The sequence below is a fragment of the Lepisosteus oculatus genome, unplaced genomic scaffold (assembly GCF_040954835.1).
Source record: "Lepisosteus oculatus isolate fLepOcu1 unplaced genomic scaffold, fLepOcu1.hap2 HAP2_SCAFFOLD_42, whole genome shotgun sequence".
Classification (NCBI taxonomy): Eukaryota; Metazoa; Chordata; class Actinopteri; order Semionotiformes; family Lepisosteidae; genus Lepisosteus; species Lepisosteus oculatus.
The window spans coordinates 1,456,997-1,601,175 of NW_027167956.1; positions in this window are offsets into that span (position 1 = coordinate 1,456,997).

Here is a 144,179-nt window from a genome sequence, read left to right on the forward strand (position 1 = left end):
GAACTTTGTTCAGTTTGTTGCGCCAGTGCCAGAGTTTCATGCAATTAAATGAGGACCTCTTTCTCACACCACATATGTTATACTTTCAATGGGAAAAAAAGGAAATATTACAATTGTTTACATTTTCACCCACATGTTAATATTTGGTAGAAGCCCTTTTCACAGCAATTTCAGCTGTGAGTCTGTTGGTAATGGGCTCCACCACCTCTGCACCAACAAGATTTGATAATATTTGAGAATTTCAGAAGTCTGTCTGGTTTAGCTGAAGAATCAGCTAAGGTAAGTTTCAGGAAGAGCATCTGATTTCTTTCAATAAAGCAGAACAGAGAAAAAACACACAATACAAAATCATGAGAATTTGTATCCATATGACACTTTGACTCGAATACTTTTATCAGACCTACACAGAGTATATACTGTACACACTTTTTCAGCCCAGGTTTATACATTTGGAACTGCCATTTGTAGGTGTTTTTGTGTCTTAGCTCAACACTGTGAAACCTGTAGTTACAAACATGGAGGATGAAGACATGAAGACATATATTGTACCTCTGACCGGCCTACCTTCCAAGAGGTGAAAGATGAAACTTTTCCTTTATCGTCAACTCAGTGAATGTCTTTAAACTTTCGAAAACTGTAACAAAGAATAAGTTAAAAAACTTATTTTCATTGGACCCACAGAAAAGTCAAAGTTGTCCATAGAAATGCCCATCTAAATCAGAAATCTACAGCACAAAGGCAGTGGCCTTTCGGGACATAAAAATGAAATCACACTTTACTCGGACGAATTGCCCTTGGTCACGGACATCTTGCTATCAGTCACTACAAAGATGTTTTCTCTCGTGCCATGGCTTGCCTGACTTGCTTCTTCTGCTGGATGGCTTCTGGTCGCTGGTCAGGATCGACAGCCAGCATGTCCTGGAGCAGTGTCCTTAGCTCAGTGCTTATGGCTCTATTTACTTTCAGGGGGATGTGGAACTGCAGCCAGGGGTTCTCATCCAGGGCCTCTCCAACAGGCCCTGACAGACATATGCTCCTGTATCGGAAACACACTTTAGTTCAATTCTAAAATATTTCTCATAGGACTGAAGGAACCTTTGCCTGTTAAGAGTTAACAATTAGGTCCTCAAGAACTGTTTTACGGTTTTCTACACTCCTGGCTGGCCAAGGTCTCTTTAAGGTCTCTTAAGTGGAGGTGTAACTCATGTATCCTACATGTGATTTAGCAACATGAAAGGGAATAGCTTCTTATCGGATTATGGTCTTGGTTAACTGCCTAAGGCTGACCTAAGTACCTAACTTTCTGACTTTCTTTATACCTTATATGTTAAGAAGCTTCTTCTGACCAATCAGAAATGTATGCTTTATGTATGAACATTTTGCTCATCAAAGTGAGTGAGAGACAAGGTTAACAGAAATTAGCCACGGCAGTAAATGACAGCATATTTTTGGGTTCTTAAATGGTCTCTACCTGGCACACCTGCAGTGCAAACTGACACACACTGTTTAGAGAAACAGCTACTCTATTACTAATATTAATGAAACATTTCTTATTCTATGGAACAAAAACAAACAGTAAAACTAAAACACAGATCTCTTAGCTTCCTATTTCATGAACCAGATGACTGAATGACCAAGCCTAACTAGTAGCCAGAACCCCAGTTAACCCTCCGTAACACAAAGTTTAACCACACGACAGGAACTCTTTCAAACTGAGTGAAAATCATAAATGGATCCATAACTTTACATCAATTTACTATGTTGTGCCAATACCTGCATTTACATTTAGAACGAATGATGTCATAGAACCAGCATCACACCAGTTCCAGGTGTCTCCAAGGAGACAACAGAACTTCAGTTGTGTTTGCTAAAATACACACTTTGAAACATACTGTAACACTTAGTTAACATGTCTGGTTTAGTTGAAGAATCGGCTAAGGTAAGTTTCAGGGTTTAATGGTGGGATGGCACCTGTGCTTTTTTCCCCCAACCGCTAGAATATGATTCGCACCAAACCCAAAAGAAATACTGCACAGTTCAGGAACTTCATCAACCTAGCAACTGTAAAATAAGCTTACAAACAACTGAATTGAAATGCCAAAAAGTTCAGAGAAAGGCACAAACTATGTTTACTTGGGGTTTACAAAATTAAAGCTAACTAAAACTGTAATGATAAACAATCATGCTGCCAATGGACAGAGAAATATCATGTTTTTTGAATAATGTATTATTTGTTACATAGGAACCCAGTATAAGGGAATCCCTTGCGATCCTGTCTGCAGAGATAAAGGTAAGTATTGTTTTCTCTTTAGCTCTGTCACTCCAAGAAATATAATGAACATAAATATATTTGCCAATCTTTTCATAGTAATCCAAACAACTCTGCGTGTATCTGACATTTGTAATATTTATCTACCGCAGTATAACTCTTCTGGCAAGGCGATTGGTATTGTACCTTGAAAGAAAACTGATTGGAAATGACATGTACTCTATGGTTTCTATTGATGTCAAGTGGCAAATGTTGACTGGTGATGTTATGTGAATCTTAGGAAATGGTCATTTTTCAATCGAGTCTATGTTTCTCAGAATTTGAGACAGAGAGGTCAATCTCTGCAATCCGAGCTGAGGGCATTTCTTGGAATGGAAAGGTAAGAGCAACGTGTTCTTTGATATTCTCTTAAGACTCTTCGCCAGATTTGACGATGAAAAATGTAAATAATAATAACAAACATTATTTTATATAGTGCCTTGAAAGGTGGCTTCTTTACAGAATGACAAAACCAACTACAAAAAATAATACACAAGATATGCATGATGACAATACACAGTTAGAGGAGACAGTAGATGGTCATTGTCAGTGTATTCTGAAGGTAGTTTTCCAATTTTTTGGAACGGGGTAAAAGAGGCCACCTCTACTAGAATCTTTGTCCTAACCAAAAATGTAACAAAGTATAATAATAATATTAAAAATAATAATGATAAACTTTATCTATAGAGCACCTTTCATACAAATAGTGCTTTGGTGCTTTAAAAACCAAGCGTAAAAATAAAATATTAAAATTGAGAGATATACTTTCAGTTGTAAAGGAAAATACAGCAATACAGTAAAGCAACATACATGTCAATTAAATAAATAAAAATTAGGAAAGTCGTAATAAAATAAGAACAATTAAAGAGAACTAAAAAAAGAAACAGAAATAGAAAGAACAAAGAACCACTTTAACTAAAAGCAACATTTTCAAATGTTTTTTAAAACAATGTACCGAGCTTGACTGCCTAATAAAAAGTGGAAGTGAGTTTCATAATTTAGAAGCATAAAAACAAAAAGCAGCCTCTCCACTCTTTCTGCATTTCACATGTGGTATTTGCAGTAGGCCAGTATGTGCAGATCTCAGGTCACGTATACGAACATATGAAGACAGACATTCAGTAAGGTACAGACGTGCTAGGTCGCTTAAAGCTTTAAAAACAAGTAAAAGAACTTTCAAATTTATCCTAGATAATACAGGTGACCAGTGAAGTTTTTTCAAAACAGGAATGATATTCTCTTTCTTGTATTTGTTAGGATCTGTGCTACTGCATTTCGAACAAGTAGTAAGGGATTTATTGTTTTCTTGGGAAGCCCACAAAACAGAGCATTATAATCATATCCACATCAATGTGAGCAATGGAGAAGTCAAATTAACGTGTCTAAATATCATCTAGTTCTATCCCAGGGAAGAGGGCTGTTGCCTACACAGACGACAAGACACAAAACGCTCAACTGTGCAAAACACGCATAAGGACATCAGTCAGGAGGAACAAGGTAAAGTGTTTTTTCTTCTCCACCATGGTCATGTAGTTTCACTCCAAGCACTGTCATATGAAATAACTGTGGAAACGACCTCCCCAACATTTTGGGTTGTTGCATTTTGCTTCAATGAATTTTAACCTTTTCTTTTAGACATTAAGAGGAAGGACACATTCACCCTTGGTAGAGATTCAGTTGTTCTATGAGATGTCAAGGTGAGAATTAACCACTTCAGGGATAAGTCAATCCACATAACTGAAAAAGGGGCAATGAACAGCATATGGGGATTTTGCTAGTTATAAAGTACAATAATCATCATTACATGATCTAAGACTACTGAAGTATACGCTGTGTCCCTGACTGATTAATTAGCAAATTCATCTTTGTAGAGTGCAGCTACTATCTATTCAGTGGCATTTCCTTAAAAAAATTGTATTCCCACATTCTGAATATGGAGTGAGATCATGTAGAGAATGTTGGACTTGTAATAACTAATTGAAGGATAATAATAATCAACGAAAGTGCTTAAAAGTATCGACAAATGCCTTCAAAGTACTTGACACGTACTTTGCTTTCAAAAGTGAAACATAATTAATGCTTACGTAAGATTTCTCTTGACTTCTCAGGAGTATACTAACTCCAAGGACAAGTAACATCACAAACCATTATTTAAGTGCTGATGTTGGAGCTGCAATACTACTACCAAGACAAAAAATGATACAGGTAACACTGCTTTCAGATTTCTAAGAATTGCTAAAATAGTATGTTTACAGAGCATTCAGAGTTGAGAATGACAAGTTCCTACCATTTCAAACACTGCCAATCTAGAACAAAAAGAAAGTACTTGAACGCCTGCAGTAATCGAACACAAACCAGAACATATCAGTGCATGACAAGGAAATGTAGTCCCAAAATGATTCTACCCTTTCAAGTCCCAAAAAGGACCGAGGAACTTACCGGAGGCGATACCTGGATTTCAAACAGAGTACAATGTAGCCACTGTAGGGGAGAAGATCACAGAGAGCTCTTCTCAGATTGCTCAGAGTCAGCCCCAGCACCCTGTCCTGACTGAAGCAGACAAAGTGGTCAAACAGGTAGGTAGAAATGAGTAAGGAACAGAGAGTATGGTTATTCTTGCATTGTTTTGTTCGTCTGTCAAAGAAAATTGTGCTTCTGACATTTGTCAATGTTCATCTTTATTTTAGGAGAAGAACAAACGGTGGTATCACACTTTGCTCAAGTGTATGATACCATGTGTGTACAGCAGACATCACCAAAGGAACAGGAGACACCTGAGTAGAGAACAAGAATATGAAAAGACTGATGAAAAAAAGCACCAGGAGAAATCCATTGAATATGCACAATCTCGTCCAGTATTTCAATGAAAAGTTTCAGTGTTGTTTTTAGTGTCGTTGTATTGCATACATTTAAAACAATGTGTCTTGTTTAATGAACAATTTCATTTACTTTAGTAAAAAGTGTTGTTTACTGTAGTCCTAGCATGGATAAAATTGTTAGAAAAAACTTGAATGAAAAACTGAATGTTTCATACAATATGGGTTTGTGTTAACCCACACACCTAAGTGAAATGTTTGATTACGTTTACAAGACATAACACATAGTTCAGTTGAGTGTGAAAGGGAACAACAGAGAAAGTCACAAACAAAACATTTGTGAAGGACTTGATGAATGTTTTTTCTTTAGAAATGACAAAAAATAAAGAATTTTTCAACAAGATGTCTTTCTATAGCGAGTTTCATTTGAGATAGTCTTTTCTTAGAAGTGCAAGAGTGGTATTCCCTACAACTTATTCCCCAGTTTGATCATTCTCAGAAATTAGGAGACAGAAACCACACCTAGTGTAATATTAGACCTTGTAACAAGGCAACTAGGTTTCAATGGCTTAAAAGGTGCAGAAAGAGGCTCATGTATGATGACCTCCAGTGTCCCACAGGTTTCCCAAATCATTTCTTAGAGTATGGAAAAAGAGGAAATAAAGTGTCTACAGAAAGCGTATACCCCCTTGAACTTTGTTCAGTTTGTTGCGCCAGTGCCAGAGTTTCATGCAATTAAATGAGGACCTCTTTCTCACACCACATATGTTATACTTTCAATGGGAAAAAAGGAAATATTACAATTGTTTACATTTTCACCCACATGTTAATATTTGGTAGAAGCCCTTTTCACAGCAATTTCAGCTGTGAGTCTGTTGGTAATGGGCTCCACCACCTCTGCACCAACAAGATTTGATAATATTTGAGAATTTCAGAAGTCTGTCTGGTTTAGCTGAAGAATCAGCTAAGGTAAGTTTCAGGAAGAGCATCTGATTTCTTTCAATAAAGCAGAACAGAGAAAAAACACACAATACAAAATCATGAGAATTTGTATCCATATGACACTTTGACTCGAATACTTTTATCAGACCTACACAGAGTATATACTGTACACACTTTTTCAGCCCAGGTTTATACATTTGGAACTGCCATTTGTAGGTGTTTTTGTGTCTTAGCTCAACACTGTGAAACCTGTAGTTACAAACATGGAGGATGAAGACATGAAGACATATATTGTACCTCTGACCGGCCTACCTTCCAAGAGGTGAAAGATGAAACTTTTCCTTTATCGTCAACTCAGTGAATGTCTTTAAACTTTCGAAAACTGTAACAAAGAATAAGTTAAAAAACTTATTTTCATTGGACCCACAGAAAAGTCAAAGTTGTCCATAGAAATGCCCGTCTAAATCAGAAATCTACAGCACAAAGGCAGTGGCCTTTCGGGACATAAAAATGAAATCAGACTTTACTCGGACGAATTGCCCTTGGTCACGGACATCTTGCTATCAGTCACTACAAAGATGTTTTCTCTCGTGCCATGGCTTGCCTGACTTGCTTCTTCTGCTGGATGGCTTCTGGTCGCTGGTCAGGATCGACAGCCAGCATGTCCTGGAGCAGTGTCCTTAGCTCAGTGCTTATGGCTCTATTTACTTTCAGGGGGATGTGGAACTGCAGCCAGGGGTTCTCATCCAGGGCCTCTCCAACAGGCCCTGACAGACATATGCTCCTGTATCGGAAACACACTTTAGTTCAATTCTAAAATATTTCTCATAGGACTGAAGGAACCTTTGCCTGTTAAGAGTTAACAATTAGGTCCTCAAGAACTGTTTTACGGTTTTCTACACTCCTGGCTGGCCAAGGTCTCTTTAAGGTCTCTTAAGTGGAGGTGTAACTCATGTATCCTACATGTGATTTAGCAACATGAAAGGGAATAGCTTCTTATCGGATTATGGTCTTGGTTAACTGCCTAAGGCTGACCTAAGTGCCTAACTTTCTGACTTTCTTTATACCTTATATGTTAAGAAGCTTCTTCTGACCAATCAGAAATGTATGCTTTATGTATGAACATTTTGCTCATCAAAGTGAGTGAGAGACAAGGTTAACAGAAATTAGCCACGGCAGTAAATGACAGCATATTTTTGGGTTCTTAAATGGTCTCTACCTGGCACACCTGCAGTGCAAACTGACACACACTGTTTAGAGAAACAGCTACTCTATTACTAATATTAATGAAACATTTCTTATTCTATGGAACAAAAACAAACAGTAAAACTAAAACACAGATCTCTTAGCTTCCTATTTCATGAACCAGATGACTGAATGACCAAGCCTAACTAGTAGCCAGAACCCCAGTTAACCCTCCGTAACACAAAGTTTAACCACACGACAGGAACTCTTTCAAACTGAGTGAAAATCATAAATGGATCCATAACTTTACATCAATTTACTATGTTGTGCCAATACCTGCATTTACATTTAGAACGAATGATGTCATAGAACCAGCATCACACCAGTTCCAGGTGTCTCCAAGGAGACAACAGAACTTCAGTTGTGTTTGCTAAAATACACACTTTGAAACATACTGTAACACTTAGTTAACATGTCTGGTTTAGTTGAAGAATCGGCTAAGGTAAGTTTCAGGGTTTAATGGTGGGATGGCACCTGTGCTTTTTTCCCCCAACCGCTAGAATATGATTCGCACCAAACCCAAAAGAAATACTGCACAGTTCAGGAACTTCATCAACCTAGCAACTGTAAAATAAGCTTACAAACAACTGAATTGAAATGCCAAAAAGTTCAGAGAAAGGCACAAACTATGTTTACTTGGGGTTTACAAAATTAAAGCTAACTAAAACTGTAATGATAAACAATCATGCTGCCAATGGACAGAGAAATATCATGTTTTTTGAATAATGTATTATTTGTTACATAGGAACCCAGTATAAGGGAATCCCTTGCGATCCTGTCTGCAGAGATAAAGGTAAGTATTGTTTTCTCTTTAGCTCTGTCACTCCAAGAAATATAATGAACATAAATATATTTGCCAATCTTTTCATAGTAATCCAAACAACTCTGCGTGTATCTGACATTTGTAATATTTATCTACCGCAGTATAACTCTTCTGGCAAGGCGATTGGTATTGTACCTTGAAAGAAAACTGATTGGAAATGTCATGTACTCTATGGTTTCTATTGATGTCAAGTGGCAAATGTTGACTGGTGATGTTATGTGAATCTTAGGAAATGGTCATTTTTCAATCGAGTCTATGTTTCTCAGAATTTGAGACAGAGAGGTCAATCTCTGCAATCCGAGCTGAGGGCATTTCTTGGAATGGAAAGGTAAGAGCAACGTGTTCTTTGATATTCTCTTAAGACTCTTCGCAAGATTTGACGATGAAAAATGTAAATAATAATAACAAACATTATTTTATATAGTGCCTTGAAAGGTGGCTTCTTTACAGAATGACAAAACCAACTACAATAAATAATACACAAGATATGCATGATGACAATACACAGTTAGAGGAGACAGTAGATGGTCATTGTCAGTGCATTCTGAAGGTAGTTTTCCAATTTTTTGGAACGGGGTAAAAGAGGCCACCTCTACTAGAATCTTTGTCCTAACCAAAAATGTAACAAAGTATAATAATAATATTAAAAATAATAATGATAAACTTTATCTATAGAGCACCTTTCATACAAATAGTGCTTTGGTGCTTTAAAAACCAAGCGTAAAAATAAAATATTAAAATTGAGAGATATACTTTCAGTTGTAAAGGAAAATACAGCAATACAGTAAAGCAACATACATGTCAATTAAATAAATAAAAATTAGGAAAGTCGTAATAAAATAAGAACAATTAAAGAGAACTAAAAAAAGAAACAGAAATAGAAAGAACAAAGAACCACTTTAACTAAAAGCAACATTTTCAAATGTTTTTTAAAACAATGTACCGAGCTTGACTGCCTAATAAAAAGTGGAAGTGAGTTTCATAATTTGGAAGCATAAAAACAAAAAGCAGCCTCTCCACTCTTTCTGCATTTCACATGTGGTATTTGCAGTAGGCCAGTATGTGCAGATCTCAGGTCACGTATAGGAACATATGAAGACAGACATTCAGTAAGGTACAGACGTGCTAGGTCGCTTAAAGCTTTAAAAACAAGTAAAAGAACTTTCAAATTTATCCTAGATAATACAGGTGACCAGTGAAGTTTTTTCAAAACAGGAATGATATTCTCTTTCTTGTATTTGTTAGGATCTGTGCTACTGCATTTCGAACAAGTAGTAAGGGATTTATTGTTTTCTTGGGAAGCCCACAAAACAGAGCATTATAATCATATCCACATCAATGTGAGCAATGGAGAAGTCAAATTAACGTGTCTAAATATCATCTAGTTCTATCCCAGGGAAGAAGGCTGTTGCCTACACAGACGACAAGACACAAAACGCTCAACTGTGCAAAACACGCATAAGGACATCAGTCAGGAGGAACAAGGTAAAGTGTTTTTTATTCTCCACCATGGTCATGTAGTTTCACTCCAAGCACTGTCATATGAAATAACTGTGGAAACGACCTCCCCAACATTTTGGGTTGTTGCATTTTGCTTCAATGAATTTTAACCTTTTCTTTTAGACATTAAGAGGAAGGACACATTCACCCTTGGTAGAGATTCAGTTGTTCTATGAGATGTCAAGGTGAGAATTAACCACTTCAGGGATAAGTCAATCCACATAATTGAAAAAGGGGCAATGAACAGGATATGGGGATTTTGCTAGTTATAAAGTACAATAATCATCATTACATGATCTAAGACTACTGAAGTATAAGCTGTGTCCCTCACTGATTAATTAGCAAATTCATCTTTGTAGAGTGCAGCTACTATCTATTCAGTGGCATTTCCATAAAACAATTGTATTCCCACATTCTGAATATGGAGTGAGATCATGTAGAGAATGTTGGACTTGTAATAACTAATTGAAGGATAATAATAATCAACGAAAGTGCTTAAAAGTATCAACAAATGCCTTCAAAGTACTTGACACGTACTTTGCTTTCAAAAGTGAAACATAATTAATGCTTACGTAAGATTTCTCTTGACTTCTCAGGAGTATACTGACTCCAAGGACAAGTAACATCACAAACCATTATTTAAGTGCTGATGTTGGAGCTGCAATACTACTACCAAGACAAAAAATGATACAGGTAACACTGCTTTCAGATTTCTAAGAATTGCTAAAATAGTATGTTTACAGAGCATTCAGAGTTGAGAATATGACAAGTTCCTACCATCTCAAACACTGCCAATCTAGAACAAAAAGAAAGTACTTGAACGCCTGCAGTAATCGAACACAAACCAGAACATATCAGTGCATGACAAGGAAATGTAGTCACAAAATGATTCTACCCTTTCAAGTCCCAAAAAGGACCGAGGAACTTACCGGAGGCGATACCTGGATTTCAAACAGAGTACAATGTAGCCACTGTAGGGGAGAAGATCACAGAGAGCTCTTCTCAGATTGCTCAGAGTCAGCCCCAGCACCCTGTCCTGACTGAAGCAGACAAAGTGGTCAAACAGGTAGGTAGAAATGAGTAAGGAACAGAGAGTATGGTTATTCTTGCATTGTTTTGTTCGTCTGTCAAAGAAAAGTGTGCTTCTGACTTTTGTCAATGTTCATCTTTATTTTAGGAGAAGAACAAACGGTGGTATCACACTTTGCTCAAGTGTATGATACCATGTGTGTACAGCAGACATCACCAAAGGAACAGGAGACACCTGAGTAGAGAACAAGAATATGAAAAGACTGATGAAAAAAAGCACCAGGAGAAATCCATTGAATATGCACAATCTCGTACAGTATTTCAATGAAAAGTTTCAGTGTTGTTTTTAGTGTCGTTGTATTGCATACATTTAAAACAATGTGTCTTGTTTAATGAACAATTTCATTTACTTTAGTAAAAAGTGTTGTTTACTGTAGTCCTAGCATGGATGCAATTGTTAGAAAAAACTTGAATGAAAAACTGAATGTTTCATACAATATGGGTTTGTGTTAACCCACACACCTAAGTGAAATGTTTGATTACGTTTACAAGACATAACACATAGTTCAGTTGAGTGTGAAAGGGAACAACAGAGAAAGTCACAAACAAAACATTTGTGAAGGACTTGATGAATGTTTTTTCTTTAGAAATGACAAAAAATAAAGAATTTTTCAACAAGATGTCTTTCTATAGCGAGTTTCATTTGAGATAGTCTTTTCTTAGAAGTGCAAGAGTGGTATTCCCTACAACTTATTCCCCAATTTGATCATTCTCAGAAATTAGGAGACAGAAACCACACCTACTGTAATATTAGACCTTGTAACAAGGCAACTAGGTTTCAATGGCTTAAAAGGTGCAGAAAGAGGCTCATGTATGATGACCTCCAGTGTCCCACAGGTTTCCCAAATCATTTCTTAGAGTATGGAAAAAGAGGAAATAAAGTGTCTACAGAAAGCGTATACCCCCTTGAACTTTGTTCAGTTTGTTGCGCCAGTGCCAGAGTTTCATGCAATTAAATGAGGACCTCTTTCTCACACCACATATGTTATACTTTCAATGGGAAAAAAAGGAAATATTACAATTGTTTACATTTTCACCCACATGTTAATATTTGGTAGAAGCCCTTTTCACAGCAATTTCAGCTGTGAGTCTGTTGGTAATGGGCTCCACCACCTCTGCACCAACAAGATTTGATAATATTTGAGAATTTCAGAAGTCTGTCTGGTTTAGCTGAAGAATCAGCTAAGGTAAGTTTCAGGAAGAGCATCTGATTTCTTTCAATAAAGCAGAACAGAGAAAAAACACACAATACAAAATCATGAGAATTTGTATCCATATGACACTTTGACTCGAATACTTTTATCAGACCTACACAGAGTATATACTGTACACACTTTTTCAGCCCAGGTTTATACATTTGGATCTGCCATTTGTAGGTGTTTTGTGTCTTAGCTCAACACTGTGAAACCTGTAGTTACAAACATGGAGGATGAAGACATGAAGACATATATTGTACCTCTGACCGGCCTACCTTCCAAGAGGTGAAAGATGAAACTTTTCCTTTATCGTCAACTCAGTGAATGTCTTTAAACTTTCGAAAACTGTAACAAAGAATAAGTTAAAAAACTTATTTTCATTGGACCCACAGAAAAGTCAAAGTTGTCCATAGAAATGCCCGTCTAAATCAGAAATCTACAGCACAAAGGCAGTGGCCTTTCGGGACATAAAAATGAAATCACACTTTACTCGGACGAATTGCCCTTGGTCACGGACATCTTGCTATCAGTCACTACAAAGATGTTTTCTCTCGTGCCATGGCTTGCCTGACTTGCTTCTTCTGCTGGATGGCTTCTGGTCGCTGGTCAGGATCGACAGCCAGCATGTCCTGGAGCAGTGTCCTTAGCTCAGTGCTTATGGCTCTATTTACTTTCAGGGGGATGTGGAACTGCAGCCAGGGGTTCTCATCCAGGGCCTCTCCAACAGGCCCTGACAGACATATGCTCCTGTATCGGAAACACACTTTAGTTCAATTCTAAAATATTTCTCATAGGACTGAAGGAACCTTTGCCTGTTAAGAGTTAACAATTAGGTCCTCAAGAACTGTTTTACGGTTTTCTACACTCCTGGCTGGCCAAGGTCTCTTTAAGGTCTCTTAAGTGGAGGTGTAACTCATGTATCCTACATGTGATTTAGCAACATGAAAGGGAATAGCTTCTTATCGGATTATGGTCTTGGTTAACTGCCTAAGGCTGACCTAAGTGCCTAACTTTCTGACTTTCTTTATACCTTATATGTTAAGAAGCTTCTTCTGACCAATCAGAAATGTATGCTTTATGTATGAACATTTTGCTCATCAAAGTGAGTGAGAGACAAGGTTAACAGAAATTAGCCACGGCAGTAAATGACAGCATATTTTTGGGTTCTTAAATGGTCTCTACCTGGCACACCTGCAGTGCAAACTGACACACACTGTTTAGAGAAACAGCTACTCTATTACTAATATTAATGAAACATTTCTTATTCTATGGAACAAAAACAAACAGTAAAACTAAAACACAGATCTCTTAGCTTCCTATTTCATGAACCAGATGACTGAATGACCAAGCCTAACTAGTAGCCAGAACCCCAGTTAACCCTCCGTAACACAAAGTTTAACCACACGACAGGAACTCTTTCAAACTGAGTGAAAATCATAAATGGATCCATAACTTTACATCAATTTACTATGTTGTGCCAATACCTGCATTTACATTTAGAACGAATGATGTCATAGAACCAGCATCACACCAGTTCCAGGTGTCTCCAAGGAGACAACAGAACTTCAGTTGTGTTTGCTAAAATACACACTTTGAAACATACTGTAACACTTAGTTAACATGTCTGGTTTAGTTGAAGAATCGGCTAAGGTAAGTTTCAGGGTTTAATGGTGGGATGGCACCTGTGCTTTTTTCCCCCAACCGCTAGAATATGATTCGCACCAAACCCAAAAGAAATACTGCACAGTTCAGGAACTTCATCAACCTAGCAACTGTAAAATAAGCTTACAAACAACTGAATTGAAATGCCAAAAAGTTCAGAGAAAGGCACAAACTATGTTTACTTGGGGTTTACAAAATTAAAGCTAACTAAAACTGTAATGATAAACAATCATGCTGCCAATGGACAGAGAAATATCATGTTTTTTGAATAATGTATTATTTGTTACATAGGAACCCAGTATAAGGGAATCCCTTGCGATCCTGTCTGCAGAGATAAAGGTAAGTATTTTTTTCTCTTTAACTCTGTCACTCCAAGAAATATAATGAACATAAATATATTTGACAATCTTTTCATAGTAATCCAAACAACTCTGCGTGTATCTGACATTTGTAATATTTATCTACCGCAGTATAACTCTTCTGGCAAGGCGATTGGTATTGTACCTTGAAAGAAAACTGATTGGAAATGTCATGTACTCTATGGTTTCTATTGATGTCAAGTGGCAAATGTTGACTGGTGATGTTATGTGAATCTTAGGAAATGGTCATTTTTCAATCGAGTCTATGTTTCTCAGAATTTGAGACAGAGAGGTCAATCTCTGCAATCCGAGCTGAGGGCATTTCTTGGAATGGAAAGGTAAGAGCAACGTGTTCTTTGATATTCTCTTAAGACTCTTCGCCAGATTTGACGATGAAAAATGTAAATAATAATAACAAACATTATTTTATATAGTGCCTTGAAAGGTGGCTTCTTTACAGAATGACAAAACCAACTACAATAAATAATACACAAGATATGCATGATGACAATACACAGTTAGAGGAGACAGTAGATGGTCATTCCAATTTTCCAATTTTTTGGAACGGGGTAAAAGAGGCCACCTCTACTAGAATCTTTGTCCTAACCAAAAATGTAACAAAGTATAATAATAATATTAAAAATAATAATGATAAACTTTATCTATAGAGCACCTTTCATACAAATAGTGCTTTGGTGCTTTAAAAACCAAGCGTAAAAATAAAATATTAAAATTGAGAGATATACTTTCAGTTGTAAAGGAAAATACAGCAATACAGTAAAGCAACATACATGTCAATTAAATAAATAAAAATTAGGAAAGTCGTAATAAAATAAGAACAATTAAAGAGAACTAAAAAAAGAAACAGAAATAGAAAGAACAAAGAACCACTTTAACTAAAAGCAACATTTTCAAATGTTTTTTAAAACAATGTACCGAGCTTGACTGCCTAATAAAAAGTGGAAGTGAGTTTCATAATTTGGAAGCATAAAAACAAAAAGCAGCCTCTCCACTCTTTCTGCATTTCACATGTGGTATTTGCAGTAGGCCAGTATGTGCAGATCTCAGGTCACGTATAGGAACATATGAAGACAGACATTCAGTAAGGTACAGACGTGCTAGGTCGCTTAAAGCTTTAAAAACAAGTAAAAGAACTTTCAAATTTATCCTAGATAATACAGGTGACCAGTGAACATTTTTCAAAACAGGAATGATATTCTCTTTCTTGTATTTGTTAGGATCTGTGCTACTGCATTTCGAACAAGTAGTAAGGGATTTATTGTTTTCTTGGGAAGCCCACAAAACAGAGCATTATAATCATATCCACATCAATGTGAGCAATGGAGAAGTCAAATTAACGTGTCTAAATATCATCTAGTTCTATCCCAGGGAAGAGGGCTGTTGCCTACACAGACGACAAGACACAAAACGCTCAACTGTGCAAAACACGCATAAGGACATCAGTCAGGAGGAACAAGGTAAAGTGTTTTTTATTCTCCACCATGGTCATGTAGTTTCACTCCAAGCACTGTCATATGAAATAACTGTGGAAACGACCTCCCCAACATTTTGGGTTGTTGCATTTTGCTTCAATGAATTTTAACCTTTTCTTTTAGACATTAAGAGGAAGGACACATTCACCCTTGGTAGAGATTCAGTTGTTCTATGAGATGTCAAGGTGAGAATTAACCACTTCAGGGATAAGTCAATCCACATAATTGAAAAAGGGGCAATGAACAGGATATGGGGATTTTGCTAGTTATAAAGTACAATAATCATCATTACATGATCTAAGACTACTGAAGTATAAGCTGTGTCCCTGACTGATTAATTAGCAAATTCATCTTTGTAGAGTGCAGCTACTATCTATTCAGTGGCATTTCCATAAAACAATTGTATTCCCACATTCTGAATATGGAATGAGATCATGTAGAGAATGTTGGACTTGTAATAACTAATTGAAGGATAATAATAATCAACGAAAGTGCTTAAAAGTATCAACAAATGCCTTCAAAGTACTTGACACGTACTTTGCTTTCAAAAGTGAAACATAATTAATGCTTACGTAAGATTTCTCTTGACTTCTCAGGAGTATACTGACTCCAAGGACAAGTAACATCACAAACCATTATTTAAGTGCTGATGTTGGAGCTGCAATACTACTACCAAGACAAAAAATGATACAGGTAACACTGCTTTCAGATTTCTAAGAATTGCTAAAATAGTATGTTTACAGAGCATTCAGAGTTGAGAATATGACAAGTTCCTACCATTTCAAACACTGCCAATCTAGAACAAAAAGAAAGTACTTGAACGCCTGCAGTAATCGAACACAAACCAGAACATATCAGTGCATGACAAGGAAATGTAGTCACAAAATGATTCTACCCTTTCAAGTCCCAAAAAGGACCGAGGAACTTACCGGAGGCGATACCTGGATTTCAAACAGAGTACAATGTAGCCACTGTAGGGGAGAAGATCACAGAGAGCTCTTCTCAGATTGCTCCGAGTCAGCCCCAGCACCCTGTCCTGACTGAAGCAGACAAAGTGGTCAAACAGGTAGGTAGAAATGAGTAAGGAACAGAGAGTATGGTTATTCTTGCATTGTTTTGTTCGTCTGTCAAAGAAAAGAGTGCTTCTGACTTTTGTCAATGTTCATCTTTATTTTAGGAGAAGAACAAACGGTGGTATCACACTTTGCTCAAGTGTATGATACCATGTGTGTACAGCAGACATCACCAAAGGAACAGGAGACACCTGAGTAGAGAACAAGAATATGAAAAGACTGATGAAAAAAAGCACCAGGAGAAATCCATTGAATATGCACAATCTCGTACAGTATTTCAATGAAAAGTTTCAGTGTTGTTTTTAGTGTCGTCGTATTGCATACATTTAAAACAATGTGTCTTGTTTAATGAACAATTTCATTTACTTTAGTAAAAAGTGTTGTTTACTGTAGTCCTAGCATGGATGCAATTGTTAGAAAAAACTTGAATGAAAAACTGAATGTTTCATACAATATGGGTTTGTGTTAACCCACACACCTAAGTGAAATGTTTGATTACGTTTACAAGACATAACACATAGTTCAGTTGAGTGTGAAAGGGAACAACAGAGTTTGTCTCGAATACTTTTATCAGACCTACACAGAGTATATACTGTACACACTTTTTCAGCCCAGGTTTATACATTTGGAACTGCCATTTGTAGGTGTTTTTGTGTCTTAGCTCAACACTGTGAAACCTGTAGTTACAAACATGGAGGATGAAGACATGAAGACATATATTGTACCTCTGACCGGCCTACCTTCCAAGAGGTGAAAGATGAAACTTTTCCTTTATCGTCAACTCAGTGAATGTCTTTAAACTTTCGAAAACTGTAACAAAGAATAAGTTAAAAAACTTATTTTCATTGGACCCACAGAAAAGTCAAAGTTGTCCATAGAAATGCCCGTCTAAATCAGAAATCTACAGCACAAAGGCAGTGGCCTTTCGGGACATAAAAATGAAATCAGACTTTACTCGGACGAATTGACCTTGGTCACGGACATCTTGCTATCAGTCACTACAAAGATGTTTTCTCTCGTGCCATGGCTTGCCTGACTTGCTTCTTCTGCTGGATGGCTTCTGGTCGCTGGTCAGGATCGACAGCCAGCATGTCCAAGGAAATATTACAATTGTATACATTTTAAAGCCATGTGTTCATATTTGGTAGAAGCCCTAACAACACCTAAAAAACACCTAACAACGGGTGCAGGACCGAATTAGGGCAGTACCCACTATTGATAAACATACAGAAAACAATATTAAAGTACTGGCTTTAATTTTAGCCAGACACAGCTGGATGAGCTCTACCAGCCAGGACAGGAGGCTCTACTGTACACAGAGAGGGGAGGGAGGGGGGAACAAGCTGCCCAGCCGTGTGGAATGCTACAGAACCCTAAACAGAAAAAACATACTACCCGAATATTTGACCAAGATATCCAGACACAGCTGGATGAGCTCCACCAGTCAAGACAGGCTAATAAGATACACTCCACAGACATTCACAACAGTGACATATCATAAACACTTGAATTACTTATCTACTCTCTCAAAACAAAATTTCGAGAAAAAACACATTGCCCAACGTTAGAAAGCACCTTGCATTACATTGCTTGAAAAACAATTTTATTTAGAAGGAATTATGGATCGGGAATTCTTCGAGGAAGTCGGGGTCACACAGCATGCCGCCCCATATATCAGGGAGCACATTGGATCAAGGCACAGTCTCTTTCAAGACAACGATCCGAAACACACAGCAGCAAGGGCGAGGCTTATAGCAGAACGAGTGAACTGGGTGAAAACTCCAGCCGAATCTCCAGATTTAAATCCAATAAGGATGGTATGGCATTAGCTGAAAGACTATGTTTGGAAAACTCCTAAACCCAGCACAAAGCAAGAACTGATACTGATACAATGTCTGTTGATACTGATACTGTATGAGTAGGGCTGTTTCACCACTCCTTTTTTTTTGTTGCATACAGCAGTACTTCTTATGGTAGTACTTAAGTACAGTACAGTAGGTACTTACATTAGTACTTCTCACGTTAAAAAAGTTAGGTGTTAGCATAAACTATTAGTAAATAAAAAATATTAAACTTAGCACTGTAATAAATTATGCTAATATTAAATTCGATTCTGCTCTGAGAATGTAGGGGGAAGGAAAAATGCCAGTGGTCTTTTCACTGATGAACTTGTGCCTGATGAACACCACTGCGTCACACCACACAGCTGCGAGTGCACCTCACTGTGCCCGGCCACCAGTGCGTCACACCACACACCTGCCAGCGCAGCTCACCATGCCAGGCCAGCACTGAGTCACACCATACAGCTGCCAGCGCACCTCACCGTGCCAGGCCACCACTGCGTCACACCACACAGCCGCCAGCGCACCTCACTGTGCCAGGCCACCACTGCGTCACACAGCAGAAAGCGCACCTCACCGTGCCAAGCCACAACTGCGTCACACAGCTGCAAGCGCACCTCAAAGTTCCCGGCCACTACTGAATCACACCACACAGGTGGCAGCGCACCGTACCAGAACACCACTGCGTCACACAGGTGCCAGTGCACCTCACCGTGCCCGGCCACCACTTCATCATACAACTGCCAGTACACCTGACCGTACAAGGCCACCACTGCGTCACACAGCTGCCAGCACACCTCACCGTACCAGGCCACAACTGCGTCACACAGCTGCCAGCACACCTCACCGAGCACGGCCACAGCTGCATCACGCAGCTACCAGCGCACCTCACCGTATTCTGCCACAGCTGCGTCACACAGCTGTCAGCGCACCTCACCGTGCCAGGCCACCACTACGTCACACATCTGCCAACGCACCTCACCGTACCAGGACACCACTGCGTCACACAGCTGCCAGCACACCTCACCCTGCCCGGCCACCACTTCATCATACAACTGCCAGCACACCTGACCCTGCAAGGCCACCACTGCGTCACACAGCTGCCAGCGCACTTCACCGTGCCAGGCCACCACTGCGTCACACAGCTGCCAGCACACCTCACAGTGCCAGGCCACCACTGCGTCAAACCACACAGGTGCCAGTGCACCTCACTGTGCCTAGCAGCCACTGCATCACACAGCTGAAAGCACAACTCACCGTGCCAGGACACCACTGTGTCACACCACACAGCTGCCAGTGCACCTCACCATGCCAGGCCACCACTGTGTCACACCACACAGCTGCCAGTGCACCTCACCATGCCAGGACACCACTGCGTCACACCACACAGCTGCCAGCAAACCTCACCATGCCAGGCACCCACAGAGTCACACCACACATCTGCCAGCACACCTCACCGTGCCGGGCCACCGCTGCGTCACACCACACAGCTGCCAGTGCAACTCAGCGTGCCAGGCCGCCACTATGTCAAACCACACAGCCGCCAGTGCACCTCAAAGTGCCCAGCCACCACTGCGTCACACAGCTGCCAGCGCACCTCACCATGCCAGGCCAGCACTGAGTCACGCCACACAGCCACCAGCGCACCTCACCGTGCCAGACCACCACTGCGTCACACATCTGCCAACGCACCTCACCGTGCCAGGCCACCACTACGTCAAACCACACAGCCGCCAGTGCACCTCAAAGTGCCCAGCCACCACTGCGTCACACAGCTGCCAGCGCACCTCACCATAACAGGCCACCACTACGTCAAACCACACAGCCGCCAGCGCACCTCACCGTGCCAGGCCACCACTGCGTCACACCACACAGCTACCAGTGCACCTCAGCGTGTCAGGCCGCCACTGAGTCACACCACACAGCCGCCAGCGCACCTCACTGTGCCAAGCCACCACTGCATCACACAGCTGCCAGCACACCTCACCGAGCCCGGCCACAGCTGCATCACACAGCTGCCAGCGCACCTCACCGTACCCTGCCACAGCTGCGTCATACAGCTGCCAGCGCACCTCACCGTGCCAGGCCACCACTGCGTCACACCACACAGCTGCCAGCGCACCTCACCGTGCCAAGCCACCACTGCGTCACACAGCTGCCAGCACACCTCACCGAGCACGGCCACCACTGCGTCATACAGCTGCCAGCGCACCTCACCGTGCCAGGCCACCACTACGTCAAACCACACAGGTGCCAGTGCACCTCACTGTGCCCAGCAGCCACTGCATCACACAGCTGAAAGCACAACTCACCGTGCCAGGCCACCACTGCGTCACACCACACAGCTACCAGTGCACCTCAGCGTGTCAGGCCGCCACTGCGTCACACCACACAGCCACCAGCGCACCTCACCGTGCCAGGCCACCACTGTGTCACACCACACAGATGCCAGTGCACCTCACCGTGCAAGGCCACCACTACATCACACACCTGCCAGAACACCTGAGCGTGCAAGGCCACCACTGCGTCACACAGCTGCCAGCGCACCTCACCGTGCCAGGCCACCACTGCGTCACACAGCTGCCAGGACACCTCACCGTGCCAGGCCACCACTGCGTCATACCACACAGCTGCCAGCGCACCTCACCGTGCCAGGCCACCACTGCGTCACACAGCTGCCAGGACACCTCACCGTACCAGGCCACCACTGCGTCAGACCACACACAGCTGAAAGCGCACCTCACCGTACCAAGCCACCACGGCGTCACAACACACAGCTGCCAGCGCACCTCACCATGCCAGGCCACCACTGCGTCACACAGCTGCCAGCGCACCTCACCATACCAGGCCACCACTGCATCACACCACACAGCTGCCAGCGCACCTCAAAGTACCCGGCCACCAGTGCGTCACACCACACAGCTGCCGGGCAGCTCACCATGCCAGGCCAGCACTGAGTCACACCATAGAGCTGCCAGCGCACCTCAACGTGCCAGGCCACCACTGCGTCACACAGCTGAAAGCGCACCTCACCGTGCCAGGCCACAACTGCGTCACACAGCTGAAAGCGCACCTCACCGTGCCAAGCCACCACTGCGTCACACAGCTGCCAGCACACCTCACCGTACCAGGCCACAACTGCGTCACACAGCTGCCAGCGCACCTCACTGAACCCTGCCACAGCTGCGTCACACATCTACCAGCGCACCTCACCATGCCCAGCCACCACTGCATCACACAGCTGCAAGCGCACCTCAAAGTTCCCGGCCACTACTGAATCACACCACACAGGTGGCAGCGCACCGTACCAGACCACCACTGCGTCACACATCATACAACTGCCAGCACACCTCACCGAGCACGGCCACAGCTGCATCACGCAGCTGCCAGCGCACCTCACCGTGCCAGGCCACCACTACGTCACACATCTGCCAACGCACCTCACCGTGCCCAGCCACCACTGCGTCACACAGCTGCCAGCACACCTCACCGTGCCCAGCCACCACTTCATCATACAACTGCCAGTACACCTGACCGTGCAAGGCCACCACTGCGTCACACAGCTGCCAGCGCACCTCACCGTGCCAGGCCACCACTGCGTCACACAGCTGCCAGCGCACCTCACCGTGCCAGGCCACCACTGCGTCACAGAGCTGCCAGGACACCTCACAGTGCCAGGCCACCACTGCGTCAAACCACACAGGTGCCAGTGCACCTCACTGTGCCTAGCAGCCACTGCATCACAAAGCTGAAAGCACAACTCACCGTGCCAGGACACCACTGTGTCACACCACACAGCTGCCAGCACACCTCACCATGCCAGGCACACACAGAGTCACACCACACATCTGCCAGCACACCTCACCGTGCCGGGCCACCACTGCGTCACACCACACAGCTGCCAGTGCACCTCAGCGTGCCAGGCCGCCACTGAGTCACACCACACAACCACCAGCGCACCTCACCGTGCCAGGCCACCACTGAGTCACACCACACAGCCACCAGCGCACCTCACCGTGCCAGGCCAGCACTGAGTCACACCACACAGCCACCAGCGCACCTCACCGTGCCAGGCCACCACTGAGTCACACCACACAGCCACCAGCGCACCTCACCGTGCCAGGCCAGCACTGAGTCACACCACACAGCCACCAGCGCACCTCACCGTGCCAGGCCAGCACTGAGTCACGCCACACAGCCACCAGCGCACCTCACCGTGTCAGGCCACCACTGCGTCACACCACACTGCCACCAGCGCACCTCACCGTGCCAGGCCACCACTGAGTCACGCCACACAGCCACCAGTGCACCTCACCGTGCCAGGCCACCACTGCGTCACACATCTGCCAACGCACCTCACTGAACCCTGCCACAGGTGCGTCACACATCTACCAGCGCACCTCACCATGCCCAGCCACCACTGCATCACACAGCTGCAAGCGCACCTCAAAGTTCCCGGCCACTACTGAATCACACCACACAGGTGGCAGCGCACCGTACCAGACCACCACTGCGTCACACAGGTGCCAGCACACCTCACCATGCCAGGCCACCACTACGTCACACATCTGCCAACGCACCTCACCGTGCCCAGCCACCACTGCGTCACACAGCTGCCAGCACACCTCACCGTGCCAGGCCACCACTGCGTCACTCCACACAGCCGCCAGCGCACCTCACCGTGCCAGGCCACCACTGCGTCACACAGCTGAAATCGCACTTCACCGTGCCAAGCCACAGCTGCGTCACACAGCTGCCAGCAGACCTCACCGTGCCCGGCCACCACTGCATCACACAGCTGCCAGCGCACCTCACCATACCAGGCCACCACTACATCAAACCACACAGGTGCCAGAGCACCTCACTGTGCCCAGCAGCCACTGCATCATACAGCTGAAAGCACAACTCACCGTGCCAGGCCACCACTGTGTCACACCACACAGCTGCCAGTGCACCTCACCGTGCCAGGCCAGCACTGAGTCACGCCACACAGCCACCAGCGCACCTCAGCGTGTCAGGCCGCCACTGCGTCACACCACACAGCCACCAGCGCACCTCACCGTGCCAGGCCACCACTGTGTCACACCACACAGATGCCAGTGCACCTCACCGTGCCAGGCCACCACTTCATCATAGAATTGCCAGCGCACCTCAAAGTACCCGGCCACCAATGCGTCACACCACACAGCTGCCAGCGTACCTCACCGTGCCAGGCCACCACTGCGTCACACACCTGCCAGAACACCTGAGCGTGCAAGGCCACCTCTGCGTCACACAGCTGCCAGCGCACCTCACCGTGCCAGGCCACCACTGCTTCACACCACACAGCTGCCAGCGCACCTCACCGTGCCAGGCCACCAATGCGTCAGACCACACACAGCTGAAAGCGCACCTCACCGTGCCAAGCCACCACTGCGTCAAACAGCTGCCAGCACACCTCACCGTGCCAGGCCACCACTGCGTCAGACCACACACAGCTGAAAGCCCACCTCAACGTGCCAGGCCACCACTGCATCCCACAGCTGCCAGCACACCTCATGCCTTGTTATGTGAAACTTTAATTCTCTTTTTAGGAGAATTACAATTCGTGAACCACAATTCACGCTCAACCACATCACAGATCTACTACACACACCTCAGGATGGTGACGTCACTGCCTTTCATATGGAAACATTTTGACACCGCGCTCAACAATCTTAGGAAGATCACAAAACAAGCCTGCTAGCCTGGATTTTACCTAAAAAAATCACGCCCGAGAAAGTGAAGTACTGTAGCATTAACTAGCAAAGGTGTATTGCAGACATAGGCATAGTACGTAATACAGGCTTTATGAACTCTAATAATATTGTTTCGGCTGTGAATCCTTCTTCAGCTGTGAGGGTCTTCAGCTCATAATGAAACACTTGGAGTTTGCAATGTACGGCGCTCTGAACGAGTTCAACTTTAATGCAGGAAAAATGGATTTCCCAGAAGCTATACTGATTCTTATGGAAGCCCGTTTCCGCCAGGGAGTAGAAAAAATGCGCCCTGGTATTCTCTGGGATGCAGTGCAGTTAAAACTGTTCACTGTTACTGACCATACAGCCTGCCTGCGGGCACTTTTCCTTTCCGTGGGGGAGGGTGGACTGTCTTTCATTAGAAGGTTAGCCTATTCTACTCGGAGAATGTAGAGGGGGTGGAAAGTGCCCGCGGTCATTTAATTAGTATTACAATTCGCACTGATTCCCCTGCGAAGATATGGACATAAGAATATTCGTGCGTGGTCAAAAAATGCCATAAAAATGACAAAATGAAGGCTGTGAAAACATTCACAATGTGCTGTATACACAAAGCACGTGTTCTCACAACTCGAGGAGGTTTCGTGAAAACTTTATATCGTCACACAAAATAAAGTTTTTTTCTTTACAAAGACGATTACAAAGAATGTGGACCAGGGTAATACTTTGAGTTTACAGCTTGTCCAAGGTCATTCATTATTAATACTATTAGGGATATCTTCGGTAAAGACTGACAGCAGGAACATTCCTGTTCTTTACTCAGCAGCTTATTTAAAACAGGGTGTTCAAAACGTTTTTTTTTTACCCAGAAGAGTGACACAGCTTCGCGTTGTGAATCTGTTATTCCGTATTTACAAAGAAAGTGGAATACAGTAATACTACCTGCTATATAGATACATATTTTTAGATATTCAGATCCTTAAATTAATATCATTATTCATTTCTTTAGATACGTGATTCCATACTATATTCCCTATTACAAAACCAATAATTCCAGTCCTGAAATCTGATTGGCTGACACACATTCGAAGAACATACTGTAACACTTAGTTAACATGTCTGGTTTAGTTGAAGAATCGGCTAAGGTAAGTTTCAGGGTTTAATGGTGGGATGGCACCTGTGCTTTTTCCCCCCAACCGTTAGAATATGATTTGCACAAAACCCAAAAGAAATACTGCACAATTCAAGAACCTAGCAACTGTAAAATAAGCTTAAAAACAACTGAACTGAAATGCAAAAAAGTTCAGAGAAAGGCACAAAATATGTTTACTTGGGGTTTAAAAAATTAAAACTAACTAAAACATTCCAAACAGAAGCCGACCTACCTTCTTTTCTTTGTACCTGATAAGGATGAGGATGGCTTTAAAGATACAGCTAAACTTTTGCAGAACCATTCAAGCGCATTGTTACTGTTTGCTGTAGAAGCCAAAAATATGAGAATCTCAAAATCTAAAAATCTCATGGCGTCAGAATGTACAACTTTAAAAAAATAAATAATAATAATAATAAACATTAATTTATATAGCGCCTTGAAAGGTGGCGTCTTAATAGAATGACAAAACCAACAACAATAAATAATACACAAGATATGCATGATGACAATACACAGTTAGAGGAGACAGTAGATGGCGGTAATAAACACAGTGAGAGCAGAAGGATAAAGAACAGGGGTGAGTTTCCCGAAAACTAATCTTAGAGACTTTCAAGCAACTTTACGATGTACGTATGTACGTATGTAAACAATCGATTGACAATTCTTTCATTATATGGTGTCGGTTTTGGTCCTTCAGTGGGATGAAATAAAGTTGTGAAAAGGAATATGAAGTAAACTTGACATCATAGTTTAAGCAAAAGCATATAGATAGGCACAAAAAGGGACCTTATTGTTTCTAAGAGCAAAGAAAAGAAATGACTGACATGCCGTAAAAGAAAACCAAGATTAACTGCGTGGACAGTGTATGCGTCCCGCACGACGTCCTTGATTTAAAGCAATATTTTTTGGCGCGCTGCCATAGTTAAGAATCAATATTTCATGAGAAAAACTGTTATTTATAGTTATTGGGTGTACTGGAACTCAATGGAAACATTAACTACTAAGCTTGGCATGTGTCACTCAACAAATACAGGACCTATAATCAAATTTAAAAACAAGTAGATCTAAGCTTTACCGTCAACAATCACGACAGAACATCAAACGGTGTTGAACTACGCGGTATCGACCGCGGGTTTGGGTACGGAATGGAGCAGGCGTGGGACTCAGGACTGGGGCTGAACAACACATTTATTAACTCGAATCGGGAAAGGTACACACACAGGACAGGGGTTACAGCGCTGCACCTTCACTAACACACACACACACCTGAAGGGAAGAGACTGTATCCCAGCCTCCGTCCCGCTATACAGTCCGGTAGAACCCAGGTGCTGTTCTCAGCCCGCCCTGCGTTTCATACTGAAAATAATATCATCTAGTCAAGTATAAAAATGAATATGAAATATACCCAAGATGACTCATAAATTCATGAGTATAAATAAATGTTCTTTTTTCGAATTTCCTCTGACACAGTACAACACAATATCAAAGTCCTTCATATAAACTCTTAGTGTCCTGTATTCCCAGAGGATGCCCCTGCCGTGAAGTGACTGTGCTCTGTCTGGCGATCTCTGGCGCTCAGGGTGGGCAGGAGGAGGCCAGTTTAAGAAGCACTTAGTGATGAACGAGCGGGTCGGGGAGCACGTAGATGACGAAGGATTTAACGTGCTACTTCAGTTACGATGGGTTTTGGGAAACACTCGTCAATTAACGATCGAGCTTAAGAGCGAGTTTACGATGTTCTTAGCGCTACGATGCTTTCGGGAAACAGAATCATAATATCTAGAAGGATTACCATATATAAAAATAGAAAGAATGATATATGATATATACAAGTAATTATATCATATCATATATTATTAACACCATACCCACCATCTATGTACATTCACATGACCACACATATCAGATCAATATCAAATCAATCACAATGATTAGAATGCGCGCAGAAATCGCCCCTTTCTCTTCCCATCTTTCAGCACATTATACGTCCTCTCCACGATACAAGCCGATATCCGTTATCTTACTCTACAATGCACCTTTTCCCGTGTTGTACGTTAACATTTGGTTCATAAAATCGACACACCTGAAATACTAAATAAGAAAGAAAACAATTATAACACAACGGATGACAGAGCCTCTAGAACAGAAAACCCGTTGGCGTCACACACGCTGAATGTCTCTCTCTCTCCTGCTCAGCAAAACACAACATGTGGGTCAACACCGTGTGAGGCATTAAACATCACCTTCGTGCATTACCGCGATTCATCTGGCACACAACTGTACTACTACAGAAATAATATATATATATAATGTCGCCACACGAATCTGTAATGAAAATAAAATTAAAAATGCCGCTGGCGTCTCACCCGACTGGCGGCCACAGCGCGTCTGAGGGCTCCCCAGAGAAACGAGCCGCCTGTGACCCCAGGGGCACCTTCACAAACCCCAAGGGCTGTCGCAAAGCCAACTCCATACAGAAAAACGGAACTCATCTGGGGGAAGTTCACAAAATAAAATAATAAAATAAAAGATGACATCATATAACCACGGCTCAACGCAGCTGGCTACACGTGTGAGAAGGTGCAGTACTTGAAGTGCGCTGGGCAAACTTCCGAGGTCAAATTCTTCCAGCACGGTTGTACCTTTAAAGCGGAGACAACGGCACCGAAATGTTTTGGCGCGCCTTCTCTTTAAAGCCCTGGCCAAATATGAAGACAGTACGTACAGTTATAATTCAAACGGAATTAAAAACTACACATCCCAGTTACCATGGTGGTGCTTGTGATCATTGCGTTTAACCAACGAAACAGGGCGAAAAATCAGTCACATGACTTTGGGGCAGAGTTTCGAAAGCTTAACCTATCAGCAACAAAGCGAAATTTACACGATAGGCTACCTCAAACTGTCAGTTACACGACTGTGTATGTCGCTTAAGCCACTCCTATTTGGCATTTTAGTTATGGAGGCGAGAAGACGCCCCCCCCCCCCCCCCTGGGTGCCTGATTTGCCGCCATCTTTAACCGCTTCGTGTCCAAATCGCAGTAGCTACGCGTACGAAATAAAGTTCATCCCAGCTACAAAACATATATATTTTTGTGGTAAGAGGGAGCTAAACATCAGTATTTACTGCTATTAATTAGTGTACGATTTATAGTTGAAATCTGAGCCTAAATATAAAGTTAAAATCTCGACAAAGCAATGTAGGAAATACAGAGAAAATAAATCCTTTCTGACATCTAAAATCAGTTTCGATCAAGGTCTCTAAAACGAACAAGAAAAAGAGGATTTTCGGAGGGCAATTACGCTGTATTTATATAGAATAAGTGATTTATGAGCAATCTAATTTCTTGTTCGTTTAAAACAGTGAAATGTCAGCTGCAAAAGATCGCCCCAGAAACAGCAATCTCTCTGCCTGTCATAGACGTTCAGGAAAGGCTGAATGAAGTCATGGTGATCAATAATAACAGTTGTAGGACAAGAAACAAAAGATAGTGAAAAATTAAGATTTTTAAGGCTAAAACTCAAATTCATTCTACAAATTAAGGCAAATGAAAATTCAGGACGTTAAAGTGCTAGAGGTGTAAAAAAATACAAAAATGCACATGAGCAAAAAGTTTTAGAAATGGAGCAAACAGAATAAAAGCCATGCCTATAGTGCAGAAGAGGGATGCAGGAACACTTGCTTAGATATACAACAACATTACTTTATTAACCCTTTACAATTTCTTGCATTAGTAATTATCTTTTCGCATACCCCAGCTTGCTCTCCATGAGATACACAGACACACAGATGAAAGAGATAGGGAGAGAGCCTGTGGTCAGAGTACAGGGTCAGCCATTGTACAGCGCCCCTGGAGCAGTTGGGGTTAAGGGCCTTGCTCAGCAGCCCAACGGAGTAGGATTCTTCTGCTGGGTGTGGGATTTATTGTTAAATTATTACTTTAAATAAATACTTTGAGTTACTGAAACAGCCTGCTAATAAAATTGTCGCAATTTTGTTCTCGTTTGGAAGAGAGAATCAAAAATGAGACATAATGATGGTTTCCGGCTTAGACCTTTAAAGGTACCCCCATCACGGAAGAATTTGACCTCGGAACGTTTACCCAGCGTAATATTGTATTTCATTTCACTTTGACCGATTGTCTTTAAATCAATTGTTGTCAGAATATCCCCACCTCCAAACAAGAACAAAATTGCAACGATTTTATTAACTGGCTGTTTCAGTAACTTAAAGTACATATTTAAAGTAATAATTTAACAAGATATGTAAATGTTTTAAGATATGTATATGTTGTGAATGTCTGTAGATTGTATCTTATGATTTAAATACTTTTATTTTTTCACAATCTGGCAATGCCAGACAGAATTCAAATGGCCTTGCAGATCAGAAAATCAAGGAACAAAACAATTATTGCGCCCAGCTCCTCAATGGGATAGCTTTAACTTGCTAATGCGTTGGTGTAACAGTCCGGGTGTGGCAAGCTTCTAATGTCTCCAGACTTCGCGAAAGGAACCCGTCTTTCATAGGCACTCTTTCCCCTAGTTTAACAGTCTGTCCAGAAACAAAACATTCCTGTTAAACAAGAGGAATGTAAAACAAATTGTACAAAAGTAAAAAACAATTACTTTTTGACAATGAAAACTGGTGTGTATCTCTCTCTTTGCTGGCGCGCGGGCGCGGTGGGGTGCTGTACCGCCCGCACAGAACATTAAAGTGACCCTTTCCATTCAATGGGTGTCTGAGTTGCTGTGTCCTATCTTCTGACAGTCGCTGTTGTGAATGTCTGCAGAGTGTATCTTATTTTTAGCATTGTAGCGCTTTCGCCCTGGGGGGCGGCTGAAGAACACCCGGCTGGGGTGCGCGGTGAGGGGCAGGACAGGAGTGGTCAGGGCGGGGTTTAGGTAGGCCGCTGACTATTGCAGCTGCCACACAGTGAAAGGGGCATACGGGCTGGGGAGATCGCCCGTTTTCCATGTAAATAGTTCCCTGGTTCCGCACCCCTCTCTCCCTCCCTCTCCAGATACAGCTGTATGAGCTCCACCAGTCAGGACTGGAGGCTCTACTGTACGCACAGAGGGGTGGTAGAGGGGAACAAGTTGCCAGCCGTGGGGTTGAAGCTGATACCCTGGATCCTCTCTAGACACAGCTGTATGAGCTCCACCAGTCAGGAAGGAGGCTCTACTGTACACAGAGAGGGGTGGGAGGGGGGAACAAGCTGCCCAGCCATGGGGTTGAAGCTGATACCCTGGATCCTCTCGAGACACAGCTGTATGAGCTCCACCAGTCATGAAGGAATGCTCTACTGTACACAGAGGGGGGCAGGAGGGGGGAACAAGCTGCCCAGCCGTGGGTTTGAAGCTGATACCCCGCTTGATCCTCTCCAGATACAGCTGAATGAGCTCCACCAGTCAAGACAGGAGGCTCTACTGTACACAGAGAGGTGCAGGGGGGGAAACAAGCTGCATAGCCATGGGGTTGACCCTGATACCATGGATCCTCTCCAGACACAGTTGTATGAGCTCCACCAGTCAGGACAGGAGCCTCTACTGTACAGAGAGAGGGGCGGGAGGGGGGAACAAGCTGATACCCTGGCTTCTCACACAAACCTTAAAATCACGTAATAGGTTTATTCCATGCTGAAAAAAAGAAGAAAGAATACACATTCCATAGGAATCAGTGCCTTTATATAGCGCCTTTAAAGGTGGCTTCTCAAAGCGCCTTACGGGATAAAAACAACAAAAACAAAAACAAAAACAATATTGTTTTCCATTGCACTTTGACAGATCATCTTTAAATCAATTGTTGATTTAAAGTTTGACAGTAAATGTTTATATTGTAAAGCATACAGCCGCCATTTCTTTCTAAAAATTAAAAAAATTGTTTGCGCAGTCTAAGAGGGGGGGGGGGTCTGCTGACAATCCCCCATACACTCAAGTGAAATATGAATAACCCCAATGTAAACAGCGTATTTACAATTTGTTGATAATAAAAATGTTAAGTTCTCTAAGACTTTGTGATACTTTACCCAGGGAGCTGTGTAAGCATGCGTGGTGACTATTCATTGTTATTAAAAAATGACTTAGATTCGAACATGTTGTGATATTTAGAAATATAAAAAGTCAATTAATTGTCCATAATATTGCTATTTTATTTCTTCAAAGAAATGCTTGTTAAAAGAAAAGTCATGGCACAGGCTGGATTTGAACAGCCAACCTCTCGCTTACAAGTTCAGCACATGAATAGAATTATATCATTATTAATTTCTTTAGATATGCGATTCCATATTATATTCCCTATTAATCAAATTCTAAAAGTATGCTTGTTTGCTCCTGTATTGAGCGTATTTGCAGAAAAGCTTAAAACTACCACTTTTTATACACACGTTATTTCACATGTTAGTTAAAGACTTCGATGCTTAATATTGTTTAGAGAGAAATGGAATACTGGTGTGTATTTTTGTACCGAGACCAGCCATATACAGTTTACATACTGTAATACTGTATATTTATGTTCCAAAATTAATATCGTTTATGGCTTTCACACGCGTTATGCTCCTATTCTTTTTATGCTCAGCTACTAAGATTTCCCTTCAGTGGTAAAATTCCATATAAATATTTAATACTTAAACGGGCACAGTAAAGACATTAAATATACATATACATACTGTATACAGTACAGTTTGCATACAGTAATATGTTTATGTTCCTAAATCAATATCTCTTATGAGCATGCAAAAGGCATGGTGAATTGGAGATTCTCAAAAATGACTGTACTTTGCATGATTGGAAACAAATGCGTGATTGGATCAACGAAATGCTGTGGTGTTACTTTTACAAAGACGGTCAATGAAAAAAAGAATGTGGACCAGGGCAATACTTTGAGTTTACAGCTTGTCCAAGGTCATTCATTAGAACATGTGGTATTATGCGGTACTATGCGAGAATACACGGTATTAATATGGTAACTTGTGTTACACCGCGATAAGCACACCGCAAAATAATGCGGTATCGCCCGCTTGTTTTGAATGGCTGCATCTGTATATCCCTGCTAGTGATGATGACCATGGTCACCTCACCCTCGCAATACACCGGCTGAAAGAACTTAAGAACAGGGTAAATCAAGAACAGGGCATTGGCAATGAGTTCCCCTTCTTTTCATGGTTAAAATCATTTTTTGGGTCTTGGGGACTGTTTTTCTTAAAGCTATTCATGCCTGTTGTAGTGTTTTTGCTGTTGTGCTGTTGTCTGACTTGGGTGACCCCTATGAGGACTCTGTGGTATGAACACATTTAAGGATAAAAAGGAGGGAATGTAATGAAAAGTTACTGAGAAAAAGTGTTTTATTCTATGTTGTTTACGGACAGAGCTGTGCTGCAGAAGCAGCTGGATACTTAGAACAAAGTGTGATAGCACCCAACTTGTCAAGGGCACAGGATGTTTTAATACTGTTTATCTCGGCTGCTTGAAGAAGGGAGTGTGAGAAACCATTTGAATAACTGCTCTTCTTTGCTTAAAGCAAAAACCTATAAGGAATGGAAAATGACTGCTTTGCCTGTCCTTGAAGTGTTGCATCAGCTTAAAAAAGATATAAAACTAGGGGTCTCCCTGCTTGCTTTTGAATCAGCTTTCACTTCTCTGCGCAGACAGGTGATGGGTTTTTCCCATATTGCAAAATGAATAAAGACCTTACTGAGTGAATGAGAATACCTCTCCTGGCTAAATCCCTTACAACTTGTTCGAAATGCAGTACGGCCATATTTCATATCAACCCACAGATGCATTGCATAAACACTAGAATTCTGGTTGTACTTAAATTGACCTTATACGTTTTGGATTATGTTTAACCTTCTTCAATTTCTTCAACCATATTTTGAGATGATTACGTTTACAGAAGCAAATATTATTCAGTGCTTTTTCTTCACTCCTTTAATCAAACCCACATTTCTTTAAGGAGGGCCATTGTGAAACTCCCCAAAGTGAGCTGAATTAATCTTTTATTCTTCACACCTGCGAAGTCATTCCTTCATTGTGTAATATGAAGGCCTTTCATTATTCACGTATACTACAACATCTGAAAATAATGGGTCTTGAAATAGTTGAATGAAAGAAAATCCTGAATAACTCCTCCAAATGCGTGTTACACTTTCATCAGGTACACACACTTTGAATGTGATGAACTATAAAAAGTTATTTTAACCATACCCAATGGAGCTCGGGAGTGCGATTGCATACACAATCATGTTTTCAGTGTTTGGCCATCAGCCGTACATCAGAACAATCATTTCACTAACACAGCTCCATGTTGAGTGACTTCCCTCCAAAAACACAAAGTCACTTTCCCTTAGCAACTATTGCATGGACTTAGATTATGTGCCTTCTGCATCAAGCCCTGTATGATATACTGTACAAAGCCAAGCCTTGGGATAGTGCTTTGTAATAATAATAATAATGTTTCTTTATTACCCCTATACAATTTCTTGCATTAGGAATGCGTCTTTTCGCATACCCCAGCTTTTTCTCCAGGGAGACACAGACACAGAGACAGGGAGAGAAGCTTGGGGTCAGAGCCAAGGGTCTGCCATTGTACGGGGCCCCTGGAGCAGTTGGGGTTAAGGGCCTTGCTCAGGGGCCCAACGGAGTAGGATTTTCTGCCGGCCATGGGATTTGAACTGGCAACCTTCCGGTCACAGGCGCAGATCCTTAGCCACAGAGATCCTTGTCTTGATCCTTTTGGATCCCAGGCTGCTCATTTGCAAATGAGTTTTGACATTAATTATAGTGACTATAGCAATGAGGTGGCACTGTGGTTCACAGAGCTGGGGTCCTGGGTTCAATTCCTGGGGTGCAGTCTGGATGGAATTGTATGTTCTCCCTTCATTTGTGTGGATTTCTTCCAGGTGCTCCAGTTTCTTCCCACAGTCCAAAGACATACAGTACTAGTAGGTTAAGGTGGAACTACAGTCCCAATTTTGCAGACACAAAAGTATTTAATTTCAGTCACAAAGTAAAATCATTGACATTATAGAAAAACTTTACAAACTCAAAATTGAGCACAAAATCATGAATTTTGTGAAAGTACTGTAAGTTACACAATGTTGTAACAAATTCGCATTCAAGTTCCACACAAATTACGATGTGATGCAGCCCTTCCTGCTCACTAATCACTGTAATGACTAATGCAATGTGATGTAGGAGAGAAAAGGTATAGGTTATGCAGCAAACATTTCACTGCAAAAAACGTTCCATTCCAAGGTTCTTTATGCAGAGTTAACAATGTAATATTATTTATTGGCAAAAACGTTAAAAAGTTGAGAGCAATATTTCCATTGGATTAAACGAGATGTATTCACAAGCCTGCTCCTTTACAATGTCACAGGGCCACATCAGATTACAGGAAGTTTTGCTGCCTCGTTCTGAATCGCAGAACATGGTAATTCTTTAACCTTGAAATGTAGTCTATTTTGTGATGTAAATTGGAGGTTTTACAAGTTATTGTGTGTTCCCCTTTAGATGGCTTCTGGGAAAACTGGCCTCAACACTGTATTGGATAAGGCACTTGGAAAACAGATTCATGCGTGGACCACAGCAATGTCCCTTTACTGAGAGCCAGCAATCAACGGATGTGTCTGATCGTGAATGGTTTTCCCTGTTGTTTGTTGTATTACTCGGTGTTGCATTTTAAGCTGTGCATGAGGCAGGACCCGGAGGCTGCTGCTTCTGCTGGGATTGAGGAAGAGCTGAGCGCCATGTAAGGCAAAGACACTGCGTTCCACTTTATCAGGTGCCTGGAGTGTAAGAGCTGCAGATAATATTGAGTCACATTAATCCCAACATATTTCAAATATTATGAAAATTAAATAAATTAAATCAAATAACTTTCATTTAAAAAATCAATCACACTTTACCTTGCTTTTTCAGTTGTTTTAAAGGAAAATTGATGCAGAGAATGTGTGAATACTACTTTTTGATGGTTCCAAGGCCAATGTGACCTGTTCTATTGCCTGCTAATTGTACGTTCCAGGTTGAACAATTATTTTTAGGAGGTCAAGGTGTATGAATGATAAGAACAGCTTGAAATTTATTTTCACGGTCAACACACATTTTCGCAAGGGAAAAAAACTGAAATAACCACAGTTACGCAAACACCAGTCCACCAAAAAAAAATCATTTTATTAAAACAAGGTAACATTTTTTTTATCATCATACGGATGAACTGTGCTAAATATATTTCTAAAAAGAAAAAGCAGGACGTGAGTCGTGAGCCAAGATCATGACTCTTTTACTCTTCTTCACATCAGTTTTCATCTGTGAGGAGGAGGAGGAGGGCGGCTCCTGATGTGCTGACACTTGGGGATGTGCCTCTGTGCCGGCCTGGGGGCAAAGCGCCGGCCGCAGTGAGGGCAGGGCACGTAGTCGGGGTTTGGATTCGCGGGGGGCTGGGGCAGGTTCACAACCTTCCCTCCTTGCGTGATCACCTGCTGCACCTCCCTGGCCTATTTGATGCTCCGAATGAAATCCTCGTGCTTCTGCCTCCAGTTGTTCTTTCTCAGCTGGGAACAGGAAATGAAACCAATGAAACAGCTTCCAGAAAAAGTCCAGACTAGCACTGCGTACACAGTCTGGTCGCAAACCATTCACAAGGCAAGAAAATATCAATACAGTAATAACTTAGCTTTCTGGGCCTACCTTTCATGTCATTGGGTAGAGAGTACAATTTAGTTATGGTTTTGTTTCCCGTGAGTGCTATTTGCTTGATATCTCATGTAGATTTTTACAACAGAATTCAGAAGTCACTAAGACCCATTTATTCTGTCTGGCAAATGTGCCTTTGCGGCAGTTTTTCAGAAGAGTACTTCATAAAACACTTATTTATTGTTTACATTGATTTATAAGCTGAGTCTGACTCTAGGAGAAAACAAGGGAAGCTTGGAAAGAGTTTAAGGATAGCCCTTACCACGATTGGCGGTCTAACCTTCTTCTTATGGATGTATGTCTCCAGTTCTGTTCCCTTGGCCCTGTGCTTGAAAGAGTCAAAAACCTTCCTCTTTGAATTCTGAAGCTTCTTGCAGATCTTGCTGTGTTTCTCCAACCTCTCTACAGCAAACTTCCTGTGACACAGTTCACAGGGCACCAGCTGAGGGTTTCCACTCTGGCTATTCTCATATGGAAATTGCTCAGCGGTAGGGCACATCAGACTTGTAGGGGACAAATATCTGTTTTCCACTGACAGAGTTTGTTCATCCAGACATGCGGTGTTATTTCTGAAGTGGGCCTGCGCGGCCTGTGCCGCTGACACGTCACTTTCAGGGAGCCTTGCTTAATTGAGGTACTTTCTCCTTCCACAGGGGACGTCTTCTAGCCCACGGCTGCAAGGCCTCACTTGACGTCTCTCCTGATGGGAAAGCGCAGAGGGAAAGTGCGATTCTGTGCATCCGCCGTCTTCCATTGGAGAACCATAATCAAGGTTGTCTCCTTTGAAAGGAAGGGCTTTCCTTGGAGTGAAGGCTTTTTGCTTCTCCATTCTGCAGGTCAGAAGAGGCACGGCCTTAGAGCGGTGGTTGGCCCACGGTCCTCTGGGGCGAAGCTCGCTCTGCCTCACCTGGAGTGTCTTCCTTCGGGTCAGGAGTCCTCTATTTTCCCTTCCGGCCACCTCTCTGGAGTCTTCCATCTCTCTCTGAACCATCCTCAGCTCCTCCTGAGCTCTAAAGAGCTTCGCCTGCATCATGGCCTCCTTCTGGCGAATCTCGTCCTTCATCATGGCCTCCTTCCGGCGCATCACATCCTGCAGACTGGCCTCCCTCCGGCGATGCTCCTCCTTCAGCGCGGCCTCTGCCTCGGCCACTTTTCGTAGCTCCTCTTGCAACTGAAAGTGCTCCTTCCCATTGGCATGAGAAGGGCATTGCCCTGGAGGGGTCGCCACCATGGGGAGGACAGTCCTGTCCTTAGGTTTGCGTAGTCTTGAGTCCCTCCTGCCCGGCCTCTCGCAGGGCCTCTCATGACCATCCTGAGGCGGGGTGGGGGCAAACAAGGAATCACTCTGTGCTTCCGGGCGGTCCACAGCCCGAACCTCACCAGGGCCGGAGACTTTCCTGTGTAGCGGTGAGGCTTAATAATAATGCAGAATTAAGTGTTTCTGAGCTTTCCCAAATTAGGCCTCATTTCTCTGTTCATCTCTGTGGTGCAGCCACAGAGAAACCATTCATGCAAGGTGATTTAAGGTCCAAGGACAGCTCCCAAAGGGGGATGCACTTAGCTAAGCCTGGCTATCATGATCAATGGTCACCCATTGGCGCCTATCTGTCTAGGGAGTGCGAGTTGGACATCTGGATTGCATTCCTAAGTGTCAGGACTAAGTGACTCATATCTCACCTTGATCAACCAATCAGGGACCGGTAGGGCCGAGTAACCCACGTGGGACTCTGATGCCCATGGAACTTTCAGCCAATCAATGAGCTGAAGTTCCTCCAGATAAAAACAGGCAACACAGAGAGCCTGAGAGATTCAACAAGATTCAGACAAGATTCAGAAGGAATTCAAAGGAGAATCCCAAGGGCAGGACATTCTCGCAGCGCGCCTCCTGACCATCCTGAGACTCAGCCCGGACAACCACGGAACGGCCAGTGTGTCCGAGTGCCAGAACCTTCCTTTGTTCGAAGAGTCTAGAGTGGAGGTTGCCAGAGAGTAACCAGCAGCAGGCCTCGTGAACAGGTCGGAACTGTGGAAAGCTGAATCACTATTCAGAACTAGCTCTTCATCAGGAACGAACCGGTCCTCTTCCTGACTTGCTGGGACCCACAGTCATCTTTTCTCCTGTGCACAAACTTTGCTAGTTAAAGCCAACAATGAGCATCAGCAGCGCACCGTCGCAAGCCGCACAGCACAGCCTGGCACCGAGCCAGAGAGCGCGGATTGGACAGCAACAGCCTGCAACTGTTCCTTTGTGCCCGCAGGAGATCTGAATCCCCAAAGATTGGATGAGTATTCAACTTCAATGCATTACAGCACGAGAATTCAATTGTTATCCCAACCAGTTGATATCAATTTAATTCCTAAGAGTTATGTACTTGTTTGAGTATCTAATGTAGAAGTTGTAACCAAGTCCACTTTACGAAACGGTCTTAATGAATGATATACTGAACGTATGTCCTCTTGATGTGTAACTCTTTGTAACTGATTGAATATATATCTTTTGTATTCTGATAACCCTCTCGATAAGATCTGTTAGGTTTATATGCATATTCTATGTATTAATAAATGTATCCTCGTGTATTAGTACCTGTGTGTGCGCGTTGTTTGAGTTATGTCGCATGGTTGGATTCTAAAGCCATCAAAAGAATCAACTTTGTGATTTACTGCTACAATTAATAATTGTCTCAGTAAATGCCCAAACCCTACAGAACTGGTGCCTTCAGAAAGCCACTATGATTACATATTTGGCGTCCCTGAACCGGCATAATCTACACCTGTTACCCATAGGCTTCAGGGGGTAAGACCGATCATACCCCACAATGTTCTTCTCGGGGCCCTGTTGGGTTTGGAAGCGATAGCTGTTCCCCGTCTTCTTCTCCGCAGCGTATTTGACTTATTGGAAAGATTTTCTCATCTTCTGTAGAGCCGCCTCCTGCCGTCGATTGTATATGACGATAATTTTTTTCTCCTTTTCCTGCATCAGTTTCTCTTGGAAGGTGTCCTTCAGAAGCTGTATCTTGGGAGGCGGGCAGTACGTGGAGATCAGATCCTGTCGCCTTAAGGGCGCGGGTCGATTCGAGTCTGTGTCCTTCGGGGAGGGGGACAGAGCACCAGGCTTAGGACTGGGCTCCATTGGCAAATGAGATATGAGCTTTGTTTCCCAGGTATCTGGAAAAGGCAAAAATGGCAAATAAATTATATCCTGCAGAGTCTAGTATGGTCTAATAGAAAAGAATAAAAAAAACAATTCAGGAAACACACAACTTTTTAATATTAAACCTAATGGTGTTGAATGCTGCATGCTGACTCAGTAGGAGACAGATCCTAAACATAAACATTATAATAAACATTTGTTTCCCAAATAACATTCTCAATGTTCAGAATGCTTAAAGTCATGAGCTTTTTTAAAAATGTTTAACTGAAACCTGGAAATGTACTATTTCATTTCAAAGCTTGTATTATATCTATGATATAAATGTTTTTTATATACAATTAACCCATTATGCAACAGGGGTTTGAGCAAAAGTCACTGTGAATAAGGGAATTTATCAATATTAATTAGCCGTTTCACTACATTATAGATAGCTGAAGGATTATGATACAGTATATCGATTTCGCTACAAATTGACAAGAATATTTGATGACACTTACCAAACAAGTCTCAAACAGCGGAGAAATAGTTCACCACGACGATAGCAATGCAATGTTTGACTGCATCTCCCTATGTGATATATCTGTATTTGGGTAAATACAGATCACGTAATTCAGGGAGCACTGTTACGTCAGGTCACCAACCATTATTACGACGCTCATATGTCATAGAGCTCCTTAGGATGTTTGTATAATCTTTATCCAAATTTTCATATGGCCGCAGTTACGGCATTTATTTTACAGTTAATGTAACAGGATGTCATTATATTTTTCTGTCTTTATGGTGGCAGACCACTTAACTAAATCTGAGTAGGCGGTTTCTACAAATGGGTCAGATAAAATATTAAATATACAGTAAAAGCTCACACCTATTCATACCCTTTATGTACTGTATATCTACAATTACGTATACTGTATAATACGATAACTACCATTACAAAATGGCTCCCTTTTGATTTGAAGTGGTTCTTTTAAATAAGTAAATTGCAATCACTTAGCCTACATCTGAGCTCCTAATTCATCGCGACGACGGACTGAGACTCCAGTTGGATTTGTGAGAAGTAAAGGGGTGTGCCTGTTTTAAAACCGATTCATACGTCTTAAACACATGGACATTGATAGCAGTCTGTGTTATATAATTTATCTTTTTATTTTATTTAAATTTAAGTATCACATACACATTTTCAAAGTAACTGTACCCCTTTTAATTATGATCCCCATCGCTCACAGCTCCGAAGCTGAGACAAGGGCTACTTGTTGCTACTTGGGGATTTCCAACATTTCTCTCTTAGCTTGTATACCGGTGGAAAGGAGAGCGCTCTTAAAACGTGTTGATAGAAAGATTGGGATGTATTTGCAGTCTAGATATAGTTTTTTTAATGTTCGGAGCCGCCACAGATTCATTTTCTTACGACTGCTTTTCTGGATGACAATAACAATGCAAACGATGGTGTTAAGGCGAGGCTGTGCCTTAAGGCTCCTCTGCTTACAATGTTCAGCGCGTAAATCGCAAACGAGCGCCTTCCCTTACGATGAAAATGCAGAAAATAAGACCACGAGATTTAAACCTACGGCTTACAAATTTATGCGTAAACACTAAAACCGTATCTTTAGCAAAACTGGCGAGATAATGTGTTTTATCATTTAAAAAAGTACTGGAAAATAATTAAAGGTTATCACGATAAACAGAGGTTACTGATCTACTACTGTACGCTGTGACCAAAAATGAGAGTCCCCCGATCCTCGCAGCCTTCATGCTTTGGTCTGGGCCTGGCAGTTTTTTTTTTAGGATAATGGGGTCAAGTTAAGAAATTATGCAAGTTTCTAATCAAATCCAAGGGCGCCTCGATCTCCTAAACATCTTTAGAAGGCCGACGGACCACACTGCACGGTCCGGGTCCGGGTCCTGACCCGGTTCTGGATAATGCCAGCTTAAAGTGAAAAATTCTACTGTACATATTATGTTTCTTATTATGGTATATATGTATAATGTGGCGGGACCGCGTCACGAAGCTAGAAAGAAAGTTATCCGCCATTTTTATTTTACCTGCAATTGAATTTGCCATTAAAATCATTATTAATACCGCAGCTGTTAAATTACTAACCTAAAAGCGTTCAGATACAAAAGCACTTGAGCTGTAATGTTTATATACTGTTGGCCCGATGACCTACTTCAAGAAGAATTGTTACATAGACCGCCAAGGACTGTCATCACACTTTACGTCATAAAGCGCTTTAAAACTTTTGACAAGTTCAACACCTCATATTTTGTACTGTTTATCGTGGTAAAAGCAACTCAAAGCAATTATAAAAATGATCGAAAGGTAAAAATACAAGCTTATACGAGCTGTCATTTTAACATTTATAACATATATTTAAACAAAATATATATAATCTATTTGAATAAAATAGAAAAGTGTTCTTAGTCTTCACTTAAAAGCTTTTAGAAGCTGCCTTTCTGACAAGAGAGTTCTGTGAGTTCCACAGTCTCAGTGCATTAAAGTCAAAACCAGTTGCTTTTTATTTCCTGTTTTACGACAGAGCAAGGAGGGTGTCCACAGACCACTGTGCACCTGCAGGCTGATATGGGGGGTAAAAAGTCTAGAAGTGAGTAAATAAGATTTTAGCACATGTTCTAAAACAAACCGGACACCTCTACAGCGATGCCAACACAGTGATCTGAGCTCCTTCTTTGAGTTAAATCCTAGCATCTGCATTTTTTACAAGTTGTTGCTATGGCAGAGCATGACCAGAGCATAACAGAAACCACCCATTTTCTAACCGCTTCATCCAATTCAGGGTCAGGGGGTCAGGGGGTCGCGGGGAACGGGGGAGCCAGAGCCTCAGAAAGTAATAAGCAGGAGATACCTGGGACTGGATGGTAGTCCAATGCAGGGAAGACACAGACACTCACCAATTATCCCAGAAGCCAATTAACCTACCAGTAGTTCTTTGAAGTGTGGGAGGAAGCCGGAGCACCCAAAGCAAACTCATGCAAACATGGGGAGAACATACAAGCTCCATACAGATAGCACCCCAGGTCCAGAAGTGTACCCAGGGCCTCAGCACTGTGAGCTAGCAATGCTAAACGCTGGGCTACTGTGCATGCTAATTTCTAGGCATCAGGTGATCAATCAGGTAGTGTTTCTCAGATAAAAGGACACCAGTAATTTAGTATGAGATTCAAATTGACCTCAGAACAAAAAACTGTATAACTTATGTTATATAACTTATGTATAACTTACTACAGCATAACTGTCTTATTTGGCTCTTGTAGAAAATATTAACAGCATGCCTATTAAACATACAGTATCTAGCAATCAGCAATCAAAATAAAAACATTTCCAAACATGGAAACTGCCCAGTTAATGAAGCATTTCAAAGACATTAATCTATTCAATAATTACAGTTTTAAGTAGATAACAGATTTATATTCAGATTACGAAAGTATCATAACAACGGCTGCTTGTGTAAGGAATCCATGAATACCACTGTACATGAGAATTCCACACCTATTTGTAATCAATACACAAAATCCTATTGAATTTCAGGTACTTGTTTATTCAGCATTGCTTGACTCCGCGGACTCCTTGTTGTTTCAATATTCTAGCAATAGGACTAATCGCCAATACAGTGCCGTTGTAATCTATTCCTTCTGCCAGCAGAGGACGGTATTCGCACAGCCCGTTCAGGATAAGATACGGTCCTCGCAGTTCACAGTACAACTGGCCACAGCCGTACTCAGAATATGCTCTCGATAACCTCGTTTAGTTTAAGTACGGCCGTATTTCATATCAACCCACAGATGCATTGCATAAACACTAGAATTCTGGTTGTACTTAAATTGACCTTATACGTTTTGGATTATGTTTAACCTTCTTCAATTTCTTCAACCATATTTTGAGATGATTACGTTTACAGAAGCAAATATTATTCAGTGCTTTTTCTTCACTCCTTTAATCAAACCCACATTTCTATAAGGAGGGCCATTGTGAAACTCCCCAAAGTGAGCTGAATTAATCTTTTATTCTTCACACCTGCGAAGTCATTCCTTCATTGTGTAATATGAAGGCCTTTCATTATTCACGTATACTACAACATCTGAAAATAATGGGTCTTGAAATAGTTGAATGAAAGAAAATCCTGAATAACTCCTCCAAATGCGTGTTACACTTTCATCAAGTACACACACTTTGAATGTGATGAACTATAAAAAGTTATTTTAACCATACCCAATGGAGCTCGGGAGTGCGATTGCATACACAATCATGTTTTCAGTGTTTGGACATCAGCCGTACATCAGAACAATCATTTCACTAACACAGCTCCGTGTTGAGTGATATATCTGTATTTGGGTATATACGGATCATGTAATTCAGGGAGCACTGTTACGTCAGGTCACCAACCATTATTACGACGCTCATATGTCATAGAGCTCCTTAGGATGTTTGTATAATTTGTATCCAAATTTTCATATGGCCGCAGTTACGGCGTTTATTTTACAGTTAATGTAACAGGGTGTCATTATATTTTTCTGTCTTTATGGTGGCAGACCACTTAACTAAATCTGAGTAGGCGGTTTCTACAAGTGGGTCAGATAAAATATTAAATATACAGTAAAAGCTCACACCTATTCATACCCTTTATGTACTGTATATCTACAATTACGTATACTGTATAATACGATAACTACCATTACAAAATGGCTCCCTTTTGATTTGAAGTGGTTCTTTTAAATAAGTAAATTGCAATCACTTAGCCTACATCTGAGCTCCTAATTCATCGCGACGACGGACTGAGACTCCAGTTGGATTTGTGAGAAGTAAAGGGGTGTGCCTGTTTTCAAACCGATTCATACGTCTTAAACACATGGACATAGATAGCAGTCTGTGTTATATAATTTATCTTTTTATTTTATTTAAATTTAAGTATCACATACACATTTTCAAAGTAACTGTACCCCTTTTAATTATGATCCCCATCGCTCACAGCTCCGAAGGTGAGACGAGGGCTACTTCAGATGGGATTTCCAATATTTCTCTCTTAGCTTGTATACCGGTGGAAAGGAGAGGGCTCTTAAAACGTGTTGATAGTAAGATTGGGATGTATTTGCAGTCTAGATATAGTTTTTTTAATGTTCGGAGCCGCCACAGATTCATTTTCTTACGACTGCTTTTCTGGATGACAATGACAATGCAAACGATGGTGTTAAGGCGAGGCTGTGCCTTAAGGCTCCTCTGCTTACAATGTTCAGCGCGTAAATCGCAAACGAGCGCCTTCCCTTACGATGAAAATGCAGAAAATAAGACCACGAGATTTAAACCTACGGCTTACAAATTTATGCGTAAACACTAAAACCGTATCTTTAGCAAAACTGGCGAGACAATGTGTTTTATCAATTAAAAAAGTACTGGAAAATAATTAAAGGTTATCACGATAAACAGAGGTTACTGATCTACTACTGTACGCTGTGACCAAAAATGAGAGTCCCCCGATCCTCGCAGCCTTCATGCTTTGGTCTTGGCCTGGCCGTTTTTTTTTTAAGATAATGGGGTCAAGTTAAGAAATTATGCAAGTTTCTAATCAAATCCAAGGGCGCCTCCATCTCCTAAACATCTTTAGAAGGCCGACGGACCACACTGCACGGTCCGGGTCCGGGCCCTGACCCGGTTCTGGATAATGCCAGCTTAAAGTGAAAAATTCTACTGTACATATTATGTTTCTTATTATGGTATATATGTATAATATAGCGCGACCGCTTCACGAAGCTAGAAAGAAAGTTATCCGCCATTTTTATTTTACCTGCAATTGAATTTGCCATTAAAATCATTATTAATACCGCAGCTGCTAAATTACTTACCTAAAAGCGTTCAGATACAAAAGCACTTGAGCTGTAATGTTTATATACTGTTGGCCCGATGACCTACTTCAAGAAGAATTGTTACATAGACCGCCAAGGACTGTCATCACACTTTACGTCATAAAGCGCTTTAAAACTTTTGACAAGTTCAACACCTCATATTTTGTACTGTTTATCGTGGTAAAAGCAACTCAAAGCAATTATAAAAATGATCGAAAGGTAAAAATACAAGCTTATACGAGCTGTCATTTTAACATTTATAACATATATTTAAACAAAATATATATAATCTATTTGAATAAAATAGAAAAGTGTTCTTAGTCTTCACTTAAAAGCTGTTAGAAGCTGCCTTTCTGACAAGAGAGTTCTGTGAGTTCCACAGTCTCAGTGCATTAAAGTCAAAACCAGTTGCTTTTTATTTCCTGTTTTACGACAGAGCAAGGAGGGTGTCCACAGACCACTGTGCACCTGCAGGCTGATATGGGGGGTAAAAAGTCTAGAAGTGAGTAAATAAGATTTTAGCACATGTTCTAAAACAAACCGGACACCTGTACAGCGATGCCAACACAGTGATCTGAGCTCCTTCTTTGAGTTAAATCCTAGCATCTGCATTTTTTACAAGTTGTTGCTATGGCAGAGCATGACCAGAGCATAACAGAAACCACCCATTTTCTAACCGCTTCATCCAATTCAGGGTCAGGGGGTCAGGGGGTCGCGGGGAACGGGGGAGCCAGAGCCTCAGAAAGTAATAAGCAGGAGATACCTGGGACTGGATGGTAGTCCAATGCAGGGAAGACACAGACACTCACCAATTATCCCAGAAGCCAATTAACCTACCAGTAGTTCTTTGAAGTGTGGGAGGAAGCCGGAGCACCCAAAGCAAACTCATGCAAACATGGGGAGAACATACAAGCTCCATACAGATAGCACCCCAGGTCCAGAAGTGTACCCAGGGCCTCAGCACTGTGAGCTAGCAATGCTAAACGCTGGGCTACTGTGCATGCTAATTTCTAGGCATCAGGTGATCAATCAGGTAGTGTTTCTCAGATAAAAGGACACCAGTAATTTAGTATGAGATTCAAATTGACCTCAGAACAAAAAACTGTATAACTTATGTTATATAACTTATGTATAACTTACTACAGCATAACTGTCTTATTTGGCTCTTGTAGAAAATATTAACAGCATACAGTATTAAACATACAGTATCTAGCTATCAGCAATCAAAATAAAAACATTTCCAAACATGGAAACTGCCCAGTTAATGAAGCATTTCAAAGACATTAATCTATTCAATAATTACAGTTTTAAGTAGATAACAGATTTATATTCAGATTACGAAAGTATCATAACAACGGCTGCTTGTGTAAGGAATCCATGAATACCACTGTACATGAGAATTCCACACCTATTTGTAATCAATACACAAAATCCTATTGAATTTCAGGTACTTGTTTATTCAGCATTGCTTGACTCCGCGGACTCCTTGTTGTTTCAATATTCTAGCAATAGGACTAATCGCCAATACAGTGCCGTTGTAATCTATTCCTTCTGCCAGCAGAGGACGGTATTCGCACAGCCCGTTCAGGATAAGATACGGTCCTGGCAGTTCACAGTACAACTGGCCACAGCCGTACTCGGAATATGCTCTCGATAACCTCGTTTAGTTTAAGTACGGCCGTATTTCATATCAACCCACAGATGCATTGCATAAACACTAGAATTCTGGTTGTACTTAAATTGACCTTATACGTTTTGGATTATGTTTAACCTTCTTCAATTTCTTCAACCATATTTTGAGATGATTACGTTTACAGAAGCAAATATTATTCAGTGCTTTTTCTTCACTCCTTTAATCAAACCCACATTTCTATAAGGAGGGCCATTGTGAAACTCCCCAAAGTGAGCTGAATTAATCTTTTATTCTTCACACCTGCGAAGTCATTCCTTCATTGTGTAATATGAAGGCCTTTCATTATTCACGTATACTACAACATCTGAAAATAATGGGTCTTGAAATAGTTGAATGAAAGAAAATCCTGAATAACTCCTCCAAATGCGTGTTACACTTTCATCAAGTACACACACTTTGAATGTGATGAACTATAAAAAGTTATTTTAACCATACCCAATGGAGCTCGGGAGTGCGATTGCATACACAATCATGTTTTCAGTGTTTGGACATCAGCCGTACATCAGAACAATCATTTCACTAACACAGCTCCGTGTTGAGTGATATATCTGTATTTGGGTATATACGGATCATGTAATTCAGGGAGCACTGTTACGTCAGGTCACCAACCATTATTACGACGCTCATATGTCATAGAGCTCCTTAGGATGTTTGTATAATTTGTATCCAAATTTTCATATGGCCGCAGTTACGGCGTTTATTTTACAGTTAATGTAACAGGGTGTCATTATATTTTTCTGTCTTTATGGTGGCAGACCACTTAACTAAATCTGAGTAGGCGGTTTCTACAAGTGGGTCAGATAAAATATTAAATATACAGTAAAAGCTCACACCTATTCATACCCTTTATGTACTGTATATCTACAATTACGAATACTGTATAATACGATAACTACCATTACAAAATGGCTCCCTTTTGATTTGAAGTGGTTCTTTTAAATAAGTAAATTGCAATCACTTAGCCTACATCTGAGCTCCTAATTCATCGCGACGACGGACTGAGACTCCAGTTGGATTTGTGAGAAGTAAAGGGGTGTGCCTGTTTTAAAACCGATTCATACGTCTTAAACACATGGACATAGATAGCAGTCTGTGTTATATAATTTATCTTTTTATTTTATTTAAATTTAAGTATCACATACACATTTTCAAAGTAACTGTACCCCTTTTAATTATGATCTCCATCGCTCACAGCTCCGAAGGTGAGACGAGGGCTACTTCAGATGGGATTTCCAATATTTCTCTCTTAGCTTGTATACCGGTGGAAAGGAGAGGGCTCTTAAAATGTGTTGATAGTAAGATTGGGATGTATTTGCAGTCTAGATATAGTTTTTTTAATGTTCGGAGCCGCCACAGATTCATTTTCTTACGACTGCTTTTCTGGATGACAATGACAATGCAAACGATGGTGTTAAGGCGAGGCTGTGCCTTAAGGCTCCTCTGCTTACAATGTTCAGCGCGTAAATCGCAAACGAGCGCCTTCCCTTACGATGAAAATGCAGAAAATAAGACCACGAGATTTAAACCTACGGCTTACAAATTTATGCGTAAACACTAAAACCGTATCTTTAGCAAAACTGGCGAGACAATGTGTTTTATCATTTAAAAAAGTACTGGAAAATAATTAAAGGTTATCACGATAAACAGAGGTTACTGATCTACTACTGTACGCTGTGACCAAAAATGAGAGTCCCCCGATCCTCGCAGCCTTCATGCTTTGGTCTTGGCCTGGCCGTTTTTTTTTTAAGATAATGGGGTCAAGTTAAGAAATTATGCAAGTTTCTAATCAAATCCAAGGGCGCCTCCATCTCCTAAACATCTTTAGAAGGCCGACGGACCACACTGCACGGTCCGGGTCCGGGCCCTGACCCGGTTCTGGATAATGCCAGCTTAAAGTGAAAAATTCTACTGTACATATTATGTTTCTTATTATGGTATATATGTATAATATAGCGCGACCGCTTCACGAAGCTAGAAAGAAAGTTATCCGCCATTTTTATTTTACCTGCAATTGAATTTGCCATTAAAATCATTATTAATACCGCAGCTGCTAAATTACTTACCTAAAAGCGTTCAGATACAAAAGCACTTGAGCTGTAATGTTTATATACTGTTGGCCCGATGACCTACTTCAAGAAGAATTGTTACATAGACCGCCAAGGACTGTCATCACACTTTACGTCATAAAGCGCTTTAAAACTTTTGACAAGTTCAACACCTCATATTTTGTACTGTTTATCGTGGTAAAAGCAACTCAAAGCAATTATAAAAATGATCGAAAGGTAAAAATACAAGCTTATACGAGCTGTCATTTTAACATTTATAACATATATTTAAACAAAATATATATAATCTATTTGAATAAAATAGAAAAGTGTTCTTAGTCTTCACTTAAAAGCTGTTAGAAGCTGCCTTTCTGACAAGAGAGTTCTGTGAGTTCCACAGTCTCAGTGCATTAAAGTCAAAACCAGTTGCTTTTTATTTCCTGTTTTACGACAGAGCAAGGAGGGTGTCCACAGACCACTGTGCACCTGCAGGCTGATATGGGGGGTAAAAAGTCTAGAAGTGAGTAAATAAGATTTTAGCACATGTTCTAAAACAAACCGGACACCTGTACAGCGATGCCAACACAGTGATCTGAGCTCCTTCTTTGAGTTAAATCCTAGCATCTGCATTTTTTACAAGTTGTTGCTATGGCAGAGCATGACCAGAGCATAACAGAAACCACCCATTTTCTAACCGCTTCATCCAATTCAGGGTCAGGGGGTCAGGGGGTCGCGGGGAACGGGGGAGCCAGAGCCTCAGAAAGTAATAAGCAGGAGATACCTGGGACTGGATGGTAGTCCAATGCAGGGAAGACACAGACACTCACCAATTATCCCAGAAGCCAATTAACCTACCAGTAGTTCTTTGAAGTGTGGGAGGAAGCCGGAGCACCCAAAGCAAACTCATGCAAACATGGGGAGAACATACAAGCTCCATACAGATAGCACCCCAGGTCCAGAAGTGTACCCAGGGCCTCAGCACTGTGAGCTAGCAATGCTAAACGCTGGGCTACTGTGCATGCTAATTTCTAGGCATCAGGTGATCAATCAGGTAGTGTTTCTCAGATAAAAGGACACCAGTAATTTAGTATGAGATTCAAATTGACCTCAGAACAAAAAACTGTATAACTTATGTTATATAACTTATGTATAACTTACTACAGCATAACTGTCTTATTTGGCTCTTGTAGAAAATATTAACAGCATACAGTATTAAACATACAGTATCTAGCTATCAGCAATCAAAATAAAAACATTTCCAAACATGGAAACTGCCCAGTTAATGAAGCATTTCAAAGACATTAATCTATTCAATAATTACAGTTTTAAGTAGATAACAGATTTATATTCAGATTACGAAAGTATCATAACAACGGCTGCTTGTGTAAGGAATCCATGAATACCACTGTACATGAGAATTCCACACCTATTTGTAATCAATACACAAAATCCTATTGAATTTCAGGTACTTGTTTATTCAGCATTGCTTGACTCCGCGGACTCCTTGTTGTTTCAATATTCTAGCAATAGGACTAATCGCCAATACAGTGCCGTTGTAATCTATTCCTTCTGCCAGCAGAGGACGGTATTCGCACAGCCCGTTCAGGATAAGATACGGTCCTGGCAGTTCACAGTACAACTGGCCACAGCCGTACTCGGAATATGCTCTCGATAACCTCGTTTAGTTTAAGTACGGCCGTATTTCATATCAACCCACAGATGCATTGCATAAACACTAGAATTCTGGTTGTACTTAAATTGACCTTATACGTTTTGGATTATGTTTAACCTTCTTCAATTTCTTCAACCATATTTTGAGATGATTACGTTTACAGAAGCAAATATTATTCAGTGCTTTTTCTTCACTCCTTTAATCAAACCCACATTTCTATAAGGAGGGCCATTGTGAAACTCCCCAAAGTGAGCTGAATTAATCTTTTATTCTTCACACCTGCGAAGTCATTCCTTCATTGTGTAATATGAAGGCCTTTCATTATTCACGTATACTACAACATCTGAAAATAATGGGTCTTGAAATAGTTGAATGAAAGAAAATCCTGAATAACTCCTCCAAATGCGTGTTACACTTTCATCAAGTACACACACTTTGAATGTGATGAACTATAAAAAGTTATTTTAACCATACCCAATGGAGCTCGGGAGTGCGATTGCATACACAATCATGTTTTCAGTGTTTGGACATCAGCCGTACATCAGAACAATCATTTCACTAACACAGCTCCGTGTTGAGTGATATATCTGTATTTGGGTATATACGGATCATGTAATTCAGGGAGCACTGTTACGTCAGGTCACCAACCATTATTACGACGCTCATATGTCATAGAGCTCCTTAGGATGTTTGTATAATTTGTATCCAAATTTTCATATGGCCGCAGTTACGGCGTTTATTTTACAGTTAATGTAACAGGGTGTCATTATATTTTTCTGTCTTTATGGTGGCAGACCACTTAACTAAATCTGAGTAGGCGGTTTCTACAAGTGGGTCAGATAAAATATTAAATATACAGTAAAAGCTCACACCTATTCATACCCTTTATGTACTGTATATCTACAATTACGAATACTGTATAATACGATAACTACCATTACAAAATGGCTCCCTTTTGATTTGAAGTGGTTCTTTTAAATAAGTAAATTGCAATCACTTAGCCTACATCTGAGCTCCTAATTCATCGCGACGACGGACTGAGACTCCAGTTGGATTTGTGAGAAGTAAAGGGGTGTGCCTGTTTTAAAACCGATTCATACGTCTTAAACACATGGACATAGATAGCAGTCTGTGTTATATAATTTATCTTTTTATTTTATTTAAATTTAAGTATCACATACACATTTTCAAAGTAACTGTACCCCTTTTAATTATGATCCCCATCGCTCACAGCTCCGAAGGTGAGACGAGGGCTACTTCAGATGGGATTTCCAATATTTCTCTCTTAGCTTGTATACCGGTGGAAAGGAGAGGGCTTTTAAAACGTGTTGATAGTAAGATTGGGATGTATTTGCAGTCTAGATATAGTTTTTTTAATGTTCGGAGCCGCCACAGATTCATTTTCTTACGACTGCTTTTCTGGATGACAATGACAATGCAAACGATGGTGTTAAGGCGAGGCTGTGCCTTAAGGCTCCTCTGCTTACAATGTTCAGCGCGTAAATCGCAAACGAGCGCCTTCCCTTACGATGAAAATGCAGAAAATAAGACCACGAGATTTAAACCTACGGCTTACAAATTTATGCGTAAACACTAAAACCGTATCTTTAGCAAAACTGGCGAGACAATGTGTTTTATCATTTAAAAAAGTACTGGAAAATAATTAAAGGTTATCACGATAAACAGAGGTTACTGATCTACTACTGTACGCTGTGACCAAAAATGAGAGTCCCCCGATCCTCGCAGCCTTCATGCTTTGGTCTTGGCCTGGCCGTTTTTTTTTTAAGATAATGGGGTCAAGTTAAGAAATTATGCAAGTTTCTAATCAAATCCAAGGGCGCCTCCATCTCCTAAACATCTTTAGAAGGCCGACGGACCACACTGCACGGTCCGGGTCCGGGCCCTGACCCGGTTCTGGATAATGCCAGCTTAAAGTGAAAAATTCTACTGTACATATTATGTTTCTTATTATGGTATATATGTATAATATAGCGCGACCGCTTCACGAAGCTAGAAAGAAAGTTATCCGCCATTTTTATTTTACCTGCAATTGAATTTGCCATTAAAATCATTATTAATACCGCAGCTGCTAAATTACTTACCTAAAAGCGTTCAGATACAAAAGCACTTGAGCTGTAATGTTTATATACTGTTGGCCCGATGACCTACTTCAAGAAGAATTGTTACATAGACCGCCAAGGACTGTCATCACACTTTACGTCATAAAGCGCTTTAAAACTTTTGACAAGTTCAACACCTCATATTTTGTACTGTTTATCGTGGTAAAAGCAACTCAAAGCAATTATAAAAATGATCGAAAGGTAAAAATACAAGCTTATACGAGCTGTCGTTTTAACATTTATAACATATATTTAAACAAAACATATATAATCTATTTTAATAAAATAGAAAAGTGTTCTTAGTCTTCACTTAAAAGCTGTTAGAAGCTGCCTTTCTGACAAGAGAGTTCTGTGAGTTCCACAGTCTCAGTGCATTAAAGTCAAAACCAGTTGCTTTTTATTTCCTCTTTTACGACAGAGCAAGGAGGGTGTCCACAGACCACTGTGCACCTGCAGGCTGATATGGGGGGTAAAAAGTCTAGAAGTGAGTAAATAAGATTTTAGCACATGTTCTAAAACAAACCGGACACCTGTACAGCGATGCCAACACAGTGATCTGAGCTCCTTCTTTGAGTTAAATCCTAGCATCTGCATTTTTTACAAGTTGTTGCTATGGCAGAGCATGACCAGAGCATAACAGAAACCACCCATTTTCTAACCGCTTCATCCAATTCAGGGTCAGGGGGTCAGGGGGTCGCGGGGAACGGGGGAGCCAGAGCCTCAGAAAGTAATAAGCAGGAGATACCTGGGACTGGATGGTAGTCCAATGCAGGGAAGACACAGACACTCACCAATTATCCCAGAAGCCAATTAACCTACCAGTAGTTCTTTGAAGTGTGGGAGGAAGCCGGAGCACCCAAAGCAAACTCATGCAAACATGGGGAGAACATACAAGCTCCATACAGATAGCACCCCAGGTCCAGAAGTGTACCCAGGGCCTCAGCACTGTGAGCTAGCAATGCTAAACGCTGGGCTACTGTGCATGCTAATTTCTAGGCATCAGGTGATCAATCAGGTAGTGTTTCTCAGATAAAAGGACACCAGTAATTTAGTATGAGATTCAAATTGACCTCAGAACAAAAAACTGTATAACTTATGTTATATAACTTATGTATAACTTACTACAGCATAACTGTCTTATTTGGCTCTTGTAGAAAATATTAACAGCATACAGTATTAAACATACAGTATCTAGCTATCAGCAATCAAAATAAAAACATTTCCAAACATGGAAACTGCCCAGTTAATGAAGCATTTCAAAGACATTAATCTATTCAATAATTACAGTTTTAAGTAGATAACAGATTTATATTCAGATTACGAAAGTATCATAACAACGGCTGCTTGTGTAAGGAATCCATGAATACCACTGTACATGAGAATTCCACACCTATTTGTAATCAATACACAAAATCCTATTGAATTTCAGGTACTTGTTTATTCAGCATTGCTTGACTCCGCGGACTCCTTGTTGTTTCAATATTCTAGCAATAGGACTAATCGCCAATACAGTGCCGTTGTAATCTATTCCTTCTGCCAGCAGAGGACGGTATTCGCACAGCCCGTTCAGGATAAGATACGGTCCTGGCAGTTCACAGTACAACTGGCCACAGCCGTACTCGGAATATGCTCTCGATAACCTCGTTTAGTTTAAGTACGGCCGTATTTCATATCAACCCACAGATGCATTGCATAAACACTAGAATTCTGGTTGTACTTAAATTGACCTTATACGTTTTGGATTATGTTTAACCTTCTTCAATTTCTTCAACCATATTTTGAGATGATTACGTTTACAGAAGCAAATATTATTCAGTGCTTTTTCTTCACTCCTTTAATCAAACCCACATTTCTATAAGGAGGGCCATTGTGAAACTCCCCAAAGTGAGCTGAATTAATCTTTTATTCTTCACACCTGCGAAGTCATTCCTTCATTGTGTAATATGAAGGCCTTTCATTATTCACGTATACTACAACATCTGAAAATAATGGGTCTTGAAATAGTTGAATGAAAGAAAATCCTGAATAACTCCTCCAAATGCGTGTTACACTTTCATCAAGTACACACACTTTGAATGTGATGAACTATAAAAAGTTATTTTAACCATACCCAATGGAGCTCGGGAGTGCGATTGCATACACAATCATGTTTTCAGTGTTTGGACATCAGCCGTACATCAGAACAATCATTTCACTAACACAGCTCCGTGTTGAGTGATATATCTGTATTTGGGTATATACGGATCATGTAATTCAGGGAGCACTGTTACGTCAGGTCACCAACCATTATTACGACGCTCATATGTCATAGAGCTCCTTAGGATGTTTGTATAATTTGTATCCAAATTTTCATATGGCCGCAGTTACGGCGTTTATTTTACAGTTAATGTAACAGGGTGTCATTATATTTTTCTGTCTTTATGGTGGCAGACCACTTAACTAAATCTGAGTAGGCGGTTTCTACAAGTGGGTCAGATAAAATATTAAATATACAGTAAAAGCTCACACCTATTCATACCCTTTATGTACTGTATATCTACAATTACGTATACTGTATAATACGATAACTACCATTACAAAATGGCTCCCTTTTGATTTGAAGTGGTTCTTTTAAATAAGTAAATTGCAATCACTTAGCCTACATCTGAGCTCCTAATTCATCGCGACGACGGACTGAGACTCCAGTTGGATTTGTGAGAAGTAAAGGGGTGTGCCTGTTTTAAAACCGATTCATACGTCTTAAACACATGGACATAGATAGCAGTCTGTGTTATATAATTTATCTTTTTATTTTATTTAAATTTAAGTATCACATACACATTTTCAAAGTAACTGTACCCCTTTTAATTATGATCCCCATCGCTCACAGCTCCGAAGGTGAGACGAGGGCTACTTCAGATGGGATTTCCAATATTTCTCTCTTAGCTTGTATACCGGTGGAAAGGAGAGGGCTCTTAAAACGTGTTGATAGTAAGATTGGGATGTATTTGCAGTCTAGATATAGTTTTTTTGATGTTCGGAGCCGCCACAGATTCATTTTCTTACGACTGCTTTTCTGGATGACAATGACAATGCAAACGATGGTGTTAAGGCGAGGCTGTGCCTTAAGGCTCCTCTGCTTACAATATTCAGCGCGTAAATCGCAAACGAGCGCCTTCCCTTACGATGAAAATGCAGAAAATAAGACCACGAGATTTAAACCTACGGCTTACAAATTTATGCGTAAACACTAAAACCATATCTTTAGCAAAACTGGCGAGACAATGTGTTTTATCATTTGAAAAAGTACTGGAAAATAATTAAAGGTTATCACGATAAACAGAGGTTACTGATCTACTACTGTACGCTGTGACCAAAAATGAGAGTCCCCCGATCCTCGCAGCCTTCATGCTTTGGTCTTGGCCTGGCCGTTTTTTTTTTAAGATAATGGGGTCAAGTTAAGAAATTATGCAAGTTTCTAATCAAATCCAAGGGCGCCCCGATCTCCTAAACATCTTTAGAAGGCCGACGGACCACACTGCACGGTCCGGGTCCGGGCCCTGACCCGGTTCTGGATAATGCCAGCTTAAAGTGAAAAATTCTACTGTACATATTATGTTTCTTATTATGGTATATATGTATAATATAGCGCGGCCGCTTCACGAAGCTAGAAAGAAAGTTATCCGCCATTTTTATTTTACCTGCAATTGAATTTGCCATTAAAATCATTTTTAATACCGCAGCTGCTAAATTACTTACCTAAAAGCGTTCAGATACAAAAGCACTTGAGCTGTAATGTTTATATACTGTTGGCCCGATGACCTACTTCAAGAAGAATTGTTACATAGACCGCCAAGGACTGTCATCACACTTTACGTCATAAAGCGCTTTAAAACTTTTGACAAGTTCAACACCTCATATTTTGTACTGTTTATCATGGTAAAAGCAACTCAAAGCAATTATAAAAATGATCGAAAGGTAAAAATACAAGCTTATACGAGCTGTCGTTTTAACATTTATAACATATATTTAAACAAAACATATATAATCTATTTTAATAAAATAGAAAAGTGTTCTTAGTCTTCACTTAAAAGCTGTTAGAAGCTGCCTTTCTGACAAGAGAGTTCTGTGAGTTCCACAGTCTCAGTGCATTAAAGTCAAAACCAGTTGCTTTTTATTTCCTCTTTTACGACAGAGCAAGGAGGGTGTCCACAGACCACTGTGCACCTGCAGACTGATATGGGGGGTAAAAAGTCTAGAAGTTAGTAAATAAGATTTTAGCACATGTTCTAAAACAAACCGGACACCTGTATAGAGATGTCAACACAGTGCTCTGAGCTCCTTCTTTGAGTTAAATCCTAGCATCTGCATTTTTTACAAGTTGTTGCTATGGCAGAGCATGACCAGAGCATAACAGAAACCACCCATTTTCTAACCGCTTCATCCAATTCAGGGTCAGGGGGTCAGGGGGTCGCGGGGCACGGGGGAGCCAGAGCCTCAGAAAGTAATAAGCAGGAGATACCTGGGACTGGATGGTAGTCCAATGCAGGGAAGACACAGACACTCACCAATTATCCCAGAAGCCAATTAACCTACCAGTAGTTCTTTGAAGTGTGGGAGGAAGCCGGAGCACCCAAAGCAAACTCATGCAAACATGGGGAGAACATACAAGCTCCATACAGATAGCACCCCAGGTCCAGAAGTGTACCCAGGGCCTCAGCACTGTGAGCTAGCAATGCTAAACGCTGGGCTACTGTGCATGCTAATTTCTAGGCATCAGGTGATCAATCAGGTAGTGTTTCTCAGATAAAAGGACACCAGTAATTTAGTATGAGATTCAAATTGACCTCAGAACAAAAAACTGTATAACTTATGTTATATAACTTATGTATAACTTACTACAGCATAACTGTCTTATTTGGCTCTTGTAGAAAATATTAACAGCATGCCTATTAAACATACACTATCTAGCAATCAGCAATCAAAATAAAAACATTTCCAAACATGGAAACTGCCCAGTTAATGAAGCATTTCAAAGACATTAATCTATTCAATAATTACAGTTTTAAGTAGATAACAGATTTATATTCAGATTACGAAAGTATCATAACAACGGCTGCTTGTGTAAGGAATCCATGAATACCACTGTACATGAGAATTCCACACCTATTTGTAATCAATACACAAAATCCTATTGAATTTCAGGTACTTGTTTATTCAGCATTGCTTGACTCCGCGGACTCCTTGTTGTTTCAATATTCTAGCAATAGGACTAATCGCCAATACAGTGCCGTTGTAATCTATTCCTTCTGCCAGCAGAGGACGGTATTCGCACAGCCCGTTCAGGATAAGATACGGTCCTCGCAGTTCACAGTACAACTGGCCACAGCCGTACTCGGAATATGCTCTCGATAACCTCGTTTAGTTTAAGTACGGCCGTATTTCATATCAACCCACAGATGCATTGCATAAACACTAGAATTCTGGTTGTACTTAAATTGACCTTATACGTTTTGGATTATGTTTAACCTTCTTCAATTTCTTCAACCATATTTTGAGATGATTACGTTTACAGAAGCAAATATTATTCAGTGCTTTTTCTTCACTCCTTTAATCAAACCCACATTTCTATAAGGAGGGCCATTGTGAAACTCCCCAAAGTGAGCTGAATTAATCTTTTATTCTTCACACCTGCGAAGTCATTCCTTCATTGTGTAATATGAAGGCCTTTCATTATTCACGTATACTACAACATCTGAAAATAATGGGTCTTGAAATAGTTGAATGAAAGAAAATCCTGAATAACTCCTCCAAATGCGTGTTACACTTTCATCAAGTACACACACTTTGAATGTGATGAACTATAAAAAGTTATTTTAACCATACCCAATGGAGCTCGGGAGTGCGATTGCATACACAATCATGTTTTCAGTGTTTGGACATCAGCCGTACATCAGAACAATCATTTCACTAACACAGCTCCATGTTGAGTGACTTCCCTCCAAAAACAAAGTCACTTTCCCTTAGCAATTATTGCATGGACTTAGATTATCTGCCTTCTGCATCAAGCCCTGTATGATATACTGTACAAAGCCAAGCTTTGGGATAGTGCTTTGTTTGGATCCTTGTCTTGATCCTTTTGGATCCCAGGCTGCTCATTTGCAAATGAGTTTTGACATTAATTATAGTGACTATAGCAATGAGGTGGCACTGTGGTTCACAGAGCTGGGGTCCTGGGTTCAATTCCTGGGGTGCAGTCTGGATGGAATTGTATGTTCTCCCTTCATTTGTGTGGATTTCTTCCAGGTGCTCCAGTTTCTTCACAGTCCAAAGACATACAGTACTAGTAGGTTAAGGTGGAACTACAGTCCCAATTTTGCAGACACAAAAGTATTTAATTTCAGTCACAAAATAAAATCATTGACATTATAGAAAAACTTTACAAACTCAAAATTGAGCACAAAATCATGAATTTTGTGAAAGTGCTGTAAGTTACGCCATGTTGTAACAAACTCGCATTCCAGTTCCACACAAATTGCGATGTGATGCAGCCCTTCCTGCTCACTAATCACTGTAATGACTAATGCAATGTGATGTAGGAGAGAAAGGGTATAGGTTATGCAGCAAACATTTCACTGCAAAAAACGTTCCATTCCAAGGTTCTTTATGCAGAGTTAACAATGTAATATTATTTATTGGCAAAAACGTAAAAAAGTTGAGAGCAATATTTCCATTGGATTAAACGAGATGTATTCACAAGCCTGCTCCTTTACAATGTCACAGGGCCACATCAGATTACAGGAAGTTTTGCTGCCTCGTTCTGAATCGCAGAACATGGTAATTCTTTAACCTTGAAATGTAGTCTATTTTGTGATGTAAATTGGAGGTTTTACAAGTTATTGTGTGTTCCCCTTTAGATGGCTTCTGGGAAAACTGGCCTCAACACTGTATTGGATAAGGCACTTAGAAAACAGATTCATGCGTGGACCACAGCAATGTCCCTTTACTGAGAGCCAGCAATCAACGGATGTGTCTGATCGTGAATGGTTTTCCCTGTTGTTTGTTGTATTACTCGGTGTTGCATTTTAAGCTGTGCATGAGGCAGGACCCGGAGGCTGCTGCTTCTGCTGGGATTGAGGAAGAGCTGAGCGCCATGTAAGGCAAAGACACTGCGTTCCACTTTATCAGGTGCCTGGAGTGTAAGAGCTGCAGATAATATTGAGTCACATTAATCCCAACATATTTCAAATATTATGAAAATTAAATAAATTAAATCAAATAACTTTCATTAAAAAAATCAATCACACTTTACCTTGCTTTTTAAGTTGTTTTAAAGGAAAATTGATGCAGAGAATGTGTGAATACTACTTTTTGATGGTTCCAAGGCCAATGTGACCTGTTCTATTGCCTGCTAATTGTACGTTCCAGGTTGAACAATTATTTTTAGGAGGTCAAGGTGTATGAATGATAAGAACAGCTTGAAATTTATTTTCACGGTCGACACACATTTTCGCAAGGGAAAAAAACTGAAATAACCACAGTTACGCAAACACCAGTCCACCAAAAAAAAATCATTTTATTAAAACAAGGTAACATTTTTTTTATCATCATACGGATGAACTGTGCTAAATATATTTCTAAAAAGAAAAAGCAGGACGTGAGTCGTGAGCCAAGATCATGACTCTTTTACTCTTCTTCACATCAGTTTTCATCTGTGAGGAGGAGGAGGAGGGCGGCTCCTGATGTGCTGACACTTGGGGATGTGCCTCTGTGCCGGCCTGGGGGCAAAGCGCCGGCCGCAGTGAGGGCAGGGCACGTAGTTGGGGTTTGGATTCGCGGGGGGCTGGGGCAGGTTCACAACCTTCCCTCCTTGCGTGATCACCTGCTGCACCTCCCTGGCCTATTTGATGCTCCGAATGAAATCCTCGTGCTTCTGCCTCCAGTTGTTCTTTCTCAGCTGGGAACAGGAAATGAAACCAATGAAACAGCTTCCAGAAAAAGTCCAGACTAGCACTGCGTACACAGTCTGGTCGCAAACCATTCACAAGGCAAGAAAATATCAATACAGTAATAACTTAGCTTTCTGGGCCTACCTTTCATGTCATTGGGTAGAGAGTACAATTTAGTTATGGTTTTGTTTCCCGTGAGTGCTATTTGCTTGATATCTCATGTAGATTTTTACAACAGAATTCAGAAGTCACTAAGACCCATTTATTCTGTCTGCCAAATGTGCCTTTGCGGCAGTTTTTCAGAAGAGTACTTCATAAAACACTTATTTATTGTTTACATTGATTTATAAGCTGAGTCTGACTCTAGGAGAAAACAAGGGAAGCTTGGAAAGAGTTTAAGGATAGCCCTTACCACGATTGGCGGTCTAACCTTCTTCTTATGGATGTATGTCTCCAGTTCTGTTCCCTTGGCCCTGTGCTTGAAAGAGTCAAAAACCTTCCTCTTTGAATTCTGAAGCTTCTTGCAGATCTTGCTGTGTTTCTCCAACCTCTCTACAGCAAACTTCCTGTGACACAGTTCACAGGGCACCAGCTGAGGGTTTCCACTCTGGCTATTCTCATATGGAAATTGCTCAGCGGTAGGGCACATCAGACTTGTACGGGACAAATATCTGTTTTCCACTTACATATCTGTTTTCCGTCTTACATCGGAGAACCATAATCAAGGTTGTCTCCTTTGAAAGGAAGGGCTTTCCTTGGAGTGAAGGCTTTTTGCTTCTCCATTCTGCAGGTCAGAAGAGGCACGGCCTTAGAGCGGTGGTTGGCCCACGGTCCTCTGGGGCGAAGCTCGCTCTGCCTCGCCTGGAGTGTCTTCCTTCGGGTCAGGAGTCCTCTATTTTCCCTTCCGGCCACCTCTCTGGAGTCTTCCATCTCTCTCTGAACCATCCTCAGCTCCTCCTGAGCTCTAAAGAGCTTCGCCTGCATCATGGCCTCCTTCTGGCGAATCTCGTCCTTCATCATGGCCTCCTTCCGGCGTATCACATCCTGCAGACTGGCCTCCCTCCGGCGATGCTCCTCCTTCAGCGCGGCCTCTGCCTCGGCCACTTTTCGTAGCTCCTCTTGCAACTGAAAGTGCTCCTTCCCATTGGCATGAGAAGGGCATTGCCCTGGAGGGGTCGCCACCATGGGGAGGACAGTCCTGTCCTTAGGTTTGTGTACTCTTGAGTCCCTCCTGCCCGGCCTCTCGCAGGGCCTCTCATGACCATCCTGAGGCGGGGTGGGGGCAAACAAGGAATCACTCTGTGCTTCCGGGCGGTCCACAGCCCGAACCTCACCAGGGCCGGAGACTTTCCTGTTACCCATAGGCTTCAGGGGGTAAGACGGATCATACCCCACAATGTTCTTCTCGGGGCCCTGTTGGGTTTGGAAGCGATAGCTGTTCCCCGTCTTCTTCTCCGCAGCGTATTTGACATATTGGAAAGATTTTCTCATCTTCTGTAGAGCCGCCTCCTGCCGTCGATTGTATATGGCGATCATTTTTTTCTCCTTTTCCTGCATCAGTTTTTCTTGGAAGGTGTCCTTCAGAAGCTGTATCCTGGGAGGCGGGCAGTACGTGGAGATCAGATCCTGTCGCCTTAAGGGCGCGGGTCGATTCGAGTCTGTGTCCTTCGGGGAGGGGGACAGAGCACCAGGCTTAGGACTGGGCTCCATTGGCAAATGAGATATGAGCGTTGTTTCCCAGGTGTCTGGAAAAGGCAAAAATGGCAAATAAATGATATCCTGCACAGTCTAGTATGGTCTAATAGAAAAGAATAAAAAAAACAATTCAGGAAATACACAACTTTTTAATATTAAACCTAATGGTGTTGAATGCTGCATGCTGACTCAGTAGGAGACAGATCCTAAACATAAACATTATAATAAACATTTGTTTCCCAAATAACATTCTCAATGTTCAGAATGCTTAAAGTCATGAGCTTTTTTAAAAATGTTTAACTGAAACCTGGAAATGTACTATTTCATTTCAAAGCTTGTATTATATCTATGATATAAATGTTTTTTATATAAAATTAACCCATTATGCAACAGGGGTTTGAGCAAAAGTCACTGTGAATAAGGGAATTTATCAATATTAATTAGCCGTTTCACTACATTATAGATAGCTGAAGGATTATGATACAGTATATCGATTTCGCTACAAATTGACAAGAATATTTGATGACACTTACCAAACAAGTCTCAAACAGCGGAGAAATAGTTCACCACGACGATAGCAATGCAATGTTTGACTGCATCTCCCTATGTGATATATCTGTATTTGGGTAAACACAGATCACGTAATTCAGGGAGCACTGTTACGTCAGGTCACCAACCATTATTACGACGCTCATATGTCATAGAGCTCCTTAGGATGTTTGTATAATCTTTATCCAAATTTTCATATGGCCGCAGTTATGGCGTTTATTTTACAGTTAATGTAACAGGATTATATTTTTCTGTCTTTATGGTGGCAGACCACTTAACTAAATCTGAGTAGGTGGTTTCTACAAATGGGTCAGATAAAATATTAAATATACAGTAAAAGCTCACACCTATTCATACCCTTTATGTACTGTATATCTACAATTACGTATACTGTATAATATGATAACTACCATTACAAAATGGCTCCCTTTTGATTTGAAGTGGTTCTTTTAAATAAGTAAATTGCAATCACTTAGCCTACATCTGAGCTCCTCATACATCGCGACGACGGACTGAGACTCCAGTTGGATTTGTGAGAAGTAAAGGGGTGTGCCTGTTTTAAAACCGATTCATACGTCTTAAACACATGGACATAGATAGCAGTCTGTGTTATATAATTTATCTTTTTATTTTATTTAAATTTAAGTATCACATACACATTTTCAAAGTAACTGTGCCCCTTTTAATTATGATCCCCATCGCTCACAGCTCCGAAGGTGAGACGAGGGCTACTTCAGATGGGATTTCCAATATTTCTCTCTTAGCTTGTATACCGGTGGAAAGGAGAGGGCTCTTAAAACGTGTTGATAGTAAGATTGGGATGTATTTGCAGTCTAGATATAGTTTTTTTAATGTTCGGAGCCGCCACAGATTCATTTTCTTACGACTGCTTTTCTGGATGACAATGACAATGCAAACGATGGTGTTAAGGCGAGGCTGTGCCTTAAGGCTCTTCTGCTTACAATGTTCAGCGCGTAAATCGCAAACGGGCGCCTTCCCTTACGATGAAAATGCAGAAAATAAGAACACGAGATTTAAACCTACGGCTTACAAATTTATGCGTAAACACTAAAACCGTATCTTTAGCAAAACTGGCGAGACAATGTGTTTTATCATTTAAAAAAGTACTGGAAAATAATTAAAGGTTATCACGATAAACAGAGGTTACTGATCTACTACTGTACGCTGTGACCAAAAATGAGAGTCCCCCGATCCTCGCAGCCTTCATGCTTTGGTCTGGGCCTGGCCGTTTTTTTTAAGATAATGGGGTCAAGTTAAGAAATTATGCAAGTTTCTAATCAAATCCAAGGGCGCCTCGATCTCCTAAACATCTTTAGAAGGCCGACGGACCACACTGCACGGTCCGGGTCCGGGCCCTGACCCAGTTCTGGATAATGCCAGCTTAAAGTGAAAAATTCTACTGTACATATTATGTTTCTTATTATGGTATATATGTATAATATAGCGCGACCGCTTCACGAAGCTAGAAAGAAAGTTATCCGCCATTTTTATTTTACCTGCAATTGAATTTGCCATTAAAATCATTATTAATACCGCAGCTGCTAAATAACTTACCTAAAAGCGTTCAGATACAAAAGCACTTGAGCTGTAATGTTTGTATACTGTTGGCCCGATGACCTACTTCAAGAAGAATTGTTACATAGACCGCCAAGGACTGTCATCACACTTTACGTCATAAAGCGCTTTAAAACTTTAGACAAGTTCAACACCTCATATTTTGTACTGTTTATCATGGTAAAAGCAACTCAAAGCAATTATAAAAATGATCGAAAGGTAAAAATACAAGCTTATACGAGCTGTCGTTTTAACATTTATAACATATATTTAAACAAAACATATATAATCTATTTTAATAAAATAGAAAAGTGTTCTTAGTCTTCACTTAAAAGCTGTTAGAAGCTGCCTTTCTGACAAGAGAGTTCTGTGAGTTCCACAGTCTCAGTGCTTTAAAGTCAAAACCAGTTGCTTTTTATTTCCTCTTTTACGACAGAGCAAGGAGGGTGTCCACAGACCACTGTGCACCTGCAGACTGATATGGGGGGTAAAAAGTCTAGAAGTTAGTAAATAAGATTTTATCACATGTTCTAAAACAAACCGGACACCTGTACAGAGATGCCAACACAGTGCTCTGAGCTCCTTCTTTGAGTTAAATCCTAGCATCTGCATTTTTTACAAGTTGTTGCTATGGCAGAGCATGACCAGAGCATAACAGAAACCACCCATTTTCTAACCGCTTCATCCAATTCAGGGTCAGGGGGTCAGGGGGTCGCGGGGCACGGGGGAGCCAGAGCCTCAGAAAGTAATAAGCAGGAGATACCTGGGACTGGATGGTAGTCCAATGCAGGGAAGACACAGACACTCACCAATTATCCCAGAAGCCAATTAACCTACCAGTAGTTCTTTGAACTGTGGGAGGAAGCCGGAGCACCCAAAGCAAACTCAGGCAAACATGGGGAGAACATACAAGCTCCATACAGATAGCACCCCAGGTCCAGAAGTGTACCCAGGGCCTCAGCACTGTGAGCTAGCAATGCTAAACGCTGGGCTACTGTGCATGCTAATTTCTAGGCATCAGGTGATCAATCAGGTAGTGTTTCTCAGATAAAAGGACACCAGTTATTTAGTATGAGATTTGAATTGACCTCAGAACAAAATATAACTTATGTTATATAACTTATATAGAACTTACTACAGCATAACTGTCTTATTTGGCTCTTGTAGAAAATATTAACAGCATGCCTATTAAACATACAGTATCTAGCAATCAGCAATCAAAATAAAAACATTTCCAAACATGGAAACTGCCCAGTTAATGAAGCATTTCAAAGACATAAATCTATTCAATAATTACAGTTTTAAGTAGATATCAGATTTATATTCAGATTACGAAAGCATCATAACAACTGCTGCTTGTGTAAGGAATCCATGAATACCACTGTACATGAGAATTCCACACCTATTTGTAATCAATACACAAAATCCTATTGAATTTCAGGTACTTGTTTATTCAGCATTGCTTGACTCCGCGGACTCCTTGTTGTTTCAATATTCTAGCAATAGGACTAATCGCCAATACAGTACCGTTGTAATCTATTCCTTCTGCCAGCAGAGGACGGTATTCGCACAGCCAGTTCAGGATAAGATACGGTCCTCGCAGTCCACAGTACAACTGGCCAAAGCCGTATTCGGAATATGCTCTCGATAACCTCGTTTAGTTTAAGTACGGCCATATTTCATATCAACCCACAGATGCATTGCATAAACACTAGAATTCTGGTTGTACTTAAATTGACCTTATACGTTTTGGATTATGTTTAACCTTCTTCAATTTCTTCAACCATATTTTGAGATGATTACGTTTACAGAAGCAAATATTATTCAGTGCTTTTTCTTCACTCCTTTAATCAAACCCACATTTCTATAAGGAGGGCCATTGTGAAACTTCCCAAAGTGAGCTGAATTAATCTTTTATTCTTCACACCTGCGAAGTCATTCCTTCATTGTGTAATATGAAGGCCTTTCATTATTCACGTATACTACAACATCTGAAAATAATGGGTCTTGAAATAGTTGAATGAAAGAAAATCCTGAATAACTCCTCCAAATGCGTGTTACACTTTCATCAAGTACACACACTTTGAATGTGATGAACTATAAAAAGTTATTTTAACCATACCCAATTGAGCTCGGGAGTGCGATTGCATACACAATCATGTTTTCAGTGTTTGGACATCAGCCGTACATCAGAACAATCATTTCACTAACACAGCTCCATGTTGAGTGACTTCCCTCCAAAAACAAAGTCACTTTCCCTTAGCAATTATTGCATGGACTTAGATTATCTGCCTTCTGCATCAAGCCCTGTATGATATACTGTACAAAGCCAAGCTTTGGGATAGTGCTTTGTTTGGATCCTTGTCTTTATCCTTTTGGATCCCAGGCTGCTCATTTGCAAATGTGTTTTGACATTAATTATAGTGACTATAGCAATGAGGTGGCACTGTGGTTCACAGAGCTGGGGTCCTGGGTTCAATTCCTGGGGTGCAGTCTGGATGGAATTGTATGTTCTCCCTTCATTTGTGTGGATTTCTTCCAGGTGCTCCAGTTTCTTCCCACAGTCCAAAGACATACAGTACTAGTAGGTTAAGGTGGAACTACAGTCCCAATTTTGCAGACACAAAAGTATTTAATTTCAGTCACAAAATAAAATCATTGACATTATAGAAAAACTTTACAAACTCAAAATTGAGCACAAAATCATGAATTTTGTGAAAGTGCTGTAAGTTACGCCATGTTGTAACAAACTCGCATTCCAGTTCCACACAAATTGCGATGTGATGCAGCCCTTCCTGCTCACTAATCACTGTAATGACTAATGCAATGAGATGTAGGAGAGAAAGGGTATAGGTTATGCAGCAAACATTTCACTGCAAAAAACGTTCCATTCCAAGGTTCTTTATGCAGAGTTAACAATGTAATATTATTTATTGGCAAAAACGTAAAAAAGTTGAGAGCAATATTTCCATTGGATTAAACGAGATGTATTCACAAGCCTGCTCCTTTACAATGTCACAGGGCCACATCAGATTACAGGAAGTTTTGCTGCCTCGTTCTGAATCGCAGAACATGGTAATTCTTTAACCTTGAAATGTAGTCTATTTTGTGATGTAAATTGGAGGTTTTACAAGTTATTGTGTGTTCCCCTTTAGATGGCTTCTGGGAAAACTGGCCTCAACACTGTATTGGATAAGGCACTTAGAAAACAGATTCATGCGTGGACCACAGCAATGTCCCTTTACTGAGAGCCAGCAATCAACGGATGTGCATTTGGCTGCCGCTCCTCTCACCAGTTTTTCATTTCTATCTACTTATTTATGTTTTTTTTTTCCCTTTTTCTCCTCGATTGCACTGATTTCTAGTTTATCTATTTTCATCCGCTTCACGTTACAAGTGCGACTTCCACTGCATTGTGAACTTACTCAACTGATGACCTTCACCTCTTGCTACCGCCTTCTCTGGATTTCTTTCCCGTCTCGTTTCATCAATCATGTCTCTGAGGTACACTGCACTGCAACTTCTTCAACTAAAACAAAGCTACTTCCTGGTCAAAGACACATTCGACTACTGCCGTTTTACTGGGATTTTACGACCGACTCGCTACATCCATCGCAGCACAGGACGCCGTTCTCTACCTTCGTCTGCCTGCGGAGTCTCTATCCCTGCCTTTCGCCGCACGTCTGTAAGTCCATCACGTACCGGCGCCGATCTAAAAAATCTCCTCTCACTACCGCACCTGGACCGCACTCCGCTTCCCCCTGCATCACCGAGACTGGCCAGATCAGCGCTACTCAACACCCGCTCCGTTAACAGCAAGGCTCTTCTTTTATGTGACATTATCAAAGACAAACAACTGGACCTTCTGTGCTTAACCGAAACATGGCACAAACAAAACGATGGACTCCTGTTCAACCAACTAGTTCCTCCTGGATATGGTTTCTTTGACCTTCCGCGTCTTTCAGGCAGAGGCGGGGGCATCATTGTTATTTACAACCTTCTTTACAGTCTAAGTCCTATAGCTATACCTCCTCCCTCTTCTTTTGAGTGTCTTGTTTTAAATGTTTCTATCCCCCAATCTACTATTATTGCCACAGTTTACAGACCACCCAAACCCAGTGGAGTCTTCTTAGGTGAGTTTGCTGATTTTCTCTCATTCTTATCCCTTACATTTAAAAGGATCCTTATTCTAGGGGACTTTAATATACACATTAATTCAACTTCCTCCAGTCTGGCTAAAGACTTCCTTTCTCTTTTGGGATGCTTTGACCTTGCTCAGTTTGTTTGTACCCCTACACATAACAAAGGACACACCTTAGATCTAATTATTGCAAATGACTCCTTTGTCTCCCACTGCTCCCCCCTTGATCTAGGCCTCTCTGACCACTTAGCCATTCTCTTCAATCTGGAATTACCTGTTTCTAACACTTCCCCCTCACGCTCTGTAAATTTCCGCAACTGGCGATCAATTGATCACCCAAGGTTTGCAAATTCTGTTCTGTCCTCCTTATCCTGTTTCTCTTCCTCTGACCCTCTAGAGGACAAAATACAGTTACTTGACAATGCTCTTTTATCTACCCTCGACACCTTTGCTCCTTTAAAAACTCGAACCATCTCCTTCTCTCGCCCTGCCCCCTGGTACAATGACCATCTGCGCTTCATGAAGGCAGCCTCTCGCAAACTTGAGCGTAGGTGGCGTCTTTCCGGCCTAAATGTACATTATCAGGCCTGGAGAGATTACTTATCTGATTATAAGGTTACTATAGAGTCTGCTAGATCCACCTACTTCTCTCACATCATTGAAAATCACCAAAACAATCGCAGACATCTTTTCTCCACCATCAACAGACTGCTCAAGCCAAACTGCCCCACCACATTACGGATATAATTTCCACACCTCCTCCCTCCTCATCCAACTTCTCTGGTTCCCGTCTCTCCAGCTTCTCTCTTCTTGACTCAGCATCCCTAAACAAACTAGTTACGCGCATGAAACCCACCACATCTATTTTAGATCCCATTCCCACCACTTTATTCCAGTCCTGTTTCTCTTCTCTCTGTCCCATTGTCCTCAATATAATACATGAATCCTTGAGCACCGGCATTGTACCAACGGTCCTCAAAACTGCTGCTATTACCCCAGTGCCAAAGAAGCCTAACATGGCTCTCGACAATCTTAACAACTTTCGCCCCATCTCCAACTTACCCTTTCTCTCTAAAATTCTAGAATGTGCTGTCACACTTCAGTTACATAACCACCTCATGACAAACAACCTTTTCGAACCCCTCCAATCTGGCTTCCGTCAACTTCACAGCACAGAAACCGCCCTAGTCAAAGTCACCAACGATCTCCTAATAGCTTCTGATTCTGGTTCTCTTTCCATACTCATCCTTCTTGATCTCAGTGCTGCCTTTGACACTGTTGACCATAACATCTTGCTTTCTCGTCTCGAGACTGTGTTTGGAGTCTCTGACACTGCCCTCAAATGGTTTAAGTCTTACCTCACTGATCGCTGTCACTTTGTCTCTCTCAATGGGTACAGGTCTGAAATTGGTCTTGTCAAGTCTGGTGTCCCTCAGGGCTCAATACTGGGCCCCTTGCTCTTCAGCATTTACATGTTCCCACTTGGTCAGCTTTTAAGATCACATGGCCTCAGCTTTCATTTCTACGCTGACGATACTCAAATATACATCCATACCAAACCTGACACTGATGTGGCTGTCTCTATTCTATCTAATTGCATCTCTGACATAAAAATTTGGATGACTCAAAACTTCCTTCATCTTAACTGTGACAAGACTGAAGTCATGCTTATTGGTACCCCCCATCAACTTCGTAAAGCCAGTCCTGTAACCCTGTCTGTAGATGGCTCTGTACTTGAGCTCCAATCAAAATTGAAAAACCTTGGGGTTATATTCGATTCTGGCTTAACATTCGACCCACATGTACAGCATACTGTCAAAACATCTTTCTTTCACCTTAGAAATATCGCAAGACTACGCCCTATGCTATCATTAACTGTGGCTGAAAAGCTGATCAACATATTTGTATTCTCTCGAATTGACTACTGCAATGCTCTGCTCCCTGGGGTATCTAAATCTACTCTGAACAAGCTGCAGTATGTCCAAAATTCAGCAGCCAGAATCCTGACCAGATCTAGTGCAAGTGTTCACATTACTCCTATCCTGGAGTCCTTGCACTGGCTTCCGGTCAAATTCCGCGTAGACTTTAAAATCCTCATGCTCACCTACAAGGCTTTACATGGCTTGGCACCTCAATACCTGTCTGAACTTTTATCGCCCTACTCCCCACCTCGCAACCTCCGCTCTTCAAATTCTGCCCTCCTTACTGTCCCCCAAGCCCGTCTACATTGTATGGGCGACAGGGCCTTCTCCTGCTATGCCCCCAAGCTCTGGAACTCCTTGCCCAAGGATATTAGAGAGTCACCTTCTCTAAACTCCTTCAAATCCAGACTCAAAACCCTCCTTTTCAGAAAAGCCTTTACTTAACTGGTTCCATTCTTCACCCCTCTGCTCTTCTTAATACCATCTTCCACGGTCTCCTCTATTGTTATTGTTGTATTGTTGTAATAATAATTGTGTCCTGTCTTGTGAAATTTTCTTATTTATTGTTGTAGTCTTCTTATTTATTGTTATTGTCATCCTGTAAAGCGCTTTGAGAAGCCACCTTTAAAGGCGCTATATAAAATAAAGTTTATTATTATTATTATTATTATGTGTCTGATCGTGAATGGTTTTCCCTGTTGTTTGTTGTATTACTCGGTGTTGCATTTTAAGCTGTGCATGAGGCAGGACCCGGAGGCTGCTGCTTCTGCTGGGATTGAGGAAGAGCTGAGCGCCATGTAAGGCAAAGACACTGCGTTCCACTTTATCAGGTGCCTGGAGTGTAAGAGCTGCAGATAATATTGAGTCACATTAATCCCAACATATTTCAAATATTATGAAAATTAAATAAATTAAATCAAATAACTTTCATTAAAAAAATCAATCACACTTTACCTTGCTTTTTAAGTTGTTTTAAAGGAAAATTGATGCAGAGAATGTGTGAATACTACTTTTTGATGGTTCCAAGGCCAATGTGACCTGTTCTATTGCCTGCTAATTGTACGTTCCAGGTTGAACAATTATTTTTAGGAGGTCAAGGTGTATGAATGATAAGAACAGCTTGAAATTTATTTTCACGGTCGACACACATTTTCGCAAGGGAAAAAAACTGAAATAACCACAGTTACGCAAACACCAGTCCACCAAAAAAAAATCATTTTATTAAAACAAGGTAACATTTTTTTTATCATCATACGGATGAACTGTGCTAAATATATTTCTAAAAAGAAAAAGCAAGACGTGAGTCGTGAGCCAAGATCATGACTCTTTTACTCTTCTTCACATCAGTTTTCATCTGTGAGGAGGAGGAGGAGGGCGGCTCCTGATGTGCTGACACTTGGGGATGTGCCTCTGTGCCGGCCTGGGGGCAAAGCGCCGGCCGCAGTGAGGGCAGGGCACGTAGTTGGGGTTTGGATTCGCGGGGGGCTGGGGCAGGTTCACAACCTTCCCTCCTTGCGTGATCACCTGCTGCACCTCCCTGGCCTATTTGATGCTCCGAATGAAATCCTCGTGCTTCTGCCTCCAGTTGTTCTTTCTCAGCTGGGAACAGGAAATGAAACCAATGAAACAGCTTCCAGAAAAAGTCCAGACTAGCACTGCGTACACAGTCTGGTCGCAAACCATTCACAAGGCAAGAAAATATCAATACAGTAATAACTTAGCTTTCCTGGCCTACCTTTCATGTCATTGGGTAGAGAGTACAATTTAGTTATGGTTTTGTTTCCCGTGAGTGCTATTTGCTTGATATCTCATGTAGATTTTTACAACAGAATTCAGAAGTCACTAAGACCCATTTATTCTGTCTGGCAAATGTGCCTTTGCGGCAGTTTTTCAGAAGAGTACTTCATAAAACACTTATTTATTGTTTACATTGATTTATAAGCTGAGTCTGACTCTAGGAGAAAACAAGGGAACCTTGGAAAGAGTTTAAGGATAGCCCTTACCACGATTGGCGGTCTAACCTTCTTCTAATGGATGTATGTCTCCAGTTCTGTTCCCTTGGCCCTGTGCTTGAAAGAGTCAAAAACCTTCCTCTTTGAATTCTGAAGCTTCTTGCAGATCTTGCTGTGTTTCTCCAACCTCTCTACAGCAAACTTCCTGTGACACAGTTCACAGGGCACCAGCTGAGGGTTTCCACTCTGGCTATTCTCATATGGAAATTGCTCAGCGGTAGGGCACATCAGACTTGTAGGGGACTGGTGTAACAGAAGAGATAAGGTTCTTGATCCCGAGATGAAGTAAAACAAATGAGTTTATTGCATGCAAGGAACAATAAAGCCGAAGTCTTGTTTCCCGCAAGAAACAACAAAACCAAAGTATTGTTCGCCGTACTGTTACAAACTTTTGGGTTATATAGTGTTTTCTTCTCCGTTTCTGACGTCACTTGGTCTGATGGTAAAGAGGGGGGTTCATGGTATTTGGCCAGTTTACGATGTTCTGGGCAAATGGTCAGTTTAACATTACACCCAGGGGGGTTCCTAGCTTGCATCTGCAGTCCTTATCAGTTAATCCCCTTTCCTGCCATAAACCCCAGCTTGTGACTTAGAAGTCTAAACCCCCTACAGAAAGGATTAAATTCAAACCCCCGTCTTCACATCATTCTTCAATGTCAAGTGGCAAATGTTGACTGGTGATGTTATGTGAATCTTAGGAAATGGTCATTTTTCAATCGAGTCTATGTTTCTATGAATTTGAGACAGAGAGGTCAATCTCTGCAATCCGAGCTGAGGGCATTTCTTGGAATGGAAAGGTAAGAGCAACTTTGGTAAGAGTTCTTTGATATTCTCTTAAGACCACTCGCCAGATTTTACGATGAAAAATGTAAATAATAATAACAAACATTATTTGATATAGTGCCTTGAAAGGTGGCTTCTTTACAGAATGACAAAACCAACTACAATAAATAATACACAAGATATGCATGATGACAATACACAGTTAGAGGAGATAGTAGATGGTCATTGTCAGTGTACTCTGAAGGTAGTTTTCCAATTTTTTGGAACGGGGTAAAAGAGGCCACCTCTACTAGAATCTTTGTCCTAACCAAAAATGTAACAAAGTATAATAATAATATTAAAAAGAATAATAATAAACTTTATTTATAGAGCACCTTTCATACAAATAGTGCTTTGGTGCTTTAAAAACCAAGCGTAAAAATACAATATTAAAATTGAGAGATATACTTTCAGTTGTAAAGGAAAATACAGCAATACAGTAAAGCAACATACATGTCAATTAAAGAAATAAAAATTAGGAAAGCCGTAATAAAATAAGAACAATTAAAGAGAACTAAAAAAAGAAACAGAAATAGAAAGAACAAAGAACCACTTTAACTAAAAGCAACATTTTCAAATGTTTTTTAAAACAATGTACCGAGCTTGACTGCCTAATAAAAAGTGGAAGTGGGTTTCATAATTTAGAAGCATAAAAACAAAAAGCAACCTCTCCACTCTTTCTGCATTTCACATGTGGTATTTGCAGTAGCCAGTATGTGCAGATCTCAGGTCACGTATAGGAACATATGAAGACAGACATTCAGTAAGGTACAGACGTGCTAGGTCGCTTAAAGCTTTAAAAACAAGTAAAAGAACTTTCAAATTTATCCTAGATAATACAGGTGACCAGTGAAGTTTTTTCAAAACAGGAATGATATTCTCTTTCTTGTATTTGTTAGGATCTGTGCTACTGCATTTCGAACAAGTAGTAAGGGATTTATTGTTTTCTTGGGAAGCTCACAAAACAGAGCAATAAAATCATATCCACATCAATGTGAGCAATGGAGAAGTCAAATTAACGTGTCTAAATATCATCTAGTTCTATCCCAGGGAAGAGGGCTGTTGCCTACACAGACGACAAGACACAAAACGCTCAACTGTGCAAAACACGCATAAGGACATCAGTCAGGAGGAACAGGGTAAAGTGTTTTTACTTCTTCACCATGGTCATGTAGTTTCACTCCAAGCACTGTCATATGAAATAACTGTGGAAACGACCTCCCCAACATTTTGGGTTGTTGCATTTTGCTTCAATGAATTTTAACCTTTTCTTTTAGACATTAAGAGGAAGGACACATTCACCCTTGGTAGAGATTCAGTTGTTCTATGAGATGTCAAGGTGAGAATTAACCACTTCAGGCATAAGTCAATCCACATGACTGAAAAAGGGGCAATGAACAGGATATGGGGATTTTGCTAGTTATAAAGTACAATAATCATCATTACATGATCTAAGACTACTGAAGTATAAGCTGTGTCCCTGACTGATTAATTAGCAAATTCAAGTTTGTAGAGTGCAGCTACTATCTATTCAGTGGCATTTCCTTAAAACAACTGTATTCCCACATTCTGAATATGGAGTGAGATCATGTAAGAATGTTGGACTTGTAATAACTAATTGAAGGATAATAATAATCAACGAAAGTGCTTAAAAGTATCAACAAATGCCTTCAAAACACTTGACACGTACTTTGCTTTCAAAAGTGAAACATAATTAATGCTTACGGAAGATTTCTCTTGACTTCTCAGGAGTATACTAACTCCAAGGACAAGTAACATCACAAACCATTATTTAAGTGCTGATGTTGGAGCTGCAATACTACTACCAAGACAAAAAATGATACAGGTAACACTGCTTTCAGATTTCTAAGAATTGCTAAAATAGTATGTTTACAGAGCATTCAGAGTTGAGAATATGACAAGTTCCTACCATCTCAAACACTGCCAATCTAGAACAAAAAGAAAGTACTTGAACGCCTGCAGTAATCGAACACAAACCAGAACATATCAGTGCATGACAAGGAAATGTAGTCACAAAATGATTCTACCCTTTCAAGTCCCAAAAAGGACCGAGGAACTTACCGGAGGCGATACCTGGATTTCAAACAGAGTACAATGTAGCCACTGTATGGGAGAAGATCACAGAGAGCTCTTCTCAGATTGCTCAGAGTCAGCCCCAGCACCCTGTCCTGACTGAAGCAGACAAAGTGGTCAAACAGGTAGGTAGAAATGAGTAAGGAACAGAGAGTATGGTTATTCTTGCATTGTTTTGTTCGTCTATCAAAGAAAAGAGTGATTCTGACTTTTGTCAATGTTCATCTTTATTTTAGGAGAAGAACAAACGGTGGTATCACACTTTGCTCAAGTGTATGATACCATGTGTGTACAGCAGACATCACCAAAGGAACAGGAGACACCTGAGCAGAGAACAAGAATATGAAAAGACTGATGAAAAAAAGCACCAGGAGAAATCCATTGAATATGCACAATCTCGTCCAGTATTTCAATGAAAAGTTTCAGTGTTGTTTTTAGTGTCGTCGTATTGCATACATTTAAAACAATCTGTCTTGTTTAATGAACAATTTCATTTACTTTAGTAAAAAGTGTTGTTTACTGTAGTCCTAGCATGGATGCAATTGTTAGAAAAAACGGGAATGAAAAACTGAATGTTTCATACAATATGGGTTTGTGTTAACCCACACACCTAAGTGAAATGTTTGATTACGTTTACAAGACATAACACATAGTTCAGTTGAGTGTGAAAGGGAACAACAGAGAAAGTCACAAACAAAACATTTGTGAAGGACTTGATGAATGTTTTTTCTTTAGAAATGACAAAAAATAAAGAATTTTTCAACAAGATGTCTTTCTATAGCGAGTTTCATTTGAGATAGTCTTTTCTTAGAAGTGCAAGAGTGGTATTCCCTACAACTTATTCCCCAATTTGATCATTCTCAGAAATTAGGAGACGGAAACCACACCTACTGTAATATTAGACCTTGTAACAAGGCAACTAGGTTTCAATGGCTTAAAAGGTGCAGAAAGAGGCTCATGTATAATGACCTCCAGTGTCCCACAGGTTTCCCAAATCATTTCTTAGAGTATGGAAAAAGAGGAAATAAAGTGTCTACAGAAAGCGTATACCCCATTGAACTTTGATCAGTTTGTTGCGCCAGTGCCAGAGTTTCATGCAATTAAATGAGGACCTCTTTCTCACACCACATATGTTATACTTTCAATGGGAAAAAAGGAAATATTACAATTGTATACATTTTCACCCACATGTTAATATTTGGTAGAAGCCCTTTTCACAGCAATTTCAGCTGTGAGTCTGTTGGTAATGGGCTCCACCACCTCTGCACCAACAAGATTTGATAATATTTGAGAATTTCAGAAGTCTGTCTGGTTTACCTGAAGAATCAGCTAAGGTAAGTTTCAGGAAGAGCATCTGATTTCTTTCAATAAAGCAGAACAGAGAAAAACCACACAATACAAAATCATGAGAATTTGTATCCATGTGACACTTTGACTCGAATACTTTTATCAGACCTACACAGAGTATATACTGTACACACTTTTTCAGCCCAGGTTTATACATTTGATACATTTGGAACTGCCACTTGTAGGTGTTTTTGTGTCTTAGCTCAACACTGTGAAACCTGTAGTTACAAACATGGAGGATGAAGACATGAAGACATATATTGTACCTCTGACCGGCCTACCTTCCAAGAGGTGAAAGATGAAACTTTTCCTTTATCGTCAACTCAGTGAATGTCTTTAAACTTTCGAAAACTGTAGCAAAGAATAAGTAAAAAAAAATATTTTCATTGGACCCACAGAAAAGTCAAAGTTGTCCATAGAAATGCCCGTCTAAATCAGAAATCTACAGCACAAAGGCAGTGGCCTTTCGGGACATAAAAATGAAATCAGACTTAGCTCACAAGAATTGCCCTTAGTCACGGACATCTTGCTATCAGTCACTACAAAGATGTTTTCTCTCGTGCCATGGCTTGCCTGACTTGCTTCTTCAGCTGGATGGCTTCTGGTCACTGGTCAGGATCGACAGCCAGCATGTCCTGGAGCAGTGTCCTTAGCTCCGTGCTTATGGCTCTATTTACTTTCAGGGGGATGTGGAACTGCAGCCAGGGGTTCTCATCCAGGGCCTCTCCAACAGGCCCTGACAGACATATGCTCCTGTATCGGAAACACACTTTAGTTCAATTCTAAAATATTTCTCATAGGACTGAAGGAACCTTTGCCTGTTAAGAGTTAACAATTAGGTCCTCAAGAACTGTTTTATGGTTTTCTACACTCCTGGCTGGCCAAGGTCTCTTTAAGGTCTCTTAAGTGGAGGTGTAACTCATGTATCCTACATGTGATTTAGCAACATGAAAGGGAATAGCTTCTTATCGGATTATGGTCTTGGTTAACTGCCTAAGGCTGACCTAAGTGCCTAACTTTCTGACTTTCTTTATATCTTATATGTTAAGAAGCTTCTTCTGACCAATCAGAAATGTATGCTTTATGTATGAACATTTTGCTCATCAAAGTGAGTGAGAGACAAGGTTAACAGAAATTAGCCACGGCAGTAAATGACAGCATATTTTTTCGTTCTTATATGGTCTCTACCTGGCACACCTGCAGTGCAAACTGACACACACTGTTTAGAGAAACAGCTACTCTATTACTCATATTAATGAAACATTTCTTATTCTATGGAACAAAAACAAACAGTAAAACTAAAACACAGATCTCTTAGCTTCCTATTTCATGAACCAGATGACTGAATGACCAAGCCTAACTAATAGCCAGAACCCCAGTTAACCCTACGTAACACAAAGTTTAAACACACGACAGGAACTCTTTCAAACTGAGTGAAAATCATAAATGGATCCATAACTTTACATCAATTTACTATGTTGTGCCAATACCTGCATTTACATTTAGAACGAATGATGTCATAGAACCAGCATCGCACCAGTTCCAAGTGTCTCCAAGGAGACAACAGAACTTCAGTTGTGTTTGCTAAAATACACACTTTGAAACATACTGTAACACTTACTTAACATGTCTGGTTTAGTTGAAGAATCGGCTAAGGTAAGTTTCAGGGTTTAATGGTGGGATGGCACCTGTGCTTTTTTCCCCCAACCGCTAGAATATGATTCGCACCAAACCCAAAAGAAATACTGCACAGTTCAGGAACTTCATCAACCTAGCAACTGTAAAATAAGCTTACAAACAACTGAATTGAAATGCCAAAAAGTTCAGAGAAAGGCACAAACTATGTTTACTTGGGGTTTCCAAAATTAAAGCTAACTAAAACTGTAATGATAAACAATCATGCTGCCAATGGACAGAGAAATATCAGGTTTTTTGAATAATGTATTATTTGTTATATAGGAACCCAGTATAAGGGAATCCCTTGCGATCCTGTCTGCAGAGATAAAGGTAAGTATTTTTTTCTCTTTAGCTCTGTCACTCCAAGAAATATAATGAACATAAATATATTTGACAATCTTTTCACAGTAATCCAAACAACTCTGCGTGTATCTGACATTTGTAATATTTATCTACCGCAGTATAACTCTTCTGGCAAGGCGATTGCTATTGTACCTTGAAAGAAAACTGATTGGAAATGTCATGTACTCTATGGTTTCTATTGATGTCAAGTGGCAAATGTTGACTGGTGATGTTATGTGAATCTTAGGAAATGGTCATTTTTCAATCGAGTCTATGTTTCTCAGAATTTGAGACAGAGAGGTCAATCTCTGCAATCCGAGCTGAGGGCATTTCTTGGAATGGAAAGGTAAGAGCAACGTGTTCTTTGATATTCTCTTAAGACTCTTCGCCAGATTTTACGATGAAAAATGTAAATAATAATAACAAACATTATTTTATATAGTGCCTTGAAAGGTGGCTTCTTTACAGAATGACAGAACCGACTACAATAAATAATACACAAGATATGCATGATGACAATACACAGTTAGAGGAGACAGTAGATGGTCATTGTCAGTGCATTTTGAAGGTAGTTTTCCAATTTTTTGGAACAGGGTAAAAGAGGCCACCTCTACTAGAATCTTTGTCCTAACCAAAAATGTAACAAAGTATAATAATAATATTAAAAAGAATAATAATAAACTTTATTTATAGAGCACCTTTCATACAAATAGTGTTTTGGTGCTTTAAAAACCAAGCGTAAAAATAAAATATTAAAATTGAGAGATATACTTTCAGTTGTAAAGGAAAATACAGCAATACAGTAAAGCAACATACATGTCAATTAAATAAATACAAATTAGGAAAGTCGTAATAAAATAAGAACAATTAAAGAGAACTAAAACAAGAAACATAAATAGAAAGAACAAAGAACCACTTTAACTAATAGCAACATTTTCAAATGTTTTTTAAAACAATGTACCGAGCTTGACTGCCTAATAAAAAGTGGAAGTGAGTTTCATAATTTAGAAGCATAAAAACAAAAAGCAGCCTCTCCACTCTTTCTGCATTTCACATGTGGTATTTGCAGTAGGCCAGTATGTGCAGATCTCAGGTCACGAATAGGAACATATGAAGACAGACATTCAGTAAGGTACAGACGTGCTAGGTCGCTTAAAGCTTTAAAAACAAGTAAAAGAACTTTCAAATTTATCCTAGATAATACAGGTGACCAGTGAAGTTTTTTCAAAACAGGAATGATATTCTCTTTCTTGTATTTGTTAGGATCTGTGCTACTGCATTTCGAACAAGTAGTAAGGGATTTATTGTTTCCTTGGGAAGCCCACAAAACCGAGCATTATAATCATATCCACATCAATGTGAGCAATGGAGAAGTCAAATTAACGTGTCTAAATATCATCTAGTTCTATCCCAGGGAAGAGGGCTGTTGCCTACACAGACGACAAGACACAAAACACTCAACTGTGCAAAACACGCATAAGGACATCAGTCAGGAGGAACAAGGTAAAGTGTTTTTACTTCTTCACCATGGTCATGTAGTTTCACTCCAAGCACTGTCATATGAAATAACTGTGGAAACGACTTCCCCAACATTTTGGGTTGTTGCATTTTGCTTCAATGAATTTTAACCTTTTCTTTTAGACATTAAGAGGAAGGACACATTCACCCTTGGTAGACATTCAGTTGTTCTATGAGATGTCAAGGTGAGAATTAACCACTTCAGGCATAAGTCAATCCACATGACTGAAAAAGGGGCAATGAACAGGATATGGGGATTTTGCTAGTTATAAAGTACAATAATCATCATTAAATGATCTAAAACTTCTGAAGTATAAGCTGTGTCTCTGACTGATTAATTAGCAAATTCATCTTTGTAGAGTGCAGCTACTATCTATTCAGTGGCATTTCCTTAAAACAACTGTATTCCCACATTCTGAATATGGAGTGAGATCATGTAAGAATGTTGGACTTGTAATAACTAATTGAAGGATAATAATAATCAACGAAAGTGCTTAAAAGTATCAACAAATGCCTTCAAAGTACTTGACACGTACTTTGCTTTCAAAAGTGAAACATAATTAATGCTTACGTAAGATTTCTCTTGACTTCTCAGGAGTATACTAACTCCAAGGACAAGTAACATCACAAACCATTATTTAAGTGCTGATGTTGGAGCTGCAATACTACTACCAAGACAAAAAATGATACAGGTAACACTGCTTTCAGATTTCTAAGAATTGCTAAAATAGTATGTTTACAGAGCATTCAGAGTCTCATAGAGAAAATAAGTTGAGAATATGACAAGTTCCTACCATCTCAAACACTGCCAATCTAGAACAAAAAGAAAGTACTTGAACCCCTGCAGTAATCGAACACAAACCAGAACATATCAGTGCATGACAATGAAATGTAGTCACAAAATGATTCTACCCTTTCAAGTCCCAAAAAGGACCGAGGAACTTACCGGAGGCGATACCTGGATTTCAAACAGAGTACAATGTAGCCACTGTAGGGGAGAAGATAATAATAATAATAATTAATAATAATTGCTTACACTTATATAGCGCTTTTCTGGACACTCCACTCAAAGCGCTTTTCAGGTAATGGGGACTCCCCTCCACCACCACCAATGTGTAGCATCCACCTGGATGATGCGACGGCAGCCATAGTGCGCCAGAACACTCACCACACATCAGCTATCAGTGGGGAGGAGAGCAGAGTAATGTAGCCAATTCATAGAGGGGGAGTATTAGGAGGCCATGATTGGTAAGGGCCAATTGGAATTTTGGCCAGGACACCGGGTTTACACCCCTACTCTTTTCGAGAAGCACCCTGGGATTTTTAATGACCACAGAGAGTCAGGACCTCGGTTTTACGTCTCATCCGAAGAACGGCGCCTGTTTACAGTATAGTGTCCCCATCACTATACTGGGGCATTAGGACCCACATGGACCACAGGGTGAGCGCCCCCTGCTGGCCCCACTAACACCTCTTCCAGCAGCAACCAAGTTTTTCCCAGGAGGTCTCCCATCCAAGTACTGACCAGGCTCACACCTGCTTAGCTTCAGTGGGCTGCCAGTTGTGAAATGCAGGGTGATATGGCTGCTGGCTGCAGGGTGATATGGCTGCTGGCTATATCACCCTGCAAGATCACAGAGAGCTCTTCTCAGATTGCTCAGAGTCAGCACCAGCACCCTGTCCTGACTGAAGCAGACAAAGTGGTCAAACAGGTAGGTAGAAATGAGTAAGGAACAGAGAGTATGGTTATTCTTGCATTGTTTGTTCGTCTGTCAAAGAAAAGAGTGCTTCTGACTTTTGTCAATGTTCATCTTTATTTTAGGAGAAGAACAAACGGTGGTATCACACTTTGCTCAAGTGTATGATGCCATGTGTGTACAGCAGACATCACCAAAGGAACAGGAGACACCTGAGTAGAGAACAAGAATATGAAAAGACTGATGAAAAAAAGCACCAGGAGAAATCCATTGAATATGCACAATCTCGTACAGTATTTCAATAAAAAGTTTCAGTGTTGTTTTTAGTGTCGTCGTATTGCATACATTTAAAACAATTTGTCTTGTTTAATGAACAATTTCATTTACTTTCGTAAAAAGTGTTGTTTACTGTAGTCCTAGCATGGATGCAATTGTTAGAAAAAACGGGAATGAAAAACTGAATGTTTCATACAATATGGGTTTGTGTTAACCCACACACCTAAGTGAAATGTTTGATTACGTTTACAAGACATAACACATAGTTCAGTTGAGTGTGAAAGGGAACAACAGAGAAAGTCACAAACAAAACATTTGTGAAGGACTTGATGAATGTTTTTTCTTTAGAAATTACAAAAAATAAAGAATTTTTCAACAAGAAGTCTTTCTATAGCGAGATTCATTTGAGATAGTCTTCTCTTAGAAGTGCAAGAGTGGTATTCCCTACAATTTATTCCCCAGTTTGATCATTCTCAGAAATTAGGAGACGGAAACCACACCTACTGTAATATTAGACTTTGTAACAAGGCAACTAGGTTTCAATGGCTTAAAAGGTGCAGAAAGAGGCTCATGTATAATGACCTCCAGTGTCCCACAGGTTTCCCAAATAATTTCTTAGAGTATGGAAAAAGAGGAAATAAAGTGTCTACAGAAAGCGTATACCCCCTTGAACTTTGATCAGTTTGTTGCGCCAGTGCCAGAGTTTCATGCAATTAAATGAGGACCTCTTTCTCACACCACATATGTTATACTTTCAATGGGAAAAAAGGAAATATTACAATTGTATACATTTTCACCCACATGTTAATATTTGGTAGAAGCCCTTTTCACAGCAATTTCAGCTGTGAGTCTGTTGGTAATGGGCTCCACCACCTCTGCACCAACAAGATTTGATAATATTTGAGAATTTCAGAAGTCTGTCTGGTTTAGCTGAAGAATCAGCTAAGGTAAGTTTCAGGAAGAGCATCTGATTCCTTTCAATAAAGCAGAACAGAGAAAAAACACACAATACAAAATCATGAGAATTTGTATCCATATGACACTTTGACTCGAATACTTTTATCAGACCTACACAGAGTATATACTGTACACACTTTTTCAGCCCAGGTTTATACATTTGATACATTTGGAACTGCCACATGTAGGTGTTTTTGTGTCTTAGCTCAACACTGTGAAACCTGTAGTTACAAACATGGAGGATGAAGACATGAAGACATATATTGTACCTCTGACCGGCCTACCTTCCAAGAGGTGAAAGATGAAACTTTTCCTTTATCGTCAACTCAGTGAATGTCTTTAAACTTTCGAAAACTGTAGCAAAGAATAAGTAAAAAAAAATATTTTCATTGGACCCACAGAAAAGTCAAAGTTGTCCATAGAAATGCCCGTCTAAATCAGAAATCTACAGCACAAAGGCAGTGGCCTTTCGGGACATAAAAATGAAATCAGACTTAGCTCACAAGAATTGCCCTTAGTCACGGACATCTTGCTATCAGTCACTACAAAGATGTTTTCTCTCGTGCCATGGCTTGCCTGACTTGCTTCTTCAGCTGGATGGCTTCTGGTCACTGGTCAGGATCGACAGCCAGCATGTCCTGGAGCAGTGTCCTTAGCTCCATGCTTATGGCTCTATTTACTTTCAGGGGAATGTGGAACTGCAGCCAGGGGTTCTCACGCAGGGCCTCTCCAACAGGCCCTGACAGACATATGCTCCTGTATCGGAAACACACTTTAGTTCAATTCTAAAATATTTCTCATAGGACTGAAGGAACCTTTGTCTGTTATGCTTTATGTATGAACATTTTGCTCATCAAATTGAGTGAGAGACAAGGTTAACAGAAATTAGCCACGGCAGTAAATGACAGCATATTTTTTCGTTCTTAAATGGTCTCTACCTGGCACACCTGCAGTGCAAACTGACACACACTGTTTAGAGAAACAGCTACTCTATTACTAATATTAATGAAACATTTCTTATTCTATGGAACAAAAACAAACAGTAAAACTAAAACACAGATCTCTTAGCTTCCTATTTCATGAACCAGATAACTGAATGACCAAGCCTAACTAATAGCCAGAACCCCAGTTAACCCTCCGTAACACAAAGTTTAACCACACGACAGGAACTCTTTCAAACTGAGTGAAAATCATAAATGGATCCATAACTTTACATCAATTTACTATGTTGTGCCAATACCTGCATTTACATTTAGAACGAATGATGTCATAGAACCAGCATCACACCAGTTCCAGGTGTCTCCAAGGAGACAACAGAACTTCAGTTGTGTTTGCTAAAATACACACTTTGAAACATACTGTAACACTTAGTTAACATGTCTGGTTTAGTTGAAGAATCGGTTAAGGTAAGTTTCAGGGTTTAATGGTGGGATGGCACCTGTGCTTTTTCCCCCCAACCGCTAGAATATGATTCGCACCAAACCCAAAAGAAATACTGCACAGTTCAGGAACTTCATCAACCTAGCAACTGTAAAATAAGCTTACAAACAACTGAATTGAAATGCCAAAAAGTTCAGAGAAAGGCACAAACTATGTTTACTTGGGGTTTACAAAATTAAAGCTAACTAAAACTGTAATGATAAACAATCATGCTGCCAATGGACAGAGAAATATCATGTTTTTTGAATAATGTATTATTTGTTATATAGGAACCCAGTATAAGGGAATCCCTTGCGATCCTGTCTGCAGAGATAAAGGTAAGTATTTTTTTCTCTTTAGCTCTGTCACTCCAAGAAATATAATGAACATAAATATATTTGACAATCTTTTCATAGTAATCCAAACAACTCTGCGTGTATCTGACATTTGTAATATTTATCTACCGCAGTATAACTCTTCTGGCAAGGCGATTGCTATTGTACCTTGAAAGAAAACTGATTGGAAATGTCATGTACTCTATGGTTTCTATTGATGTCAAGTGGCAAATGTTGACTGGTGATGTTATGTGAATCTTAGGAAATGGTCATTTTTCAATCGAGTCTATGTTTCTCAGAATTTGAGACAGAGAGGTCAATCTCTGCAATCCGAGCTGAGGGCATTTCTTGGAATGGAAAGGTAAGAGCAACGTGTTCTTTGATATTCTCTTAAGACTCTTCGCCAGATTTTACGATGAAAAATGTAAATAATAATAACAAACATTATTTTATATAGTGCCTTGAAAGGTGGCTTCTTTACAGAATGACAGAACCAACTACAATAAATAATACACAAGATATGCATGATGACAATACACACTTAGAGGAGACAGTAGATGGTCATTGTCAGTGTATTCTGAAGGTAGTTTTCCAATTTTTTGGAACGGGGTAAAAGAGGCCACCTCTACTAGAATCTTTGTCCTAACCAGAAATGTAACAAAGTATAATAATAATATTAAAAAGAATAATAATAAACTTTATTTATAGAGCACCTTTCATACAAATAGTGTTTTGGTGCTTTAAAAACCAAGCGTAAAAATAAAATATTAAAATTGAGAGATATACTTTCAGTTGTAAAGGAAAATACAGCAATACAGTAAAGCAACATACATGTCAATTAAATAAATAAAAATTAGGAAAGTCGTAATAAAATAAGAACAATTAAAGAGAACTGATAAAAAAACATAAATAGAAAGAACAAAGAACCACTTTAACTAAAAGCAAAATTTTCAAATGTTTTTTAAAACAATGTACCGAGCTTGACTGCCTAATAAAAAGTGGAAGTGAGTTTCATAATTAAGAAGCATAACAACGAAAAGCAGCCTCTCCAGTCTTTCTGCATTTCACATGTGGTATTTGCAGTAGGCCAGTATGTGCAGATCTCAGGTCACGTATAGGAACATATAAAGACAGACATTCAGTAAGGTACAGACGTGCTAAGTCGCTTAAAGCTTTAAAAACAAGTAAAAGAACTTTCAAATTTATCCTAGATAATACAGGTGACCAGTGAAGTTTTTTCAAAACAGGAATGATATTCTCTTTCTTGTATTTGTTAGGATCTGTGCTACTGCATTTCGAACAAGTAGTAAGGGATTTATTGTTTTCTTGGGAAGCCCACAAAACACAGCATTATAATCATATCCACATCAATGTGAGCAATGGAGAAGTCAAATTAACGTGTCTAAATATCATCTAGTTCTATCCCAGGGAAGAGGGCTGTTGCCTACACAGACGACAAGACACAAAACGCTCAACTGTGCAAAACACGCATAAGGACATCAGTCAGGAGGAACAAGGTAAAGTGTTTTTACTTCTTCACCATGGTCATGTAGTTTCACTCCAAGCACTGTCATATGAAATAACTCTGGAAACGACCTCCACAACAGTTTGGGTTGTTGCATTTTGCTTCAATGAATTTTAACCTTTTCTTTTAGACATTAAGAGGAAGGACACATTCACCCTTGGTAGAGATCCAGTTGTTCTATGAGATGTCAAGGTGAGAATTAACCACTTCAGGCATAAGTCAATCCACATGACTGAAAAAGGGGCAATGAACAGGATATGGGGATTTTGCTAGTTATAAAGTACAATAATCATCATTAAATGATCTAAGACTACTGAAGTATAAGCTGTGTCTCTGACTGATTAATTAGCAAATTCATCTTTGTAGAGTGCAGCTACTATCTATTCAGTGGCATTTCCTTAAAACAACTGTATTCCCACATTCTGAATATGGAGTGAGATCATGTAGAGAATGTTGGACTTGTAATAACTAATTGAAGGATAATAATAATCAACGAAAGTGCTTAAAAGTATCAACAAATGCCTTCAAAGAACTTGACACGTACTTTGCTTTCAAAAGTGAAACATAATTAATGCTTACGTAAGATTTCTCTTGACTTCTCAGGAGTATACTAACTCCAAGGACAAGTAACATCACAAACCATTATTTAAGTGCTGATGTTGGAGCTGCAAAACTACTACCAAGACAAAAAATGATACAGGTAACACTGCTTTCAGATTTCTAAGAATTGCTAAAATAGTATGTTTACAGAGCATTCAGAGTCTCATAGACAAAATAAGTTGAGAATATGACAAGTTCCTACCATCACAAAAACTGCCAATCTAGAACAAAAAGAAAGTACTTGAACTCCTGCAGTAATCGAACACAAACCAGAACATATCAGTGCATGACAATGAAATATAGTCACAAAATGATTCTACCCTTTCAAGTCCCAAAAAGGACCGAGGAACTTACCGGAGGCGATACTTGGATTTCAAACAGAGTACAATGTAGCCACTGTAGGGGAGATGATAACAGAGAGCTCTTCTCAGATTGCTCAGAGTCAGCCCCAGCACCCTGTCCTGACTGAAGCAGACAAAGTGGTCAAACAGGTAGGTAGAAATGGGTAAGGAACAGAGAGTATGGTTATTCTTGCATTGTTTTGTTCGTCTGTCAAAGAAAAGAGTGCTTCTGACTTTTGTCAATGTTCATCTTTATTTTAGGAGAAGAACAAACGGTGGTATCACACTTTGCTCAAGTGTATGATGCCATGTGTGTACAGCAGACATCACCAAAGGAACAGGAGACACCTGAGTAGAGAACAAGAATATGAAAAGACTGATGAAAAAAAGCACCAGGAGAAATCCATTGAATATGCACAATCTCGTCCAGTATTTCAATGAAAACTTTCAGTGTTGTTTTTCATGTCGTCGTATTGCATACATTTAAAACAATTTGTCTTGTTTACAAAGAAATTACAAAAAATAAAGAATTTTTCAACAAGATGTCTTTCTATAGCGAGTTTCATTTGAGATAGTCTTTTCTTAGAAGTGCAAGAGTGGTATTCCCTACAATTTATTCCCCAATTTGATCATTCTCAGAAATTAGGAGACGAAAACCACACCTACTGTAATATTAGACCTTGTAACAAGGCAACTAGGTTTCAATGGCTTAAAAGGTGCAGAAAGACGCTTATGTATAATGACCTCCAGTGTCCCACAGGTTTCCCAAATCATTGCTTAGAGTATGGAAAAAGAGGAAATAAAGTGTCTACAGAAAGCGTATACCCCCTTGAACTTTGTTCAGTTTGTTGCGCCAGTGCCAGAGTTTCATGCAATTAAATGAGGACCTCTTTCTCACACCACATATGTTATACTTTCAATGGGAAAAAAGGAAATATTACAATTGTATACATTTTCACCCACATGTTAATATTTGGTAGAAGCCCTCTTCACAGCAATTTCAGCTGTGAGTCTGTTGGTAATGGGCTCCACCACCTCTGCACCAAAAAGATTTGATAATATTTGAGAATTTCAGAAGTCTGTCTGGTTTAGCTGAAGAATCAGCTAAGGTAAGTTTCAGGAAGAGCATCTGATTTCTTTCAATAAAGCAGAACAGAGAAAAAACACACAATACAAAATCATGAGAATTTGTATCCATATGACACTTTGACTCGAATACTTTTATCAGACCTACACAGAGTATATACTGTACACACTTTTTCAGCCCAGGTTTATACATTTGATACATTTGGAACTGCCACTTGTAGGTGTTTTTGTGTCTTAGCTCAACACTGTGAAACCTGTAGTTACAAACATGGAGGATGAAGATATGAAGACATATATTGTACCTCTGACCGGCCTATCTTCGAAGAGGTGAAAGATGAAACTTTTCCTTTATCGTCAACTCAGTGAATGTCTTTAAACTTTCGAAAACTGTAACAAAGAATAAGTTAAAAAACTTATTTTCATTGGACCCACAGAAAAGTCAAAGTTGTCCATAGAAATGACCGTCTAAATCAGAAATCTACAGCACAAAGGCAGTGGCCTTTCGGGACATAAGAATGAAATCAGACTTTACTTAGACAAATTGCCCTTGGTCACGGACATCTTGCTATCAGTCACTACAAAGATGTTTTCTCTCGTGCCATGGCTTGCCTGACTTGCTTCTTCAGCTGGATGGCTTCTGGTCGCTGGTCAGGATCGACAGCCACCATGTCCTGGAGCAGTGTCCTTAGCTCCGTGCTTATGGCTCTATTTACTTTCAGGGGGATGTGGAACTGCAGCCAGGGGTTCTCATGCAGGGCCTCTCCAACAGGTCCTGACAGACATATGCTCCTGTATCGGAAACACACTTTAGTTCAATTCTAAAATATTTCTCATGGGACTGAAGGAACCTTTGCCTGTTAAGAGTTAACAATTAGGTCCTCAAGAACTGTTTTACGGTTTTCTACACTCCTGGCTGGCCAAGGTCTCTTTAAGGTCTCTTAAGTGGAGGTGTAACTCATGTATCCTACATGTGATTTAGCAACATGAAAGGGAATAGCTTCTTATCGGATTATGGTCTTGGTTAACTGCCTAAGGCTGACCTAAGTGCCTAACTTTCTGACTTTCTTTATACCTTATATGTTAAGAAGCTTCTTCTGACCAATCAGAAATGTATGCTTTATGTATGAACATTTTGCTCATCAAAGTGAGTGAGAGACAAGGTTAACAGAAATTAGCCACGGCAAAAATGACAGCATATTTTTGGGTTCTTAAATGGTCTCTACCTGGCACACCTGCAGTGCAAACTGACACACACTGTTTAGAGAAACAGCTACTCTATTACTAATATTAATGAAACATTTCTTATTCTATGGAACAAAAACAAACAGTAAAACTAAAACACAGACCTCTTAGCTTCCTATTTCATGAACCAGATGACTGAATGACCAAGCCTAACTAGTAGCCAGAACCCCAGTTAACCCTCCGTAACACAAAGTTTAACCACACGACAGGAACTCTTTCAAACTGAGTGAAAATCATAAATGGATCCATAACTTTACATCAATTTACTATGTTGTGCCAATACCTGCATTTACATTTAGAACGAATGATGTCATAGAACCAGCATCACACCAGTTCCAGGTGTCTCCAAGGAGACAACAGAACTTCAGTTGTGTTTGCTAAAATACACACTTTGAAACATACTGTAACACTTAGTTAACATGTCTGGTTTAGTTGAAGAATCGGCTAAGGTAAGTTTCAGGGTTTAATGGTGGGATGGCACCTGTGCTTTTTTCCCCCAACCGCTAGAATATGATTCGCACCAAACCCAAAAGAAATACTGCACAGTTCAGGAACTTCATCAACCTAGCAACTGTAAAATAAGCTTACAAACAACTGAATTGAAATGCCAAAAAGTTCAGACGAAGGCACAAACTATGTTTACTTGGGGTTTACAAAATTAAAGCTAACTAAAACTGCAATGATAAACAATCATGCTGCCAATGTACAGAGAAATATCATGTTTTTTGAATAATGTATTATTTGTTACATAGGAACCCAGTATAAGGGAATCCCTTGCGATCCTGTCTGCAGAGATAAAGGTAAGTATTGTTTTCTCTTTAGCTCTGTCACTCCAAGAAATATAATGAACATAAATATATTTGCCAATCTTTTCATAGTAATCCAAACAACTCTGCGTGTATCTGACATTTGTAATATTTATCTACCGCAGTATAACTCTTCTGGCAAGGCGATTGGTATTGTACCTTGAAAGAAAACTGATTGGAAATGTCATGTACTCTATGGTTTCTATTGATGTCAAGTGGCAAATGTTGACTGGTGATGTTATGTGAATCTTAGGAAATGGTCATTTTTCAATCGAGTCTATGTTTCTCAGAATTTGAGACAGAGAGGTCAATCTCTGCAATCCGAGCTGAGGGCATTTCTTGGAATGGAAAAGTAAGAGCAACGTGTTCTTTGATATTCTCTTAAGATTCTTCGCCAGATTTAACGATGAAAAATGTAAATAATAATAACAAACATTATTTTATATAGTGCCTTGAAAGGTGGCTTCTTTACAGAATGACAAAACCAACTACAATAAATAATACACAAGATATGCATGATGACAATACACAGTTAGAGGAGACAGTAGATGGTCATTGTCAGTGTATTCTGAAGGTAGGAAAGATATTCTCTTTCTTGTATTTGTTAGGATCTGTGCTACTGCATTTCGAACAAGTAGTAAGGGATTTATTGTTTTCTTGGGAAGCCCACAAAACAGAGCATTATAGTCATATCCACATCAATGTGAGCAATGGAGAAGTCAAATTAACGTGTCTAAATATCATCTAGTTCTATCCCAGGGAAGAGGGCTGTTGCCTACACAGACGACAAGACACAAAACGCTCAACTGTGTAAAACACGCATAAGGACATCAGTCAGGAGGAACAAGGTAAAGTGTTTTTACTTCTTCACCATGGTCATGTAGTTTCACTCCAAGCACTGTCTTATGAAATAACTGTGGAAACGACCTCCCCAACATTTTGGGTTGTTGCATTTTGCTTCAATGAATTTTAACCTTTTCTTTTAGACATTAAGAGGAAGGACACATTCACCCTTGGTAGAGATTCAGTTGTTCTACGAGATGTCAAGGTGAGAATTAACCACTTCAGGCATAAGTCAATCCACATGACCGGAAATGGGGCAATGAACAGGATATGGGGATTTTGCTAGTTATAAAGTACAATAATCATCATTACATGATCTAAGACTACTGAAGTATAAGCTGTGTCCCTGACTGATTAATTAGCAAATTCATCTTTGTAGAGTGCAGCTACTATCTATTCAGTGGCATTTCCTTAAAACAATTGTATTCCCACATTCTGAATATGGAGTGAGATCATGTAGAGAATGTTGGACTTGTAATAACTAATTGAAGGATAATAATAATCAACGAAAGTGCTTACACGTATCAACAAATGCCTTCAAAGTACTTGACACGTACTTTGCTTTCAAAAGTGAAACATAATTAATGCTTACGTAAGATTTCTCTTGACTTCTCAGGAGTATACTAACTCCAAGGACAAGTAACATCACAAACCATTATTTAAGTGCTGATGTTGGAGCTGCAATACTACTACCAAGACAAAAAATGATACAGGTAACACTGCTTTCAGATTTCTAAGAATTGCTAAAATAGTATGTTTACAGAGCATTCAGAGTCTCATAGAGAAAATAAGTTGAGAATATGACAAGTTCCTACCATCTCAAACACTGCCAATCTAGAACAAAAAGAAAGTACTTGAACGCCTGCAGAAATCGAACACAAACCAGAACATATCAGTGCATGACAATGAAATGTAGTCACAAAATGATTCTACCCTTTCAAGTCCCAAAAAGGACCGAGGAACTTACCGGAGGCGATACCTGGATTTCAAACAGAGTACAATGTAGCCACTGTAGGGGAGAAGATCACAGAGAGCTCTTCTCAGATTGCTCAGAGTCAGCCCCAGCACCCTGTCCTGACTGAAGCAGACAAAGTGGTCAAACAGGTAGGTAGAAATGAGTAAGGAACAGAGAGTATGGTTATTCTTGCATTGTTTTGTTCGTCTATCAAAGAAAAGAGTGATTCTGACTTTTGTCAATGTTCATCTTTATTTTAGGAGAAGAACAAACGGTGGTATCACACTTTGCTCAAGTGTATGATACCATGTGTGTACAGCAGACATCACCAAAGGAACAGGAGACACCTGAGCAGAGAACAAGAATATGAAAAGACTGATGAAAAAAAGCACCAGGAGAAATCCATTGAATATGCACAATCTCGTCCAGTATTTCAATGAAAAGTTTCAGTGTTGTTTTTAGTGTCGTCGTATTGCATACATTTAAAACAATCTGTCTTGTTTAATGAACAATTTCATTTACTTTAGTAAAAAGTGTTGTTTACTGTAGTCCTAGCATGGATGCAATTGTTAGAAAAAACGGGAATGAAAAACTGAATGTTTCATACAATATGGGTTTGTGTTAACCCACACACCTAAGTGAAATGTTTGATTACGTTTACAAGACATAACACATAGTTCAGTTGAGTGTGAAAGGGAACAACAGAGAAAGTCACAAACAAAACATTTGTGAAGGACTTGATGAATGTTTTTTCTTTAGAAATGACAAAAAATAAAGAATTTTTCAACAAGATGTCTTTCTATAGCGAGTTTCATTTGAGATAGTCTTTTCTTAGAAGTGCAAGAGTGGTATTCCCTACAACTTATTCCCCAATTTGATCATTCTCAGAAATTAGGAGACGGAAACCACACCTACTGTAATATTAGACCTTGTAACAAGGCAACTAGGTTTCAATGGCTTAAAAGGTTCAGAAAGAGGCTCATGTATAATGACCTCCAGTGTCCCACAGGTTTCCCAAATCATTTCTTAGAGTATGGAAAAAGAGGAAATAAAGTGTCTACAGAAAGCGTATACCCCCTTGAACTTTGTTCAGTTTGTTGCGCCAGTGCCAGAGTTTCATGCAATTAAATGAGGACCTCTTTCTCACACCACATATGTTATACTTTCAATGGGAAAAAAGGAAATATTACAATTGTATACATTTTCACCCACATGTTAATATTTGGTAGAAGCCCTTTTCACAGCAATTTCAGCTGTGAGTCTGTTGGTAATGGGCTCCACCACCTCTGCACCAACAAGATTTGATAATATTTGAGAATTTCAGAAGTCTGTCTGGTTTAGCTGAAGAATCAGCTAAGGTAAGTTTCAGGAAGAGCATCTGATTTCTTTCAATAAAGCAGAACAGAGAAAAAACACACAATACCAAATCATGAGAATTTGTATCCATATGACACTTTGACTCGAATACTTTTATCAGACCTACACAGAGTATATACTGTACACACTTTTTCAGCCCAGGTTTATACATTTGGAACTGCCATTTGTAGGTCTTTTTGTGTCTTAGCTCAACACTGTGAAACCTGTAGTTACAAACATGGAGGATGAAGACATGAAGACATATATTGTACTTCTGACCGGCCTACCTTCCAAGAGGTGAAAGATGAAACTTTTCCTTTATCGTCAACTCAGTGAATGTCTTTAAACTTTCGAAAACTGTAACAAAGAATACGTTAAAAAACTTATTTTCATTGGACCCACAGAAAAGTCAAAGTTGTCCATAGAAATGCCCGTCTAAATCAGAAATCTACAGCACAAAGGCAGTGGCCTTTCGGGACATAAAAATGAAATCAGACTTTACTCAGACGAATTGCCCTTGGTCACGGACATCTTGCTATCAGTCACTACAAAGATGTTTTCTCTCGTGCCATGGCTTGCCCGACTTGCTTCTTCTGCTGGATGGCTTCTGGTCGCTGGTCAGGATCGACAGCCAGCATGTCCTGGAGCAGTGTCCTTAGCTCCGTGCTTATGGCTCTATTTACTTTCAGGGGGATGTGGAACTGCAGCCAGGGGTTCTCATCCAGGGCCTCTCCAACAGGCCCTGACAGACATATGCTCCTGTATCGGAAACACAGTTTAGTTCAATTCTAAAATATTTCTCATAGGACTGAAGGAACCTTTGCCTGTAAAGAGTTAACAATTAGGTCCTCAAGAACTGTTTTACGGTTTTCTACACTCCTGGCTGGCCAAGGTCTCTTTAAGGTCTCTTAAGTGGAGGTGTAACTCATGTATCCTACATGTGATTTAGCAACATGAAAGGGAATAGCTTCTTATCGGATTATGGTCTTGGTTAACTGCCTAAGGCTGACCTAAGTGCCTAACTTTCTGACTTTCTTTATACCTTATATGTTAAGAAGCTTCTTCTGACCAATCAGAAATGTATGCTTTATGTATGAACATTTTGCTCATCAAAGTGAGTGAGAGACAAGGTAACAGAAATTAGCCACGGCAGTAAATGACAGCATATTTTTGGGTTCTTAAATGGTCTCTACCTGGCACACCTGCAGTGCAAACTGACACACACTGTTTAGAGAAACAGCTACTCTATTACTAATATTAATGAAACATTTCTTATTCTATGGAACAAAAACAAACAGTAAAACTAAAACACAGATCTCTTAGCTTCCTATTTCATGAAACAGATGACTGAATGACCAAGCCTAACTAGTAGCCAGAACCCCAGTTAACCCTCCGTAACACAAAGTTTAACCACACGACAGGAACTCTTTCAAACTGAGTGAAAATCATAAATGGATCCATAACTTTACATCAATTTACTATGTTGTGCCAATACCTGCATTTACATTTAGAACGAATGATGTCATAGAACCAGCATCACACCAGTTCCAGGTGTCTCCAAGGAGACAACAGAACTTCAGTTGTGTTTGCTAAAATACACACTTTGAAACATACTGTAACACTTAGTTAACATGTCTGGTTTAGTTGAAGAATCGGCTAAGGTAAGTTTCAGGGTTTAATGGTGGGATGGCACCTGTGCTTTTTTCCCCCAACCGCTAGAATATGATTCGCACCAAACCCAAAAGAAATACTGCACAGTTCAGGAACTTCATCAACCTAGCAACTGTAAAATAAGCTTACAAACAACTGAATTGAAATGCCAAAAAGTTCAGAGAAAGGCACAACCTATGTTTACTTGGGGTTTACAAAATTAAAGCTAACTAAAACTGCAATGATAAACAATCATGCTGCCAATGTACAGAGAAATATCATGTTTTTTGAATAATGTATTATTTGTTACATAGGAACCCAGTATAAGGGAATCCCTTGCGATCCTGTCTGCAGAGATAAAGGTAAGTATTGTTTTCTCTTTAGCTCTGTCACTCCAAGAAATATAATGAACATAAATATATTTGCCAATCTTTTCATAGTAATCCAAACAACTCTGCGTGTATCTGACATTTGTAATATTTATCTACCGCAGTATAACTCTTCTGGCAAGGCGATTGGTATTGTACCTTGAAAGAAAACTGATTGGAAATGTCATGTACTCTATGGTTTCTATTGATGTCAAGTGGCAAATGTTGACTGGTGATGTTATGTGAATCTTAGGAAATGGTCATTTTTCAATCGAGTCTATGTTTCTCAGAATTTGAGACAGAGAGGTCAATCTCTGCAATCCGAGCTGAGGGCATTTCTTGGAATGGAAAGGTAAGAGCAACGTGTTCTTTGATATTCTCTTAAGATTCTTCGCCAGATTTTACGATGAAAAATGTAAATAATAATAACAAACATTATTTTATATAGTGCCTTGAAAGGTGGCTTCTTTACAGAATGACAAAACCAACTACAATAAATAATACACAAGATATGCATGATGACAATACACAGTTAGAGGAGACAGTAGATGGTCATTGTCAGTGTATTCTGAAGGTAGGAATGATATTCTCTTTCTTGTATTTGTTAGGATCTGTGCTACTGCATTTCGAACAAGTAGTAAGGGATTTATTGTTTTCTTGGGAAGCCCACAAAACAGAGCATTATAGTCATATCCACATCAATGTGAGCAATGGAGAAGTCAAATTAACGTGTCTAAATATCATCTAGTTCTATCCCAGGGAAGAGGGCTGTTGCCTACACAGACGACAAGACACAAAACGCTCAACTGTGCAAAACACGCATAAGGACATCAGTCAGGAGGAACAAGGTAAAGTGTTTTTACTTCTTCACCATGGTCATGTAGTTTCACTCCAAGCACTGTCTTATGAAATAACTGTGGAAACGACCTCCCCAACATTTTGGGTTGTTGCATTTTGCTTCAATGAATTTTAACCTTTTCTTTTAGACATTAAGAGGAAGGACACATTCACCCTTGGTAGAGATTCAGTTGTTCTACGAGATGTCAAGGTGAGAATTAACCACTTCAGGCATAAGTCAATCCACATGACCGGAAATGGGGCAATGAACAGGATATGGGGATTTTGCTAGTTATAAAGTACAATAATCATCATTACATGATCTAAGACTACTGAAGTATAAGCTGTGTCCCTGACTGATTAATTAGCAAATTCATCTTTGTAGAGTGCAGCTACTATCTATTCAGTGGCATTTCCTTAAAACAATTGTATTCCCACATTCTGAATATGGAGTGAGATCATGTAGAGAATGTTGGACTTGTAATAACTAATTGAAGGATAATAATAATCAACGAAAGTGCTTACAAGTATCAACAAATGCCTTCAAAGTACTTGACACGTACTTTGCTTTCAAAAGTGAAACATAATTAATGCTTACGTAAGATTTCTCTTGACTTCTCAGGAGTATACTAACTCCAAGGACAAGTAACATCACAAACCATTATTTAAGTGCTGATGTTGGAGCTGCAATACTACTACCAAGACAAAAAATGATACAGGTAACACTGCTTTCAGATTTCTAAGAATTGCTAAAATAGTATGTTTACAGAGCATTCAGAGTCTCATAGAGAAAATAAGTTGAGAATATGACAAGTTCCTACCATCTCAAACACTGCCAATCTAGAACAAAAAGAAAGTACTTGAACGCCTGCAGAAATCGAACACAAACCAGAACATATCAGTGCATGACAATGAAATGTACTCACAAAATGATTCTACCCTTTCAAGTCCCAAAAAGGACCGAGGAACTTACCGGAGGCGATACCTGGATTTCAAACAGAGTACAATGTAGCCACTGTAGGGGAGAAGATCACAGAGAGCTCTTCTCAGATTGCTCAGAGTCAGCCCCAGCACCCTGTCCTGACTGAAGCAGACAAAGTGGTCAAACAGGTAGGTAGAAATGAGTAAGGAACAGAGAGTATGGTTATTCTTGCATTGTTTTGTTCGTCTATCAAAGAAAAGAGTGATTCTGACTTTTGTCAATGTTCATCTTTATTTTAGGAGAAGAACAAACGGTGGTATCACACTTTGCTCAAGTGTATGATACCATGTGTGTACAGCAGACATCACCAAAGGAACAGGAGACACCTGAGCAGAGAACAAGAATATGAAAAGACTGATGAAAAAAAGCACCAGGAGAAATCCATTGAATATGCACAATCTCGTCCAGTATTTCAATGAAAAGTTTCAATGTTGTTTTTAGTGTCGTCGTATTGCATACATTTAAAACAATCTGTCTTGTTTAATGAACAATTTCATTTACTTTAGTAAAAAGTGTTGTTTATTGTAGTCCTAGCATGGATGCAATTGTTAGAAAAAACGGGAATGAAAAACTGAATGTTTCATACAATATGGGTTTGTGTTAACCCACACACCTAAGTGAAATGTTTGATTACGTTTACAAGACATAACACATAGTTCAGTTGAGTGTGAAAGGGAACAACAGAGAAAGTCACAAACAAAACATTTGTGAAGGACTTGATGAATGTTTTTTCTTTAGAAATGACAAAAAATAAAGAATTTTTCAACAAGATGTCTTTCTATAGCGAGTTTCATTTGAGATAGTCTTTTCTTAGAAGTGCAAGAGTGGTATTCCCTACAACTTATTCCCCAATTTGATCATTCTCAGAAATTAGGAGACGGAAACCACACCTACTGTAATATTAGACCTTGTAACAAGGCAACTAGGTTTCAATGGCTTAAAAGGTGCAGAAAGAGGCTCATGTATAATGACCTCCAGTGTCCCACAGGTTTCCCAAATCATTTCTTAGAGTATGGAAAAAGAGGAAATAAAGTGTCTACAGAAAGCGTATACCCCCTTGAACTTTGTTCAGTTTGTTGCGCCAGTGCCAGAGTTTCATGCAATTAAATGAGGACCTCTTTCTCACACCACATATGTTATACTTTCAATGGGAAAAAAGGAAATATTACAATTGTATACATTTTCACCCACATGTTAATATTTGGTAGAAGCCCTTTTCACAGCAATTTCAGCTGTGAGTCTGTTGGTAATGGGCTCCACCACCTTTGCACCAACAAGATTTGATAATATTTGAGAATTTCAGAAGTCTGTCTGGTTTAGCTGAAGAATCAGCTAAGGTAAGTTTCAGGAAGAGCATCTGATTTCTTTCAATAAAGCAGAACAGAGAAAAAACACACAATACAAAATCATGAGAATTTGTATCCATATGACACTTTGACTCGAATACTTTTATCAGACCTACACAGAGTATATATTGTACACACTTTTTCAGCCCAGGTTTATACATTTGGAACTGCCATTTGTAGGTCTTTTTGTGTCTTAGCTCAACACTGTGAAACCTGTAGTTACAAACATGGAGGATGAAGACATGAAGACATATATTGTACCTCTGACCGGCCTACCTTCCAAGAGGTGAAAGATGAAACTTTTCCTTTATCGTCAACTCAGTGAATGTCTTTCAACTTTCGAAAACTGTAACAAAGAATAAGTTAAAAAACTTATTTTCATTGGACCCACAGAAAAGTCAAAGTTGTCCATAGAAATGCCCGTCTAAATCAGAAATCTACAGTACAAAGGCAGTGGCCTTTCGGGACATAAAAATGAAATCAGACTTTACTCAGACGAATTGCCCTTGGTCACGGACATCTTGCTACCAGTCACTACAAAGATGTTTTCTCTCGTGCCTGACTTGCTTCTTCTGCTGGATGGCTTCTGGTCGCTGGTCAGGATCGACAGCCAGCATGTCCTGGAGCAGTGTCCTTAGCTCCGTGCTTATGGCTCTATTTACTTTCAGGGGGATGTGGAACTGCAGCCAGGGGTTCTCATCCAGGGCCTCTCCAACAGGCCCTGACAGACATATGCTCCTGTATCGGAAACACACTTTAGTTCAATTCTAAAATATTTCTCATAGGACTGAAGGAACCTTTGCCTGTTAAGAGTTAACAATTAGGTCCTCAAGAACTGTTTTACGGTTTTCTACACTCCTGGCTGGCCAAGGTCTCTTTAAGGTCTCTTAAGTGGAGGTGTAACTCATGTATCCTACATGTGATTTAGCAACATGAAAGGGAATAGCTTCTTATCGGATTATGGTCTTGGTTAACTGCCTAAGGCTGACCTAAGTGCCTAACTTTCTGACTTTCTTTATACCTTATATGTTAAGAAGCTTCTTCTGACCAATCAGAAATGTATGCTTTATGTATGAACATTTTGCTCATCAAAGTGAGTGAGAGACAAGGTAACAGAAATTAGCCACGGCAGTAAATGACAGCATATTTTTGGGTTCTTAAATGGTCTCTACCTGGCACACCTGCAGTGCAAACTGACACACACTGTATAGAGAAACAGCTACTCTATTACTAATATTAATGAAACATTTCTTATTCTATGGAACAAAAACAAACAGTAAAACTAAAACACAGATCTCTTAGCTTCCTATTTCATGAACCAGATGACTGAATGACCAAGCCTAACTAGTAGCCAGAACCCCAGTTAACCCTCCGTAACACAAAGTTTAACCACACGACAGGAACTCTTTCAAACTGAGTGAAAATCATAAATGGATCCATAACTTTACATCAATTTACTATCTTGTGCCAATACCTGCATTTACATTTAGAACGAATGATGTCATAGAACCAGCATCACACCAGTTCCAGGTGTCTCCAAGGAGACAACAGAACTTCAGTTGTGTTTGCTAAAATACACACTTTGAAACATACTGTAACACTTAGTTAACATGTCTGGTTTAGTTGAAGAATCGGCTAAGGTAAGTTTCAGGGTTTAATGGTGGGATGGCACCTGTGCTTTTTTCCCCCAACCGCTAGAATATGATTCGCACCAAACCCAAAAGAAATACTGCACAGTTCAGGAACTTCATCAACCTAGCAACTGTAAAATAAGCTTACAAACAACTGAATTGAAATGCCAAAAAGTTCAGAGAAAGGCACAAACTATGTTTACTTGGGGTTTACAAAATTAAAGCTAACTAAAACTGCAATGATAAACAATCATGCTGCCAATGGACAGAGAAATATCATGTTTTTTGAATAATGTATTATTTGTTACATAGGAACCCAGTATAAGGGAATCCCTTGCGATCCTGTCTGCAGAGATAAAGGTAAGTATTGTTTTCTCTTTAGCTCTGTCACTCCAAGAAATATAATGAACATAAATATATTTGCCAATCTTTTCATAGTAATCCAAATAACTCTGCGTGTATCTGACATTTGTAATATTTATCTACCGCAGTATAACTCTTCTGGCAAGGCGATTGGTATTGTACCTTGAAAGAAAACTGATTGGAAATGTCATGTACTCTATGGTTTCTATTGATGTCAAGTGGCAAATGTTGACTGGTGATGTTATGTGAATCTTAGGAAATGGTCATTTTTCAATCGAGTCTATGTTTCTCAGAATTTGAGACAGAGAGGTCAATCTCTGCAATCCGAGCTGAGGGCATTTCTTGGAATGGAAAGGTAAGAGCAACGTGTTCTTTGATATTCTCTTAAGACTCTTCGCCAGATTTAATGATGAAAAATGTAAATAATAATAACAAACATTATTTTATATAGTGCCTTGAAAGGTGGCTTCTTTACAGAATGACAAAACCAACTACAATAAATAATACACAAGATATGCATGATGACAATACACAGTCATAGGAGACAGTAGATGGTCATTGTCAGTGTATCCTGAAGGTAGTTTTCCAATTTTTTGGAACGGGGTAAAAGAGGCCACCTCTACTAGAATCTTTGTCCTAACCAAAAATGTAACAAAGTATAATAATAATATTAAAAATAATAATAATAAACTTTATTTATAGAGCACCTTTCATACAAATAGTGCTTTGGTGCTTTAAAAACCAAGCGTAAAAAGAAAATATTAAAATTGAGAGATATACTTTCAGTTGTAAAGGAAAATACAGCAATACAGTAAAGCAACATACATGTCAATTAAAGAAATTAAAAATTACGAAATTCGTAATAAAATAAGAACAACTAAAGAGAACTAAAAAAAGAAACAGAAATAGAAAGAACAAAGAACCACTTTAACTAAAAGCAACATTTTCAAATGTTTTTTAAAACAATGTACCGAGCTTGACTGCCTAATAAAAAGTGGAAGTGAGTTTCATAATTTAGAAGCATAAAAACAAAAAGCAGCCTCTCCACTCTTTCTGCATTTCACATGTGGTATTTGCAGTAGGCCAGTATGTGCAGATCTCAGGTCACGTATAGGAACATATGAAGACAGACATTCAGTAAGGTACAGACGTGCTAGGTCGCTTAAAGCTTTAAAAACAAGTAAAAGAACTTTCAAATTTATCCTAGATAATACAGGTGAAAAGTGAAGTTTTTTCAAAACAGGAATGATATTCTCTTTCTTGTATTTGTTAGGATCTGTGCTACTGCATTTCGAACAAGTAGTAAGGGATTTATTGTTTTCTTGGGAAGCCCACAAAACAGAGCATTATAATCATATCCACATCAATGTGAGCAATGGAGAAGTCAAATTAACGTGTCTAAATATCATCTAGTTCTATCCCAGGGAAGAGGGCTGTTGCCTACATAGACGACAAGACACAAAACCCTCAACTGTGCAAAACACGCATAAGGACATCAGTCAGGAGGAACAAGGTAAAGTGTTTTTACTTCTTCACCATGGTCATGTAGTTTCACTCCAAGCACTGTCATATGAAATAACTGTGGAAACGACCTCCCCAACATTTTGGGTTGTTGCATTTTGCTTCAATGAATTTTAAACCTTTTCTTTTAGACATTAAGAGGAAGGACACATTCACCCTTGGTAGAGATTCAGTTGTTCTATGAGATGTCAAGGTGAGAATTAACCACTTCAGGCATAAGTCAAACCACATGACTGAAAAAGGGGCAATGAACAGGATATGGGGATTTTGCTAGTTATAAAGTACAATAATCATCATTAAATGATCTAAGATATCATGGATATTATAGAATATAATGGATGGATATCATAGTTATCTTTAATAATTTAATTTTGAAAGCCACTGAGACATCAGGTACTACTGTTGTATTTATGAAAAAGAAACAAAACAAAAAACATACTAACAACTGTGCCATCCTACTCCTTAGTTAATACATTTTATTATTCATAAACAGTTAACATTGTTAGCAAAATATTTTGAATTATATTTAACCCTATTTTTTCTTTAGTTTTGTATTTAACTTATTATATGATAGTCAGACTTAATGTATATTTGAACAATGAAAATATATTTTTACAAGATTTTACATTAAGCACTTAAAATTAATATGGTTAATAATAGTAAACTGTAACATGCTGTAACAAGATCGGTTAAACTGCGAAGAAAATGCTTTCAGAGAAAATGTTTCAGGTGTGAAGAACATAGATCTCCAATGCAATTTCAACCAAACCTGTTCCCACACACCCTGCCCCCACTACCATTAAAATATACACAAACATTTTAGCGTTTCATTCTGAGCAGAAGACCCTCACACCTGAAGAGTGCTGGCTGTGACGAATTAAACCGGTTTTACAGGTTTCAATCACAGACCATGTGACATGGGACTCAGTAAACTAAAACACAGCGCCACTGGATTTGATAATACCTAACCAAAATCTGCAATATGGAAACAGAACCTGTGTAATTGTTGATAGATGATGTACTCGTAACATTTTTTCAAGACGAACTACAACATTTAAAAAATGACTTGTATGTACTTGATATCTCTAATCAATCCACGGGTTCCAGCACAAAACGAAACTAAAACGCATACCGTTTCATGCTTCTTATTAGTTGCTCAAAAGTAATTTGACCGTATGAAATGCATAATATAAACCTAGAAACATATACGTGAGCAGTACTTAAGCACTGTAGTATCGGTGTTAAGACATACCTCTCAAATACTGTAAATCAAGTTAAAAATATCTCAAGACCAATTCTGGTCGTAATGAAACCATGCAAGGGAGTTTTTATGTCCGTTGCAGTTCTTTTGCAACATGAATATAATTATATCGTTATTAATTTCTTGAGATACGCGATTCCATATTATATTCCCTTTTAATCAAATTCTAAAAGTATGCTTGTTGACTCCGGTATCACGTTAGTTAAAGACTTCGAAGCTTACAATGTTTAGGGAGAAATGGAATACTGGTGTGTATTTTTTTCTTTAAAGTACCGAGACCAGCCATATACTGTATGTTTATGTTAAGATTTCCCTTCAGTGGTAAAATTAGATATGAATATTCAATACTTAAACGGGCACAGTTAAGACATTAAATATACATATACATATTGTATACAGTACAGTTTGCATACGGTAATATGTTTATGTTATGCGATTAAAAAATAAATAAATAAAACTGGAAGGTCCAGCACCAGCTGGATTCGAACACACAACCTGCCAGTTGGTAGTTACGCACCTAGACCAGTAGGCTACAAGACAGCTCGCATGATCAGGCAGGCGAAACAGCCCTACACAGCCCTGCCGCAGTACACGGATATAATCATACCGTTATTAAATTCTTGAGATACGCGATTCCATATTATATTCCCTTTTAATCAAATTCTAAAAGTATGCTTGTTGACTCCGGTATCACGTTAGTTAAAGACTTCGAAGCTTACAATGTTTAGGGAGAAATGGAAGACTGGTGTGTATTTTTTTCTTTAAAGTACCAAGACCAGCTATATACTGTATGTTTACGTTCCAAAATTAATATCGTTTATGGCCTTCACACGCGTTACAGTATGCTCCTATTCTTTTTATGCTCAGCTACTAAGATTTCCCTTCAGTGGTAAAATTCAATATCTACAACGGGCACAGTAAAGACGTTTACAGTAAGTCTTTCTACGACAGACCAACGGATCACGAGTGCCTCTGTCGGTCAACCAATCACGCACCGCGGTACCCCGTGTAATCTTACCTGCGGTACGTGTCTGTACCGCACACATTGAATGGCTGCATCTGTAGTTTTCCAATTTTTTGGAACGGGGTAAAAGAGGCCACCTCTACTATAATCTTTGTCCTAACCAAAAATGTAACAAAGCATAATAATAAGATTAAAAATAATAATAAAAAACTTTATTTATACAGCACCTTTCATACAAATAGTGCTTTGGTGCTTTACAAACCAAGCGTAAAAATAAAATATTAAAATTGAGAGATATACTTTCAGTTGTCAAGGAAAATACAGCAATACAGTTAAGCAACATACATGTCAAATAAATAAATAAAAATGAGGAAAGTCGTAATAAAATAAGAACAATTAAAGAAACTAAAAAAAGAAACATAAATAGAAAAAAAAAAGAACCACTTTAACTAAAAGCAACATTTTCAAATGTTTTTTAAAACAATGTACCGAGGTTGACTGCCTAATAAAAAGTGGTAGTGAGTTTCATAATTTAGAAGCAAAAAAACAAAAAGCAGCCTCTCCAATCTTTCTGCATTTCACATGTGGTATTTGCAGTAGGCCAGTATGTGCAGATCTCAGGTCACGTATAGGAACATATGAAGACAGACATTCAGTAAGGTACAGACGTGCTAGGTTGCTTAAAGCTTTAAAAACAAGTAAAAGAACTTTCAAATTTATCCTAGATAATACAGGTGACCAGCGAAGTTTTTTCAAAACAGGAATGATATTCTCTTTCTTGTATTTGTTAAGATCTGTGCTACTGCATTTCGAACAAGTAGTAAGGGATTTATTGTTTTCTTGGGAAGCCCACAAAACAGAGCATTATAATCATATCCACGTCAATGTGAGCAATGGAGAAGTCAAATTAACGTGTCTAAATATCATCTAGTTCTATCCCAGGGAAGAGGGCTGTTGCCTACACAGACGACAAGACACAAAACACTCAACTGTGCAAAACACGCATAAGGACATCAGTCAGGAGGAACAAGGTAAAGTGTTTTTACTTCTTCACCATGGTCATGTAGTTTCACTCCAAGCACTGTCATATGAAATAACTGTGGAAACGACCTCCCCAACATTTTGGGTTGTTGCATTTTGCTTCAATGAATTTTAACCTTTTCTTTTAGACATTAAGAGGAAGGACACATTCACCCTTGGTAGAGATTCAGTTGTTCTATGAGATGTCAAGGTGAGAATTAACCACTTCAGGCATAAGTCAATCCACATGACTGAAAAAGGGGCAATGAACAGGATATGGGGATTTTGCTAGTTATAAAGTACAATAATCATCATTAAATAATCTAAGACTACTGAAGTATAAGCTGTGTCCCTGACTGATTAATTAGCAAATTCATCTTTGTAGAGTGCAGCTACTATCTATTCAGTGGCATTTCCTTAAAACAACTGTATTCCCACATTCTGAATATGGAGTGAGATCATGTAGAGAATGTTGGACTTGTAATAACTAATTGAAGGATAATAATAATCAATGAAAGTGCTTAAAAGTATCAACAAATGCCTTCAAAGTACTTGACACGTACTTTGCTTTCAAAAGTGAAAGATAATTAATGCTTACGTAAGATTTCTCTTGACTTTTCAGGAGTATACTAACTCCAAGGACAAGTAACATCACAAACCATTATTTAAGTGCTGATGTTGGAGCTGCAATACTACTACCAAGACAACAAATGATACAGGTAACACTGCTTTCAGATTTCTAAGAATTGCTAAAATAGTATGTTTACAGAGCATTCAGAGTCTCATAGAGCAAATAAGTTGAGAATATGACAAGTTCCTACCATCTCAAACACTGCCAATCTAGAACAAAAAGAAAGTGTTTGAACGCCTACAGTAATCAAACACAAGCCAGAACATATCAGTGCATGCCAATGAAATGTAGTCACAAGATGATTCTACGCTTTCAAGTCCCAAAAAGGACCGAGGAACTTACCGGAGGCGATCCCTGGATTTCAAACACAGCACAATGTAGCCAATGTAGGGGAGAAGATCACAGAGAGCTCTTCTCAGATTGCTCAGAGTCAGCCCCAGGACCCTGTCCTGACTGAAGGAGACAAAGTGGTCAAACAGGTAGGTAGAAATGAGTAAGGAACAGAGAGTATGGTTATTCTTGCATTGTTTTGTTCGTCTGTCAGAGAAAAGAGTGCTTCTGACTTTTGTCAATGTTCATCTTTATTTTAGGAGAAGAACAAACGGTGGTATCACACTTTGCTCAAGTGTATGATACCATGTGTGTACAGCAGACATCACCAAAGGAACAGGAGACACCTGAGTAGAGAACAAGAATATGAAAAAAGCACCAGGAGAAATCCATTGAATATGCACAATCTCGTACAGTATTTCAATGAAAAGTTTCAGTGTTGTTTTTCGTGTCGTCGTATTGCATACATTTAAAACAATGTGTCTTGTTTAATGAACAATTTCATTTACTTGAGTAAAAAGTGTTGTTTACTGTAGTCCTAGCATGGATGCAATTGTTAGAAAAAACGGGAATGAAAAACTGAATGTTTCATACAATATGGGTTTGTGTTAACCCACACACCTAAGTGAAATGTTTGATTACATTTACAAGACATAACACATAGTTCAGTTGAGTGTGAAAGGGAACGACAGAGAAAGTCACAAACAAAACATTTGTGAAAGACTTGATGAATGTTTTTTCTTTACAAATTACAAAAAATAAAAAAAATTTCAACAAGATGTCTTTCTATAGCGAGTTTCATTTAAGATAGTCTTTTCTTAGAAGTGCAAGAGTGATATTCCCTACAACTTATTCCCCAATTTGATCATTCTCAGAAATTAGGAGACAGAAACCACACCTACTGTAATATTAGACCTTTTAACAAGGCAACTAGGTTTCAATGGCTTAAAAGGTGCATAAAGAGGCTCATGTGTAATGACCTCCAGTGTCCAACAGGTTTCCCAAATCATTTCTTAAAGTATGGAAAAAGAGGAAATAAAGTGTCTACAGAAAGCGTATACCCCCTTGAACTTTGTTCAGTTTGTTGCGCCAGTGCCTGAGTTTCATGCACTTAAATGAGGACCTCTTTCTTACACCACATATGTTATACTTTCAATGGGAAAAAAGGAAATATTAGAATTGTATACATTTTCAGCCATGTGTTCATATTTGGTAGAAGCCCTAACAACACCTAAAAAACACCTAACAACGGGTGCAGGACCGAATTAGGGCAGTACCCACTATTGATAAACATACAGAAAACAATATTAAAGTACTGGCTTTAATATTAGCCAGACACAGCTGGATGAGCTCTACCAGCCAGGACAGGAGGCTCTACTGTACACAGAGAGGGGAGGGAGGGGGGAACAAGCTGCCCAGCCCTGTGGAATGCTACAGAACCCTAAACAGACAAAACACACTACCCGAATATTTGACCAAGATATCCAGACACAGATGGATGAGCTCCACCAGTCAGGACAGGCTAATAAGATATACTCTACAGACATTCACAACAGCGACAAATCATAAACACTTGAATTACTTATCTAGTCTCTCGAAACAAAATTTCGAGAAAAAACACATTGCCCAACGTTAGAAAGCACCTTGCATTACATTGCTTGAAAAACAATTTTATTTCGAAGGAATTATGGATCGGGAATTCTTCGAGGAAGTCGGGGTCACACAGCATGCCGCCCCATATATCAGGGAGCACATTGGATCAAGGCACAGTCTCTTTCAAGACAACGATCCGAAACACACAGCAGCAAGGGCGAGGCTTATAGCAGAACGAGTGAACTGGGTGAAAACTCCAGCCGAATCTCCAGATTTAAATCCAATAAGGATGGTATGGCATTCGCTGAAAGACTATGTTTGGAAAACTCCTAAACCCAGCACAAAGCAAGAACTGATACTGATACAATGTCTGTTGATACTGATACTGTATGAGTAGGGCTGTTTCACCACTCCTTTTTTTTTGTTGCATACAGCTGTACTTCTTATGGTAGTACTTAAGTACAGTACAGTAGGTACTTACATTCGTACTTCTCACGTTAAAAAAGTTAGGTGTTAGCATAAACTATTAGTAAATAAAAAATATTAAACGTAGCACTGTAATTAATTATGCTAATATTAAATTCGATTCTACTCTGAGAATGAAGGGGGAAGGAAAAATGCCAGTGGTCTTTTCACTGATGAACTTGTGCCTGATGAACACCACTGCGTCACACCACACAGCTGCGAGTGCACCTCACTGTGCCCGGCCACCACTGCATCACACAACTGCCAGCGCACCTCAAAGTACCCGGCCACCAGTGCGTCACACCACACAGCTGCCAGCGCAGCTCACCATGCCAGGCCAGCACTGAGTCACACCATACAGCTGCCAGCACACCTCACCGTGCCAGGCCACCACTGCGTCACACCACACAGCCGCCAGCGCACCTCACTGTGCCAGGCCACCACTGCGTCACACACCTGAAAGCGCACATCACCGAGCCAAGCCACAACTGCGTCACACAGCTGCCAGCGCACCTCACTGAACCCTGCCACAGCTGCGTCACACATCTACCAGCGCACCTCACCATGCCCAGCCACCACTGCATCACACAGCTGCAAGCGCACCTCAAAGTTCCCAGCCACTACTGAATCACACCACACAGGTGGCAGCGCACCGTACCAGACCACCACTGCGTCACACAGGTGCCAGTGCACCTCACCATGCCCGGCCACAACTTCATCATACAACTGCCAGTACACCTGACCGTGCAAGGCCACCACTGAGTCACACAGCTGCCAGCACACCTCACCGTACCAGGCCACAACTGCGTCACACAGCTGCCAGCACACCTCACCGAGCACGGCCACAGCTGCATCACGCAGCTACCAGCGCACCTCACCGTATTCTGCCACAGCTGCGTCACACAGCTGCCAGCGCACCTCACCGTGCCCAGCCACCACTGCGTCACACAGCTGCCAGCATACCTCACCGTGCCCGGCCACCACTTCATCATACAACTGCCAGCACACCTGACCGTGCAAACCCACCACTGCGTCACACAGTTGCCAGCGCACCTCACCGTGCCAGGCCACCACTGCGTCACACAGCTGCCAGCACACCTCACAGTGCCAGGCCACCACTGCGTCAAACCACACAGGTGCCAGTGCACCTCACTGTGCCTATCAGCCACTGCATCACACAGTTGAAAGCACAACTCACCGTGCCAGGACACCACTGTGTCACACCGCACAGCTGCCAGTGCACCTCACCATACCAGGCCACCACTGAGTCACGCCACACAGCCACCAGTGCACCTCACCGTGCCAGGCCACCACTGCGTCACACATTTGCCAACGCACCTCACCATGCCAGGCCACCACTGCGTCACACCACACATCTGCCAGCACACCTCACCGTGCCAGGCCACCACTGCATCACACCACACAGCTGCCAGTGCACCTCACCGTGTCAGGCCACCACTGAGTCACGCCACACAGCCACCAGCGCACCTCACCGTGCTAGGCCAGCACTGAGTCACGACACACAGCCACCAGCGCACCTCACCGTGTCAGGCCACCACTGCGTCACACCACACTGCCACCAGCGCAAGTCACCGTGCCAGGCCACCACTGAGTCACGCCACAAAGCCACCAGCGCACCTCACCGTGCCAGACCACCACTGAGTCACGCCACACAGCCACCAGTGCACCTCACCGTGCCAGGCCACCACTGCGTCACACATTTGCCAACGCACCTCACCGTGCCAGGCCACCACTACGTCAAACCACACAGCCACCAGTGCACCTCAAAGTGCCCAGCCACCACTGCGTCACACAGCTGCCAGCGCACCTCACTGTGCCAGGCCAACACTGCGTCACACAGCTGAAAGCGCACCTCACCGTGCCAAGCCACCACTGCATCACACAGCTGCCAGCACACCTCACCGTACCAGGCCACAACTGTGTCACACAGCTGCCAGCGCACCTCACCGTACCCTGCCACAGCTGCGTCATACAGCAGCCAGCGCACCTCACCGTGCCAGGCCACCACTGCGTCACACCACACAGCTGCCAGCGCACCTCACCGTGCCAGGCCACCACTGCGTCACACAGCTGCCAGCGCACCTAACCGTGCCAGGCCCCCACTGCGTCACTCCACACAGCCGCCAGCGCACATCACTGTGCCAGGCCACCACTGCGTCACACAGCTGAAATCGCACTTCACCGTGCCAAGCCACAACTGCGTCACACAGCTGCCAGTAGACCTCACCGTGCCCGGCCACCACTGCATCACACAGCTGAAAGCACAACTCACCGTGCCAAGCCACCACTGCGTCACACAGCTGCCAGCACACCTCACCGTGCCCAGCCACCACATCATCATACAACTGCCAGTACACCTGACCGTGCAAGGCCACCACTGCGTCACACAGCTGCCAGCGCACCTCACCGTGCAAGGCCACCACTGCGTCACACAGCTGCCAGCGCACCTCACCGTGCCAGGCCACCACTGCGTCAAACCACACAGGTGCCAGTGCACCTCACTGTGCCTAGCAGCCACTGCATCACACAGCTGAAAGCACAACTCACCGTGCCAGGACACCACTGTGTCACACCACACATCTGCCAGTGCACCTCACCATGCCAGGCCACCACTGCGTCACACCACACAGCTGCCAGCACACCTCACCATGCCAGGCACACACAGAGTCACACCACACATCTGCCAGCACACCTCACCGTGCCGGGCCACCACTGCGTCACACCACACAGCTGCCAGCGCACCTCACCGTGCAAGGCCACCACTGCGTCACACAGCTGCCAGCGCACCTCACCGTGCCAGGCCACCACTGCGTCAAACCACACAGGTGCCAGTGCACCTCACTGTGCCTAGCAGCCACTGCATCACACAGCTGAAAGCACAACTCACCGTGCCAGGACACCACTGTGTCACACCACACAGCTGCCAGTGCACCTCACCATGCCAGGCCACCACTGCGTCACACCACAGAGCTGCCAGCACACCTCACCATGCCAGGCACACACAGAGTCACACCACACATCTGCCAGCGCACCTCACCGTGCCAGGCCACCATTGCGTCACACCACACAGCCACCAGCGCACCTCACCGTGCCAGGCCGCCACTGAGTCACACCACACAGCCACCAGCGCACATCACCGTACCAGGCCACCACTGAGTCACACCACACTGCCACCAGCGCACCTCACCGTGCCAGGCCACCACTGCGTCACGCCACACAGACACCAGCGCACCTCACCGTGCCAGGCCACCACTGCGTCAAACCACACATCTGCCAATGCACCTCACCGTGCCAGGCCACCACTACGTCAAACCACACAGCCGCCAGTGCACCTCACCGTGCCCAGCCACCACTGCATCACACAGCTGCCAGCGCACCTCACCATAACAGGCCACCACTACGTCAAACCACACAGCCGCCAGTGCACCTCACCGTGCCAGGCCACCACTGAGTCACACCACACAGCCGCCAGCGCACCTCACTGTGCCAGGCCACCACTGCGTCACACAGCTGAAAGCGCACCTCACCGTACCAGGCCACAACTGCGTCACACAGATGCCAGCACACCTCACCGAGCCCGGCCACAGCTGCATCACACAGCTGCCAGCGCACCTCACCGTACCCTGCCACAGCTGCGTCATACAGCTGCCAGCGCACCTCACCGTGCCAGGCCACCACTGCGTCACACAGCTGGCAGCGCACCTCACTGTGCCAGGCCACCACTGCGTCACACAGCTGAAAGCACAACTCACCGTGCCAGGACACCACTGTGTCACACCACACAGCTGCCAGTGCACCTCACCATGCCAGGCCACCACTGCGTCACACCACACAGCTGCCAGTGCACCTCAGCGTGTCAGGCCGCCACTGCGTAACACCACACAGCCACCAGCGCACCTCACCGTGCCAGGCCACCACTGTGTCACACCACACAGATGCCAGTGCACCTCACCGTGCCAGGCCACCACTTCAACATAGAATTGCCAGCGCACCTCAAAGTACCCGGCCACCAATGCGTCACACCACACATCTGCCAGCGTACCTCACCATGCCAGGCCAACACTGAGACACACCACACAGCTGCCAGCGCACCTCACCATGCCAGGCCACCACTGTGTCACACCACACAGCTGCCAGTGCACCTCACTATGCCAGGCCACCGCTGCGTCACACAGCTGCCAGAACACCTGAGCGTGCAAGGCCACCACTGCGTCACACAGCTGCCAGCGCACCTCACCATGCCAGGCCACCACTGCGTCACACCACACAGCTGCCAGCACACCTCACTATGCCAGGCCACCGCTGCGTCACACAGCTGCCAGCGCACCTCACCGTGCCAGGCCACCACTGCGTCACACCACACAGTTGCCAGCGCACCTCACCGTGCCAGGCCACCACTGCGTCAGACCACACACAGCTGAAAGCGCACCTCACCGTGCCAAGCCACCACTGCGTCAAACAGCTGCCAGCACACCTCACCGTACCAGGCCACCACTGCGTCACACAGCTGCCAGCGCACCTCACCATGCCAGCCACCACTGCGTCACACCACACAGCTGCCAGCGCACCTCACCGTGCCAGGCCACCACTGAGTCAGACCACACACAGCTGAAAGCCCACCTCAATGTGCCAGGCCACCACTGCATCCCACAGCTGCCAGCACACCTCATGCCTTGTTATGTGAAACTTTAATTCTCTTTTTAGGATTTTTTGAACATGGTCTTTTTTTCCCCCAATCAGAGGCTCACCACAATTCACGCTCAACCACATCACAGATCTACTACACACACCTCAGGATGGTGACGTCACTGCCTTTCATATGGAAACATTTTGACACCGCGCTCAACAATCTTAGGAAGATCACAAAACAAGCCTGCTAGCCTGGATTTTACCTAAAAAAATCACGCCCGAGAAAGTGAAGTACTGTAGCATTAACTAGCAAAGGTGTATTGCAGACATAGGCATAGTACGTAATACAGGCTTTATGAACTCTAATAATATTGTTTCGGCTGTGAATCCTTCTTCAGCTGTGAGGGTCTTCAGCTCATAATGAAACACTTGGAGTTTGCAATGTACGGCGCTCTGAACGAGTTCAACTTTAATGCAGGAAAAATGGATTTCCCAGAAGCTATACTGATTCTTATGGAAGCCCGTTTCCGCCAGGGAGTAGAAAAAATGCGCCCTGGTATTCTCTGGGATGCAGTGCAGTTAAAACTGTTCACTGTTACTGACCATACTGCCTGCCTGCGGGCACTTTTCCTTTCCGTGGGGGAGGGTGGACTGTCTTTCATTAGAAGGTTAGCCTATTCTACTCGGAGAATGTAGAGGGGGTGGAAAGTGCCCGCGGTCATTTAATTAGTATTACAATTCGCACTGATTCCCCTGCGAAGATATGGACATAAGAATATTCGTGCGTGGTCAAAAAATGCCATAAAAACGACAAAATGAAGGCTGTGAAAACATTCACAATGTGCTGTATACACAAAGCACGTGTTCTCACAACTCGAGGAGGTTTCGTGAAAACTTTATATCGTCACACAAAATAAAGTTTTTTTGTTTACAAAGACGATTACAAAGAATGTGGACCAGGGTAATACTTTGAGTTTACAGCTTGTCCAAGGTCATTCATTATTAATACTATTAGGGATATCTTCGGTAAAGACTGACAGCAGGAACATTCCTGTTCTTTACTCAGCAGCTTATTAAAAACAGGGTGTTCAAAACGTTTTTTTTTTTACCCAGAAGAGTGACACAGCTTCGCGTTGTGAATCTGTTATTCCGTATTTACAAAGAAAGTGGAATACAGTAATACTACCTGCTATATAGATACATATTTTTAGATATTCAGATCCTTAAATTAATATCATTATTCATTTCTTTAGATACGTGATTCCATACTATATTCCCTATTACAAAACCAATAATTCCAGTCCTGAAATCTGATTGGCTGACACACATTCGAAGAACATACTGTAACACTTAGTTAACATGTCTGGTTTAGTTGAAGAATCGGCTAAGGTAAGTTTCAGGGTTTAATGGTGGGATGGCACCTGTGCTTTTTCCCCCCAACCGTTAGAATATGATTTGCACAAAACCCAAAAGAAATACTGCACAATTCAAGAACCTAGCAACTGTAAAATAAGCTTAAAAACAACTGAACTGAAATGCAAAAAAGTTCAGAGAAAGGCACAAAATATGTTTACTTGGGGTTTAAAAAATTAAAACTAACTAAAACATTCCAAACAGAAGCCGGCCTACCTTCTTTTCTTTGTACCTGATAAAGATGAGGATGGCTTTAAAGATACAGCTAAACTTTTGCAGAACCATTCAAGCGCATTGTTACTGTTTGCTGTAGAAGCCAAAAATATGAGAATCTCAAAATCTAAAAATCTCATGGCGTCAGAATTTACAACTTTAAAAAAATAAATAATAATAATAATAATAAACATTAATTTATATAGCGCCTTGAAAGGTGGCTTCTTAATAGAATGACAAAACCAACAACAATAAATAATACACAAGATATGCATGATGACAATACACAGTTAGAGGAGACAGTAGATGGCGGTAATAAACACAGTGAGAGCAGAAGGATAAAGAACAGGGGTGAGTTTCCCGAAAACAACTAATCTTAGAGACTTTCAAGCAACTTTACGATGTACGTATGTACGTATGTAAACAATCGATTGACAATTCTTTCATTATATGGTGTCGGTTTTGGTCCTTCAGTGGGATGAAATAAAGTTGTGAAAAGGAATATGAAGTAAACTTGACATCATAGTTTAAGCAAAAGCATATAGATAGGCACAAAAAGGGACCTTATTGTTTCTAAGAGCAAAGAAAAGAAATGACTGACATGCCGTAAAAGAAAACCAAGATTAACTGCGTGGACAGTGTATGCGTCCCGCACGACGTCCTTGATTTAAAGCAATATTTTTTGGCGCGCTGCCATAGTTAAGAATCAATATTTCATGAGAAAAAACTGTTATTTATAGTTATTGGGTGTACTGGAACTCAATGGAAACATTAACTACTAAGCTTGGCATGTGTCACTCAACAAATACAGGACCTATAATCAAATTTAAAAACAAGTAGATCTAAGCTTTACCGTCAACAATCACGACAGAACATCAAACGGTGTTGAACTACGCGGTATCGACCGCGGGTTTGGGTACGGAATGGAGCAGGCGTGGGACTCAGGACTGGGGCTGAACAACACATTTATTAACTCGAATCGGGAAAGGTACACACACAGGACAGGGGTTACAGCGCTGCACCTTCACTAACACACACACACACACACCTGAAGGGAAGAGACTGTATCCCAGCCTCCGTCCCGCTATACAGTCCGGTAGAACCCAGGTGCTGTTCTCAGCCCGCCCTGCGTTTCATACTGAAAATAATATCATCTAGTCAAGTATAAAAATGAATATGAAATATACCCAAGATGACTCATAAATTCATGAGTATAAATAAATGTTCTTTTTTCGAATTTCCTCCGACACAGTACAACACAATATCAAAGTCCTTCATATAAACTCTTAGTGTCCTGTATTCCCAGAGGATGCCCCTGCCGTGAAGTGACTGTGCTCTGTCTGGCGATCTCTGGCGCTCAGGGTGGGCAGGAGGAGGCCAGTTTAAGAAGCACTTAGTGATGAACGAGCGGGTCGGGGAGCACGTAGATGACGAAGGATTTAACGTGCTACTTCAGTTACGATGGGTTTTGGGAAACACTCGTCAATTAACGATCGAGCTTAAGAGCGAGTTTACGATGTTCTTAGCGCTACGACGCTTTCGGGAAACAGAATCATAATATCTAGAAGGATTACCATATATAAAAATAGAAAGAATGATATATGATATATACAAGTAATTATATCATATCATATATTATTAACACCATACCCACCATCTATGTACATTCACATGACCACACATATCAGATCAATATCAAATCAATCACAATGATTAGAATGCGCGCAGAAATCGCCCCTTTCTCTTCCCATCTTTCAGCACATTATACGTCCTCTCCACGATACAAGCCGATATCCGTTATCTTACTCTACAATGCACCTTTTCCCGTGTTGTACGTTAACATTTGGTTCATAAAATCGACACACCTGAAATACTAAATAAGAAAGAAAACAATTATAACACAACGGATGACAGAGCCTCTAGAACAGAAAACCCGTTGGCGTCACACACGCTGAATGTCTCTCTCTCTCCTGCTCAGCAAAACACAACATGTGGGTCAACACCGTGTGAGGCATTAAACATCACCTTCGTGCATTACCGCGATTCATCTGGCACACAACTGTACCACTACAGAAATAATATATATATATAATGTCGCCACACGAATCTGTAATGAAAATAAAATTAAAAATGCCGCTGGCGTCTCACCCGACTGGCGGCCACAGCGACTGTCGCAAAGCCAACTCCATACAGAAAAACGGAACTCATCTGGGGGAAGTTCACAAAATAAAATAATAAAATAAAAGATGACATCATATAACCACGGCTCAACGCAGCTGGCTACACGTGTGAGAAGGTGCAGTACTTGAAGTGCGCTGGGCAAACTTCCGAGGTCAAATTCTTCCAGCACGGTTGTACCTTTAAAGCGGAGACAACGGCACCGAAATGTTTTGGCGCGCCTTCTCTTTAAAGCCCTGGCCAAATATGAAGACAGTACGTACAGTTATAATTCAAACGGAATTAAAAACTACACATCCCAGTTACCATGGTGGTGCTTGTGATCATTGCGTTTAACCAACGAAACAGGGCGAAAAATCAGTCACATGAATTTGGGGCAGAGTTTCGAAAGCTTAACCTATCAGCAACAAAGCGAAATTTACACGATAGGCTACCTCAAACTGTCAGTTACACGACTGTGTATGTCGCTTAAGCCTATTTGGCATTTTAGTTATGGAGGCGAGAAGACGCCCCCCCCCCCCCCCTCTGGGTGCCTGATTTGCCGCCATCTTTAACCGCTTCGTGTCCAAATCGCAGTAGCTACGCGTACGAAATAAAGTTCATCCCAGCTACAAAACATATATATTTTTGTGGTAAGAGGGAGCAAAACATCAGTATTCACTGCTATTAATTAGTGTACGATTTATAGTTGAAATCTGAGCCTAAATATAAAGTTAAAATCTCGACAAAGCAATGTAGGAAATACAGAGAAAATAAATCCTTTCTGACATCTAAAATCAGTTTCGATCAAGGTCTCTAAAACGAACAAGAAAAAGAGGATTTTCGGAGGGCAATTACGGTGTATTTATATAGAATAAGTGATTTATGAGCAATCTAATTTCTTGTTCGTTTAAAACAGTGAAATGTCAGCTGCAAAATATCGCACCAGAAACAGCACTCTCTCTGCCTGTCATAGACGTTCAGGAAAGGCTGAATGAAGTCATGGTGATCAATAATAACAGTTGTAGGACAAGAAACAAAAGATAGTGAAAACTTAAGATTTTTAAGGCTAAAACTCAAATTCATTCTACAAATTAAGGCAAATGAAAATTCAGGACGTTAAAGTGCTAGAGGTGTAAAAAAATACAAAAATGCACATGAGCAAAAAGTTTTAGAAATGGAGCAAACAGAATAAAAGCCATGCCTATAGTGCAGAAGAGGGATGCAGGAAGACTGGCTTAGATATACAACAACATTATTTTATTAAACCTTTACAATTTCTTGCATTCGTAATTATCTTTTCGCATACCCCAGCTTGCTCTCCATGAGATACACAGACACACAGATGAAAGAGATAGGGAGAGAGCCTGTGGTCAGAGTACAGGGTCAGCCATTGTACAGCGCCCCTGGAGCAGTTGGGGTTAAGGGCCTTGCTCAGTAGCCCAACGGAGTAGGATTCTTCTGCTGGGTGCGGGATTTATTGTTAAATTATTACTTTAAATGAATACTTTGAGTTACTGAAACAGCCTGCTAATAAAATTGTCGCAATTTTGTTCTCGTTTGGAAGAGAGAATCAAAAATTAGACATAATGATGGTTTCCGGCTTAGACCTTTAAAGGTACCCCCATCACGGAAGAATTTGACCTCGGAACGTTTACCCAGCGTAATATTGTATTTCATTTCACTTTGACCGATTGTCTTTAAATCAATTGTCAGAATATCCCCACCTCCAAACAAGAACAAAATTGCAACGATTTTATTAACTGGCTGTTTCAGTAACTTAAAGTACATATTTAAAGTAATAATTTAACAAGATATGTAAATGTTTTAAGATATGTATATGTTGTGAATGTCTGTAGATTGTATCTTATGATTTAAATACTTTTATTTTTTCACAATCTGGCAATGCCAGACAGAATTCAAATGGCCTTGCAGATCAGAAAATCAAGGAACAAAACAATTATTGCGCCCAGCTCCTCAATGGGATAGCTTTAACTTGCTAATGCGTTGGTGTAACAGTCCGGGTGTGGCAAGCTTCTAATGTCTCCAGACTTCGCGAAAGGAACCCGTCTTTCATAGGCACTCTTTCCCCTAGTTTAACAGTCTGTCCAGAAACAAAACATTCCTGTTAAACAAGAGGAATGTAAAACAAATTGTACAAAAGTAAAAAACAATTACTTTTTGACAATGAAAACTGGTGTGTATCTCTCTCTTTGCTGGCGCGCGGTCACATTAAAGTGACCCTTTCCATTCAATGGGTGTCTGAGTTGCTGTGTCCTATCTTCTGACAGTCGCTGTTGTGAATGTCTGCAGAGTGTGTCTTATTTTTAGCATTGTAGCGCTTTCGCCCTGGGGGGCGGCTGAAGAACACCCGGCTGGGGTGTGCGGTGAGGGGCAGGACAGGAGTGGTCAGGGCGGGGTTTAGGTAGGCCGCTGACTATTGCAGCTGCCACACAGTGAAAGGGGCATACGGGCTGGGGAGATCGCCCGTTTTCCATGAAAATAGTTCCCTGGTTCCGCACCCCTCTCTCCCTCCCTCTCCAGATACAGCTGTATGAGCTCCACCAGTCAGGACTGGAGGCTCTACTGTACGCACAGAGGGGTGGTAGAGGGGAACAAGTTGCAAGCCGTGGGGTTGAAGCTGATACCCTGGATCTCTCCAGACACAGCTGTATGAGCTCCACCAGTCAAGACAGGAGGCTCTACTGTACACAGAGAGGGGCGGGAGGGGGGAACAAGCTACCCAGCCATGGGGTTGAAGCTGATACCCTGGATCCTCTAGAGACACAGCTGTATGAGCTCCACCAGTCATGAGAGAATGCTCTACTGTACACAGAGGGGGGCAGGAGGCGGGAACAAGCTGCCCAGCCGTAGGTTTGAAGCTGATACCCCGCTTGATCCTCTCCAGATACAGCTGAATGAGCTCCACCAGTCAAGACAGGAGGCTCTACTGTACACAGAGAGGTGCAGGGGGGGAAACAAGCTGCATAGCCATGGGGTTGACCCTGATACCATGGATCCTCTCCAGACACAGTTGTATGAGCTCCACCAGTCAGGACAGGAGCCTCAACTGTACAGAGAGAGGTGCGGGAGGGGGGAACAAGCTGATACCCTGGCTTCTCACACAAACCTTAAAATCACGTAATAGGTTTATTCCATGCTGAAAAAAAGAAGAAAGAATACACATTCCATAGGAATCAGTGCCTTTATATAGCGCCTTTAAAGGTGGCTTCTCAAAGTGCCTTACGGGATAAAAACAACAAAAACAAAAACAATATTGTTTTCCATTGCACTTTGACAGATCATCTTTAAATCAATTGTTGATTTAAAGTTTGACAGTAAATGTTTATATTGTAAAGCATACAGCCGCCATTTCTTTCTAAAAATTAAAAAAATTGTTTGCGCAGTCTAAGAGGGGGGGGGGGGTCTGCTGACAATCCCCCATACACTCAAGTGAAATATTAATAACCCCAATGTAAACAGCATATTTACAATTTGTTGATAATAAAAATGTTAAGTTCTCTAAGACTTTGTGATACTTTACCCAGGGAGCTGTGTAAGCATGCGTGGTGACTATTCATTGTTATTAAAAAATGACTTAGATTCGAACATGTTGTGATATTTAGAAATATAAAAAGTCAATTAATTGTCCATAATATTGCTATTTTATTTCTTCAAAGAAATGCTTGTTAAAAGAAAAGTCATGGCACAGGCTGGATTTGAACAGTCAACCTCTCGCTTACAAGTTCAGCACATGAATAGAATTATATCATTATTAATTTCTTTAGATATGCGATTCCATATTATATTCCCTATTAATCAAATTCTAAAAGTATGCTTGTTTGCTCCTGTATTGAGCGTATTTGCAGAAAAGCTTAAAACTACCACTTTTTATACACACGTTATTTCACATGTTAGTTAAAGACTTCGATGCTTAATATTGTTTAGGGAGAAATGGAATACTGGTGTGTATTTTTGTACCGAGACCAGCCATATACAGTTTACATACTGTAATACTGTATGTTTATGTTCCAAAATGGCCTTCACACGCGTTATGCTCCTATTCTTTTTATGCTCAGCTACTAAGATTTCCCTTCAGTGGTAAAATTCCATATAAATATTTAATACTTAAACGGGCACAGTAAAGACATTAAATATACATATACATACTGTATACAGTACAGTTTGCATACAGTAATATGTTTATGTTCCTAAATCAATATCTCTTATGAGCATGCAAAAGGCATGGTGAATTGGAGATTCTCAAAAATGACTGTACTTTGCATGATTGGAAACAAATGCGTGATTGGATCAACGAAATGCTGTGGTGTTACTTTTACAAAGACGGTCAATGAAAAAAAGAATGTGGACCAGGGCAATACTTTGAGTTTACAGCTTGTCCAAGGTCATTCATTAGAACATGTGGTATTATGCGGTACTATGCGAGAATACACGGTATTAATATGGTAACTTGTGTTACACCGCGATAAGCACACCGCAAAATAATGCGGTATCGCCCGCTTGTTTTGAATGGCTGCATCTGTATATCCCTGCTAGTGATGATGACCATGGTCACCTCACCCTCGCAATACACCGGCTGAAAGAACTTAAGAACAGGGTAAATCAAGAACAGGGCATTGGCAATGAGTTCCCCTTCTTTTCATGGTTAAAATCATTTTTTGGGTCTTGGGGACTGTTTTTCTTAAAGCTATTCATGCCTGTTGTAGTGTTTTTGCTGTTGTGCTGTTGTCTGACTAGGGTGACCCCTATGAGGACTCTGTGGTTTGAACACATTTAAGGATAAAAAGGAGGGAATGTAATGAAAAGTTACTGAGAAAAAGTGTTTTATTCTATGTTGTTTACGGACAGAGCTGTGCTGCAGAAGCAGCTGGATACTTAGAACAAAGTGTGATAGCACCCAACTTGTCAAGGGCACAGGATGTTTTAATACTGTTTATCTCGGCTGCTTGAAGAAGGGAGTGTGAGAAACCATTTGAATAACTGCTCTTCTTTGCTTAAAACAAAAAACTATAAGGAATGGAAAATGACTGCTTTGCCTGTCCTTGAAGTGTTGCATCAGCTTAAAAAAGATATAAAACAAGGGGTCTCCCTGCTTGCTTTTGAATCAGCTTTCACTTCTCTGCGCAGACAGGTGATGGCTTTTTCCCATATTGCAAAATGAATAAAGACCTTACTGAGTGAATGAGAATACCTCTCCTGGCTAAATCCCTTACAACTTGTTCGAAATGCAGTACGGCCAAATTTCATATCAACCCACAGATGCATTGCATAAACACTAGAATTCTGGTTGTACTTAAATTGACCTTATACGTTTTGGATTATGTTTAACCTTCTTCAATTTCTTCAGCCATATTTTGAGATGATTACGTTTACAGAAGCAAATATTATTCAGTGCTTTTTCTTCACTCCTTTAATCAAACCCACATTTCTTTAAGGAGGGCCATTGTGAAACTCCCCAAAGTGAGCTGAATTAATCTTTTATTCTTCACACCTGCGAAGTCATTCCTTAATTGTGTAATATAAAGGCCATTCATTATTCACGTATACTACAACATCTGAAAATAATGGGTCTTGAAATAGTTGAATGAAAGAAAATCCTGAATAACTCCTCCAAATGCGTGTTACACTCTCATCAGGTACACACACTTTGAATGTGATGAACTATAAAAAGTTATTTTAACCATACCCAATGGAGCTCGGGAGTGCGATTGCATACACAATCATGTTTTCAGTGTTTGGACATCAGCCGTACATCAGAACAATCATTTCACTAACACAGCTCCATGTTGAGTGACTTCCCTCCAAAAACACAAAGTCACTTTCCCTAAGCAATTATTGCATGGACTTAGATTATCTGCCTTCTGCATCAAGCCCTGTATGATATACTGTACAAAGCCAAGCTTTGGGATAGTGCTTTGTTTGGATCCTTGTCTTGATCCTTTTGGATCCCAGGCTGCTCATTTGCAAATGAGTTTTGACATTAATTATAGTGACTATAGCAATGAGGTGGCACTGTGGTTCACAGAGCTGGGGTCCTGGGTTCAATTCCTGGGGTGCAGTCTGGATGGAATTGTATGTTCTCCCTTCATTTGTGTGGATTTCTTCCAGGTGCTCCAGTTTCTTCCCACAGTCCAAAGACATACAGTACTAGTAGGTTAAGGTGGAACTACAGTCCCAATTTTGCAGACACAAAAGTATTTAATTTCAGTCACAAAATAAAATCATTGACATTATAGAAAAACTTTACAAACTCAAAATTGAGCACAAAATCATGAATTTTGTGAAAGTACTGTAAGTTACGCCATGTTGTAACAAATTCGCATTCAAGTTCCACACAAATTGCGATGTGATGCAGCCCTTCCTGCTCACTAATCACTGTAATGACTAATGCAATGTGATGTAGGAGAGAAAAGGTATAGGTTATGCAGCAAACATTTCACTGCAAAAAACGTTCCATTCCAAGGTTCTTTATGCAGAGTTAACAATGTAATATTATTTATTGGCAAAAACGTTAAAAAGTTGAGAGCAATATTTCCATTGGATTAAACGAGATGTATTCACAAGCCTGCTCCTTTACAATGTCACAGGGCCACATCAGATTACAGGAAGTTTTGCTGCCTCGTTCTGAATCGCAGAACATGATAATTCTTTAACCTTGAAATGTAGTCTATTTTGTGATGTAAATTGGAGGTTGTACAAGTTATTGTGTGTTCCCCTTTAGATGGCTTCTGGGAAAACTGGCCTCAACACTGTATTGGATAAGGCACTTAGAAAACAGATTCATGCGTGGACCACAGCAATGTCCCTTTACTGAGAGCCAGCAATCAACGGATGTGTCTGATCGTGAATGGTTTTCCCTGTTGTTTGTTGTATTACTCGGTGTTGCATTTTAAGCTGTGCATGAGGCAGGACCCGGAGGCTGCTGCTTCTGCTGGGATTGAGGAAGAGCTGAGCGCCATGTAAGGCAAAGACACTGCGTTCCACTTTATCAGGTGCCTGGAGTGTAAGAGCTGCAGATAATATTGAGTCACATTAATCCCAACATATTTCAAATATTATGAAAATTAAATAAATTAAATCAAATAACTTTCATTAAAAAAATCAATCACACTTTACCTTGCTTTTTCAGTTGTTTTAAAGGAAAATTGATGCAGAGAATGTGTGAATACTACTTTTTGATGGTTCCAAGGCCAATGTGACCTGTTCTATTGCCTGCTAATTGTACGTTCCAGGTTGAACAATTATTTTTAGGAGGTCAAGGTGTATGAATGATAAGAACAGCTTGAAATTTATTTTCACGATCGACACACATTTTCGCAAGGGAAAAAAACTGAAATAACCACATTTACGCAAACACCAGTCCACCAAAAAAAAATCATTTTATTAAAACAAGGTAACATTTTTTTTATCATCATACGGATGAACTGTGCTAAATATATTTCTAAAAAGAAAAAGCAGGACGTGAGTCGTGAGCCAAGATCATGACTCTTTTACTCTTCTTCACATCAGTTTTCATCTGTGAGGAGGAGGAGGGGGGCAGCTCCTGATGTGCTGACACTTGGGGATGTGCCTCTGTGCCGGCCTGGGGGCAAAGCGCCGGCCGCAGTGAGGGCAGGGCACGTAGTCGGGGTTTGGATTCGCGGGGGGCTGGGGCAGGTTCACAACCTTCCCTCCTTGTGTGATCACCTGCTGCACCTCCCTGGCCTATTTGATGCTCCGAATGAAATCCTCGTGCTTCTGCCTCCAGTTGTTCTTTCTCAGCTGGGAACAGGAAATGAAACCAATGAAACAGCTTCCAGAAAAAGTCCAGACTAGCACTGCGTACACAGTCTGGTCGCAAACCATTCACAAGGCAAGAAAATATCAATACAGTAATAACTTAGCTTTCTGGGCCTACCTTTCATGTCATTGGGTAGAGAGTACAATTTAGTTATGGTTTTGTTTCCCGTGAGTGCTATTTGCTTGATATCTCATGTAGATTTTTACAACAGAATTCAGAAGTCACTAAGACCCATTTATTCTGTCTGGCAAATGTGCCTTTGCGGCAGTTTTTCAGAAGAGTACTTCATAAAACACTTATTTATTGTTTACATTGATTTATAAGCTGAGTCTGACTCTAGGAGAAAACAAGGGAAGCTTGGAAAGAGTTTAAGGATAGCCCTTACCACGATTGGCGGTCTAACCTTCTTCTTATGGATGTATGTCTCCAGTTCTGTTCCCTTGGCCCTGTGCTTGAAAGAGTCAAAAACCTTCATCTTTGAATTCTGAAGCTTCTTGCAGATCTTGCTGTGTTTCTCCAACCTCTCTACAGCAAACTTCCTGTGACACAGTTCACAGGGCACCAGCTGAGGGTTTCCACTCTGGCTATTCTCATATGGAAATTGCTAAGCGATAGGGCACATCAGACTTGTAGGGGACAAATATCTGTTTTCCACTGACAGAGTTTGTTCATCCAGACATGCGGTGTTATTTCTGAAGTGGGCCTGCGCGGCCTGTGCCGCTGACACGTCACTTTCAGGGAGCCTTGCTTTCTTGAGGTACTTTCTCCTTCCACAGGGGACGTCTTCTAGCCCACGGCTGCAAGGGCTCACTTGACGTCTCTCCTGATGGGAAAGCGCAGAGGGAAAGTGCGATTCTGCGCATCCGCCGTCTTCCATTGGAGAACCATAATCAAGGTTGTCTCCTTTGAATGGAAGGGCTTTCCTTGGAGTGAAGGCTTTTTGCTTCTCCATTCTGCAGGTCAGAAGAGGCACGGCCTTAGAGCGGTGGTTGACCCACGGTCCTCTGGGGCGAAGCTCACTCTGCCTCGCCTGGAGTGTCTTCCTTCGGGTCAGGAGTCCTCTATTTTCCCTTCCGGCCACCTCTCTGGAGTCTTCCATCTCTCTCTGAACCATCCTCAGCTCCTCCTGAGCTCTAAAGAGCTTCGCCTGCATCATGGCCTCCTTCTGGCGAATCTCGTCCTTCATCATGGCCTCCTTCCGGCGCATCACATCCTGCAGACTGGCCTCCCTCCGGCGATGCTCCTCCTTCAGCGCGGCCTCTGCCTCGGCCACTTTTCGTAGCTCCTCTTGCAACTGAAAGTGCTCCTTCCCATTGGCATGAGAAGGGCATTGCCCTGGAGGGGTCGCCACCATGGGGAGGACAGTCCTGTCCTTAGGTTTGCGTACTCTTGAGTCCCTCCTGCCCGGCCTCTCGCAGGGCCTCTCATGACCATCCTGAGGCGGGGTGGGGGCAAACAAGGAATCACTCTGTGCTTCCGGGCGGTCCACAGCCCGAACCTCACCAGGGCCGGAGACTTTCCTGTTACCCATAGGCTTCAGGGGGTAAGACCGATCATACCCCACAATGTTCTTCTCGGGGCCCTGTTGGGTTTGGAAGCGATAGCTGTTCCCCGTCTTCTTCTCCGCAGCATATTTGACATATTGGAAAGATTTTCTCATCTTCTGTAGAGCCGCCTCCTGCCGTCGATTGTATATGGCGATCATTTTTTTCTCCTTTTCCTGCATCAGTTTCTCTTGGAAGGTGTCCTTCAGAAGCTGTATCTTGGGAGGCGGGCAGTACGTGGAGATCAGATCCTGTCGCCTTAAGGGCGCGGGTCGATTCGAGTCTGTGTCCTTCGGGGAGGGGGACAGAGCACCAGGCTTAGGACTGGGCTCCATTGGCAAATGAGATATGAGCTTTGTTTCCCAGGTATCTGGAAAAGGCAAAAATGGCAAATAAATGATATCCTGCACAGTCTAGTATGGTCTAATAGAAAAGAATAAAAAAAACAATTCAGGAAATACACAACTTTTTAATATTAAACCTAATGGTGTTGAATGCTGCATGCTGACTCAGTAGGAGACAGATCCTAAACATAAACATTATAATAAACATTTGTTTCCCAAATAACATTCTCAATGTTCAGAATGCTTAAAGCTTTTTTAAAAATGTTTAACTGAAACCTGGAAATGTACTATTTCATTTCAAAGCTTGTATTATATCTTTGATATAAATGTTTTTTATATAAAATTAACCCATTATGCAACAGGGGTTTGAGCAAAAGTCACTGTGAATAAGGGAATTTATCAATATTAATTAGCTGTTTCACTACATTATACATAGCTGAAGGATTATGATACAGTATATCGATTTCGCTACAAATTCACAAGAATATTTGATGACACTTACCAAACAAGTCTCAAACAGCGGAGAAATAGTTCACCACGACGATAGCAATGCAATGTTTGACTGCATCTCCCTATGTGATATATCTGTATTTGGGTAAATACAGATCACGTAATTCAGGGAGCACTGTTACGTCAGGTCACCAACCATTATTACGACGCTCATATGTCATAGAGCTCCTTAGGATGTTTGTATAATCTTTATCCAAATTTTCATATGGCCGCAGTTACGGCGTTTATTTTACAGTTAATGTAATAGGATGTCATTATATTTTTCTGTCTTTATGGTGGCAGACCACTTAACTAAATCTGAGTAGGCAGTTTCTACAAATGGGTCAGATAAAATATTAAATATACAGTAAAAGCTCACACCTATTCATACCCTTTATGTACTGTATATCTACAATTACGTATACTGTATAATACGATAACTACCATTACAAAATGTCTCCCTTTTGATTTGAAGTGGTTCTTTTAAATAAGTAAATTGCAATCACTTAGCCTACATCTGAGCTCCTAATTCATCGCGACGACGGACTGAGGCTCCAGTTGGATTTGTGAGAAGTAAAGGGGTGTGCCTGTTTTAAAACCGATTCATACGTCTTAAACACATGGACATTGATAGCAGTCTGTGTTATATAATTTATCTTTTTATTTTATTTAAATTTAAGTATCACATACACATTTTCAAAGTAACTGTACCCCTTTTAATTATGATCCCCATCGCTCACAGCTCCGAAGGTGAGACGAGGGCTACTTCAGATGGGATTTCCAATATTTCTCTCTTAGCTTGTATACCGGTGGAAAGGAGAGCGCTCTTAAAACGTGTTGATAGTAAGATTGGGATGTATTTGCAGTCTAGACATAGTTTTTTTAATGTTCGGAGCCGCCACAGATTCATTTTCTTACGACTGCTTTTCTGGATGACAATGACAATGCAAACGATGGTGTTAAGGCGAGGCTGTGCCTTAAGGCTCCTCTGCTTACAATATTCAGCGTGTAAATCGCAAACGAGCGCCTCTCTTACGATGAAAATGCAGAAAATAAGACCACGAGATTTAAACCTACGGCTTACAAATGTATGCGTAAACACTAAAACCGTATCTTTAGCAAAACTGGCGAGACAATGTGTTTTATCATTTAAAAAAGTACTGGAAAATAATTAAAGGTTATCACGATAAACAGAGGTTACTGATCTACTACTGTACGCTGTGACCAAAAATGAGAGTCCCCCGATCCTCGCAGCCTTCATGCTTTGGTCTGGGCCTGGCCGTTTTTTTTTTAGGATAATGGGGTCAAGTTAAGAAATTCTGCAAGTTTCTAATCAAATCTAAGGGCGCCCCGATCTCCTAAACATCTTTAGAAGGCCGACGGACCACACTGCACGGTCCGGGTCCGGGCCCTGACCCGGTTCTGGATAATGCCAGCTTAAAGTGAAAAATTCTACTGTACATATTATGTTTCTTATTATGGTATATATGTATAATGTGGCGCGACCGCTTCACGAAGCTAGAAAGAAAGTTATCCGCCATTTTTATTTTACCTGCAATTGAATTTGCCATTAAAATCACGATTAATACCGCAGCTGCTAAATTACTTACCTAAAAGCGTTCAGATACAAAAGCACTTGAGCTGTAATGTTTATATACTGTTGGCCCGATGACCTACTTCAAGAAGAATTGTTACATAGACCGCCAAGGACTGTCATCACACTTTACGTCATAAAGCGCTTTAAAACTTTTGACAAGTTCAACACCTCATATTTTGTACTGTTTATCATGGTAAAAGCAACTCAAAGCAATTCTAAAAATGATCGAAAGGTAAAAATACAAGCTTATACGAGCTGTCGTTTTAACATTTATAACATATATTTAAACAAAACATATATAATCTATTTTAATAAAATAGAAAAGTGTTCTTAGTCTTCACTTAAAAGCTGTTAGAAGCTGCCTTTCTGACAAGAGAGTTCTGTGAGTTCCACAGTCTCAGTGCATTAAAGTCAAAACCAGTTGCTTTTTATTTCCTGTTTTACGACAGAGCAAGGAGGGTGTCCACAGACCACTGTGCACCTGCAGACTGATATGGGGGGTAAAAAGTCTAGAAGTTAGTAAATAAGATTTTAACATATGTTCTAAAACACACCGGACACCTGTACAGTGATGCCAACACAGTGATCTGAGCTCCTTCTTTAAGTTAAATCCTAGCATCTGCATTTTTTACAAGTTGTTGCTATGGCAGAGCATGACCAGAGCATAACAGAAACCACCCATTTTCTAACCGCTTCATTCAATTCAGGGTCAGGTGGTCAGGGGGTCGGGGGGTCACGGGGGAGCCAGAGCCTCAGAAAGTAATAAGCAGGAGATACCTGGGACTGGATGGTAGTCCAATGCAGGGAAGACACAGACACTCACCAATTATCCCAGAAGCCAATTAACCTACCATTAGTTCTTTGAACTTTGGGAGGAAGCCGGAGCACCCAAAGCAAACTCATGCAAACATGGGGAGAACATACAAGCTCCATACAGATAGCACCCCAGGTCCAGAAGTGTACCCAGGGCCTCAGCACTGTGAGCTAGCAATGCTAAACGCTGGGCTACTGTGCATGCTAATTTCTAGGCATCAGGTGATCAATCAGGTAGTGTTTCTCAGATAAAAGGACACCAGTAATTTAGTATGAGATTCAAATTGACCTCAGAACAAAATATAACTTATGTTATATAACTTATATAGAACTTACTACAGCATAACTGTCTTATATGGCTCTTGTAGAAAATATTAACAGCATGCCTATTAAACATACAGTATCTAGCAATCAGCAATCAAAATAAAAACATTTCCAAACATGGAAACTGCCCAGTTAATGAAGCATTTCAAAGACATTAATCTATTCAATAATAACAGTTTCAAGTAGATAACTGATTTATATTCAGATTACGAAAGTATCATAACAACGGCTGCTTGTGTAAGGAATCCATGAATACCACTGTACATGAGAATTTCACACCTATTTGTAATCAATACACAAAATCCTATTGAATTTCAGGTACTTGTTCATTCAGCATTGCTTGACTCCGCGGACTCCTTGTTGTTTCAATATTCTAGCAATAGGACTAATCGCTAATACAGTGCCGTTGTAATCTATTCCTTCTGCCAGCAGAGGACGGTATTCGCACAGCCAGTTCAGGATAAGATACGGTCCTCGCAGTTCACAATACAACTGGCCACAGCCGTACTCGGAATATGCTCTCGATAACCTCGTTTAGTTTAAGAACGGCCGTATTTCATATCAACCCACAGATGCATTGCATAAACACTAGAATTCTGGTTGTACTTAAATTGACCTTATACGTTTTGGATTATGTTTAACCTTCTTCAATTTCTTCAACCATATTTTGAGATGATTACGTTTACAGAAGCAAATATTATTCAGTGCTTTTTCTTCACTCCTTTAATCAAACCCACATTTCTTTAAGGAGGGCCATTGTGAAACTCCCCAAAGTGAGCTGAATTAATCTTTTATTCTTCACACCTGCGAAGTCATTCCTTCATTGTGTAATATGAAGGCCTTTCATTATTCACGTATACTACAACATCTGAAAATAATGGGTCTTGAAATAGTTGAATGAAAGAAAATCCTGAATAACTCCTCCAAATGCGTGTTACACTTTCATCAGGTACACACACTTTGAATGTGATGAACTATAAAAAGTTATTTTAACCATACCCAATGGAGCTCGGGAGTGCGATTGCATACACAATCATGTTTTCAGTGTTTGGACATCAGCCGTACATCAGAACAATCATTTCACTAACACAGCTCCATGTTGAGTGACTTCCCTCCAAAAACACAAAGTCACTTTCCCTAAGCAATTATTGCATGGACTTAGATTATCTGCCTTCTGCATCAAGCCCTGTATGATATACTGTACAAAGCCAAGCTTTGGGATAGTGCTTTGTTTGGATCCTTGTCTTGATCCTTTTGGATCCCAGGCTGCTCATTTGCAAATGAGTTTTGACATTAATTATAGTGACTATAGCAATGAGGTGGCACTGTGGTTCACAGAGCTGGGGCCCTGGGTTCAATTCCTGGGGTGCAGTCTGGATGGAATTGTATGTTCTCCCTTCATTTGTGTGGATTTCTTCCAGGTGCTCCAGTTTCTTCCCACAGTCCAAAGACATACAGTACTAGTAGGTTAAGGTGGAACTACAGTCCCAATTTTGCAGACACAAAAGTATTTAATTTCAGTCACAAAATAAAATCATTGACATTATAGAAAACTTTACAAACTCAAAATTGAGCACAAAATCATGAATTTTGTGAAAGTACTGTAAGTTACGCCATGTTGTAACAAATTCGCATTCAAATTCCACACAAATTGCGATGTGATGCAGCCCTTCCTGCTCACTAATCACTGTAATGACTAATGCAATGTGATGTAGGAGAGAAAAGGTATAGGTTATGCAGCAAACATTTCACTGCAAAAAACGTTCCATTCCAAGGTTCTTTATGCAGAGTTAACAATGTAATATTATTTATTGGCAAAAACGTAAAAAAGTTGAGAGCAATATTTCCATTGGATTAAACGAGATGTATTCACAAGCCTGCTCCTTTACAATGTCACAGGGCCACATCAGATTACAGGAAGTTTTGCTGCCTCGTTCTGAATCGCAGAACATGATAATTCTTTAACCTTGAAATGTAGTCTATTTTGTGATGTAAATTGGAGGTTGTACAAGTTATTGTGTGTTCCCCTTTAGATGGCTTCTGGGAAAACTGGCCTCAACACTGTATTGGATAAAGCACTAAGAAAACAGATTCATGCGTAGACCACAGCAATGTCCCTTTACTGAGAGCCAGCAATCAACGGATGTGTCTGATCGTGAATGGTTTTCCCTGTTGTTTGTTGTATTACTCGGTGTTGCATTTTAAGCTGTGCATGAGGCAGGACCCGGAGGCTGCTGCTTCTGCTGGGATTGAGGAAGAGCTGAGCGCCATGTAAGGCAAAGACACTGCGTTCCACTTTATCAGGTGCCTGGAGTGTAAGAGCTGCAGATAATATTGAGTCACATTAATCCCAACATATTTCAAATATTATGAAAATTAAATAAATTAAATCAAATAACTTTCATTAAAAAAATCAATCACACTTTACCTTGCTTTTTCAGTTGTTTTAAAGGAAAATTGATGCAGAGAATGTGTGAATACTACTTTTTGATGGTTCCAAGGCCAATGTGACCTGTTCTATTGCCTGCTAATTGTACGTTCCAGGTTGAACAATTATTTTTAGGAGGTCAAGGTGTATGAATGATAAGAACAGCTTGAAATTTATTTTCACGGTCGACACACATTTTCGCAAGGGAAAAAAACTGAAATAACCACAGTTACGCAAACACCAGTCCACCAAAAAAAAATCATTTTATTAAAACAAGGTAACATTTTTTTTATCATCATACGGATGAACTGTGCTAAATATATTTCTAAAAAGAAAAAGCAGGACGTGAGTCGTGAGCCAAGATCATGACTCTTTTACTCTTCTTCACATCAGTTTTCATCTGCGAGGAGGAGGAGGAGGGCGGCTCCTGATGTGCTGACACTTGGGGATGTGCCTCTGTGCCGGCCTGGGGGCAAAGCGCCGGCCGCAGTGAGGGCAGGGCACGTAGTCGGGGTTTGGATTCGCGGGGGGCTGGGGCAGGTTCACAACCTTCCCTCCTTGCGTGATCACCTGCTGCACCTCCCTGGCCTATTTGATGCTCCGAATGAAATCCTCGTGCTTCTGCCTCCAGTTGTTCTTTCTCAGCTGGGAACAGGAAATGAAACCAATGAAACAGCTTCCAGAAAAAGTCCAGACTAGCACTGCGTACACAGTCTGGTCGCAAACCATTCACAAGGCAAGAAAATATCAATACAGTAATAACGTAGCTTTCTGGGCCTACCTTTCATGTCATTGGGTAGAGAGTACAATTTAGTTATGGTTTTGTTTCCCGTGAGTGCTATTTGCTTGATATCTCATGTAGATTTTTACAACAGAATTCAGAAGTCACTAAGACCCATTTATTCTGTCTGGCAAATGTGCCTTTGCGGCAGTTTTTCAGAAAAGTACTTCATAAAACACTTATTTATTGTTTACATTGATTTATAAGCTGAGTCTGACTCTAGGAGAAAACAAGGGAAGCTTGGAAAGAGTTTAAGGATAGCCCTTACCACGATTGGCGGTCTAACCTTCTTCTTATGGATGTATGTCTCCAGTTCTGTTCCCTTGGCCCTGTGCTTGAAAGAGTCAAAAACCTTCCTCTTTGAATTCTGAAGCTTCTTGCAGATCTTGCTGTGTTTCTCCAACCTCTCTACAGCAAACTTCCTGTGACACAGTTCACAGGGCACCAGCTGAGGGTTTCCACTCTGGCTATTCTCATATGGAAATTGCTCAGCGGTAGGGCACATCAGACTTGTAGGGGACAAATATCTGTTTTCCACTGACAGAGTTTGTTCATCCAGACATGCGGTGTTATTTCTGAAGTGGGCCTGCGCGGCCTGTGCCGCTGACACGTCACTTTCAGGGAGCCTTGCTTTCTTGAGGTACTTTCTCTTGAGGTCCTCTGGGGCGAAGCTCGCTCTGCCTCGCCTGGAGTGTCTTCCTTCGGGTCAGGAGTCCTCTATTTTCCCTTCCGGCCACCTCTCTGGAGTCTTCCATCTCTCTCTGAACCATCCTCAGCTCCTCCTGAGCTCTAAAGAGCTTCGCCTGCATCATGGCCTCCTTCTGGCGAATCTCGTCCTTCATCATGGCCTCCTTCCGGCGCATCACATCCTGCAGACTGGCCTCCCTCCGGCGATGCTCCTCCTTCAGCGCGGCCTCTGCCTCGGCCACTTTTCGTAGCTCCTCTTGCAACTGAAAGTGCTCCTTCCCATTGGCATGAGAAGGGCATTGCCCTGGAGGGGTCGCCACCATGGGGAGGACAGTCCTGTCCTTAGGTTTGTGTACTCTTGAGCCCCTCCTGCCCGGCCTCTCGCAGGGCCTCTCATGACCATCCTGAGGCGGGGTGGGGGCAAACAAGGAATCACTCTGTGCGTCCGGGCGGTCCACAGCCCGAACCTCACCAGGGCCGGAGACTTTCCTGTTACCCATAGGCTTCAGGGGGTAAGACCGATCATACCCCACAATGTTCTTCTCGGGGCCCTGTTGGGTTTGGAAGCGATAGCTGTTCCCCGTCTTCTTCTCCGCAGCGTATTTGACATATTGGAAAGATTTTCTCATCTTCTGTAGAGCCGCCTCCTGCCGTCGATTGTATATGGCGATCATTTTTTTCTCCTTTTCCTGCATCAGTTTCTCTTGGAAGGTGTCCTTCAGAAGCTGTATCTTGGGAGGCGGGCAGTACGTGGAGATCAGATCCTGTCGCCTTAAGGGCGCGGGTCGATTCGAGTCTGTGTCCTTCGGGGAGGGGGACAGAGCACCAGGCTTAGGACTGGGCTCCATTGGCAAATGAGATATGAGCTTTGTTTCCCAGGTATCTGGAAAAGGCAAAAATGGCAAATAAATGATATCCTGCACAGTCTAGTATGGTCTAATAGAAAAGAATAAAAAAAACAATTCAGGAAATACACAACTTTTTAATATTAAACATAATGGTGTTGAATGCTGCATGCTGACTCAGTAGGAGACAGATCCTAAACATAAACATTATAAAAAACATTTGTTTCCCAAATAACATTCTCAATGTTCAGAATGCTTAAAGTCATGAGCTTTTTTAAAAATGTTTAACTGAAACCTGGAAATGTACTATTTCATTTCAAAGCTTGTATTATATCTATGATATAAATGTTTTTTATATAAAATTAACCCATTATGCAACAGGGGTTTGAGCAAAAGTCACTGTGAATAAGGGAATTTATCAATATTAATTAGCCGTTTCACTACATTATAGATAGCTGAAGGATTATGATACAGTATATCTATTTCGCTACAAATTGACAAGAATATTTGATGACACTTACCAAACAAGTCTCAAACAGCGGAGAAATAGTTCACCACGACGATAGCAATGCAATGTTTGACTGCATCTCCCTGTGATATATCTGTATTTGGGTAAATACAGATCACGTAATTCAGGGAGCACTGTTACGTCAGGTCACCAACCATTATTACGACGCTCATATGTCATAGAGCTCCTTAGGATGTTTGTATAATCTTTATCCAAATTTTCATATGGCCGCAGTTACGGCGTTTATTTTACAGTTAATGTAACAGGATGTCATTATATTTTTCTGTCTTTATGGTGGCAGACCACTTAACTAAATCTGAGTAGGCGGTTTCTACAAATGGGTCAGATAAAATATTAAATATACAGTAAAAGCTCACACCTATTCATACCCTTTATGTACTGTATATCTACAATTACGTATACTGTATAATACGATAACTACCATTACAAAATGTCTCCCTTTTGATTTGAAGTGGTTCTTTTAAATAAGTAAATTGCAATCACTTAGCCTACATCTGAGCTCCTAATTCATCGCGACGACGGACTGAGACTCCAGTTGGATTTGTGAGAAGTAAAGGGGTGTGCCTGTTTTAAAACCGATTCATACGTCTTAAACACATGGACATTGATAGCAGTCTGTGTTATATAATTTATCTTTTTATTTTATTTAAATTTAAGTATCACATACACATTTTCAAAGTAACTGTACCCCCTTTTAATTATGATCCCCATCGCTCACAGCTCCGAAGCTGAGACGAGGGCTACTTCAGATGGGATTTCCAACATTTCTCTCTTAGCTTGTATACCGGTGGAAAGGAGAGGGCTCTTAAAACGTGTTGATAGTAAGATTGGGATGTATTTGCAGTCTAGATATAGTTTTTTAATGTTCGGGGCCGCCACAGATTCATTTTCTTACGACTGCTTTTCTGGATGACAATAACAATGCAAACGATGGTGTTAAGGCGAGGCTGTGCCTTAAGGCTCCTCTGCTTACAATATTCAGCGCGTAAATCGCAAACGAGCGCCTCACTTACGATGAAAATGCGGCAAATAAGAACACGAGATTTAAACCTACGGCTTACAAATTTATGCGTAAACACTAAAACCCTATCTTTAGCAAAACTGGCGAGACAATGTGTTTTATCATTTAAAAAAGTACTGGAAAATAATTAAAGGTTATCACGATAAACAGAGGTTACTGATCTACTACTGTACGCTGTGACCAAAAATGAGAGTCCCCCGATCCTCGCAGCCTTCATGCTTTGGTCTGGGCCTGGCCGTTTTTTTTTTAGGATAATGGGGTCAAGTTAAGAAATTATGCAAGTTTCTAATCAAATCCAAGGGCGCCTCGATCTCCTAAACATCTTTAGAAGGCCGACGGACCACACTGCACGGTCCGGGTCCGGGCCCTGACCCGGTTCTGGATAATGCCAGCTTAAAGTGAAAAATTCTACTGTACATATTATGTTTCTTATTATTGTATATATGTATAATGTGGCGCGACCGCTTCACGGAGCTAGAAAGAAAGTTATCCGCCATTTTTATTTTACCTGCAATTGAATTTGCCATTAAAATCACGATTAATACCGCAGCTGCTAAATTACTTACCTAAAAGTGTTCAGATACAAAAGCACTTGAGCTGTAATGTTTATGTACTGTTAGCCCGATGACCTACTTCAAGAAGAATTGTTACATAGACCGCCAAGGACTGTCATCACACTTTACGTCATAAAGCGCTTTAAAACTTTTGACAAGTTCAACACCTCATATTTTGTACTGTTTATCATGGTAAAAGCAACTCAGAGCAATTCTAAAAATGATCGAAAGGTAAAAATACAAGCTTATACGAGCTGTCGTTTTAACATTTATAACATATATTTAAACAAAACATATATAATCTATTTTAATAAAATAGAAAAGTGTTCTTAGTCTTCACTTAAAAGCTGTTAGAAGCTGCCTTTCTGACAAGAGAGTTCTGTGAGTTCCACAGTCTCAGTGCATTAAAGTCAAAACCAGTTGCTTTTTATTTCCTGTTTTACGACAGAGCAAGGAGGGTGTCCACAGACCACTGTGCACCTGCAGACTGATATGGGGGGTAAAAAGTCTAGAAGTTAGTAAATAAGATTTTAACATATGTTCTAAAACACACCGGACACCTGTACAGTGATGCCAACACAGTGATCTGAGCTCCTTCTTTGAGTTAAATCCTAGCATCTGCATTTTTTACAAGTTGTTGCTATGGCAGAGCATGACCAGAGCATAACAGAAACCACCCATTTTCTAACCGCTTCATCCAATTCAGGGTCAGGGGGTCAGGGGAACAGGGGGTCGCGGGGCACGGGGGAGCCAGAGCCTCAGAAAGTAATAGGCAGGAGATACCTGGGACTGGATGGTAGTCCAATGCAGGGAAGACACAGACACTCACCAATTATCCCAGAAGCCAATTAACCTACCAGTAGTTCTTTGAACTGTGGGAGGAAGCCGGAGCACCCAAAGCAAACTCATGCAAACATGGGGAGAACATACAAGCTCCATACAGATAGCACCCCAGGTCCAGAAGTGTACCCAGGGCCTCAGCACTGTGAGCTAGCAATGCTAAACGCTGGGCTACTGTGCATGCTAATTTCTAGGCATCAGGTGATCAATCAGGTAGTGTTTCTCAGATAAAAGGACACCAGTAATTTAGTATGAGATTCAAATTGACCTCAGAACAAATTATAACTTATGTTATTTAACTTATATAGAACTTACTACAGCATAACTGTCTTATTTGGCTCTTGTAGAAAATATTAACAGCATGCCTATTAAACATACAGTATCTAGCAATCAGCAATCAAAATAAAAACATTTCCAAACATGGAAACTGCCCAGTTAATGAAGCATTTCAAAGACATTAATCTATTCAATAATTACAGTTTCAGGTAGATAACAGATTTATATTCAGATTACGAAAGTATCATAACAACGGCTGCTTGTGTAAGGAATCCATGAATACCACTGTACATGAGAATTTCACACCTATTTGTAATCAATACACAAAATCCTATTGAATTTCAGGTACTTGTTCATTCAGCATTGCTTGACTCCGCGGACTCCTTGTTGTTTCAATATTCTAGCAATAGGACTAATCGCCAATACAGTGCCGTTGTAATCTATTCCTTCTGCCAGCAGAGGACGGTATTCGCACAGCCAGTTCAGGATAAGATACGGTCCTCACAGTAGAACTGGCCACAGCCGTACTCGGAATATGCTCTCGATAACCTCGTTTAGTTTAAGAACGGCCGTATTTCATATCAACCCACAGATGCATTGCATAAACACTAGAATTCTGGTTGTACTTAAATTGACCTTATACGTTTTGGATTATGTTTAACCTTCTTCAATTTCTTCAACCATATTTTGAGATGATTACGTTTACAGAAGCAAATATTATTCAGTGCTTTTTCTTTACTCCTTTAATCAAACCCACATTTCTATAAGGAGGGCCATTGTGAAACTCCCCAAAGTGAGCTGAATTAATCTTTTATTCTTCACACCTGCAAAGTCATTCCTTCATTGTGTAATATGAAGGCCTTTCATTATTCACGTATACTACAACATCTGAAAATAATGGGTCTTGAAATAGTTGAATGAAAGAAAATCCTGAATAACTCCTCCAAATGCGTGTTACACTTTCATCAGGTACACACACTTTGAATGTGATGAGCTATAAAAAGTTATTTTAACCATACCCAATGGAGCTCAGGAGTGCGATTGCATACACAATCATGTTTTCAGTGTTTGGACATCAGCCGTACATCAGAACAATCATTTCACTAACACAGCTCCATGTTGAGTGACTTCCCTCCAAAAACACAAAGTCACTTTCCCTTAGCAATTATTGCATGGACTTAGATTATCTGCCTTCTGCATCAAGCCCTGTATGATATACTGTACAAAGCCAAGCTTTGGGATAGTGCTTTGTTTGGATCCTTGTCTTGATCCTTTTGGATCCCAGGCGGCTCATTTGCAAATGAGTTTTGACATTAATTATAGTGACTATAGCAATGAGGTGGCACTGTGGTTCACAGAGCTGGGGTCCTGGGTTCAATTCCTGGGGTGCAGTCTGGATGGAATTGTATGTTCTCCCTTCATTTGTGTGGATTTCTTCCAGGTGCTCAAGTTTCTTCCCACAGTCCAAAGACATACAGTACTAGTAGGTTAAGGTGGAACTACAGTCCCAATTTTGCAGACACAAAAGTATTTAATTTCAGTCACAAAATAAAATCATTGACATTATAGAAAAACTACAAACTCAAAATTGAGCACAAAATCATGAATTTTGTGAAAGTACTGTAAGTTACGCCATGTTGTAACAAATTCGCATTCAAGTTCCACACAAATTGCAATGTGATGCAGCCCTTCCTGCTCACTAATCACTGTGATGACTAATGCAATGTGATGTAGGAGAGAAAAGGTATAGGTTATGCAGCAAACATTTCACTGCAAAAAACGTTCCATTCCAAGGTTCTTTATGCAGAGTTAACAATGTAATATTATTTATTGGCAAAAACGTAAAAAAGTTGAGAGCAATATTTCCATTGGATTAAACGAGATGTATTCACAAGCCTGCTCCTTTACAATGTCACAGGGCCACATCAGATTACAGGAAGTTTTGCTGCCTCGTTCTGAATCGCAGAACATGGTAATTCTTTAACCTTGAAATGTAGTCTATTTTGTGATGTAAATTGGAGGTTTTACAAGTTATTGTGTGTTCCCCTTTAGATGGCTTCTGGGAAAACTGGCCTCAACACTGTATTGGATAAGGCACTTAGAAAACAGATTCATGCGTGGACCACAGCAATGTCCCTTTACTGAGAGCCAGCAATCAACGGATGTGTCTGATCGTGAATGGTTTTCCCTGTTGTTTGTTGTATTACTCGGTGTTGCATTTTAAGCTGTGCATGAGGCAGGACCCGGAGGCTGCTGCTTCTGCTGGGATTGAGGAAGAGCTGAGCGCCATGTAAGTCAAAGACACTGCGTTCCACTTTATCAGGTGCCTGGAGTGTAAGAGCTGCAGATAATATTGAGTCACATTAATCTCAACATATTTCAAATATTATGAAAATTAAATAAATTAAATCAAATAACTTTCATTAAAAAATCAATCACACTTTACCTTGCTTTTTCAGTTGTTTTAAAGGAAAATTGATGCAGAGAATGTGTGAATACTACTTTTTGATGGTTCCAAGGCCAATGTGACCTGTTCTATTGCCTGCTAATTGTACGTTCCAGGTTGAACAATTATTTTTAGGAGGTCAAGGTGTATGAATGATAAGAACAGCTTGAAATTTATTTTCACGGTCAACACACATTTTCGCAAGGGAAAAAAACTGAAATAACCACAGTTACGCAAACACCAGTCCACCAAAAAAAAATCATTTTATTAAAACAAGGTAACATTTTTTTTATCATCATACGGATGAACTGTGCTAAATATATTTCTAAAAAGAAAAAGCAGGACGTGAGTCGTGAGCCAAGATCATGACTCTTTTACTCCTCTTCACATCAGTTTTCATCTGTGAGGAGGAGGAGGAGGGCGGCTCCTGATGTGCTGACACTTGGGGATGTGCCTCTGTGCCGGCCTGGGGGCAAAGCGCCGGCCGCAGTGAGGGCAGGGCACGTAGTCGGGGTTTGGATTCGCGGGGCGCTGGGGCAGGTTCACAACCTTCCCTCCTTGCGTGATCACCTGCTGCACCTCCCTGGCCTATTTGATGCTCCGAATGAAATCCTCGTGTTTCTGCCTCCAGTTGTTCTTTCTCAGCTGGGAACAGGAAATGAAACCAATGAAACAGCTTCCAGAAAAAGTCCAGACTAGCACTGCGTACACAGTCTGGTCGCAAACCATTCACAAGGCAAGAAAATATCAATACAGTAATAACGTAGCTTTCTGGGCCTACCTTTCATGTCATTGGGTAGAGAGTACAATTTAGTTATGGTTTTGTTTCCCGTGAGTGCTATTTGCTTGATATCTCATGTAGATTTTTACAACAGAATTCAGAAGTCACTAAGACCCATTTATTCTGTCTGGCAAATGTGCCTTTGCGGCAGTTTTTCAGAAGAGTACTTCATAAAACACTTATTTATTGTTTACATTGATTTATAAGCTGAGTCTGACTCTAGGAGAAAACAAGGGAAGCTTGGAAAGAGTTTAAGGATAGCCCTTACCACAATTGGCGGTCTAACCTTCTTCTTATGGATGTATGTCTCCAGTTCTGTTCCCTTGGCCCTGTGCTTGAAAGAGTCAAAAACCTCCCTCTTTGAATTCTGAAGCTTCTTGCAGATCTTGCTGTGTTTCTCCAGCCTCTCTACAGCAAACTTCCTGTGACACAGTTCACAGGGCACCAGCTGAGGGTTTCCACTCTGGCTATTCTCATATGGAAATTGATCAGCGGTAGGGCACATCAGACTTGTAGGGGACTGGTGTAACAGAAGAGATAAGGTTCTTGATCCCGAGATGAAGTAAAACAAATGAGTTTATTGCATGCAAAGAACAATAAAGCCGAAGTCTTGTTTCCCGCAAGAAACAACAAAACCGAAGTATTGTTCGCCGTACTGTTACAAACTTTTGGGTTATATAGTGTTTTCTTCTCCGTTTCTGACGTCACTCGGTCTGATGGTAAAGAGGGGGGTTCATGGTATTTGGCCAGTTTACGATGTTCTGGGCAAATGGTCAGTTTAACATTACACCCAGGGGGGTTCCTAGCTTGCATCTGCAGTCCTTATCAGTTAATCCCCTTTCCTGCCATAAACCCCAGCTTGTGACTTAGAAGTCTAAACCCCCTACAGAAAGGATTAAATTCAAACCCCCGTCTTCACATCATTCTTCAATGTCAAGTGGCAAATGTTGACTGGTGATGTTATGTGAATCTTAGGAAATGGTCATTTTTCAATCGAGTCTATGTTTCTCAGAATTTGAGACAGAGAGGTCAATCTCTGCAATCCGAGCTGAGGGCATTTCTTGGAATGGAAAGGTAAGAGCAACTTTGGTAAGAGTTCTTTGATATTCTCTTAAGACCCCTCGCCAGATTTTACGATGAAAAATGGAAATAATAATAACAAACATTATTTGATATAGTGCCTTGAAAGGTGGCTTCTTTACAGAATGACAAAACCAACTACAATAAATAATACACAAGATATGCATGATGACAATACACAGTTAGAGGAGATAGTAGATGGTTATTGTCAGTGTACTCTGAAGGTAGTTTTCCAATTTTTTGGAACGGGGTAAAAGAGGCCACCTCTACTATAATCTTTGTCCTAACCAAAAATGTAACAAAGTATAATAATAATATTAAAAAGAATAATAATAAACTTTATTTATAGAGCACCTTTCATACAAATAGTGCTTTGGTGCTTTAAAAACCAAGCGTAAAAATACAATATTAAAATTGAGAGATATACTTTCAGTTGTAAAGGAAAATACAGCAATACAGTAAAGCAACATACATGTCAATTAAAGAAATAAAAATTAGGAAAGCCGTAATAAAATAAGAACAATTAAAGAGAACTAAAAAAAGAAACAGAAATAGAAAGAACAAAGAACCACTTTAACTAAAAGCAACATTTTCAAATGTTTTTTAAAACAATGTACCGAGCTTGACTGCCTAATAAAAAGTGGAAGTGAGTTTCATAATTTAGAAGCATAAAAACAAAAAGCAGCCTCTCCACTCTTTCTGCATTTCACATGTGGTATTTGCAGTAGGCCAGTATGTGCAGATCTCAGGTCACGTATAGGAACATATGAAGACAGACATTCAGTAAGGTACAGACGTGCTAGGTCGCTTAAAGCTTTAAAAACAAGTAAAAGAACTTTCAAATTTATCCTAGATAATACAGGTGACCAGTGAAGTTTTTTCAAAACAGGAATGATATTCTCTTTCTTGTATTTGTTAGGATCCGTGCTACTGCATTTCGAACAAGTAGTAAGGGATTTATTGTTTTCTTGGGAAGCTCACAAAACAGAGCAATAAAATCATATCCACATCAATGTGAGCAATGGAGAAGTCAAATTAACGTGTCTAAATATCATCTAGTTCTATCCCAGGGAAGAGGGCTGTTGCCTACACAGACGACAAGACACAAAACGCTCAACTGTGTAAAACACGCATAAGGACATCAGTCAGGAGGAACAGGGTAAAGTGTTTTTACTTCTTCACCATGGTCATTTAGTTTCACTCCAAGCACTGTCATATGAAATAACTGTGGAAACGACCTCCCCAACATTTTGGGTTGTTGCATTTTGCTTCAATTAATTTTAACCTTTTCTTTTAGACATTAAGAGGAAGGACACATTCACCCTTGGTAGAGATTCAGTTGTTCTATGAGATGTCAAGGTGAGAATTAACCACTTCAGGCATAAGTCAATCCACATGACTGAAAAAGGGGCAATGAACAGGATATGGGGATTTTGCTAGTTATAAAGTACAATAATCATCATTAAATGATCTAAGACTACTGAAGTATAAGCTGTGTCCCTAACTGATTAATTAGCAAATTCATCTTTGTAGAATGCAGCTACTATCTATTCAGTGCCATTTCCTTAAAACAACTGTATTCCCACATTCTGAATATGGAGTGAGATCATGTAGAGAATGTTGGACTTGTAATAACTAATTGAAGGATAATAATAATCAACGAAAGTGCTTAAACGTATCAACAAATGCCTTATAAGTACTTGACACGTACTTTGCTTTCAAAAGTGAAACATAATTAATGCTTACGGAAGATTTCTCTTGACTTCTCAGGAGTATACTAACTCCAAGGACAAGTAACATCACAAACCATTATTTAAATGCTGATGTTGGAGCTGCAATACTACTACCAAGACAAAAAATTATACAGGTAACACTACTTTCAGATTTCTAAGAATTGCTAAAATAGTATGTTTACAGAGCATTCAGAGTCTCATAGAGAAAATAAGTTGAGAATATGACAAGTTCCTACCATCTCAAACACTGCCAATCTAGAACAAAAAGAAAGTACTTGAACGCCTACAGTAATGGAACACAAACCAGAACATATCAGTGCATGACAATGAAATGTAGTCACAAAATGATTCAACCCTTTCAAGTC